This window comes from Leptodactylus fuscus, chromosome 6 (assembly GCF_031893055.1).
Source record: "Leptodactylus fuscus isolate aLepFus1 chromosome 6, aLepFus1.hap2, whole genome shotgun sequence".
In the NCBI taxonomy this organism is placed as follows: domain Eukaryota; kingdom Metazoa; phylum Chordata; class Amphibia; order Anura; family Leptodactylidae; genus Leptodactylus; species Leptodactylus fuscus.
In genome coordinates this window covers 72346712-72490890 of record NC_134270.1, presented here as the reverse complement: position 1 = coordinate 72490890, position 144179 = coordinate 72346712, and the positions used below count along the sequence as shown (strand labels likewise).

Here is a 144179-nt window from a genome sequence, read left to right as displayed (position 1 = left end):
TTGACACTGTTGTACCGTCGGACTGCAGGGCAGCTTGAACTCGTTTGGATGTTAGTAGAGGTTCTTTATACACCATCCGAACAATCTTGTGTTGAAATCTCTCCTCAATTTTTCTTTTCCGTCCACATCTAGGGAGGTTAGCCACAGTGCCATGGGCTTTAAACTTCTTGATGACACTGTGCACGGTAGACACAGGAACATTCAGGTCTTTGGAGATGGACTAGTAGCCTTGAGATTGCTCATGCTTCCTCACAATTTTGCTTCTCAAGTCCTCAGACAGTTCTTTGGTCTTCTTTCTTTTCTCCATGCTCAATGTGGTACACACAAGAACACAGGACAGAGGTTGAGTCAACTTTAATCCATTTCAACTGGCTGCAAGTGTGATTTAGTTATTGCCACCACCTGTTAGATGCCTCAGGTAAGTAACAGGTGCTGTTAATTACACAAATTAGAGAAGCATCACATGATTTTTCAAACAGTGCCAATACTTTTGTCCACCCGCTTTTTTTTTATGTTTGCTGTGGGATTATATCCAATTTGGCTTTTTGACAATTCTTTTTGTGGTTTTCCATTGAAGACAAATTAAATGAAGATAATAATACCAAAGAATTTGTGATTACAATCATTTTCTGGAAGAAAATTAGTATTATCTGACAGAATTGCAGGGGTGCCAATACTTTTAGCCAACAATGTATACCATCAAGTTATATGTTGCACCTGATCAGTCTACACACATGTGTTGTCCTAGATTATTATCAAACCATCGGTTGACCACCATAACATTAGCAACTTTCAAATTCTCAATGAAAATTGTGGTTGGCAGGGGCAACACAGTGGCTCAGCCTTGCAGCGCTGGAGTTCTGGGTTCAAATCCTGCCAGGAACAACATCTGCAAGGAGTTTGTATGTTCTCCCTGTGTTTGCGTGGATTTCCTCCCATTCTACAAAGACATACTGATAGAAAAAAAAAGTACATTGTGATCCTTATATGGAGCTCACAATCTACATTAAAAAAAAAAAAATTGTTACCAAAACTTGTTTTCTGTCAGCAATGAACACAAGGCTAGACACATCTTACCTGAACAATTGTCCACTCATGTATGATCCTAATGCTAGATCCAATGTACTTGAGCAATTACCCACAAGCAAATGATCAGTCATCTCTATGTTGGAACAATATTGCTTGAAAAAGTCCCCAACCCCCATTAATCTCAGTTGCTTATACTTTCAGAAGGAAGTCCATATTAACATTCAGTAATTTCAATAGGTGTCAGTAAAGCAAATTGTGGTCAAATATATCCCCTCCTTCCCGTTAAACATATGAAAAAGGTGCTATTGGTTGAGCTGGACTTTTTTTTTTTTTTTACCAAAATCTTTTGTACCAAAGGAAGATCTTTCTGTGTATTTGGTCTTACAATTGTCTAGTCTAAGACCATGATGCAAATCTGTGTTATCAAAGAGCTGCTACTAGTAGATGTTCTTTTAGTACCTTCTGTTTTATTTGATCCCACAGCATGTAACAATGCTTTCCATCCAAGATCAGATTAGATTGAGAAGTCTACATAAAGTTACAACAAAAGTTTGTCAGCTCATCCATCAATGCAAAGAAATGTTAATGCAGAGGATGGCATGCGATGCAGGTCCCAGCAGTAGTGAACCTAGCCCCTCTGCTGCCTGAGGAGGTCGATCAAAAGACACCCCCCACCCCTCTGGACTGAAGACTGGGGGGGGGGGGGGTGCGGCGCGATTAGGTTTTTCTTTTGTTCGTCCGCATCAGGTAGCAAGGGGAAGATGTGTGTCTATATATATTACACTCACCGGCCACTTTATTAGGTACACCATGCTAGTAACGGGTTGGACCCCCTTTTGCCTTCAGAACTGCCTCAATTCTTCGTGGCATAGATTCAACAAGGTGCTGGAAGCATTCCTCAGAGATTTTGGTCCATATTGACATGATGGCATCACACAGTTGCCGCAGATTTGTCGGCTGCACATCCATGATGCGAATCTCCCGTTCCACCACATCCCAAAGATGCTCTATTGGATTGAGATCTGGTGACTGTGGAGGCCATTGGAGTACAGTGAACTCATTGTCATGTTCAAGAAACCAGTCTGAGATGATTCCAGCTTTATGACATGGCGCATTATCCTGCTGAAAGTAGCCATCAGATGTTGGGTACATTGTGGTCATAAAGGGATGGACATGGTCAGCAACAATACTCAGGTAGGCTTTGGCGTTGCAACAATGCTCAATTGGTACCAAGGGGCCCAAAGAGTGCCAAGAAAATATTCCCCACACCATGACACCACCACCACCAGCCTGAACCGTTGATACAAGGCAGGATGGATCCATGCTTTCATGTTGTTGACGCCAAATTCTGACCCTACCATCCGAATGTCGCATCAGAAATCGAGACTCATCAGACCAGGCAACGTTTTTTCCAATCTTCAATTGTCCAATTTCGATGAGCTTGTGCAAATTGTAGCCTCAGTTTCCTGTTCTTAGCTGAAAGGAGTGGCACCCGGTGTGGTCTTCTGCTGCTGTAGCCCATCTGCCTCAAAGTTCGACGTACTGTGCGTTCAGAGATGCTCTTCTGGCTACCTTGGTTGTAACGGGTGGCTATTTGAGTCACTGTTGCCTTTCTATCAGCTCGAACCAGTCTGGCCATTCTCCTCTGACCTCTATCATCAACAACTAGAAATGAGCGAACAGTGTTCTATCGAACTCATGTTCGATCGGATATTAGGCTGTTCGGCATGTTCGAATCGAATCGAACACCGCGTGGTAAAGTGCGCCATTACTCGATTCCCCTCCCACCTTCCCTGGCGCCTTTTTTGCTTCAATAACAGCGCAGGGTAGGTGGGACAGGAACTACGACACCGGTGACGTTGAAAAAAGTAGGCAAAACCCATTGGCTGCCGAAAACATGTGACCTCTAATTTAAAAGAACAGCGCCGCCCAGGTTTGCGTCATTCTGAGCTTGCAATTCACCGGGGATGGAGGTTTCCGTCCAGTTAGCTAGGGCTTAGATTCTGGGTAGGCAGGAACAGGCTAGGATAGGAAGGGGAAGACAACCAACCGCTCTTATAAGAGCTAAATTCCAGGGAGAATCTTGTCAGTGTAACGTGGCACTGACAGGTTTAATCGCCGCAACCCAGCTTTCCCCGGATCCTGAATGGAATACACTGACAGTGTATTCCCGTATACCCTATATATACACCCCAAATCCCCGTTCCAACGGTGTGCCCCCCCATCTTCACCCCAGAAATACCCTGCAAGTCCCCTAGCAATAGAATTGGGGCTATATACACCCACTATTTGTGCTACTGCCATATAGTGCCATTGTCTGACTGGGAATTCCAAGAATATATTGGGTTTACAAATACCCTCATTTCTTGCTACTGCTATATAGTGCCATTGTCTGACTGGGAATTCCAGGAATATATTGGGTTTACAAATACCCTCATTTCTTGCTACTGCCATATAGTGCCATTGTCTGACTGGGAATTCAAAGAATATATTGGGGTTACAAATACCCTCATTTCTTGCTACTGCTATATAGTGCCTTTGTCTGACTGGGAATTCCAATAATATATTGGGTTTACAAATACCCTCATTTCTTGCTACTGCCATATAGTGCCAGTTTCTGACTGGGAATTCAAAGAATATATTGGGGTTACAAATACCCTCATTTCTTGCTACTGCTATATAGTGCCATTGTCTGACTGGGAATTCCAATAATAGATTGGGTTTACAAATACCCTCATTTCTTGCTACTGCTATATAGTGCCATTGTCTGACTGGGAATTCCAATAATAGATTGGGTTTACAAATACCCTCATTTCTTGCTACTGCCATATAGTGCCATTGTCTGACTTGGAATTCAAAGAATATATTGGGGTTACAAATACCCTCATTTCTTGCTACTGCCATATAGTGCCATTGTCTGACTGGGAATTCCAGGAATATATTGGGTTTACAAATACCCTCATTTCTTGCTACTGCTATATAGTGCCAGTTTCTGACTGGGAATTCAAAATGCGCAAGGCTCCCGGAAAGGGACGTGGGCGAGGTCGGGGGAATGGTTCTGGGGAGCAAGGTAGCAGTGAAGCCACAGGGCGTCCCGTGCTTACTCCTGTGGGGCAGCAAGCATTGAACCACCATGAATTAGTCCAAACTGGGGTTTTTAGAGGCTCCCTCCACCATGAATTTGGCCAAACTGGGGTTTTTAGAGGCTCCCTCCACCATGAATTGGTCCAAACTGGGGTTTTTAGAGGCTCCCTCCACCATGAATTTGCCCAAACTGGGCTGTTTAGAGGCTCCCTCCACCATGAATTGGTCCAAACTGGGGTTTTTAGAGGCTCCTTCCACCATGAATTGGTCCAAACTGGGGTTTTTAGAGGCTCCCTCCACCATGAATTGGTCCAAACTGGGGTTTTTAGAGGCTCCCTCCACCATTAATTTGGCCAAACTGGGGTTTTTAGAGGCTCCCTCCACCATGAATTTGCCCAAACTGGGCTGTTTAGAGGCTCCCTCCACCATGAATTGGTCCAAACTGGGGTTTTTAGAGGCTCCCTCCACCATGAATTGGTCCAAACTGGGGTTTTTAGAGGCTCCCTCCACCATTAATTTGGCCAAACTGGCGTTTTTAGAGGCTCCCTCCACCATGAATTTGGCCAAACTGGGGTTTTTAGAGGCTCCCTCCACCATGAATTAGTCCAAACTGGGGTTTTTAGAGGCTCCCTCCACCATGAATTTGCCCAAACTCTGCTGGTTAGAGGCTCAATCCACCCTGATTTTCAAAACAAATGTTGGTGCCAACCTCAACTTACTACAAGGGCCAAATTCACTGCTGGTGACAAGCTCTCCTCACTCCAAGTGCTAAATACACATGTTTCAAGGTGTTTTCCTACTGTCTGAGAGGTGGTATTGAGTGTGTAAAGTGTGTAGTTGTTAGGCTGTGATGTTGGGGTAATAGAGGGTCTTTGGTGTGTTAGATGCCCCCAGACATGCTTCCCCTGCTGTCCCAGTTGTATTCCAGAGGTGTTGGCATCATTTCCTGGGGTGTCATAGTGGACTTGGTGACCCTCCAGACACGGATTTGGGTTTCCCCCTTAACGAGTATATGTTCCCCATAGACTATAATGGGGTTCGAAACCCGTTCGAACACACGAACAGTGAGCGGCTGTTCGATTCGAATTTCGAACCTCAAACATTTTAGTGTTCGCTCATCTCTATCAACAACGCATTTCTGCCCACAGAACTGCCGCTCACTGGATGTTTTTTCTTTTTCGGACCATTCTCTGTAAACCCTAGAGATGGTTGTGCGTGAAAATCCCAGTAGATCAGCAGTTTCTGAAATACTCAGACCAGCCCTTCTGGCACCAACAACCATGCCACGTTCAAAGGAACTCAAATCACCTTTCTTCCCCATACTGATGCTCGGTTTGAACTGCAGGAGATTGTCTTGACCATGTCTACATGCCTAAATGCACTGAGTTGCCGCCATGTGATTGGCTGATTAGAAATTAAGTGTTAATGAGCAGTTGGACAGGTGTACCTAATAAAGTGGCCGGTGAGTGTATGTCCCACAGCGGCCCCCTGAAACCTCCATTATGCCCCACAGTTGCCCACCCAACTCTATTATGCTCCACAGCTGCTGTGGGGCATAATAGTGGTTGCAGGGGGCCGCTGCTACTCTTTTTTTTTTAAAGGACCACCCCCCTCCACCCCCCGTTTTTATTACACACCGGTAAAACTGGTATGTAAATGAGCCTGTCTGTGCACCCTGGGCTTTCCTCCAAGCCACCGTGCACCCCCTGCGTCATACCTTGAAACCGGCCCCTCTTTAGCTTGCGTGCCAAAAATTCCTCCTCCTCTTCCCCTGTAACCGCTTCCAGCGTCTCTCATATCTCTCCTGTACATTGATATTTCGGGCACGCGCAGTAACACTCCCTTCTGAGCGCTACTGCACATGTCCGAGCACCATTTTCTTTTGGACAGACAAAGAAAGTACGCAAGAAATGGTGATGAGACACGCTGGAGGCAGTTACAGGGAGAGAGAAAGAGGAATTTTCGGAGCACAAGCTAAAGACGGGACGGTTTGAAGATATAACGCAAGGGGGTGCGTATAGGTTTCTGTTTGGGGAGTGTCCAAGCAAACTCCCCGAATGGAAACCTGAACACAGATGTGAACTGGGCCTAAGCATCACATTATAAAATACAATTTTAGTATTTACTAGCTTTTACCTGCGACTTCGTCTGCGGTGATTTGAGAATTGGGCGGACACAGACGTGTGAAACTGTAAAAGTGCTTTAAAAAGTTTGGTGGGCTAGCAAATGTGATGTGATGTGTTATATTGTGTATGTCGTGATACAGACAATGTGATGTGTTGTGTTGTATTGTGTATGTAGTGATACAGACAATGTGATGTGTTGTATTGTGTATGTAGTGATACAGACAATGTGATGTGTTGTATTGTGTATGTAGTGATACAGACAATGTGATGTGTTGTATTGTGTATGTAGTGATACAGACAATGTGATGTGTTGTATTGTGTATGTAGTGATACAGACAATGTGATGTGTTGTATTGTGTATGTAGTGATACAGACAATGTGATCTGTTATATAGTGGAAAGCTATATGTAAATGTGAGTGAGTAGAGTGAGGGCTACTCCTGAGGTGACAGTAACGAGTGTGCAGGCAGGTTGAGGCAGGAAATGCCAGGCAGTATGTGTGAGTCTATAGCTGGGGCTAGCAGTCCTGCTTTTGTGAGTCTCCTGCTAGGAAGCCATGTTGTTTAGTGGCACCAAAAGTAGCCTGTGACTCAATCCTAAGGGAAAACTATGTTTGTGGAAAATTGCACGCAAATCCGTCCAGGCGTTTTAGCGTGATTGAGGAACAAACATCCAAACTCACAAACATCCAAACACACAAACTTTCACACTTATAATATTAGTAGGATAATGGTAGAAATGTATAGAAGCAAATACAGATTAGATAGATAGATAGATAGATAGATAGATAGATAGATAGATAGATAGGGACTGCAAAGGGACTCTACCATGGCCATCTACCTGGAGAGAATACGCCACCCCAAACACAGACAGACCCTGCGCCAGTACAGACTGAGCGCCCACAACCTGGAGATGGAGACGGGGTGACACAGGCAGACGTACAAGCCACGGGAGAACAGACTGTGCCAGCACTGTGACCAGGGGGCCTTAGAAGACGAGGCCCATTTCCTGCTACACTGCACCAAATACTCAGCTGTGAGGGCCGTCTACTACCAAAGACTCTATGCCCACATCCCAGACTTCATATCTGCAGACGAGAAGAGGAAACTCTACATCCTACTGGGAGAAGAAGAGGCCACTGTGGAGATCGCTGCCCAATATGTGTCCAGCTGTCACCAAACAAGAGGAAGATGAGACTCCACGGACTGTTATACCCCAAACCACCCACCCCACTTACCCACCCATATAGCGGTCACCAACTAAGAGGAAGATGAGACTCCACAGACTGTTATACCCCAAATCACCCCCCCATCCCCCCATACAACTGTCACCAACTAAGAAGAAGATGAGACTCCACAGCCTGTTATACCTCAAATCAGCCGCCCCCCCCCCCCCATACTCTCCCCCTCCCCCCATACTTTCCCCTTCGACTTCAACTCTCCCCCCCACACACACACACTTTACTAGCTTTGGCAATGCCAAATATCCATTCGGACGTGCGATAAAGCCAATTTGATTTGATAGATAGTGTAAGAAAGTGACAGGAAAAGTCCTGGAAGGAAACTATATCTCCCCCAGAGTCCTCTCATATGTGTGGTGAGTGAGGGCTTCATATAGCTGTAGCAAGGCATCTAGCAGTTAACCTCTTCTCATCCCACTGCAGGAAGGAGCTTTAGTGCACAGGTGGGAACAGTTAGGCCTAATCACAGGCCTATAAAGCCTCTCAAGACTTCTGTCCTGGGCAGTTCCTGGGGGAGAGTGGTGGAGCCAGGTCCTGGCCATCCAAACGGAAAACTGGTGAGACCAGTGGGTGCTCCACAGCTTGTATTTTTGTTGATTTGTTTTGTCCATGTGGTTGAAGCAAGCCACACGTATAGACAGAGTCAGTGGCGTAACTAGGAATGGCGGGGCCCCGTGGCGAACTTTTGACATGGGGCCCCCCCTCCCCAAACCGATGCCGAAGACCTTGACTGACCCCCTCCTCCGCACTCTATTATGTCCCTTAGTAAGCCCTGCACACAGTATTATCCCCAATAGTGTCCCCTGCACACACAGTATTAACCCCTATAGTGTCCCCTGCACACACAGTATTAACCCCTATAGTGTCCCCTGCACACACAGTATTAACCCCTATAGTGTCCCCTGCACACACAGTATTAACCCCTATAGTGTCCCCTGCACACACAGTATTAACCCCTATAGTGTCCAATGCACACACAGTATTAACCCCTATAGTGTCCAATGCACACACAGTATTAACCCCTATAGTGTCCAATGCACACACAGTATTAACCCCTATAGTGTCCAATGCACACACAGTATTAACCCCTATAGTGTCCAATGCACACACAGTATTAACCCCTATAGTGTCCAATGCACACACAGTATTAACCCCTATAGTGTCCAATGCACACACAGTATTAACCCCTATAGTGTCCAATGCACACACAGTATTAACCCCTATAGTGTCCAATGCACACACAGTATTAACCCCTATAGTGTCCAATGCACACACAGTATTAACCCCCATAGTGTCCAATGCACACACAGTATTATCCCCCATAGTGTCCCCTGCACACACAGTATTATTAACCCCTATAGTGTCCAATGCACACACAGTATTATTAACCTCTATAGTGTCCAATGCACACACAGTATTATTAACCCCTATAGTGTCCCCTGCACACACAGTATTATTAACCCCTATAGTGTCCCCTGCACACACAGTATTATTAACCCCTATAGTGTCCAATGCACACACAGTATTAACCCCTATAGTGTCCAATGCACACACAGTATTATTAACCCCTATAGTGCCCCTGCACACACAGTATTATCCCCCATAGTGTCCCCATATGTCCCACTGTGGACACCTATAAACATTTATTATACTCTGGGGTCTGAAAAGACCCCAGAGTATAATAATCGGAGACCCGGGGGATTAAAACCATTAAAAGAACAGAGACAGTTGCTTACCTGTTCCTGTCGGCTGTCCTGTCCGCTCTTGTCCAGCTTTAATGACGTCAGACGTCACATGACCAGGGAAGCTGGCCTGGGTCATGTGACGTCAGACACAAATGACGGAGGCCTGGCAGGATCGCGGAGAGGTAAGTAACACTGCCAGCCAGGATCGGCAAGTGAATGGGGCCCGTAACGGACTTTAAAAAAAAAACAAAAAAAAAAGCAGCGGTAGCGGCTGTCACCGGGCCCCTTAATGGCCCGGGCCCTGTGGCAGCTGCTACTGCTGCTACCACGGTAGTTACGCCCCTGGACAGAGTGCTTCTGTATAGTTAGTCGCCTAGCCGGGCAGGTATTTGTGTTTCTGTTTTTGCCTGAAGTAAAGGCCTGTTTATTTTGTTTGCCAGCACCTTTAACCCCTTAGCGACCTTTGACGTACTATTACGTCATGGACGTGAGGTACTTTGCGCACCATGAAGTAATAGTACGTCATGGTGATTCCGCCCGCTCACTAGCTGATCAGGGCACATATATGACACTGGTGTACCCCGGATAACGTACGTAATGTCATATGTGGGTATAAACTGATATTAGGGCCCAGCCGGACACAGAAGGGAAGAAGGTTATTTGGTTTTTGGAGCACAGACTTAGACGGTTTGGTTTTTCGATGCCATGACAGTTTTGCAGAGACTCTAAAATTTCCCCTACAAAATGGGGTCACTTCTTGGGGAATTCCAGTTTACTGGCACCTCTGCAAAAACATGGCACCCAGAAAGTCCCTCTAAATCTGTACCCCAAAAGCTAAAAAGCGCAGTGCTCCTTCCCTTCTGAGCCCTGCTATGTGCCCAAGCAGCAGTTTATACCCACATATATAATTTTTTGTCCCTCGGGATGGCCCACTTAATAGTTTTAGAAGTGCAGGTCTCTGACAACACAAAGTGGGTGCAATGTATTGGACACCAAAATGGCATATTTCTTTAAAAATTTCAAATTTTGGGAAGCATTTTTAGTCTCAAAATCATAATACCACTTGATACATTCCTTGACGGGTGTAGTTTCTAAAATGGGGTCACTTTTGAGGGGTTTCCATTGTATTGATTCTTTAGGGGCTCAGCAAATACGACATGGCACCTCAAAACTATTCCAGCAATATATGCCCTCCAAAATCCAAATAGCGCTCTTTCCATTCTGAGCCCCAAGATGTACCCATATAGCAGATTATGATCACATATGGGGTATTGCCGTGTTCAGGGGAAATTGTGTAACTAAATGGACGACTTATTGAAAAAAAAGTAATTTTTCATTTTCACATCTCAATGGTAAAAAAATCTGTGAAACACCTGTAGGGTCCAAGTGCTCACTAAACCCCTTGATAAATTCCTTGAGGGGTCTAGTTTTCAAAATGGGGTCGTTTTTTTTTTTTTTTTTTTGGGGGGGGGGGTGGTTTCCACTGTTCTAGCACTTCAGGGGCTCTCCAAATGCAACATGGTGCCTGAAACAGATTTCAGCTAAATTTGCCCTCCAAAATCCCAATAGCGATCCTTCAGCTCTGGACCTTACAGTGTGCCCATACATCACTTTACATCCACATAAGGGGCATTTCTGTAGTTGGGAGAAAATGCTTGACAATTTTTGGGGTGCATTTTCTCTTTTAACACCTTGTGGAAATGCATAATTTGGGGTTAAAGCTACATTTTATAGCAAAAAATGTCACTTTTCCTTTTGTTGGGCCAATTCTGTTACACTCCTGTAGGGTCAAAGGGCTCACTAAACCCCTTGGTAAATTCCTTGAGGGGTCTAGTTTCCAAAATGGGGTCACATTTTGGGGGTTTCCGCTGTTTTGGCATATTGGGGGCTCTGCAAAAGGGACATGGTGCCTGAAAAGTATTCTAGCAAAATCTGGCCTACAAAATCCAATTAGCGCTCTATCTGTTCTGAGAGCGACCGTGTGCCCGTACATTAGGGTACCAGCACATATGGGGTATTGTCGTGTTCAGGAGAAATTGTGTAACAAAATGTGGGGTGCAGTTTCTCCTTTAACCCTTTGTGAAGATGAAAAATTTGGGGCTACGGTGACATTTTATTATAAAAAAAGTAATTTTTCATTTTCACATCTCAATGGTAAAAAAATCTGTGAAACACACGTAGGGTCCAAGTGCTCACTATACCCCTTGATAAATTCCTTGAGGGGTCTAGTTTCCAAAATGGGGTGACATTTTGGGGTTTTCCACTGTTTTGGCACCTTGGGGGCTTTGCAATCGGGGCATGGCGCCTGAAAAATATTCTAGCAAAATCTGGCCTACAAAATCCAATTAGCGCTCCATCTGTTCTGAGAGCGACCGTGTCCCCGTACATTAGGGTACCAGCACATATGGGGTATTGTCGTGTTCGGGAGAAATTGTGTAACAAAATGTGGGGTGCAGTTTCTCCTTTAACCCTTAGTAAATGTGTAAATTCTAGGGCTAAATGAATATATTAGTGACAGAAATTGAAAAATGTAAATTTGACCTCCATTTTGTTTTAATTGTTGTGAAATGCTGAAAGGGTTAAGAAACTTTCTAACTGCTGTTTTGGATTCTTTCAGGAGTGCAGTTTTTAGAATGGGGTGACTTTTGGGGGGCTTTATTAGAGAGGCCTTTCAAGTTCCCTTCAGAACTGAACTGGTCCCTTGAAAAATGTGTTTTGGAAATTTTCTTGAAAATTTGGAAAATTACTGTTTGACTTGTAAGCCTTATAATATCTGAAAAAAATGAAAGGGTGATTAAAATTTGATTGCTACATAAATCAGAGACATTGTTAATTATATTTATGAAAAAATTCGGGTAGTATGACTTTCTATTTGAAAGGCTTGCAATTTCAAAGTTTGAAAACTGCATTTTTTTCAAAATTTTCACCAAATTTCCTATTTTTTCATAATTAAAGACAAAACATATCGACGACAATTTACTACTGACATGAAGTACAATGTGTTACGAAAAAACAATCTCAGAATCACTTGTGTAAGTTAAAGAGTCTCAAAGTTATCGCCATTTAAAGTGACACATGTCAGATTTGAAAAAAGAGGCCTGGTCCTTAAAGAGGATCTTTCACCACTTTTGGGCACATGCAGTGTTATATACTGCCAGAAAGCCGACAGTGCGCTGAATTCAGCGCACTGTCGGCTTTCCCGATCTGTGCCCGCTGTAAAGAGCTTACGGTGCCGGTACCGTAGTGCTCTATGGTCAGAAGGGCGTTTCTGACCATTAGCCAGAGACGTCCTTCTGCCTCGCGGCGCCTATCGCGCTGTGCTGTGGAGCAGGAAGGAACTCCCCCCTCCCTCTCCTGATAATGCTCGTCTATGGACGAGCTGTGTGAGCAGAGGGAGGGGGCGTTCCTCCCCGCTCCACAGCACAGCGCGACTGGCGCCGCGAGGCAAAAGGACGTCTCTGGCTAATGGTCAGAAACGCCCTTCTGACCATAGAGCACTACGGTGCCGGCACCGTAAGCTCTTTACAGCGGGCACAGATCGGGAAAGCCGACAGTGCGCTGAATTCAGCGCACTGTCGGCTTTCTGGCAGTATATAACACTGCATGTGCCCAAAAGTGGTGAAAGGTCCTCTTTAAGTCACTTTTGGGCTGTGTCTCTAAGGGGGTTAAACTTTTGCTGCCAAATAAACACACAGGGCTAAACCCTGTTGAAACTGATTTTGGTGTCTGTCTCTGACTGTCTGGGTCCGCTGCTGCTACCGCTGAGCCTACCTCCCCCACAATAGATAGATAGATAGATAGATCTTGATATGCTGTATATACTTACACATATACCCATCTACTCACACACATACAGTCATATACAACATACACACAGACACACACCTATCCATACCTCCCAATTTTTGAAAAAGTAGAAAGAGGGACAAAATATGCGGCTCTGCAAATTTGGCGCTGTCCAGTTGTGTTGACTCCGCCCATTCTCATTCATTTTTCATGTGCTCCCACACAGTATAATCTTCCTACAGTCACCCGTAAATTATGTCCCCCCTCCATCTCTCCCTCAGTTTCATGTCCCTCCATCTCTGCCCAGTGTCATGCCATCCTCCCCCCCTTCATCTGCCCACAGTTTTATGTACCCCCGTCTCTGCCTCAGTGTCATGCCGTTCTCCCCCCCCTTCATCTGCCCCAGTGTCATGCCGTTCTTCCCCCCTCCTTCATCTGCCCCCAGTTTCATAGGCCCCCTACATTATGTTCTACCTTAATGTTTAACAGAAACAAACACACTCACCTTCCATCACTCCCCCGCCGCTCTCTCACTCATACAAATAGTTGTAGGCGCGATGTGACGTCATTGCATCGCGGCTACAAATGCTGGAGCGCAGCATTAAAGCAGGAGCTCAGCTGTAACAGCTCCTGCTTTAAATGCCTATGTCAGGCGTCCTCAAACTTTTTAATCAGTGGGCCAGTTCACTGTCCCTCGGACCATTGGAGGGCCGAAATATAGTTTAAAGGGATTCTACCATGAAAATCAAATATTTTCTCGATAACACGTAGGAATAGCCTTAAACGCTATTCTTCTCCTACCTTTAGATGTCTTTCTTAAGGCTATTCCTATGTGTTATTGAGAAAAAATGGAGATGAATGCGACTGTGGGGTGGAGGGGGACACTCAATTTTCAATCTCAGGGGACGTTCACTCTTGTGCTCGGTGTCTGGTATATGCATTCCGTCGGGTTTCCATCTTCAGTCCCTGCGAAACTGGACAGGGGACGGAAACCCGGCAGTCACCTTTAAAACCCTTTCAATTGAATGGGTTTGTAAAGGTGACCACCAGTGTCCGCCTGTGGCCTGTCCACGGGGAAACCGTTTTTTTTTTTAGCCGGACACAAAGTCAGACATGCAGGATTTTGTGTCCGGCTTAAAAAAAAAAAAAAACCTGGTTTCCCCGCAGACAGGCCACAGGCAGATATTGGTGGTCACCTTTACAAACCCATTCAATTGAATGGGTTTTAAAGGTGACTGCCGGATTTCTGTCCCCTGTCCAGTTTCGCTGGGACTGAAGATGGAAACCCGACGGAATGCATACACCAGACACAGAGCACAAGAGTGAACGCCCCCTGAGGTGTTATTTATCCTACAGTAATATATTATACTGCTTACTTCAGGGGGCACAGGTAGGGTCCGTCCAGGAAGGCAGCAGGCACTAAACCTGACCAGTGAGACCACTGCTGAGCGGCACAGCAAACTGTAGTACAGTAGTGGCTTTGCTTACTGTAATTTGGGCTGCGTCAGGTCACGTTGTTAGGGTGACCTGACTGACGAAGTGACAGAGGGGCACAGTTGACTATATTGGGTCAGGCCATAGAGACAGCGTGCTTCACTTTACCTATTGGAGGGCACCGCTCCTGATGTCTGTGCGACCTGCGCTGCTTCCAGTGTCCGCCTGTGTCCTCCTGACACATCGCTTGTATGCGATGTAAGGAGGATACCGGAGGCACCGCTCCCAATGTCTGTGCAACCTGCTCTGCCTCCGATGTCCGCCTGTCACATTGCATGTGTGCGATGTAAGGAGGATACTGGAGGTAGATCAGGCCACGCAGACATAAGGAGCAGTGCCTCCTGTATCCTCCTTACATCGCATACAAGCGATGTGACAGGAGGACCCAGGCGGATACCGGAAGCAGCGCAGGTTGCACAGACATCAGGAGCGGTGCCCTCCAATAGGTAAAGTGAAGTGCGCTCCATGGCCTGGTCCGATCTCCCCAGGAGCTTCATTATAAATGCACGCCTGCCAACGTTGTTGGCGGGCCGGACAGAAGTGCTTGGCGGGCCGCATGTGGCCCGCGGGCTGCAGTTTGAGGACCCCTAGCTTATGCAATTCAGCTCATCGGTGTCCGTAGGATACCGATGAGTTGAAATCGGGACATACCTACCGTCGCCCGGGACCGCGGGACAGGACACCGAAATCGTGAATGTCCTGTGGAAATCTGGATGGTTGGGAGGCAAATGCCTACACTGCCTGCATGTGAGGTACACCATTGGCTACAGTTACAGCAAGATGAGCTAATATGAGATGTACAGATACCCAAAATCCAACCAGAGAATGATCTGTGACTGCAGAGGGGCCTATTTTGTAACCCTATCTAGTTTATATTATAGTTTATTGCGTAGTGGGCACAAGTATAATGCAGTCACACCAGGGTCCTCGTGTTTGATTCGGTCTGTTACTTTTGGTACAAAAGGAAATACTATAAATGACATATAAAACTTAGAGAGACACTCTTAACAGAGTTTGCATTTGGCCCAGGGGCTTTACATAATAACATGTATTTTTTTTTTTTTTATAAATTCTTTATTTATAATCAATAAAAGCACAAAGAAAAAACATCACAAACCAGTAACGGGACTAGGCCCAAAAAGTCCAAGAGTCCAAAAGAGGAACAAACCACAAAAAGACAGCAACAATATAATACAATTCAAAGACACTTAGTAAGGGAGAGGAAAAGGGAAGTGAAGAGCGGGAGGAAAGAAGAAGGAAAGGAAAAAAAAAAGGGGGGGGGGGGGAAGGAGGGGTACAGGGCAAGGAGGGCAGTGGTCCCCAGAACCGGAGACTGAAACAAGACCGGCAGTGTCTTCTCAGTCCATCAGGTTACTGTAGGACTGTGAGCCCTGAAAGAGAATCCATGGCGTCCAAGCATCCATGAGACCCCACGGTCGTCCCGAAGGGACAGCGTAAGAACCTCCATGCTCTGGATATCCTCCACCTTATGGATTCAATGGCGAAGGGAGGGTGGGGGCGATTTCCAAAGCGCCGGGATACAAGCCCTGGCGACGTTGACAAAGTGCCGCAGAGAAAACTTGCGATAGGCGCGGAACAAGAAAGGTGAAGAAGGTCGGCGCAAAAGGGAGGGGCGTCAGGAAAATCTGATCTATAACATGTATTTTTATATGGAGAGATTTTACATGTTTTGCCTGGTTTCTCCAACAAATGCACTAAATAGAACAATTTTTGGAATTTGTGGTGGACCTATCAGTCAGACCCCAGCCGATCAATATCATATGACCCATTGTATTGACTAATAAGTCATAATGCATTGTGGTGGGAAAATCCCTATAAGTGAGCCATGCTGAAGTGTGAACTATTATTCTAAAGAATATAGAAAATCAATTCTGCTGGAGCCCGGAGGTCTGTCTAAGCAGCTTCACATCATCATTTGTCAGCATAGTCCTCCTAGTCATTGTGTCTATAAAAGCATTTCTTACAGGCACACGTGGTTCTTGTTGCCCTTACTGGAAAGAGACAGTCATCATATATTAGTAGGTGTCACCTATCATGCCAAATACTTTAGTTTTATCATGTTTACCCAAGGGAGACCGGCATTCAATGTACTATTGCATGCTAAGAATTAACATGACAAATGTACAGTACTCAAGGGTTGTCCATAATGGAACATGCAAAGGCTCAGTTAGAATAGGCCTTACAACAACTTCACTACTTTATTATGTAAATGAAAAGAGCACTGTAGGTTACTTTACTTTGAATGCATATTTATATACAAAAACAAGCACAGGAATCAAGTTTTCAGTGCGACAGGTGATGGAAAGCAGTATACACACAAATAAATAGATAAGTTAAAAAACAAATCATCACTTCAAAGGATGGCTCTGAGTTTTATGATCCCTTTGATTAATGAGGTGATGTCTAGTTGTTGTAGAAGGACATAAATCCATGCAACAGATTTAACCCCTTCTGGAATGTGTCAAAGGTGGTCATGAGTTTATACTCCCACACTCTCCTGTCACTTTTACAGTATAAATATTCATGCCTTCAGAAATGGTGTCATACCATGCCTGATGAAGAGACCTAGTTATCTCGAAAGCTTGCAATTTGACATCATTTTTGTTAGCCATTAAAAAGATATCAACTACTGAAGACTCTCAATCTTTATATTAGTTATTCTATGGTGACAAACTAGTCTCTTTCTTCTCCTTTCTAGACTTACTTACAGTAGAGAGCAATGATATTACAGGAGGATGAAGGATGGAGAGGCATAGTGGTTGGATAAAGAGGGGGAATAAGAGGTGAAGTGGGCGACACAAGAGGGAATTTCGAGGGGCATTTCCATGTGTAACCTTGTGCAAAGGGTAACCTGGAAAGTGTTCTGAAGGGAGAACTGTCGCGGTTGGAAGTGGCTGTTGTGAACAAACCCAGAACACCACAGTGGCCAAGAGAAGACCAGGGAGGCCACCAAATGTATTATTAAGTAGGTGAAAAAACGTATTAGTTGTTACCAGGTAGGGGAGAGAATTTTAACACAGAAAATTGTGTTTGGAAAACTTTAATTTTTTTTTCAATTCCAGTTGGTAAAAATTATATAAAACCAGGTAACTATATAAGGGGAGGGTTGAGCTAAAATAGGATAATTTCCCGTAGACCCGGGATGACATGTCTGCTACCTATCAGCTGTAGACACAGCACACAATAAGAGAAATAGAATTAAAGAACTGTCCAACATGTATAAAATAAGGAGAAAATAACACAGTCCCCTCTGACTATCCGACCATTCCAGTGCCAATGCTCCCATTTCTGCCATTTCCATGCTAGTCCAGAAGTGGTGGCATTCTGTTTGTCATGTGACTGCTGCAGCCAATCATTGACTCCAATGGTGGCCAACAGTATAATGACTGGCTATAGCTGAGGCCAGCGATTCGCTATGGGGGTAATGTGATGGCAAACAAGAAATCCACGATTGCTTGTTCGGCAGGGACTGGAAACGGTGAGCAGCATTGCAAGCACAGCGAAATATTCCAAAGTGTGGATTTGTGCTTTTCTTTATTTTTGGCAATTCCCTGCATTTAATCACTTTGTTACAGCTCACATACAACCCCTATCAATCGTATTATGCAAAGTTACTTCATTTTTCAATCTAGAAGCACTGGAACAGTAAGTTTGTTATATCTTTTAAATAAGAAAACAAAATAGAAAACAAAGTGGTTGCTCAACAAAGACATTACTCATTTGCAAACGGTGAAATGTTCCTTTCCAGACCTTCCCTGGAAATGAATGTCATATGCAAATAATAAACTGCAGTGTAGTGGTTGTCTATGTCATACTGGAAGATGCTGCGAAACTTGATGAATGATCCCCTGCGAGATGTGTTTCCTGGTAGCGCATTATGTAGTCATTGCTAGTGAAGAATGTATTATAATCAGTATTTATAAAGCATCTGTATGTGGTATGTTGTATAATATAACCAGTGGCGTAACTAGGAATGGCGGGGCCCCGTGGCGAACTTTTGACATGCCCCCCCCCCCCAACCGATGCCGAAGACCTCGACCGACCTCTCCTCCGCATTCCTGCGCGCTCTATTATGTCCCTTAGTTGCCCCTGCACACAGTATTATGTCCCTTAGTGGCCTCTGCACATAGTATTATGTCCCTTAGTGGCCCCTGCACACAGTATTATGTCCCTTAGTGGCCCCTGCACATAGTATTATGTCCCTTAGTGGCTCCTGCACACAGTATTATGTCCCTTAGTGGCCCCTACACTCAGTAGTATGCTCCACTGTGGACACCCATAAACAATTATTATACTCTGGGGTCTTAACACCCCAGAGTATAATAATCGGAGACCCGGGGGAATAAAAACATAAAAAAACTACTGTTGTTTATCTGTCCCCCGGCATCTACGCTGTCGGCCTCCGCTGTCGTCCTTCTTCAATGACGTCGGAGGTCACATGACCCAGAACGCAGGCCGGGTTCATGTGACGTCAGACAACTAGGCCTGAGGCCTGCCCAGATCGTGGAGAGGTAAGTAACAGTGTTTTTTTATGTTTCTTACATCTCCCGGGCCTCCGATCATTATACCATCTTTGCAGACCCCCGAGTATAATGATAGGGTTTGTGGGGCCCGTGGTGTCACTTACCGATCCCAGCCCAGCCAGAATCGGTAAGTAAATAGGGCCGGTAATGGCCTATTAAACGGCCTATAAAAAAAAAAAAAAAAAAAAACGCAGCGGTAGCGGCTGCCACCGGGCCCCCTAATGTCCCGGGCCCTATGGCAGCCGCTACCACTGCTACCACGGTAGTTACGCCACTGAATATAACTATATAACTTATGTTTGGCATACATACCCTCTGATGTATATTATAAGAATATTACGAACAATGGGACACATTTATCATCTTGACGCTAGGTTCACACTAGCGTTCGGCAGTCTGTTCTGTGGTTTCCGAAACCTGTCAGATCGGGTCCGGCCGTGAGCGGTGGTGAGCGTTTTATGCTCTCCGCCGCAAAACCGTTTTTTTTTTAAATCGGACACAGAGCATGTCCGACTCTGTGTCCAGTTTTAAAAAAACAGTTTCACGCTGGAGAGCATAAAACGCTCACCAGCGCTCACGGCGGACATCTTTCAAGAGTCCTGCAGGTTTCCTTCTCCTGCTCTGTTTTGTGCAGGAAACAGAAACCTGCAGAACGGAGACCGGGCGCAGATGTGAACGAGCCCTTATATTGTCAGAATTTGGCCTAAAAGTGTCACATTTTTGACACACGGTCAATTTTGCACCAGAAATTTGACTTTTGTTTTTTTTGTGCATCAAAAGCAACATGGCCTCTGTTGGAATAGAAATTGGCATAAATTATAACTCTATGCCAACTCCTAGCTGGTAGAGAATTGATTTTCTGGTACACAGAGAACAGAAGGTATGGCTATTTTATTAAGAGACATAAATAATTAATAAATTAACCTCTCAATAAATTATCCTCATCTCTACTCTGACCTAGTTCTAATGGAGCAGTAAGCCAATTTTGTTTGGTCTGAGCCATCTGTGGTCGCATGGAGTGGAGGGTACAATGACATTATTGTATTACACGTGCCTATGCCATGCCACTGACAGCAGGGGGTCACAGAGTGAATGGTGGGGAAGGGAGCTACACCAACTACACTCACCGGCCACTTTATTAGGTACACCATGCTAGTAACGGGTTGGACCCCCTTTTGCCTTCAGAACTGCCTCAATTCTTCGTGGCATAGATTCAACAAGGTGCTGGAAGCATTCCTCAGAGATTTTGGTCCATATTGACATGATGGCATCACACAGTTGCCGCAGATTTGTCGGCTGCACATCCATGATGCGAATCTCCCGTTCCACCACATCCCAAAGATGCTCTATTGGATTGAGATCTGGTGACTGTGGAGGCCATTGGAGTACAGTGAACTCATTGTCATGTTCAAGAAACCAGTCTGAGATGATTCCAGCTTTATGACATGACGCACTATCCTGCTGAAAGTAGCCATCAGATGTTGGGTACATTGTGGTCATAAAGGGATGGACATGGTCAGCAACAATACTCAGGTAGGCTTTGGCGTTGCAACGATGCTCAATTGGTATCAAGGGGCCCAAATAGTGCCAAGAAAATATTCCCCACACCATGACACCACCACCACCAGCCTGAACCGTTGATACAAGGCAGGATGGATCCATGCTTTCATGTTGTTGACACCAAATTCTGACCCTACCATCCGAATGTCGCAGCAGAAATCGAGACTCATCAGACCAGGCAACGTTTTTCCAATCTTCAATTGTCCAATTTCGATGAGCTTGTGCAAATTGTAGCCTCAGTTTCCTGTTCTTAGCTGAAAGGAGTGGCACCCGGTGTGGTCTTCTGCTGCTGTAGCCCATCTGCCTCAAAGTTGGACGTACTGTGCGGCGTTCAGAGATGCTCTTCTGGCTACCTTGGTTGTAACGGGTGGCTATTTGAGTCACTGTTGCCTTTCTATCAGCTCGAACCAGTCTGGCCATTCTCCTCTGACCTCTGGCATCAACAACGCATTTCCGCCCACAGAACTGCCGCTCACTGGATGTTTTTTCTTTTTCGGACCATTCTCTGTAAACCCTAGAGATGGTTGTGCGTGAAAATCCCAGTAGATCAGCAGTTTCTGAAATACTCAGACCAGCCCTTCTGGCACCAACAACCATGCCACGTTCAAAGGCACTCAAATCACCTTTCTTCCCCATACTGATGCTCGGTTTGAACTGCAGGAGATTGTCTTAACCATGTCTACATGCCTAAATGCACTGAGTTGCCGCCATGTGATTGGCTGATTAGAAATTAAGTGTTAACGAGCAGTTGGACAGGTGTACCTAATAAAGTGGCCGGTGAGTGTATATCTCCTAACTGAGGATGCACATATAGTTGAAATTAGACATGCCACCCATCACGTTGGATGACAGGACAGCTCCTGAATACCACTGGGAGATGCACCTTACTAACATGCCAAGAAAAGGCCAACATATGCAATATTCCTTATCTCTGTTTGACTTCAGAAGCACATTGCTTTCACACGTAGTCCAAAAATATAATGCTTCCTGCAAGTAACTAGTACAGCGACTCCTGGCCTCACCTACAAGTGGCATGTGAACATATCCTTAGGCCTCATGCACAAAGCCTGATATATATATATATATATATATATATATATATATATATATATATACACACACACACACACACACATGCTGTACAGTCTACTAGGGCGTATACTTTTCCTTCCACTCTGGGTGCTGTTTGTACAACGTTCATATATGCGAAATGCATGATCCCTAAGTCTGTATCAAACCTATAAGCACAGTTCTACCATTCAATATCTTATATAACTGCAATACATATCTCAAATTCACAACCACAATTATTGAACTATTATTCCAGCTTTGTTTATAAGTATGCGGGGAATAAACATACACATACTGCAATGTGTATGGCCTTTGCGCCACACACAGCTGTTTGTACATGAAACTAGATAACAATATAATGGTTACATAATAAGATCCTGAGGTTATGACACCAGAATAAACAGATTATAGTAGGATCTGCATGCTCTGTTCTGGATACAAGACCCATTTTTGAAACCAAACTGTTCTTCTGCCCTCTAGTGGTGTTACTGCAATACTACTTCGGAAAAGGTAAGCAATATCAAAGACTATCACTATAGTATCATGAAACTGCTGATGAGAGGCTATATAAAAATTCATGGGAATTTATATATAGTACCACAGTACCACATACTCTGTGAGCTAAAAAAAACAAAACACATTCATAGAGGCTTATTCTCCTCATAAATGCTGCTTTTTTCCCCCGCAGTGTTAGGGAGCCTTCACACTGAGTTTTCAACACTTTGTGAGAAAATACCTGCTCCAGACATGCTGCCATTTCCATTGTAGTTTTGGAAATCGCAGTATGTCAATTACACCTAAGGAAACGTCCGTAGTCTCCCTATAGATATAACTGAGCAGAAAGTCCACAGAGAAAACCTCTGTGGACTTTCTGTGAAAAACGCTATAGGAAAAGCTGTGATGCTTTGCTGCCACATTTTTTTCCGCAGTACTTTTTTTTTTTTTTTTTTTACTTCGGTCTGCTACATGGGGCCTTAGCCTAAAATATGAAAAAACAACATACCTGTGATTTATTACTAGAGATGATTCGATTACTAGATTCGAATACCTCGCTCCATAGGAATGCATGTTAGCGGCCGGTGCCACCGGCCGGTGCTTAACCCCTTGCGGTACGGCCAGTCCCATGCATTCCTATGGGAGCGGAGGAATTCGAAACTATTCGAATCTAGTATTCGAATCAGCTCTAATTATTACGCTACATTCCCATTCATTTTAGCCCAATGTTAGGTCTTATTCACATGTCAGCGTTTTGCAGATGTGTAAGATCCATGATAATCCCAGACTGCATGCAGACCCATTTCATTTTACTGTGGCTACTTACAGAAACAGTATGCTCAGCCACAGTAAAATGGCGGAACATGTGCAGTTGGCTCTGCTCCAAGCCCGATGGCAGAGCCTACTGCACATGCACCGGATTTACGTCTCGAAGACAGGATTGCTGGAAGACAACAACGCAGAGGACGCAGCGGAGAGGCGCGGCTATAGAAGATGGAGGTGGTGCTGGAGAGTTTTCAAGTAGCACGGGGAACGACCCCTGTGCTGTCTGGTAACTCATTAGCATACCGAGAAAAAACAGGATATCTACGGAACGGCGGCGCGCAGGAGAATTCTAAAGATAGGGGAAGAATAGGCTTACTTAAGGCTATTCCAACGTGGTATTAGTTGAAAAAAGGGATTCTAACGATAGAATCCCTTTAACCCCTTCCCGACATCTACCGTACTAGTACGGCAGATGCCGGGTGTTTAACTATGGCATCCACCGGTGTTTAACTATGGTATCATACAGCAGACACCGTGCGCTAATGCCCACGATCGGTGCCCACACCGATTGTGATCATTAACCCTTCTGGCGCCTCGGTCAAAGCTGCTTGCAAAAGAAATGACGATTTTTTTGCAACTTATTGCAATGCATTAGCATTTTACTGCATTGCATTAGTGATCAGACCCCCTGGGGTTCAAGACCCCTAGGGGGTATAATAAATGCAAAAAAAAAAAAGTTGAAAAAAAATTAAATTTTTAAAAAAAAAGTATTAAATTCAAATCACCCCCTTTCCCTAGAACACATATAAAAGTAGTTAAATACTGTGAAAAACCTACACATTAGGTATCCCTGTGTCTGAAAATGCCCGCTCTACAAATCTATAAAAATATTTTTCCTGTACTGTAAACGCCGTAGTGGGGAAAAAAAGTCAAAAGTGTCAATCCGCCATTTTTTCACTGTTTTGCCTTTGATAAAAATTTGACTAAAAAATGATCAAAGTAATTAACAGTCCTCAAAGTGGTATAACTAAAAAGTACACCCCACTCCGCAAAAAAAAACCAAACCGCTCTATACATCCCCGTCCAGGAATTATAAAAAAGTTACGGGTGTCAGAATATAGCGACTTTTAGAAAAAAAACATTTTTGGCACAGTTTTGGATTTTTGTTAAGGGGTTAAAATGTAAATAAAACCATATATATTTGGTATCCCCAGAATTGTACCGAAACATAGAATACAGGTGACGTCATTTTGGCTGCACAGTGAGCTCCGTAAAAACGAAGCCTGTAAGAAAATAGCACAAATGGACTTTTTCTTCAAATCCAACTCATTCTGAATTTTTTTTTCGAGCTTCCGAGTATGTTGTACAGGATAATTAATGGCGACATCATGAAGAAAAATTTGTCCCGCAAACATTAAGACCTCATATGGCTCTGAGAGAGGAGAAATAAAAAAGTTATGGGGTTTGGAAGGGGGGAGTCAAAAACGAAAATCAAAAAAATGCCATTGGCGGGAAGGGGTTAAAGTCTGAGTTTGTGAAAATCAAGGACGGGTGCCAACTGTGTGCTGTCCATTTTGCACAAACCCCAAAACATTGTAAAGTTTAGGAAATGTATTAAAAAACAGTGTTGAGTTATTCAGATAGTACACCAGACCGCAAATGAGCAGGATGGAATGCTCTCTTTGCTGTTCGAAAAATGCGGAATAAGGCCTTATACAATTATTCCCAAACTAGCCATAATGAGCCAAAATGTAGAAATTGAAATGTGCAAATCTTCAAAACAGCAGGAGTTCCCATTATGCAGTGGTTAGTACCTGTAACGCCTGTGCTCTGATTGCCAGCATACTGCCTTTAGCAGACCTAGCTTATTTGCTATCTCTGTGTTCTGTTGCATCTGCCTGTGGCCATGTGCTTCCTGCTGTCTGTTTGTCCTGTCTTTATCCCTGTCTGATTTTATCCTGTTCACCAGGCTATTCTATTATAGTCTGTGTTCACACTCTGTGGTTTTATGTATTTTATCCTGTTTATTTATTTATTATGCCTACTTATATAGCACCATCATATTCTGCAGCGCTTTACAGATATTGTCAGTTACTGTCCCATATAGGGCTCACAATCTACATTCCCTATCAGTATGTCTTTGGTGTGTGATAGAAAACCGGAGTACTCAGAGGAAACCCACGCAAACACTGGGAGAACATACAAACTCCTTGCAGATGTTGCCCTTGGCAGGATTTGAACCTAGGACTCCAGCGCTGCAAGGCTGCAGTGCTAACCACTGAGCCACCATGCTGCCCGTCCTGTTTCTGTCTGTCTGCATGGTCAGCTGCCCCTCCTTTTTCCAGCAAATACCAGATCCCCATATGGTGGTGGTCCACAATTCATTGCTCATGGATTGTGCTGACTTCTCTGTGCCTATTCTTGCTTCAAGTCCAAATTCGATAGTGTTGGAAGTAGGGGAAAGGTCCAGACATAGAACAATTTACCCAAAGGGAATTGGGGTGCCATTTTTGGTGTCTACACAATGGGGATCTCGCCACAAACTCCATCATACCACTGGTCTGACACTATGATCATTTAGCAAGGAATTATAACTGTTCTTAGGTATTTGGTTTCAAGGATGGAGGGTTGGACTTCTATCCTTAATGACATCACTCTGGGAGGAGACTGGGGTGAGATATTTTGTCACACCTGAGGAGACAGAGGTAGTTCTGATTCTGGAAGCTATGTGAGCAGACTGAGGTTCTCTTACTGACTAAAGCTTGTGCTGTGAGGCCCCAGTGAACCAGCTACAAACTCATGTTGGTATTGTTTCCTTTCTATGTTTTATACCAATTTTATGTATTGTATTTGCTTGTCACCCACTAGTGCTGACCCACTTGGGTTAATAAATATTATGAAGCATGTTTTGTATAATTCTATAAGCCTGTACACAAACACTGGGTGCAAGTAGAAAGTAAGAAAGAAGGGTGATTGTCAGATGTGCCAAAGTGGCTTTGGTAAGGCAATATCCTTCAGAGGGTTACCGCTAACATTGGAGATCTAGGTGCTGTTAACTTCAGCCCCAATATCTTACCACTGTCAGAAGGGCTGGCCTTACAGTCTATTATCATCACTGGGCTGTGAGGAAGGCTCCCCTGATAGTACAAATGTAAAAACATAAGAGACAACACAGAGCTGTGCCTTGTGTGATACTGTAAATCTAGTGAGTGTAAAACAATTCAGTAGGTGTTTTGCTCACTCTTTGGGGTTGAGAGAGTCACAACTCCTGAAGACACAGAAGTATAGAGCTGGGTTGTTCTAGCTGCAGAATTCTAAACATCTAAGTATGTTTTCAGAGAATGAGACACAGGATCAACTTCAGTGATGAAGTAATAAATCCATGCTTACACAGGAGGTTCTTGATATGATGCTCTTTATTGGATACCATACACACATTGCGTTTTGGAGTATAGGATACTGCTTTCTCAAGTGTGTCAGTTGGCTGAGGTCATAATAAAATGCGGTAACACATAATCTTTAAATAGGATGCTTGTGCAGTAAGTTTTTCCCACTGTTACCACGTTGTGAACAGCTGAGGAGGAGTGGCACCGTGTTCCTGCAGCAGTGAGAACAGTGCAGCTGCGGGACTCGCCATGGTGGAGTCTGCGCACTCGGGACAGGGAAAATATTACTAAGTGCACACGTGAGCGAGGACACCCACGCATGCGCAGAACAACAGTACATGCAACGTTGAACAGTTCTCACATATCAGCTTAGATGCGTAGTGATCTTCAGCAGTGGTAAACCATGGTCTCTCTGTTCAAGGATTCTGTCCCTCTCAGCTAGTGACAAGTAGTGATAACTGGCGCCAGACATTGCATAATCATAATGTATTGTATGTAACCCGCAAATGTAAAGCACCGTGGAATTAATGGTCCTATATAAATAAATAAATAATAATAATTACCCCACACCACCTGATCAGATTTTTAACCCCTTAAAGACTAAGTCAATTTTCTTTTTACGTATCAGTTTTTTCTCCCCATAACTTGTTCAGTCCAGAGTCACCGGATAGCTTAGGGGTAGTTCAAATCACTGTTACTAATGTCTGTTGCTGTCTTCCGTCATAGGATGACCACAACATACATTAAAATGTCAGAGAAAAGTTACATTAGTGTCAATGGAAACGTACAATCAGTCTGTGACCGTTTAATGTCTGTTGCTGTCAACCTACGACTGAAGACCGCAACGGTAGTGTGAACTCCTGCGTATTGTTTGTGGGACAAATTGTTCTTTGTAATGGCACCATTCAATATCCTGTACAATGTACAGAGAAGCTGCAAGAATTAAAAATGGGGTGGAATTAGGGGGAGAAAAAAAAGCATGCTAATTTCATATGGATTTAATTATTACTGTATTCACTGTTGGGTAAAAATGACATGTTCAACTGTACTCTGTGGGTCATTATGAACATGACTATACCAAATGTATTATTTTAATGTTTTTTGATACTTTTTTTAAAAAAACTAAACCTTTGCAAAATAGAAAAAAAAAACTGTCGCCATGTTCTGACACCTGTAACTTTTTCATATTTGGGTATGGTGTCTTTGTTTGAGGCAAAAGATGACGTTTTTATCAATACCAGTTGGAGAAAGAGATTTTTTTTTTTTTTTTTTTAAATAGTGTAAATGCGGGATCTTCAGAGAAGGCTGGTTGCTAGGTAAAATCAGGCAGATGGAGGCAAGGATATCAGCTCACAGTTGCAGGAAGGTGCAAAATTAAGTAACTTAAATAGCCCTTACTTCAGGCTACAAAGAAGGTAGTTCCCAAGGCTTTCTCACCAGTACACCAGGTGATTTGGGGCTTTCTCCTCCAGACACAAAGGGCAATGAGTGTAACAGCTTTCTCACACAAGAGACGACCACACACCCACTTCCCTTGGGTAGCCTTAGCTCTTTAATAGCTGATCATTTACCAAACCAGGACAGGAGTTCAGCTTGGGTTTGCAACAACTCCTAAATCCTGGACCCATACTCCAGCCAGCAGCCAGTCACCCTGTAGATACCAGCCACCTCAGTGGAAGGTACCTGCCATCTACAACTTTTCCATCTGCCTGTTTACAATAGCCATTTGGCTATTTTGTGTGTTTTGTTTTTATTTCCTGCTACACCGGTCACCGTATGGGATAAATATTTTAATAGTTTGGACATTTTTGAGCACGGGGATTCCTAAAGTGTGTGTGTGTGTGTGTGTGTGTGTGTGTTTTTATTTTATATGTGATCTATGGAAAGGGGGGTGCTTTGAGCTTTTATGGGGGTTTATTCTACTTTTATGATCAGACTCTTAGGGACCTTAAACGCTAGGGGGTCTGATTGCTCATACTATTCACTGCAATACTATTATATTGCAGTGAAAAGTAAAATCCCTTGACCGCCTATGGCAATGTGTAACCGTACCATACTGATAAGCGTGGCAACCTTCAGTAGGCAATTAGGTTGCCATGACATCTGGCAACCTTCCAGATGTCATGGCTACCGAATGCACCTGTGGCACCAGCGCAATTTAGATGCCATGGTCGTGTTTTACATTGATAAGCCACATACTTTATGTATGTTACTTTTGTAGATTTTGAGAAAAATAAAATTGAAACAAGTGAGCAAATGATGCAATTGGTACACTGGGTTTGGGCCTTCAGCCACTCAAACCCCCCCTGCTCCCAGCTTTCCTGTCTGTGCCATCTTATGTAGAGGGACTTGATCGTAGGTCATGAGATGACAAGTGGTCCTGGAGCTGAAGGTTTACCCAACGTCCACCAACTGCCTCATTTGCATATTGCTTCAATGTTGTTTTTCTCCTTTAAAAAGGCTATTCAGGCACCGTAAATGTTATATTAACCCCCAGTCCCATATTTAAATAAAAGCATTAAAACATATGCTAATCGTACCTGAACGTGCACCATGGGCTACGTCATCTTCGGTCACACCTACCTCTTCTGTCTTCTTGTAGTGACGCCCTCTGGTTCCGTGTCTTCTTCCATCTTCTGTCTTCAAATCCCGTGCCTGCGTAGTAGCGCTTCCCTCCGGAGCACTACTGCGCAGGCTCACTTGCCAGTCCCCGTAGAACTACATGAGCGTACTGCATGCTCGCAAACTGCCATTAAGTAAAATGGCGAGTGAGCCTGCGCAGTAGCGATCCGGAGGGAAGCACTACTACGCGGGCGCGACATTTGAAGACCTCAAGCCGGAAGAAGACCAATAGGAATCTGGCAGAAGAGATGGGACCAGAGGGCGTCGCTCCAAGAAGACAGATGAGGTAGGCCTGCCCGAAGATGACATGGCATCGTGCATCACCGCCCCCAGTGCACGTTCGGTAAGATTTGCATATATGTTTTTATGCTTTTATTTAAAAACGGGACCGGGGGGTTAATATAACATTTATGGTGCCTGAATAGCCTTTTTAAAGGCTATTCACGCATATTTGGGGCTCTATTAGCATAATTTTGCTGATAGAGCCCCTTTAACTGCTTCCGACTGCTGATCCACTCTTATATAAACGTCCTTGTGGCTGAGGCCCCACGTTGTGGAAACACAACTTTTTTTTTTTTTTTTGGAGCCAAAACTGTGTGGATTTATTAGAAGGGAAATATCTAAGAGCTTCCTTTATATTTTCCATTCCTTTTCAAGGCACTTCTGACTCTGGCTCAAAAAACTGCAGCAAAATCTGCAACAAATGGCGCGGAAAGTCAGAAAGGAAAGATGGTCCATACCGCAGGAGGAAGACTGGAAGGCAGAGAGGTAAGCATGTAATGGGGTCAAGGGTTGGGCAGAGTAGGTAGGGAAGGGCTAGTAGTTGTGAGGGAGAGAGGAAGGGAGGGGAGTGAGGTCAGAGCTAGTTGGAAGTTACATAGCAGGAAGCTTAAACATTTAAACAAATGCAGAAAATACCAGGTACTCCCAGAGACACCTAGAAATCAGTCAAAACACAACTAAAGGTATGTGGGTGCATTTATTAACCCAATAATAGCACTAGCACACCTTTTAAAAAATAAAAATGTTTTGCCCAGAAAACCCCTTTCAGCTCTTACAAAATCTTGCAGCTGCAGAAGCCGGGGCCTGCTGTTCAGTGAAAAACACATATCTGAGGAAAAAGGAAAAAATATTGCCCTCAAAATTGCATGAATGAAAAAAAAAACAACTGAAAATATGTCCAGTCCTGAATCGGGGGAAAATGGTCTGATCTTGAAATGGTTATGGTTTCTTGTGGTTAAACAACTTTGCTCTCAACCTGGATTTTATGCCCCTCCTACATGACACATTTGTAGGTGTTGGTCTGGGTTCACACTTGTTCGGGCCTTCCATGGAACCTGAACGACAGAGCCTGGCCGCGAAAACAGCATTTACCCGCAGACGCCTGTGGACTCCATAGCCTATAATGGGATCTGCTTGGTGTCCGTCGGTTTCTGCCATCTTTATATTGACACTGGCAGAGAGAAAAGTCTTCTATGCTGATTTTCAGTGGATTCCAACAGTGACTGACGCAGATGTGAACCTAGCCTTAGCCACACTTTCTACTCTCGATTTCCATCATTTTAGCATTGGTCCTTCTTAATGTTACCATTTTAATGTTTTGGAGTCCAGGCCAATTTTGTAACTTACTCTATAGTAGTAGTAAAAGCTACTGCAATTTATATTCGTTGCTATGTCACTAGAGGCCTCTAGGTGGCACCAAACAGCCAGTACAGCTCTTCACGGTCTCCCTCTATATAGATGAGCAGACAGGATTAATCGCTCACAGAGAGGTTACTTTCTAGCTGTATACACGAAGCGGTGCTCCTCTAGCTCCCCTGCGCCGGCGTGTCGCTGGTTTGTGTGGAATTTGGAAGCTTCCGGGAGGAGGTTTGGAGCACAACATCTAGTGGCTCGTGGCCCCGGGTAGAGGGGTGCACTCCCTCTTCCCCAGGGAAACGTCTTCTGGCCGAAGTGAGGTATTTGTTGGAGGTGTGTACGGGATGAGGAGTGCTATGGAAAGATGGAGGGCCAACCTTGTGGCCAGCAGCTGGAAAACTACAGTACCCAGCATGCCTTATGCATTTTGTATGAATGTGTGTTTTGTATAGACGAACAGGAGCTGCAGCTTACTAGCACTGTATCAGGGGCATGTGCATGTATGGAGTCATGGGGTTCTGTCTGCTGACAGGCTGACAGGTTTCTGCTGCAAGTTATAGGGATCATTATTGGTCTATGCATACATGCCTTATTGTAGAAGTGTAATGTCTAATTCTACATATGCTGGAAGTGACTCTGGCCAGCTTTGTCTACATCCGGGGCTCATAAACCAGTATAGATTTAATATAATAATATAGCGCTAACATATTCTGCAGCGCTGTACAATTTGTAGGATTCGAGTAGAGACAAAAAGGTACATTACAAAGAAATAATCAATTCACACAATGGGACTGAGGGCCCTGCTCACAAGAGCTTACAGTCTGAGGTAGAGGGGGTGACACAAGAGGTAGCAAAGGCAACATCAGAGGTAGCATTGCTTAGGGGGCGTTCACACTACCGTCGGTGTCCGACAGGTAGCATCCGCTCAAAATCTGGCACGGACATTAGGAGCGGACACTAGCTGTGTTCGTGACACCTGTCATTTATTTAAATGGCGATCGGGTGCGTTCTTTTGCACTCCGTGCCCTTCCTTCACTGTCCGCATGTAAAGATGTCCGACTTTTTAAGCGGACAGAGAAACCCTACATATCCGCGGACACTAGGAGTGAACACTACCTGTCGGACACCGACGGTAGTGTGAACGCTCCCTTATACAGTGGTCAGACAATTTTGTAATAGAGGTTCCTGCCATTACACAAACATAAAACTATGAGCCAGCATCAGTCGTGTCCTTTAACATACAGATGGTACCTGGATATATAAGATGCAGCCATTTTTCAGTTTTCATCTTTTGCTGCATGCCTTCGAAAACCCATGAGGGCTTAATTTTTGCAGGATAAATATTACTTTGTGATGGTACCAATTAATATTCCATATGATGTACTGAGAAGCAGGAAAATCCAGAATGATATAGAAAACTGCATTTGCAACATTTTCTTATGGGTTTTGTTTTTACAGTGTTCACTGTGTAGTCAGAATAGCAAGTTACCTGTATTCTTTGGGATATTACAACTAGAGTCTGTGGGAAATTTACTAGCCACAGGCAAGTCTCAATAGCTGTTTGTCTAAGACAGGCCTGGGAGCTATCTTGTAGCAGAATTGATAGGGGGTGGTAAGGGAGAAGTCATCAATATTAGATCTATGAGGGTCTGACACTTGGGATTCCTGCAGCGCTGTTTCTGGCAATGTTTGGATGCTGGGACCTGCGCTGCTTCCAAATAGTAGCAGTAACTTTAGGTACTGTAGTGCTGCCCTGTGGAAGTTTATAGGACAGCACTGCAGTATTTAAAGCTGATGCTGCAGTGTGTTACCCAGCATGTATCAGGAGTAGCCGATCTGTGGGGGTCCCAAGTGTTGAACACTCACAGATCTAATATTAATGACCTATACTAAAGATGGTCCATCAATATTGGAAAGTGGGTAACCCCTTTAACACCTTCCTGATATCCACCATAGTATTACAGAAAATGTTAGGTCTAATATTGATGGCCTATTTTAACCCCTTTATGTGTTTCACCCAATGCATTACTTTATCTATCTTGTCACACAGTCCAGAACCAGCTTCTTGCTGTAGTTCCCCTCTTAATAATAGCGTGAAGTAGGAGACTTACAGCCAGCTGGATAAAATAAGATTTCTTTCAGTTTCTCAGATACAAGATTCATTATATGACAGATTGTAGCCTGTGATTAGTCTCTGACTTGTAACAATTATTAGGCTGTGTTCACTTGGTATAAAGTAGTAACTAAAAATACAGAACTGATCTCAAGAGAAATCAACTTCTGAAATCCGGATATATATATGTTTATTTATATATATATATCGCACCATTAATTCCATGATGCTTTACATTTGGGGGTTTACATACAGTACACAGAATATACAGGTTGATATAATACTAACAGTGACCGACTGGCAAAGTGGGGTAGAGGGCCCTGCCCGTGAGGGCTTACAGACTGAGGGAAGGGGGTAGAGACAGAAGGAGAGGGGGAGACTGGACAGATGGCAGTGAGGTGATAGTGTTATTGGAGGTTGTAGGCCTTCCTGAATAGGTGAGTCTTCAGGGTCTTCTTGAAGCCTGTGATTGTGGGGGTCAGTCTTATGTGTTGTGGTAAGGAGTTCCAGAGTATGGGGGATGCACGGGAGAAATCTTGGAGACGGTTGTGTGAGGAGCGGATGAGAGCAGAGCGGAGTAGGAGGTCGTTGGAGGATCTGAGGTTACGTGTGGGCAGGTAGCGGGAGATGAGGTCAGAGATATATGGAGGGGACAGGTTGTGGATGGCTCTGTATGTTAACGTTAGTAGCTTGAACTCAATTCGCTGGGCTATGGGTAGCCAGTGGAAGGACTGGCAGAGGGGAGCAGCTGATGATCAGGGGGGAGAGGTGAAATAAATATATAATTATTTATTTATTTTTTTTCAAAATGTGTAAACGCCTGCAAATTACCTACCGAATAGCAAACAAGTGTGTGGGGGGAAAAAAATCTGCTTTTAAAATACTTTGAATGAAGCTCAAAATGCATATCAAAGAGAAGATCAAGGTTATCTGATGTGTATTTTACAGTCAGCTCTATTGACCTTGACGGGAAAAGATATACCTAAAAATACACCCACAACTAAACATATTTTTCGTTGAAGTTAATGTTCACCCTAACATTTTTTTTTTTTTTTTTGTAGCAAATTTTGAAGCGGAATCCGCCTCAAAATCTGGCTCCAAAATAATGCTTCCCATTGACTTCAATGGGAGCCGCTCGCTTCTTTTTTTTTCTGCTAGCTAGTAGTGGGGAAAAAAAGAAGCGAGTTGCCGTGGATTCCGCAGCTGACTCAGCCATGGCGTCCGGTGCGAGGCTCCCTCCAGATTAGGCCATTCTTTGGGCTTAATCCAGAGCAGAATGCCATGACTGGATGCCAGTGCTCTGCATAGTCATCCTATCGTGGCTAGTAACGCAGAAGTGTTCACACGCAGAATGCAAATTCTGCTGTGTGAACATTCCCTTTGGGTGTTTGCAGTATACTTAGGCATACAAAATAATAGTAAAGTTGCTGCTCTGGCCTCGTGGCGGAAACACTGCGGGGAAAAAAACGCAGTGTTTTATAGTCCCTGCAAATAAGGTGGGATTCTAGCAAATCCCATCCACACATTGTAAAAAAAAAAAAAAAAAAAAAATGCACACAGTGGACACGCTACGATTTCCAAAACTGTTGCTGTTTTTGAAATCGCAACATGTTAATTAAATCTACAGCAAGGCCAGCGGTTTCCCTACAGGTATAATGGAAGCAGAAAGTCCGCAGAGGAATCCTCTTCAGACCTTCTGTGAAAAGCGCTGCGGGAAAAACTGTGATGCGTTGCTACGGCTTGCTACATGGGACCTTGGGGAATCCAAAATACACTGAGATTTTTCCCATGAGAACATCCTTTAAAAGGTTTTACCCACATACATTGTACAGACTGACTAATAAGTACATAAGTGATCACTGGAAACGCTGTCAATCAAAAGACTTGTGTGGTTCTGAACATGCGTGGCTGCTATTAGATTCACTTCTATGAGACTGATGGATATGGCCAACTTCTGCCTGCTTAGCAAGTCTTATATTTTCCAGAGCTATCTATACGCTCACAGCAGCGGTGGTACAGGTGGTTGACCCACATCTGTTCTACTGCTTTCAGAGAGTATTGGAAAATGATAGAAATGCCAAAAAGTCTCTGATGTTGACTATTATTGTTAGGTGAATACCCCTGCTGCTAGGAATCGATAGGTATATATTGTAGGTGAAATGTAGCGTTTATGGTCCTATTATATAGCTAGAGAAGGCAGCTTCTGCTCCTGTCCACACCAACTGTTTTATTTTAAGGCCTAAGTACAATAAGAGATCCTCCATTTTGTCGCTTTTAACAAAAAATATTTTTCTTCTGCAGGTTTTTGAGAACAGTTCCAGCGATGGATGCATCTACCCAGGGAAATGGAGGCATAGTATCTGACGTTGTCTTTGTTATTGAAGGCACTGCTAATTTGGGACCTTATTTTGAGTCTTTAAGGAAACATTATCTACTTCCCGCAATAGAGTAAGTTATGTTATACAGATTCATTGGGAATTCAATGATCAATGACAAGATTAGGGATAATATAAATTCTTTGTTAAACATAAATGAATAGTAGAGACTATATACAAAAATTGTAATATACATTATTAAAGAAATAATTTTCCTTTATTTTTTTAAGCAGTTACTTTCTCCATATTAGAGTATGAAGTAAGGAGGGCAATAGAGAAGACGCTCAAATCAGGGCTCGTTCACATCTGCGCCCGGGAGTCCGTTCTGCAGGTTTCCGTTTCCTGCAAAAAACAGGGCAGGAGACGGAAACCTGCAGACATCTTTCAAACCCATTCATTTCATGTCCGGCCGTGAGCTTTTAAGCTCTCCGTGGCGAAAACATTTTGCCGCGGAGAGCATAAAGCGCTCACGGCCAAACTTTGCATGACAGGTTTCCGTCTTCTACCGGAAGAAGATGGAAACCTAATATGGAGTGCCGAACGCTGGTGTGAACCCAGCGTCATTGATGCCGTTTCATTCTGCTATTCCTTACTTTAACACTGGTAATATTAGAAATAGACAGATCAGGAGGTCTGGCTGGCATACACCCCTGAACTAAATGGGAATTATGTACCATGACAGAGAGACCTTTTGTAATGTCAAGGCTCAATTATTTATTTATTTGTTATGCTTACTTATATAGAGCCATCATATTCTACAGCGCTTTACAGATATTGTCAGTCACTGTCCCTTATAGGGCTCACAATCTACATTCCCTATCAGTATGTTTTTGGTGTGTGGGAGGAAACCAGAGTACCCGGAGGAAACCCACGCAAACACGGGGAGAACATACAAACTCCTTGCAGATGTTGCCCTTGGTAGGATTTGAACCTAGGACTCCAAGGCTGCAGTGCTAGCCACTGAGCCACCGTGCTCAATTCATAGAAGATCTCCGTTTTGCGACTTCAGCTATTAGAAACTTTCTGGGAGTTGTGGTTTTGTAACAGCTGGAGCGTTGCAGTCTACAGTAGTGTATGTATGTCATAAGTTACATACCTACAAGTGTTTCAGATCTGTGTGATTTCCATGCAGGCATTGTCCAGAATACCCAGCTAATGTTAGTTTATAGGACTGTGCGGACTGCGATGTCAATGCATATCAGCAGAGAAATACCGCAATAAACTTGCATCAAATATGTCCATCGGCTGCTCATAAATTTCTTGGACTATTGGTTGATAGGTCTTTGTGCACAATGTAGTTTTGCAGTTAATAATTCAATTAAAAAAGGAAAGATATTAGTCAGCACAACTAGCCATGTCCCAATAAAAGGATTGGAGGTGTGCAAGCAACTCTCATGTGGTGCTCTGCTTCTCCAACTTCAAACATAATCCATTCGGTGAAAAAAATAACAATAGACAAAGGAAGCGTACTCACGTTTTTGTAGTCTCATCTCCAGTCTTTATTTTCAGCTGTAAGCAGAATAAAAACAGCAGTAAGCTTAAAATAGCCTCATGCGCCTGTGAGATATTTTAGGTGTATTGCTTTTTTTTTTTTTTTTTTTATTCTGCTAAGAACAGAAAATAAAGGGTGCAGATGTGACTCCCAAAAAAGGGAGTGTCGCTTCCTTTATCTGCTGTTATTTTTATATTGCATTTAATAATTTTCATCCCAGCTCTGGATTAGTGAGGCAGGAACCTTAGTGGTCACCAACAAGATTAAGATGGACTTCTCAAAGATTTATCTCTTAGAGTATCACTGTGATTGAATTTGTTTCTTTTGTGTGGTTTCTTACAAATTAAAACATTACTTCATATTATATTTTTCTTCTTCAGATATTTTAATGGTGGACCTCCTGCAGAAACTGACTTTGGAGGAGATGTGAGTTACACCTAAATAAATGGCAGTCCTTATGCTGATATCCACTTAGGCTAATTGGTAATGTCTTGTGTTTCAGTATGGCGGCACACAGTATAGTCTTGTGGTGTTCAACACTGTGGACTGTGCTCCAGAGTCCTATGTCCAGTGTCACGCTCCAACCAGCAGTGCATATGAGTTTGTTCAGTGGCTCGACAGTATCATGTAAGTCTTACAGGATATATTTTTATTTGGAAGTGTAAATTTATAGTGAATTAAAGGGCTCTTCCTGGCTGTGTAACTGAAAGTACTTAACCTGCATATGGCATACTAGACTCTGCCCGCGACTTCGTCTGCGGGTTGTTGGCGTTGATGAGCCACCTATATTCAGCAAATTGCTGCCGTCGATGGTTTGCTTGCTCCGGCGTTTCGGCAGCTCTTAAGCTGAACTTGTTCCTCACACCGTGCCTGTGATTGTTCCGGCAACTCAGCAGCTCGCTGGGAAGCCATATAATGAGCATGTTGCTGGTGTTGGTAATCCACCTGCTCCGGCGTTTTGGCAGCTGTCAATTTGACCTGCCACTAAATTCGTTCCTTACGCTGTGCCCATGATTGTTCCGACATCTCAGCAGCTCGCTGGGACACAATATAATGAGCGTGTTGGCGCCAATGAGCCCGTCAGTTCCGCTTGAGGAGAACTCTGACTTTTGACTACGTTCATAGCTGTCGTTGTTTTTAGAATTTTCCAACAAATTAGATTTTCTTTTTCCCGGCATGTTTAAAAGTAGCACACTGCCAATTTGGATTAAAGGTGTTTTCCCATCCAGTGAATCAGCACTGCCTGTAGCAGATCACATAATATGCAAATGAATGTACACAATCCACTGAGGGTTAGCCTGTGTTTGCACAGAGATAACAGACCTGGGACCTTAGATAAGGCTGTTGCAAGAACAGTGTAATATAGTATGTGAACATAAATTCATAAGTCGTGAACTTTCACATTTATAATAGTAGGATTTTTTAATTCTCTGCAACATGGTGTCTTGATTGGTCCATAAGTGTCCTTACCCTAATCTTTCCTTCTGTGCAGGTTTATGGGAGGCGGAGGTGAGAGCTGTAGTCTCATTGCTGAAGGACTTAGCACTGCACTGCAACTCTTTGATGATTTCAAGAAGATGAGGGAACAGATGTAAGTGAAGTACAAGTGACAAATGTCAGCCAGTGCTAGGAAGCTTTAATACAGCAAATAATACTACTCATAAGCAAGTAACAATTTTTATTTTTTTTTTTGTAATAGCAGGTGGTAATAGATGTTGGGTCGCCAGCTATTTGTAGGGAAGTGGTTGAAGTTAATGAGACATTTCATATAAAGGGAACACGACCGTTATATATGGGGCACTGAGATACCTACTGGTCTTAGTGATGGTGGTGGCTTTGTGTCAAATAGCCTTATCCTAACTCATATCTGACAGCAATAACAAAAAGCCTTATACTCTGCTCTAAAACACCTTGTCTTCAGTGCAGAATCTCAGGTGTATTCCCCGTGACAGAGTTGACATCCTGATCCAGCTTCTGACTACCATTTTGCTTCTAGAAATCACTTTAGTTTTATGGCAGAAATAATTCTCTCAAATGACTATGGAAATATCCACAAGATTTCTTCAGTAGACTGAAAAGATCAGAATGATTATGACTTCATCAGAAGATTGCTTGTGATTAAAAAAACAAAACAAAAAACTTTCCTGCTGCTCTTCCTAGAAATGTATAAATTAATTCACAAAGGGATGTCCTTTCATAGTCTGACACTAAGGTAACTGATTTAACAATGTTTAGGGACACACCCAAACTGGTGACACTAAGTTGTCAATGTATTCATGAATTTCTAGGGATAATACCAAGAATCACACAATGTGGTGTTCAGAGAAAGATGCTGCAGTGTTACATAGACAATACATCTAGTTACTAAGACTTCCCCCTTCATAGCTGATGGGCCGTCTTTATGTAAGTTCTCGTTCTTTGATAATATCCATTGTTCCTTTATGTCTTGTAGAGGGCAGACTCACAAGGTTTGCATCCTAATCTGCAACTCTCCACCATACTTGCTTCCTGCTGTAGAGAGCACTACCTACTCTGGCTACACAACAGAGAACCTGGTCCAGAAGATTGGGGAGGTAGGGATTGTTTTAATTGCTTAGTGTTTTCTTTCTTTGTCTATTACTGTAACTGAAAAAATATAGAGAGGATCTAAAGCAATTAATATTGGAAGTGAGATGTCACTTTGATCACTTCTATCTGATACTTCCAGTGAAGTGTCTCATCTAATTTGATTCTTGCCAGAGAGGGATCCATTTTTCCATTATTTCACCTCGGAAGCTGCCAGCACTTAGGACTCTTTTTGAGAAAGCCATGCCAGTAGGTAGTATGATGGAGCCACAGCCCAAGGACTACAGTCAGGACCCCCGACACATGATACTTATTCGAGGGATGGTCCTTCCAGGTTAGTTGCATGACCCACCTTTGTGGAGTTATGGAAATGCAATTAAAGTAATTTTCTCACCTTTCTTTGATTGTTTTTTTGCTATGAGGAGGGTCCCAAATTTGGACCCACGTTTATCAGACATAACACAAATAAAACCTGAATTATAAATTGAAAACTCATATATCAACCATATATTTTCTGAAATTACACACCTGGCACTTATGCTGTGTGTATGTGTATACTATGTCTGTATGGCGTATGTTTCATAAGATTAGTGCACGGATTATACTTATACCTTGTGTTTCCTTTACAGTTGGAGGAGCGTCCACAACTCCTGGAATTGTTCCTATTAAACAACCTCTTCCCCAGCCACAACTTCCTGTGGTACAGCCCCAACCTCCTCACCAGCTTCCACAAGTCCAGGCTCCATACATGGTGTGCACACATTTTTGGTAACTCTAGTGTAGGACTATACTATGTATAACTGTCTGTGTATGTGAGTGATATGAATGTGCTAGACTCTGCCCACGACTTTGTCTGCGGGTTGTTGGTGTCGATGATCCACCTATATTCAGCAAATTGCTGCCGTTGATTGTTTGCCTGCTCCGGCGTTTTGGCAGCTCTTAAGCTTTCCTGCTGCTGAACTTCTTCCTCACACCGTGCCTATGATTGTTCCAGCAGCTCGCTTGGACGCCATATAATGAGCGTGTTGATTACACCTGGTCCGGCGTTTCGGCAGCTGTGAAGCTGGCCTGCCGCTGAACTCGTTCCTCACACTGTGGCCGTGATTGTTTGGGCAGCTCGCTGGGTCACCATATAATGAGTGTGTTGATGGCGTGGATGATTCTCTTTCCTTCCCCCTGCTTACACAGTAATCAAGTGGTCATTATCTTGTGGCCTGTGGGCATGCGCAGTCTGCTGTGCCTAAAGAAGACGCGTGAAGAGGCTGTTCCTGAAGGAGGCAGTGCTGGAGAGTTTCTCTCGCAGCATTGGGGACGCCCCAGTGCTGTTTGAGCCCGCCCCAGTGCTGCGAGAGAACTCCTTTTGCATACCGACGAAAACCATGATTTATACTGAATGGCAGTGCGGAGAAGACTTCTAAAGGTAGGAGAAGAATAGCCTTTAAGTCTATTCCTATGTGTCAACGAGAATAAATTTGACTTTAATGGTAGAATTCCTTTAAGGTGTCAAATTTTGGTTTAAGACTAAGCCAACTAGTAGGTGGTATAGTCAGATTTATCATTCGGCATTAACCATATTGACATAGTTGGTGGATTTCCAGACTGCCTAAGTTTACACTTTTTAAAAACTGCACAAGATTGCAGTGTACACAGTCTTGGCTAATGTGAGTGTTTGACCGAGAGAGTTGGATAGCATTTCATCTTTGTAACAGTTACTGCAGATTGCATACCGTGTTCATGGTTATGGCAGTCGGGGAACCAGTGTACATTCACTAGTTACCTTATGGCAGTAATACATTCCAGCTGTTTTACTGTATGGCTTCTGAACTAATCTCTCAGGATCTCAATTCCTAACTTTTTTTTTTCTTAAACAGCATCCTCAGACAAACAATCTGACCCCTGCACAACTTGCTGCTCAGTCAGCAGTTAAGGCTGCTGAAATACAGAAGCAGAGCAATATCCAAACTCGGTGTAAGTATTTTTTGCTGTTCATCCTATAGAGTGTAATTCAATGTAGTTCAGAGACAGGCGTAGTCAAATACAAAAAGGCAGGTGAGCGTCACTGCAGTGTAACTTTAAGCATATTGAATGCACATACGAAACCACAAGAGATATATAGCAAACAGATTAAAATCAAAATCCCAATCGCATATAAAACAATGAGAAAATCCCCACAGTACTAAATTCCAAGTCTTATAATCAACTCTAATGTTAAACCTCCACCATGATGCAGTATGAAAGAAATAAATATTAGCAGTGATACCACCAAAGTAGAAAAATTTCTGTAGATAGCAGGTAACCATGTCTATGTAATCCCTACACACATCAGCCGCATTGGGGTGTTCCAGTGAAGTCAATGGAAATCTAGGATATCATTTTCTGTTGTGCGTCATTTTGATGGACGTTGCTTTTTTAATAGTTATATTCATGAGTTTCAGCTACTAAGCTATAAAAGGGATTTGGCAAACTTCACAATTGATGGCCTATTTTTTTGTTACACTCCATTAATATCAGATTGCTGGAGATCCACCTCCTAGAACCCCGGAGCATCAGCTGATTGAAGAGGTTCTGGTGCTTAGATCCTGGGAAAAACCTGCTGGTTTACTTGTTTTAAGTTTTTCTTACTTCCTGAATTTCAGTTTTCTGTCTTTCCTTATTACATTGTTTCTTTCAGTTCCTGGACTTGCAGCCATGCAGTCTACCACAGCTGTTGGCCCACCATTCAACCAACCACCAGCTCCCACAATGTCTCAGGGACAAGCATCCAAGATGGTCACCTCTACTGCTTCTTTAATAACATCATCTCCTCAGCCAAGTTTAGTCTCCACTGTAACCACCGGTCCTGGGCCGACTCAGGGAATGATGACTCAACAGCCGGCTCAGCAGCAGCCTGTCCCACAACCAATGGTATGTGATGATGTTTGTCATTCTGACACTGATCTTTGGTGGCTTTGCTTGATAACACTTCTAATTCCATATAGATTAGTAAGATTGTAAGCAATTTTTTTTGCTCCATCACACTATCAACCTGGAAATCTCATTTTAAAAAAAACCCTAGTGGTTTGTACAAGAAATGCGTCAAAACAAGTGTTGAGGTTTTTGTTTTTTTTTTTTTAACCCCCACCTCTGTTAGATTTCAATGGGCTTCTCAAAGCAGAATCCAGGGTCACTTTGATTTTTTTTTTTTTTTTTTTTGCTACTGATTTCCATTGAACTAATTGGGAGGTGCTTTTTGAGGCGGATTCCACCTCATAATCAGCCTGCACAAATCTCGGTGAACATACCCTAATAGGTCCTGTGGGTATTTAGCTGGCTATAGATTTAGTGATGACCCAAGCCAATTTGTATTTGCCAAATTTTCCCATTTGTTGGGAGTAAAACAATGCAGTCACATAGTTTAACCTTGTCTGATGAAACTGAACATGGCATATGTTTTATTTTGGAGGATTTGTGCATCACCAAAACTCAGGAAGCAGGAAAGATCACACAATGCTTATGCAGCTACTATTTCCATTTTATTCTGTGGGATTTAGTCTAAAACTGCCCATACACATTAGATTTTCATCTGACGAAATGGTCAGTGATCATCCATGAAAGTGCTGCAAGCATTTGTTCGCGATGGTGGAAAACAGATTAGTCTGCTATGCTGGATGGTGGTCGACCAAATGTATCAGTGTTTGGCATGGTTGGTTACTTTTGTCTAAGCATTAGTCAACTTGTGCAGACTCACTAACATTAAAGTTTTTAATGTTGATGAATGGCTCAATCATTTAAATGATCCGCTTATGAACTAGACAGCCGCTTGACAGTCATTGAAAATCAAATATATTTGGCTGGTGAGCTTGGCTATTTATGCATCTCCCATAGGCTACAGTGGAGAGAGAAATGTGTAAGCTTGGCCTATTCTATCCTCTTCATTCCTTCCTTTGCTGCTGGTGATCACTTAGGACAGCGGAATATTAGTTGAGGATTTAGCAGAGGTTCCATGAAGCATCATTTTTTAAAGGGTGTTCCCATCATATAATGTGATGGCATATCATGAGGCTAAGGCATTACCAGTGGGTTTCTGACCTAAGGCACTCTGGAGTGAAGGATGCCATCTCTTATTTGTTGCACACTCTGGTGCAGCGGTGCAGGAAAAAGTTTAGAGGTCCTAATTCTATATTCTCTTTATTCTTAGATGTAGGTGGGGGGGGGGGGAGAAATTTGGTTCTAGGAGTTTACAACATCCTAATTGTGTACTGGAAATTAGTCTATATGTATCTTAGATTCCATTTGAGGTTCTCATAGATGAGCATAGAGGCAGTGATCAGACAGTCACAATGTGGTATCGCTGGGCAACGGATAGGAAGAGATAATCAGCTATGGAAATCGCCATGCAGCCTCACTTCAGGACCCTCCGTCACATGACTACCAGGGACCAGGAACTGCATGATCCACTCTATAGTAAGTGGTAGGAAGCTCCATTCCTCCTGTAACTGGGTCTAATGTATCAGCCCTACTTACAGGAGAATTCTGGGTAAAAAAAGTTAAAATGCAGTGCCCCCTCCCGCAAGGGCTATTACAACAACAAAAAAGACACCACACCCACTTCACAGCCTCTAGCCTTTTCCCCAGAGACAGACAATAATTACCACTGACATAAAAATTACCATGCTAAAAAAATATGAAAACCAGAAACTTTTTTTTCCTTCTCAGATATTGAAATAAAGATGAGAAAATTATCTAAAAACACAAAAATAAAGACCTATTTATTACTAAAAAAAAAGTGCAAAAATGATTAAAATAACCTAAAGGAGGGGAAAAAAATGTTGTTGCCCTGAAAACCATAGCTACGAAAAAGCTGAAAATGTGTTCATTCCTGAAATTGGGAAAATGGCCAAGTCCTGAAATGGTTAACATATGTACATCTATGTGTAGATAAGACACAGAATCCACCAGTCGCAGTACAGAGTTCCACTGCCTATCCATTTCCCTTTCTGCAGAGGTCATAGAGCATGCCTAGTATAACTTTCACATACAGGTCAGTAGGGCCTGCTCCAGAACATTGTGCCCATGGTCCTATACTTGTTATGAGGTCAGATATTTAACATCTTTCTTCTTGGACAGCCCGGAACCGGAGCACCACCCGGTGTACCAGCTCAACAATCGACTGCACCTCAGATTGGGGCATCACAGCTGCCCAATACACAGCAGTCTGTCGCCAACAAAATGCTGGCCTGGAGTGGTGTGCTTGAGTGGCAAGAGGTAAGTCATGTCTTGTTAAATGGTAAGAAAGTGACATTTACTTTCTATTAAAAGGTATAAGTTTAATGTTCGGGTTTTTTTTTCCATCTAGAAGCCTAAACCACCGTCTGTCGACACCAATGCCAAGTTAACACGTTCCCTTCCATGTCAAGTGTATGTCAACCCTGGAGAAAATCTGTAAGTGTCCATAAGGCATTATATCATTAGCAGGCCTCAAATTAAAGTGCCAATCCAGAATCTTATAACTTCTGGCGTGTAACGTGGTGGGTGTCCATGAGCCGTGACACCCCCCCCCCCCCCCCACACACACACACACACCACCACCACCAGTTATTAGAAGAATGTTGTCCTCATTCAATTGCCATTGACCCTTTTCACCCTTCAGTCTGCACTGATGAGGATATGTCATAGACTGGAATAGAAAGCAGTTAAAGTGGAGAATAGATCTAAGTATTACTAACCTACTTTAGAGTATTTGCAGGGGATGGGTCTGTGGTATAAAACTTTAACCAGTAGCTATGAATCAGGTTTTTTCTCAAGTGCGTATTACTCAGTCTGTAGTGTATTTATAAAGAATATCCACTCTTACTTAAAAAAACAAAACAAAAAAAACTTGTCACCATGACAGCTTCTTTTGGAATCTTGAAGACATTCAGAGCAGGGTACACCAGCATGCTAAATCTACACTGCTTCATTCAGACAGGGTAATGAATCCCCTATTTTTATGTTTAATAGTGATAACAAGGGACACGTTGCCTCTCATGGAAGGCCACAACAAAGCAAGAGATTCCCAGGAATGTCTCCATCACATTATAACACTTCCTTGGCCTGTCTGATGGCCAGATTTATCGCTAGCTGAGCATTGATGGGGTCAGTTGGGATGCCAACTTTGGCAACCTACAAGTGTGCAGAATGTACAGGCCCAGTTGCAACATATGTTGTGGGCAAATGTGCTGTGGGATATAATATAGTATACTGCCATGTCCAACTGTATTCCATCTTGTATCCAGGCTAGATACAGCCCAACAGGGTACTAGAGACTCCTTTCAATTGTATAGTTTCCCAAATAAACTTCCATTTTACTCATTTCTAAAATATGCGTCGCTTTTCACGTAAAGTCAGGCAATCTATTTCAGAGAAATTGTTAGTTTGATTAAACCACTTGTAAATGACATGAAAAGTTCAGTGCATGCTTGTTAATCTTGCACGGCTGTGTCTACTAGTCATTGTGAAAGCGTGTTTGTGGTTTAGTTTTGGCTTTTTTGGTGTGTATTTAATCTGTCTATGCTAATGAAGGGGGGAATGCATTTCACAATGGCTTCCATTAATGTGTTTTAATAACTTTTTTTTTTTTTTTTTCTTGCAGGAAAACTGATCAGTGGCCTCAGAAGTTAATAATGCAGCTGATCCCTCAACAGTTATTGGTATATAACCATATCTATCTATCTATAATTATGTGTGTACTATTAGCTGTAAAATACAGAGATCATGTAAAAAAGCGCCAAGTGTAGAAAGGAACACTTCCCACAGCATTCTCCAATCTCCTGTGTCAAAAAGCTTTACGTAGCAGGGAAACTAGGGTTAATATCCTGCTGATCTGATCCATTGTCATTTGGCTAAGGTGAGGCATAGTTAAAAGGCAGAGGGAAGATCCTTGGTGATGTGTCCAGGCCTCAGTGTCTGGCCATAGTAGAAGCCTTCATATGGTCCTCCTATTGTTACAGTGACTGTAATACAGGTAGCTATGTACAGTAAGGTCTTATAAATAGGAAACCATATTTCTAAGATGCTTTTATCTTGTTGCAGACCACCTTAGGACCCTTATTCAGGAATTCTCGCATGGTACAATTCCACTTCACCAACAAGGATCTGGAGTCTCTTAAGGGTCTCTACCGTATCATGGGTAATGGTTTTGTAAGTATACATCACAGTATAAGCCTTTCATATGTCTTAGGTTCTCTTGTCACTGCTGTAAACCATTTCATATTCTGTCACATGAAAAATGCTGTTGAATAACATGTTACCATAGGACCCTCTCTTTGATATCTCCTTCACAATTTTGCATCCATTGAGCATGGCAAAGATACATATTACAAAATTAGACATTACAAGATGTGTTAATTGTCAGTTCACACTATCGCAAGGGTCTTGCTTACAATCTATGAGTTAGCAGAGGGCAGACAAGACAAAGTTTCCTTATTATACAGAAGGGAGGAATTCATCAAGCCTCCTAGCATAAAAAACATTGTACATTTTCCCACAAAATTGTAGTAAATTTTTTAAATTTTTTTTTTTTTTAATTTTTTAACTTCCTAGGCTGGTTGTGTACATTTTCCTCATACCACTCCATGTGAAGTCAGAGTTCTCATGTTATTATACTCCTCCAAGAAGAAAATCTTCATGGGTTTGATTCCATACGATCAAAGTGGCTTTGTTAATGGTATTCGGCAAGTGATCACCAATCACAAACAAGTGCAGATGCAGAATCGTAATGTAAGTAGTAACTTTCATTGTGTTGAAACTCCTTTTCTTCATTGATTTCACTGTCTCCTGCTATTGCTGTATCTAGTAGAGGTTGTAATTGTGCTATTTATTGTAGAGAATAATTTGTTGTCTAATAGGTTATTTAACGTCAAAGGTACAAATTTATTAACGGGATTATGCAGCTTCCAAAAATTATCTGCAACTACATACACAGCAGTGCTAAATACTGTTTTCTCGTGCGTCTTTTGCTTGGCTTTATTGTACTACATTTCCCATAATTCAGCACTCTGTGTACCCCTCCCTTCTTCACTCTCCCTTCAATGAAATCACAGGTAATAAATCCCTCACACATCCAAGATCACAGACTGCTGTGACGGTTCATTTGCTGGCTGTACTGCTCGTAGGGAGGGGTGGGATAGTGAGCTTCAAAATATCACATCTGAGATCAATTGCCTGACAATAAATCAGATACAGTACTGATTTTAAACCAGAAGTATTTTGTATTGATGCATCCTGTTATTTGGGCCATATTTATTAAAAACTGGTTAACCACTTTAAGACTGATATTTGTTTAATATATATTGGACATTTTTTTTGCATAACATCTATAATATGAACACATGGGGAGGATTTACTAATCTTGTCCAAGATTTACACAGTATAAACTTTTCACTAGACATACTAAAAATGCACCAAATTTATGGCTGATGCTGGATAATAAATTTGGTGCATCTTTAGCCATTTTTTTTCTAACTTTACATCTGTTGGTTGACTTTGTGGCAAAATTTGATGCAAATAATTTGTTTCCCACTTGTTAAGGTATGGCCTTTCCTGCTACTTTTCATTCCCTTCTCACACTTACTTAGTAAATCTCCCCGGTAGTGTTCTGACCATCTTCAGTCTTCTGCTACTAACTTGCTCAGCAAATAATGTATAGATCTATAATAATTCTGTATTAGAACAGAACTGCTGAATTGCTGCACAATCAATGGCACAAAATTTGTATCTTCACATCTAGAAAATATAGCTAGGATTTTTTTTTTTTTAATAAATTTTTTTAAATTTTATTTTTGCTTTTTTTTTTTCCTCATAGATGGGGGCAGCTCAGTCTATGGGCACTGGGTCTGTCCAACCCAATCCTCAGGCCTTTTTATCTAAGCAACCTGGTCCTCTGCCAGTGACACAGACCGTACCACAGCAGGTAAATCACTAAATGGTGCCCCTTTATTGTGTGGGCTAACTTGTTACTTAGAATTATACATTTTTCTAATAAAGTATTGCTACTTTGCTAAATTTGTATTTTATCTCCATATCTTGCAGATGCCTGGGCAGCAGGTAGCACAAGGCATGCCATCTGTGAACCAGGTAACTATGATGGATGAACAGCAGAGATCCCAGAATCTGGTGAGCTTCAGCAGGAAGGCCCACACAAAGCCCTAGTTTTATTTCTTTATTCAGTGGGTTAAGCAACAGTCTAACGGCTTGCATTCAGCGAACATACAGACAATAGTGGTAAATAAAGGGGTTTCCAGGATTTCAAAAGACTGGGTAACCTATTGAGAATAGGAGACAAACATTATAGAATACTTGTTTGTCTACTGCCATATTTTTATTTTCTACATGGTTACCATCACATGAAGGTGATTTATGAAAACTCCATAAGCTTGTGCCATCCCTTCAATTTTCCAATTTTAGACATTTTTTTTTAATGACGCTGGGTTCACACCTGCGTTTGGGGTCTCCGTTCTATGGTTTCCGTCTTCTGCATGCCAGAAGACGGAAACCATAGACCGGGTCCGGCCGTGAGCGGCGGTGAGCGTTTTAGGCTCTCCGCCGCGAAACCGGATTTTTTTATCCGGACACAGAGTACTGCATGTCCGACTCTGTGTCCGGATTATAAAACCCGGTTTCGCGGCGGAGAGCGCAAAACGCTCACCGCCGCTCACAGCCGGACATCTCTCTCACCCATTCAAATGAATGGGTGAGAGAGACTCCTGCAGGTTTCCGTATCCTGCCTGTGTTTTAGGCAGGAAACGGAAACCTAAGTACGGAGTGCCGGGCCGCAGATGTGAACGATTTGGCAAAAAAAAGCCTGATAGGTGCAGGTCCTGGACACCTCCTACACCTTACTCGCCTAACAAGGCAGTTGCTAGATGTCACAGCTAAGCTATTCACATCAATAGACCGTTATGGCTTATCCAAAGGGTACATCACAGATGTCTAATATAGAAATCCCCCTTCAAGTTCCCACAAATATCTTTATACAAGTATTAGAATACCTCCACTTGTGAAAACAAAAACTTAGATGGCTTTCATAGACCTGAGACTTCTTGACTGACCATGGCACCTCATTCTTTTCTTTTAGTTACAAATCAGAATGCAGCAACAGGCACCTCAGGGTCCCAACCAAGCACCTCAGCAAGCAACACAAGCTACAGTGCAAGCGCCCGGTCAGCCTCAGAACCCACAGGCAGGAACCATGCTAAGACCCCAAAACCCTGGTGCCAACCCCCAACTCCGAAACTTGCTTCTCAGCCAGCAGCCTGTGAGTATCCATTGCCATTCCCCCCCCCCCCCTCCTCTCGTCTTTTCCCCAGATTTATTGATTGGACCCGGGTCCATGAGCTTGGGTCTCTGCCGATCACCAAACTGAAGTAGTCAGATTGTCCTACAAGGCATTCTAATCCCTTTGTCTCTGGACATTAACTGTTTTGGTGCCACTGTCGAGCATATGGCATTCATAAAGTGGAGAGCAGAGAACCTCCCTAGTATATATTACATGAACTACTATTCATTTAATTGATTGGACTGTAATGCTACTTTTCCTTGTGGCTAATTGTAGGCTCAGAAGCCTCATTTCTGGCCATAATGACTACTCATACTCACAGATGTAGCCATCATATGCTAGCTTTAATATTCTAGGTACCGTGTTTTATTTCTAGTTGATTTTGTAGTACTACAAAGATTTCTCATTGCTCACACTAATCTCACTCCCCGATGGGGCGCCGTCTAAATCGCAGTGTAGCATGCAGGCCCAGTGGCTAACAGTTTTGCCTTACAATGAGTTGGTCTGTTTCGATGAAGGATGGTTATTCCTTCCTTGTTTGTGTAGACTTGCTCCCAGTACAGCATTTCCCTTCTACACTGACGTTATTGTGGTGATCTTGCAGTAATATGTGCATTTGTTCCTTTACTGTAGTCCCAGTAGTATTTGTCTTTATGCTTGGGCTGTGATCTATTACGATGATGTTAGAGTAATTTCATAGTCATTATTTCTTGGATGTCTTCTGTTATGATGTCACAATACAGTTTGGCAGAGAAAAGATAATGGACGTCCCTCCCAAATGACTTTCAGAGCTTACTTTATTCAGTGATAACAAAGAATCCATGTGATTAAACATAGCCGCGTATTTATAGTGCATTAATAAATTCTTCAGAGGACTTGGAATATGGAGCAGAAGACATGGATGTATAAGCCTTTGGTAGTGTGGCCAGGCATTTGGTCATTCTGACCGTCCAGACTAGTATTTATCACATGTATTCACTTGTCAGTCTGAAGCTAATCCTTTATTAAAACTGGAGTGTCAGTGGAAATGATTTCTATTCCGATAACTAAATCTCTGCATGCTGATGGAGACCAGATGTGGGTGATGTCACCAGAGGGCGTTGGACACCTTTTGTGCCAGATGGCAGCTCCGCTCACCATAACCTGAGCTGGTCTGATGTTCTTGGGAGAAGGGAGCCTTCTCCAAGCTTGTCATCTGAAATCTATGCACAGTTTATGACCTAAAGGGGTTCTTGAGGACCTAGTGATGTTTATTTAACAGAGCACTGGATGTACCCAATGTTTTAATATACATTGCGTCTCCTTCAATCCCTGAGCTATGATCTCAGACTAAAGCTACAAGTGGGGTTTTTGTTTTTCATACTTCGCCTTCGTAACTTTTTTTAAATTTTTTTTTTTTTTTTTTTTTTTAAATCAAATTACAGCCACAGGCCACAGTTCCTCAAGCCCAGCAGCCCTTGCATCACATGCAGCAGGCAGCACAAGGGCTGCTTCCTCACCAAGCACTGGGACAACAGATGCAGCACCAGGCCCCTGGACAGCCACAGTTACAGATCTCAGGGCAGTCTCTTATGCATCAGGCCCCAGCACAACAATGGGGCAATCAAATGGCACAGCGGGCACCTATGCCAGGTAAGTCAGACAAAGCCAGCAAAGTTTCTATACAAGTTAATTTCTCTGTTGTTTGTCTTGTATCATAGCTTGGTCTAATTCATGCAAATCATTTGTTTTATGGAATGTTATATTATAGAGCATATACCATTCCTACAAATATGTTTATGCTTCTGAATTGCAATTGCAGGAGTCATGATGAATGCTGGGCCGCGAGGTCCTGTCCCTCAACCAGGATTACAACAAGTGCAGGCCCAAAGTGTCATGGAAGAGGATATCTTAATGGACCTCATCTGACAGTAACGTTAGCATTTCATCTCTAGTGAACTGTAAATCACCCCCGCAGTCATCCTCAATTCATACAGCTACAGAAACCTTGGCATTCATGTACCACACGTTTCACTTACACAACCTGGCTGATTCCTCTAGCAACCCTCAGATATACTCCGTAACACTTAAAATTGTGCTATACAAATTCTATGTGCACTCCCATCTCCCTCCACTGTGGGGCAGCACGAAGCCAATTGTATTCTGTTTTGTTCTACTACAACTCCAGTGATTTGCCATGGATGTACAAGCAAGCGTGCTGTCTTCAGACTTGAAGGTTTTCACTTATTTAACCTGTTTTATAACTTGGTGACTAAGTGTCTGCGAAATAGTACATTTTTAATTTCATCTTGTTGTTAATATAAATAATGGTTTCAATAGTATTAAAGCAATTATTTTAGACTATACGGCTTAAGTGGTCATTGATTTGGTTGCTTTGGGGTTTTTTTTGTTTTTTTTATATGGCTATATAAAGTCCCAGAAAGGATTGTGTAGTTAGAGATGAAGACAAATAGTTTCAATTAGACATGGTTTATTTTTATATTGCTTTAGCATTTCTTAAAAAACAAACAAAAAAAGAAAAAAAACCTTTTTCAGGAGTGATGGAATCTTATAAGGCACATGACCTGTGTTTCAAAGGGCACACAAATGCACAAACAACATTATACTGCTGCATCCATAGGACAGTGAATCACACTGGGTATTAAGGTGGTCCGAGCCAGGCAAGACATTTCCTGAGATCTGTGTGCAGTTTTACAGGTCAGAGATATAACATTGTGTTTTTTTATTTTTATGCTATGATATAAAAAGGTACGTGCATGAGACACTTGCACTAACAATACCCAGTCAGTGGTAATCCCTTGGTAAGGAGAAATTTAAACTAAAAGTATTTGAAGAAAATTCTGTAATAATTCAAACTTGTTGCCTTTATTCTGTAACAACCCAAAAACTTTCATGCCCCCTCTGTATCTGCCCTGTCACTTGCTAACTGCAGCCCAGCATAAGGATTGGAAAAGATGAGGAATAGGATTCCTGTAGCGCTGATTGTCATATACCAAATACTGAATTTCTGGTGCTCTTCAGCAGCCGACTTCTATCCGGTAATAACTTCAACATAGTTGGCAGGGTAGAGTCCAACTTGGCCATGATCAGTTACACCTTTACACCAGCCTTGTTCATCTTCATCTTCAATCTTTGTGAGTTCGTCACCTGGGCACAACAGTTTAGTTAGAAGTGTAACACTTTCTGTACTGTTGTCATTGCACAATCCTTATCTACGTAATGAATTTGTTCAATCACATACCATTAATGTGTTCCATCTAAGGCTGAGTGCACACTGGGTATTTTGGTCAGGATTTTGAGGCCGTATTCGTCTCAATCCTGACCAAAAAGATGGCTCCCATTGAAATCAATGGGAGCCCTTCAGGTCTTTCTTCCCGGGAGCCGTTTGATCCGGCTCCTGGAAAAAAGAACGGACATGCTAATTCTTCAGGCCAATTCACGAGGTGGATCTGCCTGAAGACACTCCCTCCTCCTAATTAGGCCCATTCATTGAGCCTAATCCGGAGCAGAGTGCGCGACTGGATGCTGGTATAGTGCACTGGCATTCAGTTGCGGCCACCCATTTTTTGGTCCGGAATCTGAGGCAGCCTCAGGTTCTGGACCAAAAAACCCTGTCAACCTGGCCTTAGACTACAATGTGTTAGAAAATTTATTACCATACTAATAAGTGGCTTAAGCTCAACTTTTTGCCAACAGGATACTGGTCCTTCAGGTACTGCTACAGAAACCCCCGCCTTGGCCAATACTCAATGATCAGAGTCATTGATATAGAGGTAAAGCCATCCCTCAGAAGTCTGGGCATTTCACATGAAGGCTCTGCCTCCAGATGTATTAAATTGTGGATTTACCCCAGGTTTGCTTACACTCCCCTTCTGAACTGTGTAATGCAATGTCGTCTGTTTTTAAGAATCTAGTCTACTGAAAGCCACCCTTTTAACTAAGCACATAGGGAGTGTGTTTTCATGTTCAAAGTGCTTGTAAATGGCCTGCTCTCATTATCCTTGGTTAGGGGCATACAACACCACAGTTTCCTCTTATTTGCAGTTTTGGTGGAGCACCTGGCGCTGGCTATAAGGACGCTGTGTACAAAGGCAATGCTGTAGGGTCTAGAGAAGACTGCATTGGCTTAAATGCCAATGACTTAGGGTGAATTCACACAGAGTTTTTGGTCAGGAATCTGCCTCAAAAATCAGACTCCAAAAAAAGCCTCCCAATAAAACTCTATTCCTGACCAAAAAACTCAGTGTGAACTCAGCCTTAATCTCATTGGTGGGAAGGAACAGTACCACAGGAGGGAGACCATGTCCATAGGAGGCAGACCTTTCCTGCAAGCAGGTCTATTATTTATTTATTTTTATTTCCTTTCAGGTTACAGGTAGAGTCCTAAGAGTTTTTGGGGAGGCCCTCTTTTTCCTGACATGGGTGCCAGTCTGCCCTCTTGAAGAGATTTTACATAACGGAAGTGTTTTACATGTCTGTACTATGATTCCAGCTCTTTCTTTGCACTGGCCCCTGCTCCATGCCTAGCTTTGCCACAGGCTCTTCAACATCAGACCTCTCTCCCCATATTCAGCCTGCTTCCTCCTCCAGGCACGTTTAGCTTATGGCCCTTGATCATGGGCTTAGCAAATAGAATGACCATCTCATTGTGCCAGAACCGTTGAGCAGTCCCCTGGGGTAAGCATCTCTCTTTTAATCCAGGGATTCTTGTCCCTTCACTACCCTTGTTTAGGTGCTAGTGGGGTTAGTCTAGAACAGACTCTGGCCTAGTACCATGGCCTACATAACTAGAGATGAGCGAACACTGTTCAATTCAGCTGTTCCGAACAGCACGCTCCCATAGAAATGAATGGAAGCACCTGGCACGGTGACCAGCCGCCGGCAAAGTGTACGTCCATTCATTGTGCTTCCGTGTGCTTCCATTCATTTCTATGGGAGCGTGCTGTTCGGAACGGCTGATCCGAACAGTACTCGCCCATCTCTATACATAACCCCTTTATCAGGGAAATAAAATAGCTTCGTGTCTTGCAGCAATGGACCTGACATCCTCTTTTACTGGAAGCTGGGGGGCTGCTTCAACTGGCATCCCCTCCTTTCAGAATAGCTTCTTGTCTTCTGTAATCTCTTTTGGCTTCTGCTGCAGGGTAGGAGCTCTGATTACCTCTCCTTCTTTACCCTCCCCTTTTCCTCTAGGTCAAGGTGTAGTCCCCTGGAGGGGGCTGGATATGGTTCGCTATTAGAGTTGCATTTGCTCTCTTGTTCACCCCACAGTGCTGATCTTTTGCTATAGCTCTCCTATTGTGGCATTCTTTGGTGCTTGCAACCTGGTTTAGTCTAGAAGACCTTGTTGACTGCTTAATCCCTTTTGCAATCGCTCTCTCCACTGGGCGACTAGGTTGTCTAGTTATTGGATAGTTCTCTCACTCTCTCATATTCTCTCACTCATTTTCTTTCTCATTAGGATCCTGCCATCTATCTTTTTTGCATTCCTGACTGTCGTCTTTGGCGTCTCTTCTTGGGCTCCGAGATATTGGCGCTTACTCTGTGCTTCTTGTACTGCTGTTGGTAAATAACTACGTAACTTCCTATCTGTGGAGAGGATATAGCCTGCTTGGACAAAGTCAATACTTCTATATTTTTAGTGTCAGCCTCCTAGTGGTCAGGCCTTTACCCATGGTACTGTCCATGGTCCCCAATAAATACAACTAGAAAGGGACATTACTGTAGGTACAAAAATCCAATAATTTCTAACCCCTATGTATCCTTGCCTCCTGCTATATCCCTGGTAGACAACTTTGGGCAATTTTTTGTATTACTTATAAACTGGTAGCATGATAACCTCTATTGCAGGGGTCAACAACTTCTTTTTTTTTTTTTTTTTTTTTTTTTTATTTGGGGTGTTTCAGAGCATATTGAGGGGAGACTTCTTTGAGGTGCATAAGAGTATTAATACTACCACGATATAGAGACCATTTAATTTCATTCTATAGTATAAGGTCCTCACCTGCTTTAAAACTGAGCTCATCAGACTCCTGTCCAGAATAATCATAGACTGCTCGAACCCGCACTCCTGGGACGTTGACTGGTGGTTTATTCATACTGTGAACCAGATAAAAGGACTTTTAATAAACTATTAATACACTATTTTTTTGGGATCCACCCAGTGGATATGGAAGATCCTGCGATTAGGTGGAGAATTCCTATGGTTGAGTTAGATAATTGCAGTTTCTAACCCATTATCTGAAAATTCTTCAGAATACTTGCTCTGCTAAATATGGAACCCTTGGCAATTCTGGTAATAATACACAAATGGATGCTCCATGCCATGTTTTTTTTTTTCTTAAATCTTTCTAAAGTTAAAGGGGTATTCATATCTTGGACGTTATGGAATTACCTCAGAATATGGCATAGATGTACATCCCATGTCTCAAGAAGGGGGTCCTAACCCCTGTCATGCAGCTGTTGACAAGAGAGGTGGCAGCGCATTTGTGGCTCTCTCCATTCACTTCTATGTAACTTTACAAAATAGCCGAGCCCCCTTTAAATATTTTGCATACAGTACAGTGGCACTTACTGACCCGTTTATTTTTTAGATGCATCTATATATAAATCTCACCTGCTTTCAGTGGGTGTCACACTATACAACTTCACTTTTTCCTCTTTCACTTTCTTCTTCCTTACTATCTGTTGTTCAACATCTGGATTCCACTCCTACCGATGAGTATTAAAACTGAAATCAGCATGTTTGGCAAAAGAATACACCATACAATCTCTTGGTCACAAGTTTAGTCTATTGTATTTGCCTTGTTGTTTGTATGTAAACCCTTCTCCAAATGTAAAACACCATGAAATCAATAGTTATAATAATACAGTTCTGAAGTACATTTCCATTTGCTTGTGATGGACAGTACTACCTGCTTCTTCCCTCATAGCTGTTGAATTAAAGGATATTTTCCATGAGGAACCAGGAGCAGAGAGTTGTTTTAAAAGCAGGTCTCCTGAATGCCGTGCGCTTTTGAAACACCTGGTGGTTGGGGGTCTTGGGTGTCAGAACCTTAGATCATCAGTCTGTGATTTGTGAAGCAGCAGCAAAACTACCATACTACAGTATCAAAAGGGCAATGAATATACATTGTAAATGCACATGATTTTTTTTTTTTTTTTTTTTTTTTTTTTTTTTTAATTGCATGGGGGATGCTGTGAAAAGCACAAGTGTTCATGCTGAAGTTTTTTTTTTTTTTGTTTTGTTTTTTTTCTGTTGTGCTGAATTTCACTATGTGGGGTCTTAGTGGTGAACTTAGTCTCTCTACTGCATGAAGCGAACTATAAAAATGCACCCCACCCAGCCCCCCAAAAAAGTTACACACCACCTCACCAAAGTATATAACCCACTTAGTATATGGCCTCTGCTTAGTGGCCCCCCAAAGGTATATGACCCCGCTTTAAAAAAACAAAAAAAAAAAACGCCTCGTCAGTATATTACTGAGAGCATAATTTTATTTTTTTTAATCGGCCGTTACTTATTGTGTTATTGCAATAAGTAGCAGCCAATGCTTTTTACTTGCCCATCCATGATCCTGTGCTCCGTTGTCGCCTCCAGGGTGCGCTGTAGCTGACGTTGAAGAACGCCTGGACGTTGGATGTAGCATCCTGGCGTCCTTTAGTGTCATGATTTAAGTGCAGCGCTGCCTAGAAGGAGCTGGCCTGCACAGGAGCATGGATGAGGAAAAAGTATCAGCTGCTATTTATTGCAATAATACAGTAAGCGGCCAATGATAAAAAGAAATGCTGTCCCCAGTTTACTCCATGAGGTACAGTCTGAGGTCGCCTAATGGAAGGTGTGCCCCTGGTCTTAGCCTACAACTGCTTCTGTTATTTTTTGCTTTTGAATGACAATCTGCAACATGTTAGAGTAAAATATGCTGAGCAGATTCATGTATGGATGTATAGGGTACCATTTATTAAGGATGCTATTACACACAACATTTTATTCATGTTAACATTTTGCATTTTTGATCAGTATTGGTTAATTTCATTGGTGTAGAAAAGCAGCAAGTGTAATGGTCTAAGATATCATTTAATGACATCAATCCTGATTATGTTGGGTTTATGAGTCCATTGAGTGGTGACAACCTCCTTGTGTGACTGTGGAGATAAAGGAGGACTACCTCAGGGGTCTGAACCTCTGCCAGGTAAATGGGTCACATTTACCTGGCAGTGTTTGACAGGCTCCATTGTTTAAGATGGCTCCCAGTTCCTCATACAGTGGTTGGGCCCCTATCGCTGCCTTCAAACAAAGGTGATTATTTGTACAGTATTTACTTCACTGGTAAGTGGCCGTGCCTGGTGCACTCATAGCGGGAGTGGGCAAGTATTTCACTCATGCTGCCCCACAGACAGAAATTGGTAGTGTAGGAAGCCTATGGCTGATCAAAAATGCTAACATGAGTAAAATGCATGTGTGTAATAGCACCCTTAATAAATCGTATCTTATACATCCATATATGAATCTGCTTAGCATATTTTACTCTCTAACATGTTGCTTGCACATTGTCATTCAAAAGCAAAAAATAACAGCAGTTGTAGGCCTATGGCTTCCTACTCTGCCAGTTTTAGAATAGGGTCAGGGCTCCTTTTCTTCCCAGTTCTGTGATCCAACTGCATTTTTAACAACCAGGTAAGCAGAACCAAGGAGAACTGGCTGCATCTAACCCCTGCCTGCCATATGCAGATCCATCGGGTTCGCATGCTTGAGACCCCTGGACTACACACTGGGCTGATAAGTCCGCACTTTGAGAGGCACCTGCCCTATCATGAATGGAGTTTCCATGGAAATTTGACACTGACCCTAAGCTGTACAATAAAATTAAGAGAATACATTTCTGTGGATCAGTGTCAGTATGAATCTGTTAGAATGGGAAAAAATATGAGGACTGTATTTTTCACACTAACTCACCTCCAATTGGGGCCAGTTCATTAACATGCCGGGGCCTTGTTTATTCCTCCACCACTTCAAATCATCCTTGTCACTGACAGCCAATATGGCCTGGTTCAAGTCACCATATACCGCCATTATACTACATATATAGCAAAAGCAAAATCAGTATTAATGCAATCTCCATATGTGCTTCAAATTTCTGGCGCATTTCTATGTGTAGTACACCCTAGATCTTTCTGGTCACTTACCTTTCATTATTGGTGATGTCAAGGTGTTTGTGAATAGAGAGAAGGGCCTGTTTCAGGAAGAGTATTTTCTTCTGCTCCTGTTGCTGGCTTTGGTCAAACACAGTTTCCATTTCTTCCATGTACTTGGCATTATACTTATTGAGTTCTTGTAAGCATTTCTCATATCTGTGCTTTACCTGCAGATGATACAGGAATAATTGTGTAATATGTCATTGTGATCCAGATGCAACCGTGGTTAATGTAACCTAAGAAGCTTTTCAGTCACCAGTTGTAAAATCTGTTTTATTTCTTAGTTTTAGTAATTCTCTTATGTTTGGGGTGTAGCTGTATGTGACTTGGTAGCCGATGGAAGGGGCATTTGTATACAACACTCTTTACAGAAAACTGATTATTTTCCCCCTTGAAAAAAAAAATATATATATAAAAACTAGCCTCCACACTGGAGAATATATCTAAATGATGAGTTCAATCGCTCCTGCTTGATTTCTTAAAGGTGTTTTCTTGTGCTCTCCATTTTTTATATTAATGACTTATTCTTGGGATAGGTCACAAGTATTAAATAATTGGGGGTCTGACACATGGACCCAGCACCAGTCAGCTGTTCCAGGCAGCCTCTGTGCACCAGGACTGTACAGTGTACATAGCTGGAAACAGAAGACTCTGTATACTGTGTAATGGCCATGCACTAAAGCTCTGCTTCCACTCACTTGAATGGTACAATACATTGTACAGTCCCGGCATATGGGCATTGTCCTGATCTACAATATATGGTCAACTTAAAGGGAAGCTGGCACCTAAAATTTTTTGTCCAATCTGTATGTAGTATTTTATGTACAATCAATTTGTATTAGAGATTTTCATAAAATAATAGAAGGCCTGTGGTGGGCACAGACTGAATAGGGTGAGAATGTTCAAGGGTAGGATGTAAACCATCTGTGGTGGACAAGACCGGTGAACAGAGAAGAGGAAAAGAACAAAGTACTAACATACAAAGTCAAATGAAGACTCAGGAGGCACGACAGAAGAAAGGAAGGGACAGGGAACATAGCATCAGTGGGGACTATGGAGCCAGGAGCAGAAAACTACATCAGGACTCAGGAGAAGACCTTAAAGGGGTACTCCCACATCGCATACTCACCAGTCTTCGCTACTGTAAAATCTTCTGTCTTCCTGCTTTGTTGCGTCATTGGTGGGCGGGGTTACATATGCAATGCCAGCGGCGAGATGCTGCTGGCCCTGCGTGCACGCTCATAGACCAGCAGTCTACCCTTCACAATGCGAATACAGACCCGACATCCGCCTCTCTCTATTACAGTGGATGCCGGGCCTGTATTCGCATTGTGAAGGCTAGACTGGTCTCACCATCTATGAGCATGCACGCAGGGCCAGCGGCATCTCGCCACTGGCTTTGCATATGTGAATACAGACCCGGCATCCGCTGTAATAGAGAGGCGGATGCCGGGGGCGGTTAGACGCCGGCACAGGTGCCTGCGACATTGCTATGCTCCTGCCCTGCATGAAGCCAGCAGTGGCAGGAGCGATGCTGTTATTCTGCTCCGCCGTCCCCCCCCCCTCCCCCCCGAATAGCAGCATCGCTCCTGCAGCTGCTGGCTTCATGCAGGCCAGGAGCATAGCGATGTTGCAGGCATCTGTGCCGGTGTCTAACCGTCCCCGGCATCTGCCTCTCTATTACAGCGGATGCCGGGTCTGTATTGGCGGCCCCTTTCACCCAGGCTTGCTCCCGTGCACTTAGCCCCTCCTCCCTCCCCCCTCAGAGCAGCAGATACATCACTTGACTTATGACCAGATAAGTCAAGGGATGTGTAAAAAAAAAAATGAAGTGATATAGTGGACAAACAAAGCAGTTTTGCTGAAGCAGTGTATTTAGGAAAAGTCTTACAGTCACATTAACAAGCAGTATAGATAGGATCCTTGTGATGGGACAACCCCTTTAATAATCACCTGATGCATATTGAAACCAGCGGTTTGCATTAAAAACCCATTGAAATGAATGGGTTTTTAAACTGATCATATGCAAGCCATCCCCAAGCTGTTTTTTTTCTGCAATTTTGGTGGAATCACAGCATGTGGACAGCAGCGCATGTGTGAACGCCCCCTAAGACTTTCCTAAGTGTGCATGCTATTAATAATACTGCAGACACAGTCTACAGTAAATGTATATCATTACACAACAGGTCAGTGGCCAAGGTGTCCTTACAACTAATGCTTCCATTGTATCTCACCTTTTCTTTATCCTGTTTACATTTTTCACGTTCCTCAGTGAGCTTCTTTTGCTTTTCCAAAGAAAATTCTGGATTAATCTTTCCATTGTTCTCTCGGACACTTGCGAAGTGTTCCTTCTTGCAGGTTTTGTGATAAGCTAATTTTGCTTTCTCAAGCTGTGAAAAGAATTACATACTTTGGTCTCTGGAAGAATATCAATAGTCTGCTCATTGTAGCAGAGAACATGTGCATATATTAGTACATAAATGATGAAAAAAATGACCAATTCCAACTAATGGAAGATGTGCTAAAAATAGCTCTCAGAAAATCATTATTATCTCCAAAAATTTCCATAAAAGTTCTTGGTGAGACAACATGCCAGTAGGGTTGAGTGATCAGGATTAGAGATGAGCGAGTACTGTTCGGATCAGCCGATCCGAACAGCACGCACGCATTGAAATGAATGGACGTAGCTCGCACACAGGGGGTTACGCGGCCGGCCGGCGTCAAAGCGGAAGTACCAGGTGCTTCCATTCATTTCAATGCATGCGTGTTGTTCGGATCGGCTGATCCAAACAGTACTCGCTCATCTCTAATCAGGATCAGAAAAGATCAGATTCCGATTGGCAACCAAGTAAATTTCATGATCGCGATCGGGTTCTGATCCTGCCTAAAAAAAGATCGGGAATGGAATTCCAATCCCGATCGCTCAACTTACCTGCACAGAAGCGCTGTCACTCCCCGTTGTTCTCGCTCCTCTTCTTTCTTCTTCACATGCCTGCAGAGCGCCGTGCATCCCCCCGCGTCCCAGGCTAGTGTTACAGATGCTGGGAGTAGGTGGGGCTTGTGGCTTAGGAGAGTGTGGGCGGGTACTGGGAGGGTAGAAGTGAGTGATGAACTCACGTCTCCCTGCCCTGTAGCCACGCACACGCTCCTAAGCCACAACAAGCCCCGCCTACTCCCAGCATCAGTAACACTAGCCTGGGAGGTGGGGGCGCGCACGGCGCTCTGCAGGCATGTGAAGTAGAGAGAAGAGGAGCGAGAACAACGGGGAGTGGCAGCGATTCTATGCAGGTAAGTGGGGGGGACTAAGTAGCCGGGGGATTTTTTAATCACTAGAAAGTGTGGAGTTCAAAAATTGAAGCGTTCAATTTTTGGACTCCATGCTGTGCAGTGAATAGGATTGTTTTTAAAATCCGATCTTCGATCATTAAAAAAAATCCCATTGACTGGCATTGGGATCAAAAATGGGATCAGGATTGGATTCAGATAGAAAATGATCGGAAATCAGATTTTAAAAATGATCCTGAAATCTCAAGATCGGCTCAACCCTACATGCCAGCTATACTATACAGTGCATGCCTTAGACTTTGTAGTTACTATTAGGGAGCGTTCACACTACCATTGGTGTCCGATGCTAATGTCTGCGCAACATCTTGCGCGGACATTAGCATTGGACACTAGCTGTGTCCGTTACATTTTGCATTGATTTAAATGGATATCGGGTGCGTTCTTTTACTGCGCGGATATTAGCATCGGACACTAGCTGTCGGACGCAGACGGTAGTGTGAACGCTCCCTTACAGAGAGTCTGTTCTCCATTCACTGATAGGCAGCACATAGTGAAGTTCATAGGTTGTTGGCCCTATTATAAGAGAAAATCTAAGCCCTTTGAAGGTGAGAGAAGAATTAAGGTGATTCCACTTCCAGTCCACATATAGACATCTAACAACAGTTCATAGTGATTTACCTTTTTTAATTTTTTAGCCCATGGTTTTTGGGCCTTGTGGAAGCCATTTTCTATCTCACAGGATTCCTTGAATCCACCAAAGATCTTGCGATGGTAGGTTTCTTTTTGCCAGTTGCGGATTTTGTCAGTGTCATCTGTCATTAGGGTCTTCTGGATCTGCACATGCAGATCACTGAGCCGTTCTGTAGCTGTCATGAAGGACTGCCAGGCACGTAAGAGGGAGCCATACATGGGACCTATGGTTAAATTAGATGACAACATTTTGGTTAACACTTCTCAGGCAAAAATCTAGGAGTCTTATGGTTTTCCCTTTCTTTGAGTTTTTTGAGAGAATGTTTGCTTGTCCATTGCCTAAGATAACCCACAATATATATATATATATATATATATATATATATATATATTAGAGGGAGGACCCGGCTTCGCACGGGTGTATTACATTTTATGTTTGTGTAGTGGCCCCATAAGAAATGTCCAATTTTGCACTGGTGTATTTTGTATGTGGTTTCTGTGTATGTCCATAAGCGTCATGTGGTTATGTGTATCTCATTTTGGATATCAGTGAAAAACCTGTGATCAGTTGTTATGGATACCTGGAGTAAAGCTGTATCTAATCCTTCCCCGTGTAGTACTGTGTTTAGACACAAGTATCTAATCCTTGTTGGTGTGGTACTGTGTGCAGATGCACATATCTAATCCTCCAGCGTGTGGTACTGTGTGCAGATGTGTGTATCTAATTCTCCCCCGTGTGGCATTGTGTGAAGAGGCACGTATCTAATCCTCCGGTAAGTGAAACTGTGTGCAGACGTGCATATCTAATCTTACGGCATGTGGTACTATGTGCAGACGCGCGTATCTAATCCTCTGGCGTGTGGTACTGTGTGCAGACAGGTGTATCTAATCCTCTGGCGTGAGGTACTGTGTGCAGATGCACCTATCTAATCCTCCCCTGTGTGGTACTGTGTGCTGAGACGCGTACCACATAATTATCTGGCATGTGGTACTGTGTGCAGAGGCATGTATCTAATCCTCCAAAGTGTGGTACTGTGTTCAGACGCACATATCTAATCCTCCCCTGTGTGGTATTGTGTGAAGAGGCGCGTATCTAATCCTACAGCATGTGGAACTGTGTGTAGACGCACGTATCTAATCCTACAGCATGTGGTACTGTATGCAGCCGCGTGTATCTAATCCTATGGCGTGTACAACTGTGTGAAGATGTGCGTATCTAATCATCTGACATGTGGAACTGTAAGCAGACGCGCCTATCTAATCCTACGGCATGTGGTACTGTGTGCAGACGTGCTTATCTAATCCTCTGGTGTGTGGAACTGTGTGCAGATGCGCGTATCTAATCCTCCCCTGTGTGGTATTGTGTGATGAGGTGTGTATCTAATCCTACGGCGAGTGGAACTGTGTGCAGATGTGCGTATCTAATCCTCTTGCGTGTGGTACTGTGTATTGAGATGCGTATCTAATTCTCTGGCTTGTGGTACTGTGTGCAGAGGCTTGTATCTAATCCTCCAAAGTGTGGTACTGTATGCAGACACACATATCTAATCGTTCCCTGTGTGGTATTGTGTGAAGAGTCGCATATCTAATCCTACAGCGTGTGGAACTGTGTGTAGACGCGTGTATCTAATCCTTTGGCGTGTGGTACTGTGTGCAGATGCGCGTATCTAATTCTCCCGTGTGGTACTGTGTGCTGATGTGCGTATCTAATTCTCTGGCTTGTGGTATTGTGTGCAGAGGCATGTATCTAATCCTCCAAAGTGTGGTACTGTATGCAGACACACGTATCTAATCCTCCCCTGTGTGGTACTGTGTGAAGAGGTGCGTATCTAATCCTACGGCATGTGGAACTGTGTGTAGATGCGCATATCTAATCCTACAGCATGTGGTACTGTGTGCAGATGCGTGTGTATCTATCCTACGGCATGTGGAACTGTGTGTAGATGCACATATCTAATCCTACAGCATGTGGTACTGTGTGCAGATGCGTGTATCTAATCCTCCCCCGTGTGGTACTGTGTGCTGAGACGTGTATGTAATTCTCTGGCTTATGGTACTGTGTGCAGAGGCATGTATCTAATCCTCCAAAGTGTGGTACTGTGTGCAGACACACGTATCTAATCCTCCCGTGTGGTATTGTGTGAAGAGGTGCGTATCTAATCCTACGGCATGTGGAACTGTGTGTAGACGCGCGTATCTAATCCTACGGCATGTGGTACTGTGTGCAGATGTGCATATCTTATGCTCTGGTGTGTGGAACTGTGTGCAGATGTGTGTATCCAATCCTTAGGTATGTGGTACTGTGTGCTGATCTGTGTATCTAATCCTCTGATGCGTGTATCTCAGTTTGGATATCAGTGTTGTATTGTGCATGTGGAGTGACCGTGTGTATTACAGTTGGAATATGAGTGAAAGACTTGCAGGTTTGTATTGGCTGGGGGGGGGGCACTGTGTTTGAAATGCTGTATCTCAGCAACGGTACGTCCGAGCGAGTTGGAGTCTCGTCTTAAACCTTCCCGGATACCTGAAGTATCTCTGTACCAAATTTGGTAAAGATCGGTCCAGTCGTTTGGTTCGCATTAGAGTACAGACAGACAGACAGACAGACGGACAGACAGACAGACAGACAAGAATTCATTTTTATAAGATAGGGAGATAAATAATCTGTAATATTACTCTTCAATGGCCACTAGAGGGAGCCCTATAACATGAAACACTCTTGTTCCATCTCTTTTTACAGTTGTGCTGTGAAGGCTGAATGTTATCGGCATGGCCATAGAAACACTGTGCAGGTGGCAATAACTCACTTTTTAGTTTTGTGTCTCTAGGAGATTGTATTAGGATGTGGCTTTCTTTGGCCCCATGCATTTGACAAAACGATATTCTTAAACTCTTCACATTCCAGTTATAATACTCACTGGTGTCCACTATTGGTTTCCATTTGCGTACCCATTCTTCCATCTGTAGTGAATATTGCTTCTCTATCTTGGCTCTATCTTGGAAACAGGCTATAATATCATCACACAGCCGAAACCCATCCTCCATTCGCTTTACAGTGCTGCTGTAATTGTTTGGCTTTTAGACAAAGAAGAAGTCCAAGTGTTACTTTGATATTACATATACGTATAATGTTTTACTATGTTCTAGACAAACTGTGAAGATGCTAATAGATTTTGGATAGCATAAATGCTGAGAGACACTGATTTTCATATACAGTTACTACATCTGGGTATCGCAACGTGACAACACAGCTGTAACAATTATGTTCAATAAAACATGTTAAAATATAAATTTACAGCATAGTAAATGGTAACGTTATCATTAATATTGGGTACAGATGATACAGTGACTGGTATAGTTTGAGCACAGATATTACAGATGATCCTTCAAATAGGATTATTATCAGAAGAAAAATGAAGGTAGAAACCAGAGACAAGTGTGGTTGGGGGGCTATTAATAGGTGGAAATGCATCACAACCATTCAGCACGCTTACATTATTGATGGAAATCTGAAAGAGCTGAGCTATGGCGAATGGAGCTTGCCAAAGTTCTAGAAATTTCTTGTGAGTTACACACTCTGCTGCTGCACAGGAGACGTGTCTGGCTGTGATTTCTCCTTTTGGGTTCTTCTTATATTGTCTGAACACTGTCCTATTCCCTCACCTTGGTAATTGATTTTCCACCACACCCATCTCCTTTACCTTCCTTCTGCTTACCTGTGTGATTGACAATCCTTCTTCCTATCAAGTCCAGGGTGGGTTCTTCCTCCCTATTTATTCTTGGCTGACATGCACATTGGTGCTTGTTATTGCTTTGTGCGTGCTGGTGTTACTCTTGCTTATCTGTTACCTGAACTCTTATTATTGATCTTTGTCTTTACCTTTGACTAGTTTCTTGGATTACGATTTTGTATTACATTGCCCCACTGTTCCCGGATCCTTGGCTAGCTAACCTCCCTTGGTTGTTGTTTGTCTTGTCTGCGTTCTGTGTTGCCACATACATAGGAAGGGCTCGTCGACCGGTTGTCGCCTATTGCTTAGGATAGGGCTGGCAAGCAGGAAGGGACAGCGGGGGAGGGGTGTTTCAGATTAGGGCTCACTGTCTATTATGCCCCTCCCCCCAGGGTTAACCAGCAGCTACTGGGGAATTTCTGCTCTAGCAATTCCCATACACATACTTTATGCCATCTGACCTGACCTAACATTGAGGTACAACACTTTGATAGCCTTGAAGAGGCTACAATTTCTGTCTTTACACTTTCGTTCATAGTACAAAATGAAGAACTGTGTCTCCCGTTCATCTTCATGCATAAGAATGCACCACCTCAAGCAGCAAAGAGGGTGTGAGGCAGTTCACATCAAAACAGCATCTCTGGAAGGCTATTATGGCATCCTGCAAATAAATTCAAGCAGAAGCTATCCAGAAACTAAAAAGTTCAATGGATGAATGAATTGTGAAGATTAAAAAAAAAGAGGTCCTATGTTAACATGTAATGTTTGATTGAAATAGCTTTTGATTTCAGTAAGTGTGAGCTCTTAGGCTAGGTTCACATCTGCGCTCTGGTCACTATCGTTCAGGTTGGTTGGGGGACCTGAAAAATGGAGAGCCCAACTGCTAAAAATATGGTCACCCATGGACCTCATAGACTATAATGGGATCCACCACATGTCCGTTGGATTTCCGTCTTTTTTTTATCCTGAAATCAGCGGAGAGAAAAGTCTTCTGTTCAGGACTTTGCTCTCTGGTGATTTTTAACAGTTTTTGCAGGAGAGTCTCCAATGGAGACCCAGTCGTAGATGTGAACCTAGCCTCAATGCTGCAAATTCAACAAATGACCATTTCAGTTCTTTACTAGAGATGAGCGAACACTAAAATGTTCGAGGTTCGAAATTCGATTCGAACAGCCGCTCACTGTTCGAGTGTTCGAATGGGTTTCGAACCCCATTATAGTCTATGGGGAACATAAACTCGTTAAGGGGGAAACCCAAATTCGTGTCTGGAGGGTCACCAAGTCCACTATGACACCCCAGGAAATGATACCAACACCCTGGAATGACACTGGGACAGCAGGGGAAGCATGTCTGGGGGCATAAAAGTCACTTTATTTCATGGAAATCCCTGTCAGTTTGCGATTTTCGCAAGCTAACTTTTCCCCATAGAAATGCATTGGCCAGTGCTGATTGGCCAGAGTACGGAACTCGACCAATCAGCGCTGGCTCTGCTGGAGGAGGCGGAGTCTAAGGTCGGACCTGAATGGAGACTGGTGTGGAGCGATCTTAGACTCCGCCTCCTCCAGCAGAGCCAGCGCTGATTGGCCGAATTCCGTACTCTGGCCAATCAGCACTGGCTAATGCAGAGCCGAGGGTGCGCTTGAACCCTTGTGCAGCCTCGGCTCTGCTACATCAGAGCCGAGGGTGCGCTTGAACCCTTGTGCACACTCTGCTTCATCAAGCTAATAGAATGCATTGGCCAGCACTGATTGGCCAGAGTACGGAATTCGGCCAATCAGCGCTGGCCAATGCATCCCTATGGGAAAAAGTTTATCTCACAAAAATCACAATTACACACCCGATAGAGCCCCAAAAAGTTATTTTTAATAACATTCCCCCCTAAATAAAGGTTATCCCTAGCTATCCCTGCCTGTACAGCTATCCCTGTCTCATAGTCACAAAGTTCACATTCTCATATGACCCGGATTTGAAATCCACTATTCGTCTAAAATGGAGGTCACCTGATTTCGGCAGCCAATGACTTTTTCCAATTTTTTTTCAATGCCCCCGGTGTCGTAGTTCCTGTCCCACCTCCCCTGCGCTGTTATTGGTGCAAAAAAGGCGCCAGGGAAGGTGGGAGGGGAATCGAATTTTGGCGCACTTTACCACGCGGTGTTCGATTCGATTCGAACATGGCGAACACCCTGATATCCGATCGAACATGTGTTCGATAGAACACTGTTCGCTCATCTCTATTCTTTACAACCTATAAAATATTTAGAAACTCTGTTGTGCAGAATAATTTTGAACAGAGAATTTAGAGTTTTAATTAGTGAAATAAAATATTATCATTGTAGTAAAACAATGAATAATGTCCACAAAAATATAAACTGTGCAAAAATATACTTTATTTATTAGCTACTTGAGCCGAAAAAGAATTTGTTTAAAATCAATTAAAAACATAGAAAACAATACATAAGTGGGAGTCACAGTGAGAAGAGCACAAAAAGTACAAAGAGTAATCATGATACACACATATACCATAGAGGGGTCAGAGGAGCTGAAGAGTGTGCTGTTATAATTCACCAGATATATAAGTATGCACAATAGTTTAAAGATTGTGGATCCAAAAATCTAAGCTGCAATAATGCAAGTGCAAAAGTATAAATACATAGGTCAGAATACATTATCCACAAAGTGGAGCATTTTACCTAAGATGTATCTAGCTTCATGAATGAATCAATAGATAGAGTGCAAGACTAGCATGTGCAAATAGCAAATAAAACACTAGCCACAATTGTATGTTCCTGCATACATAAAGGTCTACTCAAACTCCCCAGATACAAGTATATAGAGTATTGTGCTCACCACTGTGACTCCTACTCAGAGCCCCAACATACGTTTCACACCCTTCGTCAGGGTGGACATTATTCATTGTTTTACTAGCCTTGATACTAGATAGGTATACCAATGTGTTTTGAAGTATCTGTTGGCCATTAACTCTAGTGTTGAGTATTTGTAGGTTTATTAAAATATTATCATTGGTTTGTGCAATAAAATGTGATTTATAGTCTAACGGTAGAATATTTGAACATTGTACGTCATTTACATCAATCATTTAGAAAAATCTGAGGAAAATCTAATTTGCATTATAATTTGGAATGCGGTGTTCACAGTATCACAACCTCTGCTAATCTAAAGAAAGAAAAGCATGAATTGAAGAATGCAAAGAGTTGGAGTTGGTGAATATGATGAAAGATCTTCTTTAAAATGATTAATTGAAAAGCAGGGGTCTGCGCTCACTGGTAGATCTTGAATAACAGCCAAAAAAATAGATGAAATGGTAAAAAATGGATTTATTGAAAATAAAAAGCACGACGCGTTTCGGACCACCACGGGTCCTCTCTCAAGTGCAGATTTTGCTGAGTCAGCAAAATCTGCACTTGAGAAAGGACCCGTGGTGATCCGAAACGCGTCGTGCTTTTCAGCAAAATCTGCACTTGAGAAAGGACCCGTGGTGGTCCGAAACGCGTCGTGCTTTTTATTTTCAATAAATCCATTTTTTACCATTTCATCTATTTTTTTGGCTGTTATTCAAGATCTACCAGTGAGCGCAGACCCCTGCTTTTCAATTTTTCAATTTTTCTCTCCGGTCTCCCGGTGTCTCTGTTGGTTCTGCTGCCACTCCCACCTGGATTTTCACTCTATATGTGATAACAAAGACACACACTCTTCAAGTGAGAGGCATACTGGTAATATCTACTTCTATCTGTAATTTTTACGAAATTAATAATAATACTACATTCAGAGCGCTCGGTGTCTCTCCCCTTTTTGTCTTTTACTTTAAAATGATTACCTTTTTTATCATTTACATCATATGCTTTCATAGTGGGCCTGAGAATAACAAATTGCTGACTGATTCCTTATTTGTTAAACCCTGATGAAGAATCTTCTGTATTTCTTGCTAAATATTTTACAAAACACAAAGGGATTCCAGGTGATAAACCATTTTACTTACCATCCAGAAGCTATCAATGGTGGGTACATCAACTGCAACTTCACTGTATATCACAGACATGATGGCGTTTTAGCTTGAATTTTACTGGAGAGGCTTTAATATTAGTACATCACTTCAAAGGAGTTACAACCTGTAAAATAAACAAATATATTGTGTGTGTATATATATATATATATATATATATATATATATATATATATATATATACAGTCCTATGAAAAAGTTTGGGCACCCCTATTAATCTTAATCATTTTTTGTTCTAAATATTTTGGTGTTTGCAACAGCCATTTCAGTTTGATATATCTAATAACTGATGGACACAGTAATATTTCAGGATTGAAATGACGTTTATTGTACTAACAGAAAATGTGCAATATGCATTAAACCAAAATTTGACCGGTGCAAAAGTATGGGCACCCTTATCATTTTATTGATTTGAATTCCCCTAACTACTTTTTACTGACTTACTGAAGCACAAAATTGGTTTTGTAACCTCAGTGAGCTTTGAACTTCATAGCCAGATGTATCCAATCATAAGAAAAGGTATTTAAGGTGGCCAATTGCAAGTTGATCTCCTATTTGAATCTCCTCTGAAGAGTGGCATCATGGGCTACTCAAAACAACTCTCAAATGATCTGAAAACAAAGATTGTTCAACATAGTTGTTCAGGGGAAGGATACAAAACGTTGTCTCAGAGATTTAACCTGTCAGTTTCCACTGTGAGGAACATAGTAAGGAAATGGAAGACCACAGGGACAGTTCTTGTTAAGCCCAGAAGTGGCAGGCCAAGAAAAATATCAGAAAGGCAGAGAAGAAGAATGGTGAGAACAGTCAAGGACAATCCACAGACCACCTCCAAAGAGCTGCAGCATCATCTTGCTGCAGATGGTGTCACTGTGATACGGTCAACTATACAGCGCACTTTGCACAAATAGAAGCTGTATGGGAGAGTGATGAGAAAGAAGCCGTTTCTGCACGTACGCCACAAATAGAGTTGCCTGAGGTATGAAAAAGCACATTTGGACAAGGCAGCTTCATTTTGGAAACAAAAATTGAGTTGTTTGGTTATAAAAAAAAAGGCGTTATGCATGGCGTCCAAAAAGAAACAGCATTCCAAGAAAAACACATGCTACCCACTGTAAAATTTGGTGGAGGTTCCATCATGCTTTGGGGCTGTGTGGCCAATGCCGGCATCGGGAATCTTGTTAAAGTTGAGGGTCGCATGGATTCCACTCAGTATCAGCAGATTCTTGAGAATAATGTTCAAGAATCAGTGACGAAGTTGAAGTTACGCCGGGGATGGATATTTCAGCAAGACAATGATCCAAAACACCGCTCCAAATCCTCAGGCATTCATGCAGAGGAACAATTACAATGTTCTGGAATGGCCATCCCAGTCCCCAGACCTGAATATCATTGAACATCTGTGGGATGATTTGAAGCGGGCTGTCCATGCTCGGCGACCATCTAACTTAACTGAACTTGAATTGTTTGTCCAAAATACCTTTATCCAGGATCCAGGAACTGATTAAAAGCTACAGGAAGCGACTAGAGGCTGTTATCTTTGCAAAAGGAGGATCTACTAAATATTAATGTCACTTTTCTGTTGAGGTGCCCATACTTTTGCACCGGTCAAATTTTGGTTTAATGCATATTGCGCATTTTCTGTTAGTACAATAAACCTCATTTCAATCCTGAAATATTACTGTGTCCATCAGTTATTAGATATATCAAACTGAAATGGCTGTTGCAAATACCAAAATATTTAGAACTAAAAATGATTAAGATTAATAGGGGTGCCTAAACTTTTTCATAGGACTGTATATATATATAGCAAATGGGGCTTCCTATTCTTGGTACAGAACTCAGAATCAATCCATTGCATAGATGTAAAGGGTACCTGAGTTTTCATCAAAAGTGAAATATCTGCAGGGTTTTTCTGAGCAGACTGTTCTCTACCTGTATAAGCCTTCATACATGTCCTATCAATCCCATCACAGTGTCTTGCTATTAGTCCCATTATGGCTTCAGCACATTTTACATTTTTCTCTCAGGGTGTGGAAGTGCACAATAAGGAGCAGTCTGCCCCACTCCCCTATCCATTACTGCTACTACTGGTTTGGTTATATGTAATTCTTTCCTTACATGTAATTCTGCCAGAAGTAACTGCAAAATATAATATATATATATATATATATATATATATATATATATATATATATCTGTGAATCTCAGTGACCATAATATATGAGATCCATCGATACTGCACTGCAAATACAGGGCATAATGCAGCTAAAAAGATCTCTGATACTGAAAGAGAGAAATTTATGAGCACAGCCAGGTAAACTGATTTCTGTCTGTGACTATCATCTCACCAGTAACAGCCTAATACATAAGTAAACTTTTCTTACGTTTTAAGTTGTGATATTCTGCAGACAGAGCTGTTTTCAGAGTGTGGTGGCCATTAGAAAAAAACAAGCCCTTCCCCTCTCCATTCACTATCTGAAGAGAGAACTGTGCCTCCTCCTTCCACTCACTGTGAAGCTGTCTTAATTTTTTAATGGTATCCATGGATGGGACGTCCCTAGTAACAGGTTGTGAACTGTAAATTAGCTAGAAGAGAGATACCTAGTGACAGTAACTTTAGAGACTATTTAAAATGAAGAGTATAGTTAAATTGTCATGTACAGGAAATCTATCATTCCCAGTAGTTTTTAGAACCTTACATTTTGTTCGTGATATGGAGACTCCCCTCCTCCCTACCCAGCTACCAATTTAAAGTTTTTGCCTATTACTGTGCATGGAAACAATGGCAGCTTCAGCCAGTGTTCACTTGGATCTGCACCATGTGGCAACGTTCTAACAGTATATGGCTAGCTACTAAGTTCCAAGTTATAGTTACAGGAAGTCAGAATTTGAAGGTCTGGATCTCCATAATAAAAAATAAAGGGGCACACAATTTTGGATCTATTTATATTAAAATAAATGACATTTAGGTCTGGACGTTAATTATAGGTTTTTGAGGTGTGAAGTTTAATTTTTGAGGCCAAAAAACATTCTTTTTTATTGCTCTATTTAACCTTTTATCATGGCCTAAATACACCTTAAAGACCAAGCCACATTTTTGAAAACTGATGTGTCAGTTTATACGGAAATAACTTTGAGACGCTTTAGCTTATCCAATTTATTCTGAGATTTTTTGTGAGTAACATGAAGTACACTTTGGTCAATTTTTTTTTTACAATTTGTGTAAATTTGGAAAAATCATCTTTTAATTGTCCTTGTCTGAATTTATTTTAATGTTAGAAGGCTGACAAGTAAAATGGCAATTAAACAAATGTACAAGAAAATATCCCAAACTCATTTTTTTAGGGACCACTTTAGTTCTAAAGGCCTGTATATTAGAATCCTCCATAAATAACCACATGTTCAAAATTTCACCCCCTCAAAACAATGTTTGGGAAGTTTGTTAACCCTTTAACCGTTTCATTGTAATTAGGTGAAATTTAGACAGTGCCCCCGATCCAGTCACAAAATTCTGCTCTGGATTAGGCCCAAATGAATAGGCCTAGTCAGGAGGGAGTGTCGCACTGCGGACGCCCACGACTGATTCAGCCGCAGAATCTGCGGCAAGATAGGGCCGCTCGCTTCTTTTTTCCACGAGTGAGAAACAAATGCTCGCGGAAAAAAGAAGTGAACTTCCTACAGGATTCTACATTGAAGTCCCATTGATGTTTTTTGGACCCAGATTCTGATGTGGATTCCACGTCTAAATCCGGACCAAGAAAGTCTGTGTGAACTCAAAACTGTGCTCCAAAAACCAAATAATGCTCATTCCCTTCTGTGTCTGTCTGTGCCCATACAGCAGTTTATACTAACATATGACAGTACGTGGGGTATCCAAGTTTCAACAATGTCATACATGTGGGAGTAAACCGCGGTTTGGGTACACAGCAGAATGCAGAAGGAAAGGAGCGTTTTTTGAACCTTTAGAAGTCATGTCAGGTTTGCAGAAGCTCTAAGGTGGAAACGGAATCCTCTAGGAAGTGACCTCACTTTGAAAACTGCCCCCCCCTAAAAGAATTTATCGAGGGGTGTAGTGAGCATACATTTTTCAGATTTATATTTACAGCAGATGGTGAAAGGCTAATATGTAAGCTGTGCAGAGCACATTGGGTACACCAAATTCTCCACTATTTTCCCACTAGCTCCTAGGGTTGGAGGTCACTCTGGGGAGTCACTTCTGTAGTCTTTTCTCTAATAATATCTAAATCTGTGGTGTACTCTGATACACATGCACAGTTTACACATTTCCCCTCCTTCTGCAGCGAGTTTTGCCATAAAGATGTGGTGATTTCTGGGGGTTTTGCTGCATCGTACAAGATGTATATTGTGAGTGAGTGAAGGGTGTAGTCTGGGAAGACAAGTATATTCCAGCCAGGCAACTAAGGGGTGTGTGGTGAGACCCACACCAGGGAGGTCAGCTGACTAATCAGGCCCTAATAACAGTCTCTGTGTGAAGACTAGCAGGGTGGCACCACACTGACAGAGTTGAACTGTCCAGACTGGACCTCCAAAACAGTGGCCGTCTGTGAGAGACTTCTACCGCAACTCTGCGCAGAGGTGTTGGCTCCTTTCTTAGTTGCTGAGCTGCAGCAAACCTATTTCGACCTGAGTGAACAGGATGCAAGCGACTACCAGCAGGTGAAGGCGGAGATCCTGGCCCGACTGGGTGTGGACCAGAATGTCCAAGCTCAAAGAGTCCATGATTGGGAATACCAGGAGGCGTTACCACCAAGGTCTCAAATGCACCACAACTGTACAACTTGTCTGTAAGCGATACTGCGCTACACAGTCCCTTGGGAAGGGGCGCCCCAAATCCCACTATAGATAGATAGATAGATAGATAGATAGATAGATAGATAGATTAGATAGGTATTACTCCAAGCATTTATTTCCGGTTCTTTTTCAGAATGTTCTAATTTCACCTCTTTTCCCTCTTCTACGTCTCACATATAGTACCCATGACTGCCACATGTAAATTAATCTAAATGAATAATTGATTGACTATATCCTTAGTCAGACATCCTGCCCATATAAAAGGACCCTATCCTATATATTGCTCAATTATCACAGGTGGACAGACAACTAAAGGCACATTTGGAATAACAGTTATGACCTCCTTGTTCTCCAATAGCCTAGCATGGAGCACCCACTTTAGCTTTTTTGTCAGTTTACAAGCAATACTTAGCCATGAAGGTTATTAGCAGTAGAAAGCTACTTTTAAGATGATAGGGCCCCCTGACCTACCGGGGCCCCCACATGTTGCACCAATGGTACATCCGCCTCTGTAAATTACTCCATAGATCATTGATCGGCAACATGAGGCTCCTCATCTGTGGTTGAACTACCAATGCCATAGATAAAAGAAGGATTTAAAGCCACACAATTCTTACATTGTAAATTTCCAGGCCTTTGATGATGCTCACACCATCTAACACACAATACACACTTTGTTTCTTATCACAATATCTATAGCCTTTCTTGTTGTTCCATGTAGTTAAATAATTTACTTTCCCAGAGGACAAGTCTACTAACCTTATCACAACCATCTGAACAGAAACCTAGTTATACACTATACACTATCCTATTCCCAGCAAGTAGTTATAGACTATCATGTGTATCTGTAAGTGCCTGTATTACATAGATACAATGTAGCACATAAGTTTGTTCATTGAAAGAGATACAAAACAGGCCGATATCCAGCAAAGACTGCACAGAAGGAGGTGGGTAGACATTTTAAATAACTATCTGAGTGATCTTAGTGTTGCAAATCTTGAACAGAATGCCAGAAGTACAGTAAAAACTGACACACATGAGCGCAAAGAAGAACAAAGACAATATTCCAGTATAGGAGCAATTACATACCCATCAAGGAGACAGGATAGGCAATTGCTATAGGGCCTATGGAGGGAGGAGCCTGACGGTCCTTTGATCTCTTTTGATGTCTGGCAGTCCCCCTTGCTCTGTTTATTGAGGTTTATGATGCCGTTTATCAGAAGCACCCCCTATCCTTTAGGAGATTATTAACCCTTTAATGAAAAAGTAGCAGTAGGCAAGTACATTGTCCAATAAGGGAAGCTGTGAAGAGAAAAGTAGCTGAAATGGTTACTGCCAGTCAACTGGACTAATGGACTCTGTAGGCAGTGGTAAGTGCGCCATGTTTTTATTTTTATTCTTCAAATGCACTACTTAAAAATGTCTATTTATTATACTTATATAATCCCAACATATACCGCAGCGCTTTGGAGGCATTGTCAATCACTGTCCTATATTGAATGCACAATGTAAACTCCCTATTAAAAGGTCTTTACAGTGTGGGATGAGACCCCCGCAAACAAGGGGAGAACATACAAACGCCATATAGATGTTGTCAGTCACTTTCCAATTCAGGACCCCATTATTTTGTACTTTTGGGCCCTATGATTTCTATGTACGCCTTTGTATAGGAGTGTAGATGTAGAAAACATTCAAGTATAAGTGTGGTCCCTTAATGTATAAGTAGTATAATGGCTGCCATCAATCATCTGCTCCCCTTCTGATACCCATGACTGTTAATAGAAGAGGTTGCACCATCAATGTCCAGTTGGTAAAGAGCCAGCTGCTTTGACCCATGCAGATCACTAGAACAAGTGGCAGTGTAACTGTCTGCTGTTGGTTCTGCTTGACCAGACCTAGAGGTTTTAGGTCAGGACAATTGGACAATGATAACATAACCTATTATTATTCTGTCAGTGTCTGTCCTGAGACAACCCCATTAATATAGCAAATATCTAAGCAGCTTCTTCTCAAGTGGTTTTCCATGTTTGTAATATATCCCAAATTGTGGAAAGTCGATCTTGAAAGTATCCTTTTCTTTTTATTAAACCACCCAAAATTCCTTTGTCACAGTAGAAACTGTTGGATAAATTTCCAACATTTAACACAGACAGATATTTTTCTCTGGAATTTCACCATCCGGATTATACGGCATTAAATTTTGGGCTGTGTTTGGTAAGATATTTTTAAATACCGCACACCACATTATGAAAACAGCAGACGTCCTTCATGCAACTAGTCCTGTATGGATGTTGTGTGTCTTAGGCTGCAGGCACAAGAACTTAAGCCAGACTCGTTCCTAGAGATGAACTGACTACTCATTCTCCAAGAAATCTCAGATAAGTTAATATATAGGTATTAAATTATCTGGTTGCACTCTGATATGGTATATTATATGGTATGTGCTACTTGTTACTTATGCACTATTTATTGCAAAAGTACTTTGGTTGTGTTATATTGAATTTTGTTGAAAAGTATTGGCTATGGTTGATCCCCCATCCTTTTTACAGAAGTCCAGGGCCAATAGTGATTGTGCCAGAAAGGTGCAGCTTAAGCCTCATGTTCCAAGAGGAGGCGGCTAAAATTGGAGATCTGCGGTCACTGGTCCACAAATTGGAATTCCAACAGGGTGGATAATATGTATTACCTTTATTAGAAAAAAAATGTACTGCACAACGTGTTTCGAGCATGGCATCTGTCCTTACCTGACAAGAAATTGTGTTACCTGAAGAAGAGCTTGTGGAGCTCAAAACGCGTTGTGAGGTACATTTTTGTGCAATAAAGGTCATACATTTTATCCACCCTGTTGGCATTCCAATTTGTGGACCAGAGAGCGCAGACCTCCAATTCTAGCCATTGGTTTTCTTCCTTCAGAAAACACAAAGACAGAGAAGCAATTTTTTTCTATGTTAGGCTAAGGCTCTTCATTGTAGAAAAGCTGCTTTTTTTGTTGCATATTTTTCTTCATTTTTTTTCTCTAAAATCCCCAAAATGGTATAACTAAAAAGTACATCTGGTCCTGCAAAAAAATGATGCTTTATGCATCCGTATACACAAAAATATAAAAAAAGCTATGGGTGTCAGAATATGGCGACTCCAAGAATTATTTTTTGCAAATTTTTGTTTTTTTATGGGATTAAAACTTAAGAAAAACTATTTTATATACTCAAGTATAAGCTGATCCGAATATAAGCCGAGGCCCCTAATTTTACCACAAAAAACTGAGAAAACTTATTGACTCGAGTATAAGCTTTTCCCACAAACATTAAGCCCTCCTGTGGTTCCTGAGTAGAAAAATAAGTCATGGAGTTTGGAAGGTAGTGAGTCAAAAGTGAAAAATCAATAAATGCCTGTAGCAGGATGGGGTTAACCATACACTGCGATGACACTCGCTTTTACGCATTTTAACATTTAAAATGCTCCAAAAGATACCCTTATTTGGGGAGAAAGGGTGTTTACCTGTGGCTTTTAGACACACTGATGGTTATATTGCAAAAAGTTATGGTTTTCTAGAAAAAAAATGCCCCTTTTGACAAAAAACTCACATACTTTACAATGCACACTAATAAATAAACAATAAAAAGTTTAAAAAAAACCCCACCATTGTATTTTTTTAAAATATATAATGTATACAGTAAGAAACATGTTAGGTATCTCCACCAGTGGCGTAACTACCGCCATAGCAGCGGAGGCAGCTGCCACAGGGCCCGGGACATTAGGGGCCTGATGACAGCCGCTACCGTGGCTATCATTATACTCGGGGGTCTTATAATTATATAGTCTTATCATAATAATGATTGGCGGACCGGGAGAGGTAAGAAACATAAAAAACATGTTACTTACCTCTCCACGATCCTGCCTGACGTCCTTTCTGACGTCACGTAAACCTGGCCTGCGTCCCAGGTCATGTGACGTCAGACGTCATTAAACAAGGACGGCAAAGGAAAGGCAGCGGAGAAGACCACGTAGGAGCCAGGGACAGGTAAGTAACAGTAGTTTTTTATGTTTTTCTCCCCTCTGGGTCTCCGATTATTATACTCTGGGGTCTGAAAAGACCCCAGAGTATAATAATTGTTTATGGGTGTCCACTTTGGGGCATAATACTGTGTGCAGGGGCCCCTATGGTGGATAATACTGTGTGCAGGGGCCCCTATGGTGGATAATACTGTGTGCAGGGGCCCCTATGGTGGATAATACTGTGTGCAGGTGTCCCTATGGGGGATAATACTGTGTGCAGGGGCCACTATGGGGCATAATACTGTGTGCAGGGGTCACTATTGGGGATAATACTGTGTTAAGGGGCCACTATGGGGCATAATAGAACGCGCAGAAATGTGTAGGAGGGGGTCGGTCGAGGTCTTCGGTGTCGGGGGGGGGGGCCCATGTCAAAGGTTCGCCACGGGGCCCCGCCATTCCCAGTTACGCCATTGATCTCCACGTGTGTATAGGTCCCCACTGTCCAAAAATAGAGCTGTTTATCTTGTACGGTGAGTGCTGTAAAAAAAAAAAATATTCCGCAATGGGTAAATTAATGCATTTTGGCCACTTTGCTTTCTCCAAAAAATAGCAAAAAAAGTGATCAAAAAGTCAAACATACCAATAAAAGTACAACTTGTCCAGCAAATAAAGAGCCCTGACATGTCTCTGTCAGTATAGTACAAAAGTTGACCCCAAAAAAATTGTTCATTTTCAAAAAGTGACGTTTTATTTGTTAAAGCAGTAAAACATAGTAAAAAATATTATAAATATGTTATTGCCGTAATCGTGGTGAGCTGCCGGATATAGCTGCCATGTCATTTTTAATGCAGAGTGAACGCCGTAGGAACAAAGTGCAAAAAATTATGATAGAATTATGTGTTATTTCACATGGACCGCCAAAAAATGTATCATATGATCCGGAAACCTATTAATACTCCATGTATAACCCCTTTAAGCCTCCCTATGCATTATTGGAACACCCCTTTAAGTACTTTAACCTTTTAATGGAAAGATTCTGACCTTCAAGTCAAATTGAAGTTTTCTATGTTTTATACCTGGTCATGTTTTCACTCTTTCAGTGTCCACACAGTGCAATAATATATTAAGAAAATAATCAGCAAAGAATATACACCATGATGATAAAGGTCTTAATTCACTTTATACAATGTAAATATGATAAAAAGACAGATCAGCATCCTACCAAACCACCGAAATCTAACCAGGAAATCGGCCAGTTCTGTAAGCACCAATATTCACATACAGTTTGTAGGATTCTATTATTTGTCTATGTGTATTTAGCTGCCCTTCAGGGTCTATGAAAAGCAGGATTATAGACTGTATGGGCACTGTCATGGCCACGATCAGTGTTTCCATGCATAGAAGGATGAATATTAAGACTTCACACAAGAAATCAACCAAAAAGTGACCTCTCATTCCAAGTGTATGAAATGTGCAGATGACTGATCAGCATGAGAGAGTCTCCGTTGGAACAGAGGGGAGATTGTCCACATGTACCAGTTATTCTTCTAGTCAAGCACATGATCCCAGTGTCACATCCCAGGGCTGTCTTCAATTTCCCCACTGAACAGACCAGCCAGATACATATTAGATTATGTAGATTAAAGCTAAAACAAACACATATGGAGCCTGAGTATGTATGTGCTGCTTAATATAGCCACATCTGCAGTCCGGATCCCAACGCATCTGGAAATTTATCAATGAAAACAAAGTAATCCTAGCTGTGTATAATAACTCAGAGAATAAAAAGTGGCGTCCATCTATCTATCTAGAAAAAAAGAAAATAGGCAGCAAAAACACAAAAATCCTAGATAGATAGGTCTCCTATCTATCTATCTATCTATCTATCTATCTATCTATCTATCTATCTATCGTTCTGGTATGAAGCTCTTGGAGACAAATTACTATTACTTATTGATAAAGTTGAGTGTATGGACAAGTGACAGTCGCTTTCTCAGTTGCTGCTGTATCTTAGTATCTATGCTCTGTGCACTTTTTGGGAAGTTGCATATCCAGGCTATGCTTTTCATTGGTAACAAGAGGCTCATGAATCCTGAAGCTGGGATAATTTCCAGCATCAAGTGGCAGATTCCTGGAACAGAAAATCTCCTGGCTGTACGTAGCATTCCCCACCTCCCGATACAGCACATCCAGTCGTGTCACTTCAACAATTTGTTTTATGTTGGCAGGTAGAGCGTTGGCCGCTTACTTATTTTCCATGCAGAAATAATAGTCATAAAGCTTGGGGTCTGCAACTAATTGCCTTGGCAGATGCTGTAACTATGACCTGTTCTGCTGAATTCCACATACTTTGCTATAAAGGGCCAACATCAGATGCAAAGTCTATGAAAGCTGTTCATGTACACTACATGGTGAAAAGTATGTGGACACTCCTCAGTGGGTTCGGCTATTTCGTCCACACCCATCACTATAACTCAGGCCAAAGACTGACCATAAAGTCATGTAATACTCTCGGATATACATTTACATGGGTCAAAACTAACGTCACCGCAGAAAAAAACAGTCACAGTTTGTAGCCACTGTTAACATTACTATTAATATTTACATATTTTTTTCACATAATATTTAATAGAGATGAGCGAACAGTAAAATGTTCGATATTAATACTGAATTAATACTTAAAAAGTCTTTATTTCATTTCAGAATCCTTTTAACCCCTTCCTGCCGATGGCACTTTTTAACTTCCTGACCAAGCTCGATTTTTCAAAACTGACATTCTATTTTCCCACTAGCTCCTATGACACGGACGGCGAAGAGGGGCATTCTGGGGGATCACGCTGGTGTATTCTCTCTTATAACCTCTAAATATGGGGTATCCCCTGAAAACGCTCGCACAGATTACACATTTCCTTCTAGTCGCAGCCACTTATGTCCTAATGATTTGGCGACTTTTGGGGTTTTTGTCTTCACATTGTACAAGATAGATTTTTATTTTTATTTTCTGGCAATGTGGCCATATGAGGGCTTGGTGTTTGCGGTATTAGATGTACTTTTCAATGCCACCATTTTGGGGCCTGTAACTTACTGACTACATTTTATTAACTCTTTCTGGATAGGATGTAAAAGGAAACATCAATTCTGGCACTGCTTTTTAGCATTTTTTTCCCTGTGCAGCGTACAGCATAAGTAACATGTTACCTTTATTCTGCGGGTCGGTACGGTTACGGCGATACCTCATTTGTATTATTTTTTAATGCGTTGCTCTTTGTGCAGAATAAAATTCAATTCAGGGGAAAAAAAATCAATTATTTTTGCATCACCATCTTCTGAAAGACATAACATTTGTATACTTCGGTAGACAGAGATGGTTGAGGGCTTATTTTTTGTGGGATGACCTCTGCTTTTTATTGGTACCATTTTGGTTTTCATCTGACCGTTTGATTACTTTTTATTGAACATTTTATAAGGGAAAGGTGGTGAGTAATCATTATTTTGTGCTGTTTTCTACGGGTTTTTTTTATGATGTTCGGGTTAAATAATGTTTTAATTTTATTGTTCTGGTTATGCGGTGATACCAAATATGATATATTTTTTTTTTCTATTTTTCTTTATTTTACATAATGAAACATTTTATATGGGAAAATGGGATTTTGGGGGCTTTATTTATTTCTAATTTATTTTAAACTTATTTAAACTTTTTTGTAACTTTTTTTTCTGTCCCCATGGGGGATTGAAGCAGTGATCTGCTGATCTCTGCTTCACTAGATGTACGCTGCAATACACGTGTTACACGTGTATTGCAGTGTAGAGGAAGCTGTCAGCTGTAGACAGCTTCCTTTTTTGGCAGGATCAACCAGGTACGTGGAGGGGACGGCATGGGGCAGACCTGGGGTCGCTGATCAGACCCCGGGCTGCCCATTACCAACACTGGCACCCCCCGAAACCTCTGAGATGCCGGCAGTCATGTTTGACCGCCGGCATCTCAGGGGTTAACTCTCGCGATCGGACCCTGTTCCGACCGCGGGTGTTACAGGGCATTGTCAGCCGTATGTTACGGCTGATACTCGCAGGGCATGGTGCACACACAGGTTCTGCGTGCGCACCATGCACCGTAGTACTACGGCGGTTTGCAGGAAGTCTTTGACGGCAGCGCTGTACTATTACGGCGGATATCAGGAAGGGGTTAATACCTTTTTTTAAGGAGACAGATGAGATGTACAGGAACTAGAGATGAGCGAACAGTAAAATGTTCAAGGTTCGATATTCGTTTCGAGTAGGCCTTCAATATTCGACTACTCGAAACGAATATCGAACCCTGTTATAGTCTATGGGGGAAAATGCTCGTTTCAGGGGTAGGCAACGTTCGATCAAATTATACTTACCAAGTCCACGAGTGAGGGTCGGGCTGGATCCTCCGAGAAGTCTTCTCCGTGCAGCATCCCTGCGGCATCTTCCGGCTCTGAATTCACTCTGCCAGGCAAGGGGCCTGGGCAGAGCCGACTGCGCATGCCCGCACTACAAGCGGACATGCGAAGTCGGCTCTGCCCAGGCCCGATTCCTGGCAGAGTGAATTCAGAGCCGGAAGACGCCGCGGGGATGCTGCACGGAGAAGACTTCTAAAGGTAGGAGAAGAACCAGCGTTGATTGGCCGACTGTATAGCATTCGGCCAATCAATGCTGGTTCTGCATCGAACTTTTCCATTCGAATAGCGAGTGGTACTCGATCGAGTACGAGTATTTCGAATACTGTAGTATTCGATCGAATACCTACTCGCTCAAATACTACTCGCTCATCTCTAACAGGAACGTTTTGATCTATAACTAAGTTAATCTTTACTCTGAGGGAATTCATGGAATGCTGCCCAGTGTGGACAATGTCACTTCAATGACACTGGGTATACAGCATTGTGTTTTTACAGGGCCTGCTCTGAAACATCTGCACACTCAGGCACTGATGCACAAAGAACATGGAAGATGGTCAGGGGCACGGCCATCAGTAGGATGACACATTTCTCTCACATCTCCTCTCTGATAAAACACTTATCATTCCATTAGAACAAGACTTGCTTTTTTGAGGCACATTGCCCATTGAGCTTAAAGGGAACCTGTCAGATTGAACAGTGTCCTATCTTTAGGCAATACGTTCTAGAGCAGGAAGAACTGATGGAGATTCCACAAGGCATTCCGGCTCTAGCCACAGTCAGTGCTGCAGCCACCAATGTTTTCACTTAAGTAAGTCAATACATAGTTATATAGGGGAGGATTCAGTGGAACTTGTATTATATTCAATTACATACATATACACTTTCTACCAATAAGTATTTGGACACCCATGCAAATGCAAATAAAGATATGAGCGGTTGTTATGTACGTCACGCCTTCCACCGTTAAGTATCGTGTAGGAAACAGCATTGGCATTAGTTGCATGCAAGATGACACGAAGTGCAGAGTTGTCCGATTTCGAGAAAGGGGTTATTGTCAGGTACCACAGAAATGGTCAATCCTTAAGGGGCATAGCAAGGGAACTGAATTACCCAAAATCGACAGTGGCCTATGGGATTACAAAATGGTAGGTGAATGGAGATTGTCGGAATGTGTCCCGAGTCGGTAGACCCCCGAAACTGCATCCGTCTGAAATCAGTGAAAGAACTTACCTGTCTTCTCCAAGCCGAATGGAGTAAAATACCACTAGCCGTCATACAAGGACTTGTGGAAAGCATGGCCCGGAGGGTTGAGGCTGTAATTACCACTCGTGGAGGCTTTACCAACTATTGAATATGAATGAATGTTGTTTTCTATTCTACCACAGCTGTCCAAATACTTATTAGTAGACAGTGTATGCTTATTGTAGGATTAGGGTAAGCTGGAAGGGGACATTTAACTGTTATCGGGCAACTAGAAGAATCATACTATGTTAGGGTAACTTTAGGGGCGGTATACTATGCAAGGGCACAAAGAGAAATGAAGTGGGTGTAGCTGAATTCACCACAGCGCGCATAGAGCGCCAAACATTCGGTCCCTCTTTCTATTCTTTGAAATTTGGGAGGTATGTTATAAGGTATATGCCTGAGATTTCATTTTCAGTCCTACATACCCAGAACCTGTGTTATGACACAACTCAGTAATGAAATGCAGCTAATTAACACTGCAGGTAAAATGCATCAAAAATGCATTGCGTTTTTACCGTAGGGTTTTTCATTGGGTTTTTCTGCATTTCTGTAACAAAAATTAACATACTGTGTTTTTCAGAAGGCAGTTATCTGTAGATTTTTTTCCCACAGTGTGTGGATAAGATTAAGAAAATTCCCATTCACATTGGTGGTACAATACGCAGCCTTTTTATCTACTGTGTTTCCACAATGTGGGGCCCTAGCCTAAAGCTTGATTGATGGGTTAAATAACTCAGGCTTGGTGGGACCACATTGGGAGCTATTTCTGAATCCCATTGTTAAGTAAACCTGGCTTTTTGTTAGGAAGCTGGCGTCTGCCGCTGTAATAATGATTGCACATGAATGTAAACAAGTGACTTCAGGCGCTGCTATTAGTATACCGAGTCTTTATTATGTCTAATAAGAACACATATCATAACACGCACACAACATCTTATGTGAACTGACCTAAACTCACCTACAACTTGCTTAAAGAAAAAAAATTACATACAAGACAAACTACACGTGATAATAATCCAATTTTGTGTTGTTGTGCCAGCGTCCCTGGCACTCCGTTATCCAATGCCACTGTCCGATCCAGCAAGCACCAGCAGAAATCCTGCATGGCATATATCACTCACATACGTCACCAGTTGTTTTCCTGTTTAGTGATGTTTTTCAAGACAAAACCATCTGTGGCTCATGTGAGAACCTATAAAGGACAGATGATATATCTCTCCTTTTTTCTAAATCCATCCCTAGTTCTTGCTTAAAAATCTACATGAACAAAATGTGAAAGTCATGTAGGTTGTGCAACCTGACCCTAATGGTGATCCCACAAAGCGGTCCTGCTCTAGCCACAGTCAGTGCTGCAGCCATCAATGTTTTCACTTAAGTAAGTTGGGAGTTGACACTACTGTTTTTACAGTATGTTGCTCTCTAGGAGAGAGAGGATATTATAAATGTGAAAGTTTGTGTGTTTGGATGTTTGTTCCTCAATCACACAAAAACGGCTGAACAGATTTGAATGAAATTTGGCACATAGATAAATTGTAACCTCGATTAAAACATAGGCTACTTTTTATCCCGATAAGTGACATGGCTTCACAACTGTTATGAATTAATGTTCACATACTATATTACACTGCTCTTGCAACAGCTTATCTCAGGTCCCAGGTCTGTTATCTCTCTGTGTAAATACTCATCTAACCCTCAGTCCATTGTGTACACGCATTTGAGCATCATCTGATCTTTTCCAGGCAGTGCTGATATACTAATGGTAAAACACTTTTAATCCAAATTGGCAGTTTTGCAATTTTAAACATGCCTGGAAAAAGAAAATCTAATTTGTCATAAACAACGAAAGCTATGAAGGTAGCCAGAAGTAACAGAATTCTGCTAAAGTGGAGCTGAGGGGAATCATCGTAACATCACACTCATTATATGGCTTCCCAGCGAGCTGCTGAGATGTCGGAACAATCACAGTCACAGCACGAGGAACAAGTTCAGCGGCATGCCAGCTTGATAGCTGCAGAAACGCCGGGCAGGCAGATCATCGACGCCAACAACACGCTCATTATATGGCGTCCCAGTGAGCTGCTGAGATGCCGGAATAATTACAGGCACAGTGCGAAAACAACAAGTTCAGCGACAGGCCACCTTGACAGCTGTCGAAACGCCAGAGCAGGTGGATCATCAACACCAACAACACGTTCATTATATGGCGTCCCAGCGAGTTGCTGAGATGCCAGAACAATCACAGGCATGGTGTGAGGAACAAGTTCTGCAGAAGGACAGCTTGAGAGCTGCCGAAATGCCGAAGCAGGCAAACTATTGACTGCAGCAATTTGCTGAATTTAGGTGGATCATTGACGTCAACAATACGCAGATGAAGTCGCGGACAGAGGCTAGTTGAATATCATGTAAAAAAACATGATGGATGCTTTATTCAGTCATGTTTTTTTTTTTTTTTGCAATGTAAGAAAAAGTCCTGCATGCACAACTGTCAGAAAAGTAAAAAAAAAACATGACGGAAGAAAGAAATGTCTATTATTTTTTTTACATGGGGTGAATGCAGACGCAAAGCAAACGGAGTGGGCTCCATCTGCCATTAAAGTCTATTGCTGTCATCCTATGATGGATAAAAGAAATGGACATTAATAGTGGTAGTGCAGTCTATCTTAAGCAAATTGTAAGAGGGTTGAAAAATGGGTCTGTCACTCTTTTACGTGAAGTCTCAAAGTCTGGACCAGTTCCAATTCCACAAACAATGTAGGTGAAATGAAAGAAATCCGCGCTTACCGACTGGAATCTTGCCAATAAACCTTTATTAAAACCTTCCACTCACACAACGCGTTTCGAAACCTATAGCCGGTTTCTTCATCAGGTGTACATAAGGGTAGTATAAAAAACATCATACCTCCTCCATATATATATACAAATGACTAGGACGGGGAAGCAGAGGAAGACCCACCCCCTCATCACGTCACTACGTCCTATTACAAGGGTCCATACAGATCTCGTTTCCCAACCAGTTATATTTTAAAACATGATCCAAATGTTGAACATTTATAATATACAACAGCATAAAAAAGAGAGAGAGTTGTCATTACCTATTGCCGGCACATGTCCGCGGCGTCTACCGTTCCCTTGCTGCACATCGGTATTGGGAAGGTCGCCCGGAAGTTCTCATACATATGCCGGTGGAGCGCATATGCGCTCCAACCACCGGAAGTGGTGTGTACAGGGCGCATATGCTCTCCTCACCCCTGCGTTCCATATGCCGGAAGTGGCATGATCCACCAGAGAACCTTCCCACCTAGGTATATCGCTGGGTGACAACTAGCATCATTGGTTATGTCAGACAATATCTCCATACTCCAATCTATTATACTCAAAATTATTTATAAATACATGCTGATTGCCCTATGACACTATTTAGATAGTTTCTTGATATTCCTACCACTACATAAAAACAAATAAAATTTTTTTATAAAAAATATATATAATATATGATAAAAAATAAAAAATAAAATAAACTCCCACACATAAAAAATACACCTAAATATATAGTAACTATACCCTGTATCTATAAGTATAGATAAAAAAAATTTTTAAAAAAATATATATAATATATGATAAAAAATAAAAAAATAAAATAAACTCCCACACATAAAAAATACACCTAAATATATAGTAACTATACCCTGTATCTATAAGTATAGATACAGGGTATAGTTACTATATATTTAGGTGTATTTTTTATGTGTGGGAGTTTATTTTATTTTTTATTTTTTATCATATATTATATATATTTTTTATAAAAAAATTTATTTGTTTTTATGTAGTGGTAGGAATATCAAGAAACTATCTAAATAGTGTCATAGGGCAATCAGCATGTATTTATAAATAATTTTGAGTATAATAGATTGGAGTATGGAGATATTGTCTGACATAACCAATGATGCTAGTTGTCTAAACAAGACAAAAACATGTATGTTTTATTTTTAGTAGCTGGTATGAGCGAGGCATCAAGTCACCCAGCGATATACCTAGGTGGGAAGGTTCTCTGGTGGATCATGCCACTTCCGGCATATGGAACGCAGGGGTGAGGAGAGCATATGCGCCCTGTACATACCACTTCCGGTGGTTGGAGCGCATATGCGCTCCACCGGCATATGTATGAGAACTTCCGGGCGACCTTCCCAATAGCGATGTGCAGCAAGGGAACGGTAGACGCCGTGGACATGTGCCGGCAATAGGTAATGACAACTCTCTCTCTTTTTTATGCTGTTGTATATTATAAATGTTCAACATTTGGATCATGTTTTAAAATATAACTGGTTGGGAAACGAGATCTGTATGGACCCTTGTAATAGGACGTAGTGACGTGATGAGGGGGTGGGTCTTCCTCTGCTTCCCCGTCCTAGTCATTTGTATATATATATGGAGGAGGTATGATGTTTTTTATACTACCCTTATGTACACCTGATGAAGAAACCGGCTATAGGTTTCGAAACGCGTTGTGTGAGTGGAAGGTTTTAATAAAGGTTTATTGGCAAGATTCCAGTCGGTAAGCGCGGATTTCTTTCATTTCACCTACATTGTTTGTGGAATTGGAACTGGTCCAGACTTTGAGATTTTATGCACGCCTAGTGCGGTTGTAATCTGCTGCTTCTGGCTTTGTCACGGATTTGTGTGTGGAGCTGTTTGAGTGCTGTGATCACATCACAGCACCAACAGGTGATTACAGTCTTATTATAAATTATATTACACTGTATCACCAAAGGTAATGCACCAGGTGCCGCGCGCTGCTTCTTTGTGTTTTCTTCTCTTTTACGTGAAGGTCACTGAGGGTATGTTGCATATATTTTGACCTAATCATAAGGTCATAATAGTGTCCAATAACAGTGCTTTGCTGGTGGTATACAGCACACCATGGCATACAAAACATGACATACCATGTACCTTGGCAATAATCAGTTGGTACATGTACTACAAACTGGGGTAATGGTAATCCATAGCCGGCAATAACGGATGAAGCAAATGCTAAACAGTAGCGTGAGTGTACAGTTAGGGCTGGTCACATAGGATTTCATAATCTGTTTACTGGAATTGTTGAGCAGATCTGCTAAACAGATATAAATGGATACTAAATTCAGGTCATCCATTTACACAGGATTCAAAGTGCAAAACACAAATCTTCCACTGTCTGCTTTATGTGACACTAAAGTATAGTCTCCCACATATAACACTGAACTCTATGTACGAGGATGGCCTTCCATCAAACGGATCATCAAGACAAGATGTAAGCATGCCCTACTTTTACATGGATGAGAGCTTTTTTTGGCAGTATTTGTGTCATTAATACATTTTGTAATATACTTTATCATTAAAATTCTGAACTTTTCTGCTAAATCCTAAATTTCTTTATTCTTTCTCCAGTCTCTCTATTGACCTTTCACTAGGTAGGAAGGGTAAACTCTTGTAAATGCAAGGAAACTCATGCAGCAAAGTAACTTCATAGCGTTATGAAACTGAGGCTAAATTCACACTATAGAGACTCTGATGCAGATGTGAACCTAGCCTTAGAAAAAGCACTTTTTGTGTCATGTGACTCCAAGATCGCAGTTCTATCTGCTGAAAACAGAGTCTGGATTGGAAGCAGCTTCTCTGTAATACAAGAGCGTGTATATATACCTATACACCCAGTAAAAGGAGTGTAAAGCTCTCAATACCGAATCAAAGGCAAAAAGAGAAGAGCAGGATTTCACAGAAATTAGCCACAATTTGTTAATAAAGTATATTACGAAACTTATTCATGACACAAATCCAAAGTTGTTAGAAAGCTTAGTTATACTGTGATTGTTTCATCCCTTATTGTTGCTAAAGGGTTTTCTGGGCTAAAAATATTGATGACCTATCCTATGGATTATGTGGACACACAACACTCCCATTGATCTTCTGTTTTCAGCAGCTGGAGCAGGAAGCAGACAGCTCCGTTCTCTGTATAGTGGATGATAAGATATTGCTGTGCACATTTTCCTCTTTGGAGCAATGAGCAGTTGCCTTACTTCTTTGGAGCAATGACATCACTCGAAAGAGAAATGGAGGCAACAATTCACAAGAAGAAAGCATTGATTGAGACAACCCTAACCTATCCATCTGTGAGACTGAATGAATATGCTTGGTTAAAGGGGTTTTCCCATCTCAGTGTTTCAGAACGCTGCCTGCACTGTCTGCTTCTTACTTCCTGTATTTCTCTCCCTCCCCCTCCTTCCTGCTGAATGGGTTGAAGAAGTCTCACAACACTTATGCAGGTCAGATAATATGCAACTGCATGTACACAACGGACTCAGTGTTATCTGTGTGTTTACATAGAGAAATAACAGATTTGGCTTTATCAGCAAACTGCCATTAGCTGAACGATTGTCCTGCTGGCACTGAGTAAGTGACATCACTTGTCCTATCTCCCAGGTCAGTGGTTATAGCAACGCTGTGTAAACAATGGGAGGAAAAAGGTCACATAGCAGGAGAACAAAGCAGAGTTTCTAAAGCAATATATTTAGGGAAAGTCTTCAATTTACATAAGCTACCAGTATAAATAGGATCCTTGAGATGAGACATCCCCTTTAAGGAGACTCAGTATCATGTTATCATTAGTATGTTATTGCCTTGTACATATTATACTGTGTAATGTCTGCCAAGTTGTACTGTGCTGCATACTGAGAACAAAGCTGAATAGTAAATAATGCAACTTTTAAAGAACAGAAAAAGGGACAAAATGTGCACCGTAGCAAATTTAGCTCCACCCCCTTCAGCTGCCCCCATTTTAATGTCCCCCCTTTATCTTCCCCAGTTTATTGTCCTCATTTATCTGAACCCCTTCATCTGTCACCAGTTTAATGTGCCCCTTCACCTGCCCCTAGTTTCATGTTCCCTCTCAATTTGCACCCAAAGTTTAACATGAAAAACACTGATACTCGCCTCTCCTCGATCTCCTGCTGTTCTGTCTGCAGTCTCAGTCACAGAGTGTTCTGGGAGTTGCAGCAATGTGAGTGACATCATCACATAGCGCCTACAGCTCCCGGGGCTGGAGTACATGGGGAGCACAATAGTGAAGTGGAAGCTGTATGCGAATGGCTCTTGCTTCATTCACCATTGTATTCAACTCATCTGCGTCCTCCAGAATGCAGCTGGTGAATAGACTGTTGTACTACCATAGACAACTGATAACTGTCCTGAGTTTTTAAAAATTTCAATGTGAACTGTGTAGTGCTTCATTTTGTGGTGGCATTACAGGGAAATTGAACAATTGCTGTCAGGTCCCTGACAGATTACAGCTGAACCAGTGACGGTAGCAAGACATCCTGTGGTCACCTTATTGTTGGAGAACTCTTCTAACAAAAAGGAGATTCTGTCACTCTTGGGAATCTTGATTTAAATGAAGGCCTTGGTAACTAAAATAATACTTGTTATGGGATGAAATACTCTTTGGACCATAAACCACATTATTTCATATGACTATTTAATGTGGAATTGTGACTAAGTAAACATATGTGGGATACAGCAGAGTATGGTAATGCCAGACCATCAGTGTAGGGAATAATCTAGGTAGTATCTGCATCATGACTTATTGGTGTCACAAGTTCCAGCTCACAAAATATTTCAACATCCCAAAACAAGATTTTTGCCAAAATAAAGTACCTCTGACTAATAGATTCTAACCTTAAAATGTGAAGATCAGCATCATGGAAATGCTGATGGCTGATGACTTACTACTACAGAAAATGGCGGACATTTATACAGATACTTGCTATGTCCACTTTATGCGGATATAGTCAATGTATGGTATTACAATTATTCATGACAATGTGTGTATGGCAATGTATGTATCACTGAGTTATTACTGTATTTCAGATTGTATGTATCACAATGTATGTATCACTATGTGTAGCATTATGTATGAGTCACAATGTATATAAGATAAGAGATAAGATAAGATAACCCTTTATTAGTTCCACTCTGGGGAGATTTCAGTGTGTTACAGCAGCATGATAATACAGATACAGGATAATAACAGTAGTATATTACAGAAGGAGACACGTATAAGCTCAGAATAGCAGATAGGAGAAAAATACTAGGAATCATAGCAGGAAAAGAAAGAAGACTTCAGGATCATTTAGTTCTCTGTGCGGACTGCTCTTCACTTGGTCAGATGTAGATTATGTAACCTGACCAAGGTTGAGAGGAAAGGCCTCTGATAGCGCTCCTTCTCACACTGGGGGTGAAGCAGTCGGTCACTGACAGTACTGCCCAGTGCTATCACGGTCTCATACATGGGGTGGGATTTATTCTCCAGCATGGAGCTCACCACGGACAGTGTCCATCTGTCACCCACCACCAGTACTGGGTACAGGGGGTCCCCAGGACTGAGCTGGCTCTTCTAATCAGCCTAACAAGTCTATTTCTGTCCTTGACTTGAATGATTCTTCCCCAGTAGGCCACACTGAAAAAAATGGCTGAAGAAATCACAGCGTTGAAAAAAGTCCTAAGAAGTGGCCCCTGGATTCCTCAGCCTCCTGAGCAGGTAGAGCCTGCTGTGACCCTTTCTATGCAGTGCATCCAGATGATCAGCCCACAATGTACATATGATACCATACATATCATACTGTATTTATGTATCATGTATCACAGTATATGCATTACTGTAGATGTACCAGAATATATGTATCCTATGTGTATCACTATGTATCAAAGTGTATGCAGTACTAAGGCGATGTACACACGCCCGGCCTTGATTGAACGGCACGTACAGAACATGGATGACATTGTGTGCCTCCTGTGGCCCCATTCATTGAGGTCAGTGAGCATGGGCCACAAAAGAAACAAGAATAGTAAAATACATGGTCGTGTGTACAGGGCCACAGAGATGAATAGGTCAGTGTTCTAGCTGTAAAAAACACCGCCAGCACACAGACTGTGCACACGTGTGCATGAAGCCTTAGTAAGTATCACAATGTATTTATCACAGAGTATGTATCTTAATATTTGTATCACAATGTATGTAAATATTACTAAGCATGCTTTACAATGTATGTATCATTTTGTTACATTGCTTGCTTAGTGCTAATGTTTATCCCTATTTATCATGTATTGCTCCTATAATAACATTGTATGAGTTACTGCACCTACAGAATAACATAAAGCAAATATTTAAGGAGCCATAGATAGAGGAGTCTACAACAGCACATTTACTGGAAAGTGTTACATTTTTCTCTTCTTGTTTATTGTGAGTTAAAACATAGGTCATTTAAAGGGGTCCCCTAACCCTTTAATAGAGATTACATGCACCAAAGTATTCAAGGGATTGTTTCATGAGTAAAAGCCATTTTAGGCCAGGACTCCACGTTGTGTAAAAACCGCTGCATTTTGCAATACCTGCAAAGTGAATGGGATTCTGGCTAGCCCCATCTACTGTACACATTGCTGAAAAACATCCACAGCGGAAATGCTGCGATTGATAAAATGCATGTGGTTTTGTAAATTGCAGCATGTCAATTACACCTACGGAAATACCAGTTGTTTCCCTATAGGTATAATAGAAGCAGAAAAACTGCAGAGGAAAACTCTGCAGACTTTCTGTGAAAAGAACTATGGTAAAAAACACAACGCGTTTTCATGGCAGTTTTTCCTACAGCACTTTTTGGATGCCTTTCACTATGTGGATCCTTAGCCTTAAATTCAGAATTTAGCTGATCAACAGCCCAGCTCTAGAAACGGTAACCCACTGCAAAGAGGTGGCAGAAATACATATCGGCCATTAAAATACATAGCAGACCCTTTAACATATGGACAGGCCAGGGGTGACTGTATCAGATCTCTCTGACTAATTGTGGGGTTTCCCAGTAGTGGATCCCCCTTTATGATATCTAAGCTTATGTGATAAAAGGGTATATGGAAATGAGTTGTCTTCATAAGAAAACCCCTTTAAAATACACCTACGCTACTGCTATTGTGGACCTCATCTTGTTGTCATAATAACACAATGACAGTTCATCCATAGACATGTGATTGTTCATAATAGAAAGGCTGTGGGCTGTGGCCAACAATTGGCTGGGAACACTATGTGCCATTAGACACAACATCATCATCACACATCCATGAAAACAAAGTACAGCGGTGAACCCTGGCCCGAGCTGTTTGGAAACTGTAGGAGATGTACAGCCTTCGAACGACATTAAGATTTCAAAGCCATTGAAGTTTTTTATGGGGCATCAGTGGCACACCCAGTTTTCACCTGTTCTTGCCGGTCTCTGGTGCTATACTGTGTGCGGGGCCTGAAGCAGAAGCCTGTTAACTTGAATGGGAGCAGAGCTACAGTACTCCGGCCTGCATGGCCACTGCATATGTACAAATGTAAATGAACTAGAATTGTATGGCAATTTGCACTAGAAGACAACTGGCGTACATGCCTGACACTACATTTATTGAGCATTTTACACATTTTCTGTGTCTTGTTCAACATGGGACATGGCTTAGCTGGAAATGGATGGCGCTTTATAGAAAGTGGAAAGGTTAAGGATGTGCCACCATGCACCAAAAAATATGCAAACACTAAATCATAGGTTGTGTTAACTTAGGCTAGACATTCTCAAAATGCACCAGATTTATCATCAAGATCTAAGTCTATATCCAAGTCTAAGTTTATATTAGTTAGTGTAAGTAAACCTATCCCAATACATGGACCCTCTATCTTCTGGCTACATACACTGTATAGTTCTAGCACAGGAGACTCCTGAGAACAGCTAATCTTGGGGGGGCTGTTTAGGTCATCATATCCTTTAGGTCATCAATATCAATAAAGCCCCAAAGCCAGAAAAAAAACAAATAGAACTTGTGGGGTATTCTCTACCATGTAAGGGAAGCATATTACAACTACAAGTCTATAGTAGCAGCTAAAACAGCAGACAAACAGGAATATTACCTTTAGTGAGACTTATGGTATATCCTTTAATAAGCCATATATAAATGAGATTTTCAGCAATGGATTATAACAAGGTTATACATGCATAGTAATTTATTGCCGCAGTATACATGCTCCTTTTAACAACAAGAGTGTTTCTTTCATATAATTTCCTGAAGTAGAGCTGTGGTTATCCCTGACCCCCCTCAATGGTATTGTAGAATCCAACCAGGAGCATGGCCTCACCAAGGCCTAGGACCCTAGGGGCCCAGAAGGAGTCTCTTCCCAATATGTATAGGTCAATACTTTAAACACTATATATTATAGTTAGGGGGCCTGGTGCAGATTTAGCATCCAGGCCAAGAAGCTTCATGTTACACCTCTGAATCCAGCAGATTGCAAACTGTTTTTATCAGGAACTTACATACTATACAAGCTGTAGAGCCCCTGTCCATTGAGGTACAGTCCCAAATACTAATCCTAAAGACATAGTACTATGTGATTCCCAATTAGGCAATTTCCTGGTATAGTCCTTTAAAGAAGACCTTTCACCTCCAACAAGTCCAGCTCTATACATCATTTACTAGGCTCTGCTCTGATTTCGGCAGAGTTGGAATTTTTTCTCTAGCCCCCACCGTTCCCTGAGCAATCAGTTTTACAATCAGTGGTATTAGTTTTGGTGCTTCATACACTATTTAGGGCTCGTTTACATCTGCGCCCGGGGTTCCGTTCATGCAGGTTTCAGTTTCCTGCATAAGACTGAACAGGAGACGGAAACCTGCAGGACTCTTTCAAACCCATTCATTTGACGGAAGACGGAAAGACGGAACGGAAGAAGACGGAAAGCTCAGAACGGACTCCGGGCGCTAGTGTGAACCTAGCGTCAGACTCTGTACTGTCAGGAGGGCAGTGTCAGGCAGGAGCAGACAGGGGGTGTGATTCTGAGCTCTGAATCTCACCCCCTGCCTAACACTACCTTTCAATTTTACAGAACTTGAATATAAGTCAGGCACCAAACCTAGCTGTAGTTGTTGCTCAAGAACGGTGGGGGCTAGAGAAAATATTCCAACTGTTCTGGAATCAGTGGAGCGACACCTATTAACAGATGCTAAGAACGTCAATGAATGGAGGTGTGAAAGGTCCTCTTTAAGGGAACTCACAGTTAGAGTTTCTCTTTGAAGAAAGCACCACTAATGTATTATAGCTGTCAAATAGGACATTCTGCAGACATCCTTAAGACAATGATAATTGCAGATTGGTTTAAAAATCCTTTCTGAGATCCACAGAGTTTCATCCGTCACCAACATAAACTATTCCATCCCCTAAACAATACGTTTACCCGCTTTGTAAATGTTTGCATTTCTTATAGCACTTTTTGTAAACTGTTTCCTTAATTCATCATAGATTGAGGCTGTCTGTACATGCACCAGTGCCCTAAAGCCTGGGTACAGAGCTAAATGCAGCTCCCATGTTCCCTAGAGACCTGCATGGTACTTCCTGGTACAGTAACAATATTGGGCCAGTATGTTTCACTTCAAGGTTGGGTGGATTTGCCATTCATGGGTTTTGAAAAACTGGGTGGCAGAAATGATCGTAAGAAGAGCTGTAAGAAGAGCCATATGGGTTGTCCACATGATATCTCATAAATAGGTGTAACTAAGAAATGGCTTATTCAGCTTTTAACAATTTATATGTAAAAGTGACAGTTTTTTCTGGTACCAACACCAATGAAAAGTCTGGGGCAGGGGTAATTTACTTTTACAGACAATGGGGCAGGGCATGGACCAGATGTTGGTAGGGATAGGTGGTAGGCACTACTCCTTAGAACATATCATTGGATCTGCAAGATAAGTAGCTTGGTGTATTAAGAATTTACTGGTTGTGTAATATCATGTGTTATGATGTACCTGCACTATATTGGATGATGTGCTTCATATATGCTCGTTCTGTTTTAATTGGCGCAGATTATTGGGAGGTCACTGTTCTAGAACATTCGAGAACTGGGTTGTGTGAGCATTCCTTATAGGTGGAATTAAGATGTGCCTATGAGTTGCACCAGAGGAGAAGTTGTGTGTTGTTCTTCTGCAGTGCAGCCAGCATAGGGTGGGTGATGGCTCTGTATTTAAGGGCCACTCCTGTGCTCTGCAGAGTGGAGGAGAAGGCTTGAGGCAAGACAAAGAGAAGGAGTAGGTCAGCTTGTTCTTGAAGGGCTGCTTGGAGAAGGCAACAACTAGAAAGGCCAGGCAAGCCAGCAGAGCTATTTGATTTTCTTGCAGCTAGGAGGGGGCAGCTACACTTAAGAAATTAGCAGATTCAGCGTACTGGTATACCTTCGTGAGCATGTGGTGAGCAAGAGCCCAGGACCTGCGGTGGTGGGTGCTGCACCCCCTGAACAGCGAAAGCGTAACACAAATGGAGGTGTGAATGCATGACAATTTCCATCATCCCATAGAAGTGAATGGAGCAGCATTTATGCATATGTACTGCTCCATTCCACTTGAGTACTTGGCGACCATGATTCTCGTGACCACTATAGCCCCAAAAATCAGATGTGGATAAATGTCATCAGTAGCAAAATCCCTTCAATTTATTGCAGCCTCCTTCTTTTCCTTTTGTCATCTGTTTGGATTGTTTCAATAAGAAGCCACTTGGGAATTGCTTAGTTTGCAGTTCCCTCATATATTAGTATATCATGAAGAGAACAGGATAAATAGAGTTAAAGGGAGCAGGGCATTCTGGCAGATGATAATGGAAACTTCGGAAAGTATAGATAGATTTGGTTTTAGCTGTTCTGTTTGAGAGATTAATTCTCTTTCTGACACTTCTCCAGTTTGTGTGATATCCCCTGGGTGGGAGCTTTCAGTAACTATGGAAGGGGGCCAAATACTACCGCAATCCTTAACTGTTCTGTTATAATGCCTCCACCGTCCTGCCTACACTACGACCACAGAAATCTGTGCTGCACATTTATATCCAAGAGGAAAGGGGAATTCTAAGCAAAAAGGCCTAAAAATCCTGCAGTATATTCTATGTGCAATATTCTTTCTTCTAAACAAATAGAGCAACAAGAAATCTATGTTTCAAGAAAAGCTGGGTGACAACCAAAATGGCTGACATTTCAATTCTTTCAGGGTTATCATCATGTTTATGCAGGCTCCTGAATAAGGAGAATATGACCAAAGTATCACATATACCATTGTTCGCCAATCTGTGGTTTTTCCAGCTGTTAAACAGCTACAATTTACAGGATCCCAATAATAATGTTTATGTAGAGTACTTTAATGCCAATAGCTATATATGCTGGAGCCTATTTTAGTATTCAATAGGCCAACTTGATGGACGTGAGTCTTTTCTCAATTGTACTATAATAATAATACTCCTACTAGGTCGATGGAGAACCAAGGTTGATCACAGTAAACCATTTTTTATGGTGCTTTGGCCCAGGACAATGGGGGGCCTACTGTTTCGTATCCACATAAGACACCAGTATAATAAATATTACATGGTAGGCAGAGCACCAAGCTAAGGGCCACGAGATTTAAGATATGTCTCTATTCCCTGTGTACACTACTAGACCTCCAAGACAACAAAAATTCCATAACTAACATTTTACACAAATGTAATGAGGACATGCATGTGCCCATGGCCAACACATTACATTGTTATTTTGAAAATGCTTTTTGACCTTCATGGAAAAGGAATTATAATATGTTGTGGTTATTCCCATATATTGGTTGTCTGAAATCACAGAGAATGATGAAAAGTCTGCTGACAGTATTAGACGGAGCAGAGGATAGACAGTAACTCATAGCTACAAGATCAGACTACACAAGCTGTTTGTGGTCTGTAACCATGGAGACATAAGTTTTTGGAGGAGCTTTCGCAAAAATGGTATTTTCAATAAAGACTGTTTGCAAAGGTTTTTTGTTTTGTTTTTTCAATTTTAGATGCAGTAAAAATGAATTCCAAAAGTATACATGCCCTTTAAATTGGACTTCACTTTAAGCAATTGGTATTTGAAGACATTCACCCTTGCACCCCCCCCCAACCCCATTTACTCTCATAACTCTACCCTTCTTCTCTTTCACCTTAAGTCTGTCTCTCTCAGTTCTATTCATGTACTCGTGGTTGTGATGTAAACTGAGAGACGCAGTGAATGCTGCATAGTAGCATGCTATGTATAACTTGCTGCACATGAGGATAAAGCAGGACCCACCCTGGTGAGTACGAGCATCCAATTCCAAGTGGCCTAGTAATATTTATAAATACACAGAGCAGAACACACGCCACCGAGTGAATACCATGTACTGCCTACACACGTTATCCAAGTGACAGGTGGAACTGCTTTACTATACAAAGTGCATGGAGCATGGGGAGAGCAGTCTAGAATTTTAAAGGAGTTGTCTAAGATTAGAAAAACAAATGCAAATATAATAATGCAACAGAAAGTCAAAAAATGCATTAGTTCTAAAACTGTACCACACAAGTCCATGGGTTGTGTCAAGTATTAAAGTTCTGCTTCACAGAACTTGTGGCAAAAGATGTACATTTTTTTATTATTGGATGACCCTTTAGAAAACTTTGTTTACATTTTTCAATTTTTTTTTCAGCTAAAGTCAAGAATGCATGCAGCTAGGAGGAGATATATTTTTTAAAAAAAGTTGTTTACAGATGAATAGACAGTCATCTTTACCTAAAACATAACTGCGCCCTGGTCTCCTTTTTGTAGGTTTCCGTTTCCTGCCCAAAACTGGACAAGAGACGGAAACCTGCAGTCATTTTTCAAACCCATTCATTTGAATAGGTTTGGAAAGTGTCCTATCGTGAGCGCCTGTGAGCATTTTGTGCTCTCCGTGGCGAAACCGTTTTTTTTTTTTTTTTAACCAGACACAAAGTCGGACATGCAGGACTTTCAATAAGATATGTTTAAATCAACAGTACAGTGTATGCATGAAAAAACTAATTTTTTCTTTGTTGCTTCTATTCTGCTATTTTAGCAGTTTTACCTTCTGCATGCAGCTGCAGCTATAATTTTCAGTTGTCTCAAAACTAATGGTTGGAGACTAGCCGCTATGGTGTCTCTGCATACAGAAAGAAAATAAGAATCTGCTGATATATCTCCTTGTCGTTCAGAACTGCCTACTTGACATTAGATAGCAACAGAAGTCACACAACTTCAGGTGTTATCCACCCCCACCATAAGCGTGATGTCATTACTGATGAAAGCAGCGGTGTAACTAGGAATGGCGGGGTCCCAGGGCAAACTTTTGACATGATTCCCCCACCCCACCCCCGAAGATGCCGAAGATCCCAACCAACCGACTGTGTGAACCCTACCTAACAATTCTAGCCTCTACCCTGCCTCCATCAGGCATTCTTCTATGAGTGATCAGAGGGTTTTATGGACACTGACCGGTTGGGAGCATGGTAAATGCATAGGGAGAGTGAAGTGTTTTATCATTAGCATCATGTGAAAACTGCATGCTCTGTAAAGCATGTGTGGGGTTTTTAAGCAAAACTTCACTGTGTCTTACTGAGAAGTGTTTTATCATGGATTTTGGTGGACAGTAAACTTTCCTTTAGAGACCAATGCTAGGCAGCTTCTGCCAAGGCAGATAAAATAATGGGATGCCTCAAAAGAGACATAAATACTCATGACAAAAACATACTTATACCTCTATACAAATCAATGGTGTGACACACACTATTGTGCGCAATTTTGGGCCCTGAAGTACAAGAAGGACCACCAAAATAATTAAGGGAATGGGTGGATTAGAGTACAAAAATGGATTAACAAATTTGGGGTTATTCAGTTTAGAAAAAAGATGTCTACAGGGAGATCTAATAACAATGTACAAATATATAAAGGAACAGCATAAAAATCTTTAGACTGAGCCCACAGCAAACTTTTACTCCACTTTTCTGGTCCTCATGTTATCATCCCCCATTTACTGGTCCCCCACATAGTATAATGCTGCCTTTTCTATAGCCCCTACATGTTATAATATCCCCTTTTCTAGCCCCTGCATGTTATAAAACACATCCTTACCCCCCCCCCCACACACACACACACACTGTACATTGCCTTCTTATTTACCCCTGTACAGTTTTCTGCCTCTTTATCTAACTTTCACACTGAAATGCCACCTCTATTGGCCCAACACACTATACAGCCTCTTTATTGGCACTCATTCAGTAAGTTTCCCCTTTACAGGCCTCCATATAGTAAGTGCATATAGTAAGAATAATGTACTAGAGTGCACAGTATAATAGTGCCTCTCTACATAGTATAATGTCCCATAGTGCTCCCTACAGTTTTTGTTATAAATTTTCCATAAACTTTGGGTTCGGTCGAAGCTGAAATTTTTGGGGTTTGCCACCCACTAACTATTATTATACTCTGGGAGGCCCAAAGCAGGAGAGTAAAAATAACACCAACATCATTACGTGCCATTCAGGAAGACTGAAGACCCGTGCCAGGAGAGGCCAATGCTCATTATCTGAAGAGACCCCAAAGTATAATAACAGCAGTTCAGTTTAGGACATGTTTGGTGTGAACAAAACTGCTGGGTGAGCTCTGCAAGACAAATCTAGCAAGAATTGCCCTACAAATACTCTCAGTACCAAGGTCCTGCCTTTGGCCACCTCCATTTCTCTCTTCATCCTTGAGGTCCCACACTGAATAGCATCAGCAATGTGATGTGGGCCGCACAGGGTACCTGGAGGCCTGAAGGGGAAGTGGAGACAGTCTTGGGCATGATTGGGTATTGGTAAGTAAATAGCGGCTGTTACCTGCTGGTAGTTCCGCCATTGCGGATATATATACTGATAGGGAATTTAGAAATTAGTTTCCAACTTGGGACAGTGAGTGATGACAATATCTACAAAGTGCTTTGGAATATATTCCTGCTGTAAAAATAAAAAATAAAGATACTGCACTTCCTTCAACGAATTCATATTTTGATTAACCCCTTAATGACACATCCTATTTTGGCCTCCAGGACGAGGCATACTTTTCGCTTTTATATTTTTCCATTGACATATCTATATGATGGTTTATTTATGTTGCATACCATGGAATATAAGGCCCCGTTCCCACAGAGTAACGCAGCGCTCATTCTGACACGTAAACACGTTTCATAGTGAGCGCTTCAAAACAGAATCCCATTGACTTCAATGGGTTCCATTTAACGTGCATAACTCATTGAAATCAATGGGTTAAAAAGCCTCCCATTGATTTCAATGTGTAGCGCGTGTTAGACAGAAACCATTAAGTCAACAGGATTCTGTTTTGAAGCGCTCACTCTGACACGTGTTTACGTGTCAGAATGAGCGACGCATTACTCTGTGGGAACGGGGCCTAAATGACATGCTAACTGCTAAATTCTGTGGGTCAGTACAATTACAGTGATCCCTAAAGTATGAAGTGGTTTTTATGTTTTACTACTTTTGCACAATAAGAACACTTTTTTTATGGTGTTCACTGTGCAGGTAAAATAACATACTAACTTTTTGTGCGGGTTGTTTATTATATTATTGTTAACATAATAAAGTAGGGTGTTATCTCTTGATCATTTGTATAATACCAATGCCTCTGCAAGAGCACAGCACCCCATAATCACACTGTGGGAGACCTAGGGAAGCACTTTACATGCCATGGTTGCTATTGACTGTAAATGGTTACAATGTCAGGGATCAGCGTTAGCCATTAGCATTTGTGGCTTCCACCAGGCTGTATATATCAGCCAGACTCCTACTGGTGACCCTACAGGTACACTGGCAGTGCCCACATGATTGCCATGATGAGTATATTCAGCATGAAGTATTATCTGCCCCATACTCATGTATATATTTGTCATAGAGCAAGAAGGGGTTAAGTTTATTTTAAGTGAAAAACAAATACAATGTTGTTACAGTAAGAAATCATCTATTGTAATGTCTGATAGAATTATTGAACAGGGATAAATTATTGGTAAAATAACAAATTTAGAATGAAAACTGCAAGTCCGCTAGAGAAAGGCAAAGAGTACAGTAAATCCGTATTACATCACATGTGGATTGTCATGTTAATGTCACATGTTATTCCCTGGCCTCAGATGACCTGCCTATAAAAAGTGCTCCATCATTGCTCCACTGAACAGGCACCCTCAGGCACCATATGTATGGATCAATCAAATTTCATCTTTAATATTTCCTGGGCAGGTCAGACAATGAAAGCAGTAATGTAATAGATTGTTATAGATTGCTGTAATCAGAATGATAGAGAAACGTATTATAGAAATCTAAAGCTTAACTCACTCAAAAACAAACAAAACAGTGTAACCACAGTTACTCTCAATATTTATTTTTCCTAATCTTATAGGCTCAGACATATGGTAAGATGTTTGGTGGTATTCTCAAAATGTATTGCTGCTTAATTTGTGCCTGTAACCCCCTCTTTCCAAGTCATGGATTACCCCTTTAAAAAGGACCTTAGATGTGCTGTATTATATACCTCTGGAAAGCCGATGCAATGAATTCAGCATACAGTCGGCTTTCCCAATATGAGCCCCGGTGCTGCTAGTTTTGGCACCACTGTCAGAAAGGCGAGCCCTTCCACTGTCAGAAAGGCGAGCCTTACAACCTAGTGTCATCTCTGGCCTGTGGGGAATGCCACCCTTGACAGTATTCTTCCATAGACTTGTACTGTTGGGGGGAGTTCCTCACAGCTCAGCAATGACGCTAGGCTGTGAGGCCCACCCTTCTGTTAGTGAAGAGATATCGGTACCACAACTAACGACACTGATATCTCCAGCACTGGGGCTTATACCGAGAAATCCAATAGTTCGCTGAAGTCAGAGTACTGTTGGCTCTCTAGCGGTATATAGCACTACACATCTATGAGGGTGTGAAAGGTCTTCTTTAAGCAGCTTTACTACGCAAGAGCTCAGCAAACAATTCTACACAAGTCAGCCCATGGTATAGTGGTATAGGGAAAATAGGATGTTGAGGTATGTAATGTAGAAATCCAATCAAAGTGATGCTCTGAGGTACCGTTAAAATATAATTATTTTCTTTTCCCTTATTTCAGAAGTCCCTCTATACGGTACATTAAATTGGCAGCAAACCTCAATGAAAATCAGCAGATTGTTACAAACTTGATTACTTCAGGCTCTGGTTTACAGACATATACCTTACATGGATGCCTGTGGTGCATTTCACTGTATATACAGTGGTATACTGTATGTCAAACTTTGTCTCCTGTTGTGAAAAATTGTATCCTTCTGCAGAGAGAAGACAGTAAAAAAAACTGCAAAAAAACCCCCACTAACGTTTACCATCCCAACATATGTGAAAAGGATACACTCTGTGACCTAAGGGCGCACTTATTAAATTCATGATAGCTGGACCTATAGTATATACAAGACGTGGACAAAGACTTAACAGTTGTGGCTACCCATGACTTACCTATGTAATGGGGTGCAAACACACACCTTGAACTTATGGCTAACAGCTTGGTAAGGGTTAAGTCCTTGTCACAACTACAACACTGTTAGTTTAGTGGAGCAGCCTGGCGCACAGAAGGTTTATTGTTACATTGTTGTATCATGTGTTCTGAATGACTAGTATTGGATTGTACAACCCCAATTTCAAAAAACTTGGGATGCTGTGTAAAATGTAAAGAAAACAAATGATTGGTCTGGAAATCTTATATAACCATATTTTATTCATCATAAGACACATATCAGAAGGTGAAAGTGAAACATTTTTCCATTTCATTAGAAAAAAAATCAACTCATTTAGAAAATGAGCAACAAAATATATATAAAAAAAAAGTTGGGACAGGGTTAACAAAAGCCTGAAAAAGTAAGTGGTAGTAATGAAAACAGATGTAGAGGGAATTTTCAAGTAACTCACATGTATAAAAAGAGCATGTTAGAGGGGCAGAGTTTTCTCAGAAGCAAAGATGGTCAGAGGTTCACCAATCTGTGAAACTTATGGCAGAAACACTTCTCAAAAAAAAAAAAGTTGGGACATGGCCATGTCTACCAAAGTGTAGCATCCTCTCTTCTTTTTTTACAGTAAACATCTAGGAAGTAAGGAGTCCAATTACTGGAGTTTTGGGAGCAGAATATTGTTTGTCTTATGTAGCATTCTAGCTGCTCAACAGTCCTGGGCCATATTTGTCTGATTTTTCATTTCATAATATGTCAAATATTTTCTACTTGACTACAGCAGGTCAGTTTAGCCCCCAGACTCTTTCTGCAAAGCCATGCTGTTGTGAAGGATGTAGTATGTGGTTTAGAATTGTGTTGCTGAAATATAAAAGAGATGTTCCATGACAGATATGTTGTTCTAATTCCTTTATCTATTGCTCAACACTGATAGTGCCTTTCAAGATGTGTAAGCTGCCTATGCCATTCCATCAAAGAAGGAGGCTTTTGAACTGTGTGCTGATAATAAGCTGAATGGTCCATCTTCTCTTTAGTCCACCAGATACCTGGTTTCCATAAAGAATTTCATATTTTGATTCATCTGACCACAGAGCAGTTTTCAATATTGCATCAGTCCATGTTAAGGGAGCTATGGCCCATAGAAAACCGCTGCATTTCTGAATTGTGTTGCTATATGCTTTCTTTGTTTCATGATACAGCTTTAACTTGCATTTGTGGATTGCACAGTGAATTGTGATGATTTCTGGAAGTATTCCAGAGTCCATGCAGAAATTTGCATTACTGATTTATGCCTGTTTTTAATGCAGTGCTACCTGAGGTCCTGTAGCTCATGAGCATTCAATATGGACTGTTGGCCTTATCCTTTGTACAAGTGGATTACTCCAAATTTTCTGAATCTTCTGATGATATTCTATACTGTAGAGGGTGGTATATTGAAAGTGTTTGCAATTTTACATAGAGGAACTTTGTCCTGAAATTGTTCGACGATTTTTCAATGCAGTTTTTCACAGATTGCTGAACCTCTGACCAGTTTTCCTTCCTAGAGACTCTAAGAGAGACTGTCTATAACATGCTCTTTTTATACACGTGACGTGACTTGAGTGAAAATTCTACATGAGTTAATTTTTTCAAATGAAAAATGAAACTTATCTCCTGATACATGTTCTGTCATAAATAAATATAATATATAATTTGGAATTGGGGATGTAAATTGTGTCACATGCCTAAATTGTGCCATGTCTTTCTAGATTGTGCAGGTCATCATGCATTCAGTGTTCTACTGCTTTCTGTAAGCTGTATTGCTCACAGACCTCTTAGAAGTGGAACAAAGTTGCATCTATGGGTTACATTCCCAGGGATGGTTTTTTTGCTCCTCTGGAGTGAGTACTATTGATATCAGACATTATCCAGGTTACCCAAGGTGGGAATAGCTCCATATTTAAGGAACCATTCCCGTGCTCTGAAGGAGCAGGCCATCTTGGAGGACAGCGTAAGAGAAGGACTTCTTGTAGGAATGGAGGATGGTTTGGGGCATGGTGAGCTTGGAAGCGTGTTGGAGAGCTTGTGGAACAAAACAACGTTATAGCCAGAAAAATACCATAGAAGCACTTGTGAGTAGGTGAATGGGTTCTCCAGTGGCAGGCTGTGCGTCCCTTGTAACAGTGGAAATGTACTGTTCATTGCCGTGGCCTGTAATCTTGTGTATTAGGTTTCAGATTCTACTCTACTGTTTCATCTGTCAGTTTGACATTGGTATTCCACTGAAGTATTCTGCCGTGTTTACTGTGCCTTCAACATTTAACCTAAGGGAAACTTCAGTGAGGAGCGAATGTCTGTGTGTCCTTCATTGCTGGGGGTGACTTAAGGTGATTCGCAACGATCAGTGTCTGAATGGCAGTTTGGAAGAAGACAGGTTGGAATCAGCAATGCATGGGCTGCACAGGATTGTGGTGCCAGCTGCAGAGGAGCAGCCATATTGCCATGACCTAGTGCCAGTGTATAATCACCGATGCCTGTTAGACCTACTTACTGAATTGGTCATCTGGGTGATGTAGTATGAACATGGTCCAGCCTATATTTCTGTTCTGGACCAACCAGCTTGATGTGGCAGGGATTCCACTACTTCTTCACATTGTGCCACCTTCTTTAGCAATGGCCAAGAAATGCTAAAATTGTGCACCCCTCAGACTGATGCTTGGATGCCTGCATTTCATATATCTGTACGTACTATAAAGCATATTTGTCTTTTCCTTTTCAGTAGCTCCATGTAGCTTTTTCATATTTTCCTTTTCTTGACATTAACTACTTGTTCCTCGCTTATTGCTTATTTTTTTCCATTAACCCCCCTCCCCTGCAATTCATCCATCATCCCAATGGGTTTGCCTTTGCACAGCTGTGCAGAAATACCAAAAAATCCACTAGCACTCTGCATTTATGACTATAATAGGTCTTTGGCTCTATCTTTTCCTGCGTTGCTAGGGGCATGGATTCAGAGGGAATAGACAGAGAGGTAAATGGAGAATAGAACCTTTGCCACATCTCTTGAAATTCACTGCAGCCAAAGAGGTGTGATCAGAAAGGCCTTTCCCAATAAAATCTGCTTTTTCCTCTGCTCACAGCCAGGAGTTTAACCCAAAGGTCTCTGGATATTAATATGCTTCAGAAGGGGGGCTTGAAATGAGTTAAAGGAGCTCGAAACAGGATGTCACAAGTTATCTGGTGCTGACTGTTCAGAAATCTCATTAACTTTCTTGCTACAATAATGAACAGAAGGAGAATGGCGTCTGTGCAGCGAGCACTGTATCTCTGTGGCACTTCAGAACTATTCAGATAGAGTCAAAGAACTCTCCGCATGACATCAGTCAAATTGGATTCCTTAGGCTGGGTTGCCTGGAGTGGTATCCAAGCAGTAGCCTATTCTCTCTACTGGAATACATTCATTTTGTATTAGTTTTCTCATTACTGACCTCATATATGGCTGTCTAGAACAAATTTCACCAACCACCATTGCCAAACCACTGCTAAAGTGGTCTCTTCTCCTCTGTCTGTTAAGCTCCCTAGTGGTGACTAAGTGTAAAGACAATGAGTGGAATTTGATGGACTGAGGTTTCCCATACCAATATTAATTAGTTATTAAAAATAATAATTCTGGCACATCTTGGGGGGTTTCATGCAAGAGAATTGAAATGTACATCAGACAGGGACAGGCATAAATTTCAGCTATGACTCCGATGCCTCATAAAAAGAATGTGTCAACCTCAGACCCTTCCATAAGTGCCCCAGTCACAGATGCCCCCTTAACACGATTGAAACCTTTCTTTTATATGGTTTTGTTAACCCCTTCCAGTCTGTGAAATTTTTTGATTTTCATTTTTTGACTTCTCGCCTTCCAAACCCCATAACTTTTTTATTTTTCCGTTCACAGAGCCATATGAAGACTTAATGCTTGCAAGACAAATTGTTCTTCATAATGGGACCATTTATTATTTTGTACAATGTACTGGGAAGCTGGAAAAAAATTCAGAATAGGGAGAAAAAGTACATTTGTGCAACCTTCCTACCGGCTTCATTTTTAAACCATTCACTGTGCAGTCAAAATGACATTTCACCCATATTCTATGTTTCGGTAAAATTACAGGGATACCAAATTTATAGGTGAAACAATGGCGGTTTGGCAACTTAGATTTTTTTTCCCGCTTTTTTTAAAAACACTTTATTTACTAGATCCCTTAGTTATCTTGAATCCCAGGGGGTTTGTTCGCTAATGCAATGCATTAGGCTAAGGCCCCACGGGATGATCGCAGGAAACCGTCGCAGGAACGCATCGTGGTTCTTCCCGCAGCACTTTGATCAGTCCTCCGTGGACTTTCTGTTACAATTATATGTACGGGAAAGCCGACGGTGTTTCCGTATATATACTTGACATGCTGCCATTTCCATAACAGCGCCAGTTTTGGAAATTGCAGCGTGTCCGCACTGAGGTTTTAAACGCAAAGTGGGCATGGGATTCGCATAAATCCCATCTACTTTGCAGATACTGTAAAATGCCACAGGCAAATCACGGCATTTCCGGCCCGTGGGGCTCCGGCCTTAGAAAGGCTACTGGCTGTCACGGCAATAGAGCATCTGGCCCCAGATGCTAGTAACTCTCACTTATTGGTGGCGTCAATGCGGTGCCAGCAAAATCGCACCTCCATAGGCCAGGTCCTTAACACAGTATGTAAAATACAACTATGGCAGCCACTCAGCTCTTATTGCGAAGAATGTCAGGAATGGTTTAAATGTGCCTTTAAAAGGTTTATTTCATCACCATTTTTAAAGGTATTGAGTTATTGTCCATAAATGAAAAGAGGAAAAAGGAAAAATGAGGTAAGGAAGTTAAATCTGTCATCCGCCCCCGGCTGTGCTGCCTTTGAGCTAAGTGGTGCGCAGAGAGCAATATTTAAAAAGTAGCAATTTTTGCATAATAACTTTGATTGGTACAAAGAACACTAACTTTTCTTGACTTATATGCCAGTTTTCAGCCCCCTTCTCTTTTTATGCCACACCTGCCAAAACTAAAATGATATGGGTAGATCACTATGCAGAGGACTTAGTCTCAAGTTTAAAGGGGTTTTCCCACCAAAGTAAGTTATACCCTACCCATAAGATTATGTGTAGATTAGAGGGGGTCCAACTGCTCATATCCTAACTGATCAGGGGAATGAGATTATCATGCCGTTGCTCCCATTGAAATGAATTGAGCGGTGTGCAATATGCTTGACCAGATCTCCATTCAGAATATGGTATGAAAATCCCTGTTTTCCCTGATCAGTGGGGTAATTCTCTAGCCTATGGATAGGGGATATCCTGCTTTCTTGGGAAAATTACCCTTAAGACAAATTAATTGAACTGAAAGATAGAAAATGGTGCATTTTTCTAGAAATCTACTCCCCACGGCTAATTTTCAGGCACTCCCTAAGGCACCAATTTTATTAAGAGGCCCATGCCTGTTAATAAATTTGTAGCAAAAATCTCTAACATAAATAGGCATTATGTATTAGAAAGTTTCAGAACTTTACCTTTATCTAGTGGTTAAGCTTTTCTACATAAAACCAGAAGATGCCTTTAGAGACAGGGCCCCACGTGGCGAAACGCCATGGTTCGCCTGTGGTGGAAATGCAGCGGAAAACACTGCAGCGTTGTACAGTCACAGCAAAGTGGATATGGGATTCTAGCGGATCCCATCCCCACTTTGCAGAAAAATGCGCAGTGCGGACATACGGCGAGTTCCAAAACTGTTCTGGTTTTGAAAATCGCAAAATATCAATTATATCTACGGAAATTATTATTATTATTTATTTATATAGCACCATTAATTCCATGGTGCTTTACATTTGGGGGTTACATACAATACACAGAATGTACAGGTAGATATAATGCTAACAATGACCGACTAGCACAGTGGGGTAGAGGGCCCTGCCCGCGAGGGCTTACAATCTATGAGGGAAGGGGGGTAGAGACAGAAGGAGAGGGGGAGACTGTACAGATGGTGGTGCGGTGATAGTGTTATTGAAGGTTGTAGGCCTTCCTGAATAGGTGAGTCTTCAGGGCCTTCTTGAAGCCTGTGATTGTGGGGGTCAGTCTTATGTGTCTTGGTAAGGAGTTCCAGAGTATGGGGGATGCACGGGAGAAATCTTGGAGGAAGTTGTGTGAGGAGCGGATGAGAGCAGAGTAGGAGGTCATTGGAGGATCTGAGGTTACGTGTGGGCAGGTAGCGGGAGATTAGTTCAGAGATATATGGAGGGGACAGGTTGTGGATGGCTTTGTATGTTAGTGTTAGTAGCTTGAACTCAATTCGCTGGGCAATAGGTAGCCAGTGGAGGGACTGGCAGAGGGGAGCAGCTGATGAAGATCGGGGCGTGAGGTGTATTAAGCGAGCAGCGCAGTTTAAGGTGGACTGGAGGGGGGCGAGGGTGTTAGCTGGGAGTCCATGGAGAAGGGTGTTGCAGTAGCCTAGGCGGGAGATTATGAGGGCCTGGACAAGCATCTTGGTAGTTTCCTGGGTGAGGAAGGGGTGAATTCGGTGGATGTTCTTGAGCTGGAGGTGGCAGGAGGTGTTGAGGGCTTGAATATGTGACTTGAAGGATAGGTCAGAGTCTAGGGTTACCCCAAGGCATCGGGCCTGTGGGACAGGGGTAATTGTGGTTCCATTAACTTTGATAGATGGGTCAGGTGGAGGGGCCATACAGGATGGGCTGAAGATGATAAACTCTGTTTTCTCCATATTGAGTTTGAGAAAGCGGGAAGAGAGGAAGGAGGCTACGGCCACTAAACAATCTGGAACTCTGGCCAGCAGGGAGGTAATGTCTGGTCCAGAGATGTAGATTTGGGTGTCATCGGCATAGCAGTGGTACTGAAAGCCATGAGATTCTATGAGTTGGCCCAGGCCAAGGGTGTAGATGGAGAACAGGATGGGTCCTAGGACAGAGCCCTGGGGGACACCTACAATGCTGGCGGTTTCCCTATATATATAAATTGAAACAGAAAGTCTGAAGAGGAAATCTCTTCGAACTTTCTGTTTTTTTGCGTTATGGGAAGAACTACGATGCGTTGCCACCACGGCTTTTCCTGCAGTCCTTTTCTGCTGCGGGACACCACATGGGGCCTTAGCCTTGGGGTGGTGCCCACAAAATTTGGTTCCACCCAGTTGCTTTGGCACAGATTGACTATTTGATATTTGGCCATCCCATAATTCCCACAAAGGAAGATCTCTGCTTCCAGGTGATTCTGGTGGTAACAATTGGTGAATTTTAGTACCATTTTGCCTTCAGTTTTCTTGAAGGCTGTTTGAAAAATGGAGCAACATGTCTGTTTATGAAATTTTTCTCATGATTTACAGACACATTTTTTTATTCGGACTCAGGAGAATACACTCCTTTGTCTGACTACTGTACATAGACTAAAATGCTAACTGTGAGACTGGACAACTGCTGCACATGGAATTCCCACTTAATATGTGCCAAGAGCCCAGGGCCATGAAAAGCCGAGTTTACAGTGGGTGAAAACAACTTAACCCTTCAGTCTTCTCTAAAAACTGGACAAACACTGGCAATAATACCCTGGAACAAATAAGGAGAAAACCTATAAAAGTTTAGAAATTTCTTGCAGTTCACACATCCTTGTGAGGACTTCATATTACAAAGTGTAGCACTATAATAGACAAAGGAGGAGAAAAAATATTTGTGCTGTCTTTGACAAAAAAAACAAAAATTTTTACTTACAAAGTTTTAAGTTGAGTTAGTTGCTGTGGGCAATAACACAAGAACCTAAAGAGCATTTTGAAGATCACAATACAGATGTCCTATCGTTAAGAAAAGGCCAACAATATCAGATTTCACTCTACGAACCCCCGCTGATCAGCTATTTTAAAGGGCTGCAGCTTCAACTGGATCCATGTGCCAGGGGGCCCACAGATCACTCTCACCAGACTTATGGTGAGTTCATACTACCATTATTTAATGTCTGTTGCTCTCATCTGTTCCAACAGGTGTCTGCCTGCGTTCACCCAGATGTAAAAAAAAGCTTCTGTCATGTTTTTTTACTTTGCTTCCATTACAAAAGTAAACAAATATGACGAAATAAAGAATCTGTTATGTTGTTTACATCATAGTCATTGGCATTAACTACTATTAATGTCCGTTTTTGTCATCCTATGACAGATGACAGCATCAGAAGGTAAGAATGGTAGTGGGAACATAGTCTATGCTTCATAATTTATTAACCCTAACCGCTGGTGCACTGGAGTGAGACAGGAGAAGAAGATTTAAGAGAAAATTAACCTTTTAATTCCAAAAGTAGCAGTTGGTTAGCATATAGTCAAGGAAGGATTCTGTGGATAAGGGCTGTAGCACAGAGGGATCTCAATTAGTGAGTGAGGCCTTGATGGGATTGATGAGGAGTTTGTGTACACAGAGAACAAGTCTTCATGATAATCTCAGTCCAGATAGACTAGGACAGGGAAATGGAAATTCTGCTAGAATGTGCGGGTGGGTTGTGGCTGACGGCGGGAAGGAGAAATTGCTATTGGGGCTTAGTAGAGATTTTGCACCAGAACCCCTGAGCATTTAGTTACTACCCCAGCTTCAACATCAATGCATTCTGACATTTCTGCTACTATTAAAGAGTCCCTAAGCAGCATATTCTTGGTTTGGGGTGTACTTCAGACCCTATAGACTCACTTGAAAGCAATTGTCTGGGGAGTTTAGATTGATTTACCCGATCCGGCAGACTCTGGATTAACTACCTGTGATATGGGGGCTGACTGCCAGCCCCCATAGTATGGGTAAATTCCCATGAGATCAGGGGAGGAGTGACCTGGAGGTCAGAACACTACTTCCGAAAACATGACCCAGGGGTTGAAACCAGGCCAGAACCCCCTGGCCCATCATAGCACACATAGAAAGTAATGGTGATATTTGTGGACTAGGTCAGACTCCAGTAACACTGTCATTAGGGTTCATTTAATATACACAATCTTGGATAAAAAGTTCACTCTCCACCCCTGACATTGTTTTACAGCATGCGCCATAGATTCATGAACAGGCTGCCACAAACAGCAGCCAGTCTTCTGCAGAGCAGCGAAGAATAAGCTGTACAGAATGATACCGTACCTCTGTGTTATGTACATCATACTATAAAGCAGACATACTGAAAATGTTAAGGATTTGAAATTCAGGGAATATTACAAATTTGCTGATCTTTTCATTTTACAATTATTAACCTTTCGTAGCCTAAAACATAACCCCCCCTTCGCCCTGAATTGTCCCTTTAAGTAATTCCTTAGGTAATATGAGTAGGCAGCACTTAGTAAAATGTTGCCTAACACAGACGGAAAAACTGAAGTACTGTCAGTAAATGTACTGTCCTGTGGACCTAAGACCCTTATGAATGAAGGTTGTGACTATAGAACACACTATATATACAACTTATCAGTTATTAAACCGCAATGGCCGCTCTTTTTTCCATGGATTTTGGTTGACAGCATAACTGCTAATATTGGGGTTGTCCATAGTTGGACTGTTATGAATGTATTATATACCCAGATACCCCCCTACCTTGTGCGTATACATATCTGTGCTTTACTAGATTGTATGCTCCACTGTACACAGCTGTTCATGAGGCAGACTACATTCAATGTCTAGCACCTTGAAATATACTGCCACTATAAATAAGTAAACTTTTTAGAGCGTCCTGTGTGCTATTTCTGTGTGACTGTCACTACCCCCATCCTGTAGGGCTGCTAGAATTCTTCCAGGGCTGTTCTCCACTTCTGTCTTTGTTTTCTTCCCACATAATTTCCATAGCTATCTTCAAGATGCCCAGGACATTATGAGAATACTCCAAGTGGTCTCTCCCCAAAATGACAATAAACTCTAATTACGAGTCACTAGCAAATAATGGAAAGCATAGAATAAAACCAAGCAGACTTGACTTACCAGAGGAGTGTCTGCCTGCAGTCCCTCACCCTGACTTTGCCTTGCAGATGATGACTTAGAGATCGCTGCCAGCTCGCTGGGGCTAGAGATGGCCAGGAAAGGAGGAGGCTTGGATGTAGGAGGGGTAACATTAGACAGTGTCAGATGGGGAGAGCAGAATTGCAGAAGAAGCTGGAGCTGCTGGAAATGTGCAGTAAACCCGTTCTGATTCTTCTTGCTGACTGCGATGAGATGGGGAGTGGGTACAAGGTTTAATGTTACATAGCGTTTTGTTAATGAATAATGTTATAGCGGACTAGTCCAGGTAATACTGTAATAATAATGTCACAGCTGTATACTTGTACAAGAGATGGGCCCCCCTCATCTTGATGCGCACTTATAGGCTATGGCTGAGAAGGGCTATTCTCTCTATCAGGGCTTGGCAAATAACACTTTAAGGCCAGGGCCCCATGGGAAAAAAACGCAGCGATTTGCCTGCAGCGGATACAGCGTGGGAAACCGTGGTGTTTTACAGTAAGGGCAAAGTGGATGGGATTCCAAAAACCGCGGTGCAGACATGCCACGATTTCCAAAACCAGCACGATTTTGTAAATCGTAGCATGTCAATTATACCTACGGAAACGCCGGCGGTTTCTCCATAGGTATAATTGTAACAGAAAGTCCGCAGAGGAAAACTCAGCAAACTTTCTGTCTATAGCGCTGTGGAAAGAACCACGATGCGTTGCTGCCTCAGTTTTTTCCCGCAGCACTTTTTTGCTGCCAGACATCCCATGCGGCCTTAGCCTAAGGGTAAGACCGCACATAGCGGGATGCAGCAAAATAGCGCTGCAGAAAAAACCGTGGTGGCAGTGCTTTGCAAAGAAAGACTTTCTGCTTCCAATGGCTTTGGAAATCGCAGTGTCTCCAATGTGCTTATTTTCCTGCAAGGTGTAGATGGGATTTGCTAGAATCTCATCTACCTTGCAGTGACTGTAAAACGCTGCAATCTGGCCTAATACAGTCTTCTAAATAAGTAAGTTATACAGAAGTGCCACACAAAGTAAGTTTCATCATACAGTGCTCAAATAATACTGACATCCAATGACATAGCAGCTCCATACATAAAACCCCCAAAACTAATAACAGTGCTATATAATGTCTAAATAATGCTTCTGTACAATTAATATTAAGGTGGTTTTCCATGATGTTCTTTGATGGCTAACCATTAGGATAGGCCAACCGTATCTGACTATGTTGGTTCGACACTTGGCCTCCACACCAATCAGCTGCTGCTATATAGTGTACAGAGCTAGAGGCAGATCGCGTCGTACCTCATATAGAGGCTAGGCAGTGTTACAGCAGCTCTGTTCCCATTAAAGTGAAAGGTAGTTGAGATGTAGTAGAATTGCTCTGTCACTACACAACTTACAGAGCCATCTGCTTCTGACTCAGTACACTGTATAGATGACAGCAGTCCCAAAAAGCTGATTGGTTTGGGCAGAGCATCACCCAAACCCCCCCCCTTCCCCATCAGATATTGATGGCATATGCTATTGATACACCATAAAAAATATTTTGCATAAAAGCCCTTTAAGATTTCTTGCCAGATTTGGCCATATACAATGAGGTCAATTTCAGATTATGTTTACCTGCTTTTTAGTTCAGTGTTGGTTCCTTTATAGTATCTTGTCTACCTGTATAGCATACAGCTTTGATCTACCTCCAGTATGCAACAGCAGTCTGAGGTGGTCTGCAATCTCAGAGACTCTGGTTCTTGGTGTGTGTTATGCTTTACATTTCAGCTCACCTTGTTAATTTTGCTGACTATGTAAAGATACACCAAGTCAGTGAACAGATAGATCATCTCTTACAGAACAGTTATAAAATAAAAGCAGCTTAACCTCTAATAGCAAAATAAGCTAATAAACTTACAGTCTGGTTTATTCTAGACCAGGGGTGCCCAATACGTCGATCGCGATCTACCGGTCTATCGCAATGGACGTATGGGTCGATCGCGGGACGCAGCCAGGTATCCCCGGTGTCTGCTTCTTCACAGCGAAGGCTGAGAGTTATCTCTAGATACTGGCAGGCTGGGGCTGCGGCAGCCCCGCCTGCCAGTGTCCGTAGATGACTCTCAGCCTGCGCTGTGAACAAGCACTTGCAGGCCGCTCTTAGGGATGGAGGGGGCCGGGGTGCTGCCTCTTCACAGCGCAGGCTGAGAGTCATCTACTGACACTGGCAGGTGGGGCTGCCGCAGCCCCAGCCCCAGCCTGCCAGTGTCCAGAGATAACTCTCAGCCTGCGCTGTGAAGAAGAAGACAGCGGGGATGCCTGGGCGGCCACCTCTCACGATACGCCCCGCCCACATGTCCAGCCACGCCCTCAGACATGCCCGTCCCGCCCACAGGTCTGCCCTGGCCCCACGCACAGGCCAGCCCCGGCCCCTCCCACAAGAAGTGGGTAGTAGATCTTAGAGCTTGGTCATTTAAAGAAGTAGCTCACATGCTGACAAAGTGTGAGCACCCCTGTTCTAGACCAATGTTTCTCAGCCTTTGCAAGGTCCCTTAAAGAGGTTCTCAACCACGTGCAGTTTTATATACTGCTAGAAAGCTGACAGTGTCAGCATTCCCAATATGTGCCCCGGGGCTGGAGATATTGGTGCCTTTACCGATCTCTGCCCACTGTCAGAAGGGTGTTCCTAACAGTCTAGCTGGGCTGTGAAGAATGCTCCCCCCATCCCCTGACAGTACTCGTCCATAGCCCTATACTGTCAGAGAGGGCAATGATGCTGAGCTGTGAAGAACACCCCCAGTACTCGGCTATGGACGAGTACAGTCAGGAGGAGGAAGGGGGGGTGTCGTTCCTCACAGCTTAGTGTTATGGGTGGGCAGTAAAAAAACGCCCCCTCTGACATTACAGGGCTATAGACAACTACTGTCAGGGGGGCATTCCTCACAGCCCGGCTAGACTTTCAGGAACGCCCTTCTGACAGTGGGCAGACATTGGTGCTGTTATAGCGGCACCAATATCTCCAGCCCTGGGCACATAACAGAAAAGTCGACAGTGCGCTGAATTCAGCACTCTGTCAGTTTTGTAGTGGTTTATAAAGTGGGGAGCTGAATGGTGAGTAATGCAGGCAGCTCACTATTCACCCCGCAGGGCGATTATAAGTGGAGTGAGTGCCCCCATCACTTCTGATGAAAACATATACATTTTGTAATGCTGCCCCCAATCTTTTTCTTATTATAAAAGATGTAACTGAGGAAAGCATGAAACACTTTGTAGAAAAAAAACAAAGGGATTATTAGGAGTTTATAGGATGAGGACTTCATGCTCACCTATAGTTCTGTTACATAGTAACAGCTTTCATGACATCCTTCTAATATAGAGATAGAACATCCCCACCCATACACACACGTTCCCCCACCCATACACACACATATATTTCATCTTTTATTGCATCACTAGGGCGATAACAAATGTAGCAAGAATAAGAATAAAATTGGGCTAATACTAAATAATGGGAATATTGTAAAAATCAAGACTATAGAATGGTTAGTGCTGAGCACTGTATTCAGATTCTGTCTATGTATCTCCATTAGATGTTCTCTATTGCAGGCACTCCCTTTGACGTGTACAGCTCCGTCTCTCTGTGCAGTTGGCAGCTTTGGTTTTAAGTGTTACATGTATCCAAAAAGAGAATTCTAGCTTGTAACTTTTTTTTATTTTAAAGAGAACCTATTCTGTACTATGTTTAGCATATTCTGGCTATATCCTGGAGCTGTATTTTTCTGCCTCCATGTACAGAGAAACAGGGATGTAGCTGCCAAAAAACAATTACCTTATATAAGATCTGGTATAACCCATAGTGGTCCCACAAAGTAGTTTGGGGCTGATTTTGAGGAAAATTCCACCTCAAGTCTGCTTCCAATTCATTCCAATGGGAGACAAATTCAAATTTTTTTCACCTAGCAGAAAAGTATCCTGCTTTTATTTCAGGCAGATTGTGTCTGAAACTCTGATTGATGTTGGAGTGTTTCTTTAAAGGGGCTCTATCAGCAAAATCATGCTGATAGAGCCCCACATATGCGTGAATAGTCTTTAAAAAGGCTGTTCAGGCACCATAAATGTTATATTAAACTACCCCCCGTTTTAAAATAATAACCTAAAAAAGAATGTGATCTACTTACCGAACGTGCACACTGAGCGGGCATTCAGGGTGTGTCTTCATCTTCATCCACGCCTCTTCTTCCTCCGATGTCCTCGGGTCCCGTCCTCCTCCGGCGCTCGCGAACGGACATTGATTAAAAAAAATGACCTGGGCGCATGCGCAGTAGCACGTGGCTTCTACCACGGCTACTGCGCATGCGCCCAGGTCATTTTTTTTTATCAAAGTCCGTTCACGAGCGCCGGAGGAGGACGGGACCCGAAGACATCGGAGGAAGAAGAGGCGTGGATGAAGAAGACGGCGCACCCTGAATGCCCGCCCAGCGTGCACGTTCGGTAAGTAGATCACATTCTTTTTTAGGTTATTATTTTAAAACGGGGGGTAGTTTAATATAACATTTATGGTGCCTGAATAGCCTTTTTAAAGACTATTCACGCATATGTGGGGCTCTATCAGCATGATTTTGCTGATAGAGCCCCTTTAAGCAGTTTTGCTAGTGGATTTTTATAATCAGCATCAGCTTTTAAAATCTGCTTCAAATTCCTGAAGCAAGTATTATCTGCCTGACTTCTGCATGTGAGGCTGGGTTCACACCGTTTTTTTTTGGACTGGATTTTGACGCGGAATCCGCTTCAGAATGCGGCTCAAATAACCGCCTCCCATTGACTTAAATGCGCGGCGCCTCCCCGGGAGACGTATTAAGACTTCTATTGGTTGTGCTTAGGTGATTAAGGGTTAATCTTTTCCTTGCTCTCAGTTCTCCATGCCATTAGCCATTACAGATGTTGTGGGTGGTTTTCTCTGCTGCTATTTAAACCCCACCCAGGCATGGATCCTTGCCAGCCATTTACTTTGTGTTGTCCTGGTCTCCTGCTCTGTCAGTTTTCCTGTCTGAGAGTCTTTCAGTCTGTGTTTTGGTTATTGTATACTTGGATTGTATTTTGAATATTCCTTGTCTTCTGATTCGGTACTTTACTCTTATCTCCTGGCTTGACCTCTGGCTCGTCTGACCTTTCTCTACTGTGTTTTTGCTGGGACTTGTGGTCCTCCCTGGTTCCATGCTGTTTTGTCTTTTGTTTTGCATTGCATGTTACACTGTGCTTTCTGCTTAGGTGTGGCCCTTGTGACTCCAGTCCCTAGCACTTTCAGGGCCTCCTCTTCCCTGACCCTAGTCGCCTGGACAGTAGCGTAGAAGTCGTGGCAGGCGCACTTCAATTAGCAAGTGCATTGGTCTGCCTCATCTCAGATCTACAGCATAGTTATAGCCGCAGGGCCTACGACCCCTTTTGTCATTAGTTGCACAGTGTTGCTTTCCCAGCTGTGTCACTTTGCACTGCCTGACCCTGACTCCGGTCCTTACCGGGAGGCTCGTTCTGACCTGCCCTTTTTTGCTGCAGATTACGCAGTGGAATCCGCTGCAGTGTCTGCAGCGCAAACACTCCCACTTGATTAGGCCCATGCATTTGGGCCTAATCCAGAGTGGAATGCCGTGACTGGATGCTGATGCACTGCACAGCCATTTTTTGGACCGGTTTCCGAGTCCTCATACCCTTAGGTGGAGACCACATGTTGTGGAAACACAGCTTTTTTTGTGGCAGATTATGCTATAGGTTTTTTTTTTGTTTATTTTTTTGAAGCCAAAGCTCTTATACGTCTACCTTCTGCTCAGTGCACTCCTGTCTTTGGCTCAAAAAATCTGCAACAAAAAAAAAGCTGTGTTTGGGTCCATTGACACGGAGAAAAATGGTGAGGAATTTGGTGTGGAATTTCAGTGCTGAAGCAAAAAAGCCTCCCATTGACTTCAATGAGTTCCTTTGGGACCTTTTGAAGTCAATGGGAGGCTTTTTTTTCAGCGCTGAATCTGATACGGATTCCACATCAAATTCAGCACCATACAACTAAATTCAGGCAGCTGTAGCTGCTCAGTGTAGATGTAGTGTGCAACCCAGTAGAGGAGATCAGGAAGTGAGAGTAAGATGACACTGGCTGTGCCATTTGCTAAGCTGGGGACGCTCCACTCTCACTCCAATCCCTCTCCAGAGCTGCATGCATCCAAGGTGAGTCCTGCAGCACTACCGGATGATGTAGATATTGTCTTGTTTCTCCCAGGGCACTTCTAGTTGCTGAGCTGATGTTCCGAAGTGCCCTTGGTGTTGATGCAGGTAATGACTTAGGAGTCCAGTGTTGCAGGGTAAACCAAAGAACTCCTTTATTACACAGCTTCACAGAGTCACCAGCAGCTTGCAGATGGGTACAGATACAGTTTGCACTACCCAAAGCGTTGAACTTAGGAGGTTTTACTAAGGCTGACACAGACTCTGCAAAATATACTTTGCCTACTCTTCCACTCGTACCACTCCCTATATCAGCAGATAGGGGATGAACGGGGCAAAGGGTCCTGATAGAGCTCTGAGTACCTGAAGAACTAGGCTCTGCTGAAGTACTCCTGTCAGGTACCTCTGTTGCTTTTACTGGCACAGAAGCAGATCTCTCTGGAATACTTTTTCCCTATCTCAAGGACTGTCTCTGGAACGTACCTGGAACAAGAAGACTCCCTCCTAGAGACTGGACTGGTGTCTTCTGGATTCCAAGCTGAGTTCTTCCCCTGTTCCGCAACCCAGGCAGTGGTGAACCTAGCCTCTCTGCTGCCTGAGGCGGACGATCAAAAGACGCCCCACCCCCACATATTGAATCCGGGGGGGGGGTGTTGTTCATCTTCTGATCGTCTGGGATGGGGGGGATGACTGTTGGGGGTGCTAGCGGTAACATTACAATAAATCAAATGCAGTAATATTTTGTGCAGTAATACTAACAGGAGACATCTTCCCACATTTCCCATCTCTTCCCTTTGGACCGCTATGACCACTTCTTCCAGCTGTGACTTTACTCTGTAAAATTTGAAACACAGACATTTTTAGCTCCTCACTTCTCCACGCATCCCACAGCGGCCCCTACAGCCTATATTATGCCCCAAAGTGGCACAATAGACTGTGGGGTATAATAAAGGTTGCAGGGGGCCGCTGTGGGGCATAATAGAGGTTACACGGGCCACAGTGGACCCTTCAAGCTCTATTATGCCCCACAGTTGTACACCCATGAACTATTATTATACTCAGTGGTCAGACCCCCAAGTATAATAATCGGAGCCCCAAAGGAGGTGAGGGAACATAAACACTGTTACTCACCTCTCCGGGATCCGATGTTAATCCTAGCATGCTTCGGGCCTATCTGGTAATGTGTCAGACGTCACGTGGTCTGGGATATTACCAAATAGACCCAAAGCCTGTGTTAGCAGTACAATACAGGCCCAAAGCCTGTGGTAGCAGTAGCAGCCTGTTGCCCTACAGGCCCAAAGCCTGTGCTAGCAGTAAAAGGCTATTACTACTAACACAGGCTTTGGGCCTGTTTGGTGACCACTCTCACCTCCCCTGGGGCTCCAATTATTATACTCGGTGGTCCCCCCCCCCCCCCCCGAGTATAATAATAGGAGGTAGTGGGATCGCGGCCTGGCCCGGACCTACTCACTACCGCCCTCCGCGGCCTATAGTACAAGGGGAAGTGGGGGCGGCAGTGAGCAGGTCCGGGGAGGTTGGTGAATAGGCCGCTACCTGCTGGAGATACTCCAGCAGGTAGCAGCCTATTATAAAACAACAAAAAAAGTTATTATACTTACCGACATGAGTGCTGCTCCCACTACCGCCGCATCCTCTTTTTCCTGCAGTAAGAAGTCTGCGTCTCAGCGTAGACAGCGTGATGAAGCCGCCTACGCTGATACGTAGTCGTCTGAACCTGGTTCAGAAAAAAAAAAGTAAAAGAAAAAAAAACGCCTGGGCTGCCGCCGCCTCATTAGAGGTGCGGCGCTGATGGCAGGGCACATGTATGTAAATGATGCAACAGCTACTCTGCGCTAGACTTGGACTGGACTAACTCTGTGACCCCGCCAATGATTGCCTATGATTGGCTATGAGGTAGTACAAAATTATTCAAACTGTTAGAAAGTGCAAATAGTCAGAAAATGGCAGATTTTACACATTTCACATAAAACATGTAAGACAGGACAAACAAGACAACCCCGGGGTACAAGTGACAAACATAAAACATATAGCAACTCACTCTGGGATGCTGCACAGACTTGTTGCATCAAGCTGCAGACAAGGGGAGGTGAGCTACAGAGATCTCTGGGTAACTGATCTAAGTATTTAAAAAAAATCATACACTGGCTGAGTAGGTCTCTGGGGACCATTATATTGAGAGGAGAGGCCACTAGGAACCATTGTACCGTACGGAGGGGCCACTGGAGCCACCTTTCTACAGTTTGCCTGTGACAGCAGAGAGGCTAGGTTCACCCCTGGTTACAAGTCACAACGGGAAGAAGTGGTCATGGCTTGTGAGCTGGCACAGACACATGGAACTGTGTCTCGTCAGTACTGTGGATGGGACATGCTGGTTGCGGGTCCACAATATCTGCTATCCACCCTGGTATAAGTTCTTGGTGCTCGGGCCTCGTCAGCACTACACCCTGCACCCCGCTAGATGTTGTGGCACTGCTGGCTCCCCTCTCCAGTATATAATTGGAGTCAAGCTACTGCGGCCTGGATCCACAGCTGGATTTCCTTGTCCACATACTCGCCTCCTTGTGCTACTGATGAGGTGCACTGCTGGCAGCCCCTCTCCAGTAGCTGGACTGTAGACTGGATCTCTGGAGCTGAATTTCTACTTCCTCGCCCCCTTGTGCTATTGACGAGGGTCACTGCTGGCAGCCCCTCTCCAGTACCTGGACTGTGGACTGGATCCCCAGCTGCATTTCCACATCCACGTCCTTGCCCCCTTGTGCTACTGATGAGGGGCACTGCTGGCAGCCCCTCTCCAGTACCTGGACTGTGGACTGGATCTCCAGCTGGATTTCCACATCCACGTCCTCACCCCCTTGTGCTACTGACAAGGGGCACTGCTGGCAGCCCCTCTCCAGTACCTGGACTGTAGACTGGATCTCCAGCTGGATTTCCACGTCCACGTGCCCGCCCTCGTCCCTTGATGCTATTCTGACACATCATTGGCAGGTTCAGTGTATGTGTACACTGTTCCTGCAGTATAGCTCTGAAAAGAGCTGTTGTTTTTCACTTTTCCTGCCTAGCAAAAACTAAACTTTCTCTTTCACCCTGCTCATGATGTCTTTCTCTAGATCTCCAAACCGCATCTGAGACCAATATGGCTGACACTATTCTTATAAATCAGAGGTCACCTGATTTTGCCAGCCAATGACTTTTTCCTTTTTTTTTTTTTTTTTTTTTATGCCTACGTTTTCCTGCTTCCTGTGCCACCTTCCCTGCACAGTTATTGGGGCAAAAAAAGCACCAAGGAAGGTGGGAGGGCATACAAATTTTTACTGCATTTACCGCAGGGTATTCGATTGGAATCGAATATCTCGAATACCTTAAAATTCGATCGAATATCTACTCGATCGAATGGTATTTGCTCATTTCTAATAGCATGCACTTATTTATTCCTCTTGTTGCTCTTGTTACTTATCCAACCTTTGGCATAGCTTTGCCATTTCCAGTATTACTTTATACATGTGCTGTATGAACTACTGTATACAGAGTAGGACAGAGGCTAGGTACAAGAGGCATATATAAGAGTAATGATGCTGACATATGACCATTTATGAGTGGATATTTTAACTTATAGAAGTCATTATCTTCTAATGTACTCTGATATAACTGCAGCCATAATAGAAATGATCAAACACTATACACAGAAAGACTCAACTCTCCCACTGTAATATACTATACATGATCCATTCTGTTCTAGAAATCAATGGTCAACCACTTAGCTATACATATAAAAAGTAGTGCTGCTTATGTAATGTCTGAGCAGCAATTCTCAGAGGTCCAAGTATTAACTCGATTCTGCTCGTATGCAATTTTCCTATGGTATAAAAGAAAACACAGACGATTTCGGACGTGCAGCTGCTGCTATATTACAAGTCCCAGGGCATGGTTATAAAGGTAGTATTACTTACTGTTGATAAATCTGTAGTTCTGTAGAAAGTTCATCCTGATTGTAAAGCTGGTGCTCTGCGCTTACCGGCGTACTATTGTTTGAGTAGATAGACATTAGTTTATCTCTGCTTCACACTGTTCCTGTCTCTATTTTGCTGTGCACTTCTGCAGCTGATGTCTATAGGGCAGACGCACCATTGCAATTTGTAGGATTAAAGAATACACTTGTGAGCACTGCCTATGTAAACCTGATGAATCCTCTGCAATGTGCCTGAGAAACATGGGTTCTTGGTTAGGGTGTTCGGAATTCCATATTCTATTTAGTGATCATGGCCTAATTTCTGCCTCTGCTTTTGACACTGTCCGTGATCTACAGTTGCTCTGTTCATGATAGGAAAAACTTGGCACTCACCCAAATATGTAAAATGCAATCTTTAGTCTTTAACAGTCCAGGTTAAAACTGAGCTTGAAAAAGTGCGATAGAGTACGAAACAGCTGTCGCTCAACTTCGAGTGTGCCTCCTCCCGTATTTGTTGGTTTTTAACCTGGACTGTTAAACAATAAAGATTGCATTTTACGTATTTGGGTGAGTGCCAAGTTTTTTCCTACTTTACTTCCGATGTCTTGCTACTTTTTTACTTAAAGCACCACCCATTTTTTGTCTATCCCCACGTAGGTCTCTTGACCTGATACACGAGTAGGCCCCATATTCCCCATATTCCATAAACACAGCTTTTATTTGTTGCAGATTTTGCTGCAGTTTTTTAAGACAAAGCCAAGAATGACTACAAATGGAATGGGGATATATAGGAAGTACTTATACTTCTGCCTTCTGCCCAACCCATTCCTGGCTTTGGTTCATAAAACCGCAACAAAATCTGCAACGTGGGGCCTTAGGCTTACTCCGAGAGGTGCCGACCTGGTGGTTCTCAGCAACAAAGACCAGATGTATAGGGGTTAAAGGGTGAAAACCAGGGGACCACTTAGACAACACCCCTAGGAGTAACCAACAGTCAAACTGGTTAGGTGGTACAGAAGGTCCACAATCTGCTGTCTGTTACACTAATCCTCCTGGTCCATGAATCAAATGACAACGACTAATTTTTCCACAGACAAAGTCACAGCATTGACGTTGTCTCAATACCTGGTTCATAAGGAGACAACACTGTTTGATTCAGGTGAACATAACCTATCTGCAGGGTTGGGTTGTAGGGACAGCCTACCTTTTACCTCTTCCCAACATCCACCATAATTGTACCAGCCAAAATAGTAACATACCAAACGTCTCATAGACTGCAATACATTTTGTAAGGGACTTGCAAACAAAAAATTGCAGGTTCAAGCCCCTTTATAACAATAAAAAAAAGTTGTTTAAAAAAAAAAAAAAAAAAAGCTAAAAGTTTAAATCATCCTCTTTTCCCTAGAATACATATAAAACTAAAAAATTACTCTGAAAGGCTAAGTTCACATGGAGTTTTTTGATCTGGATTTTGACGCGGATTCCGCCTCAAAATCCGCCTCCAAAAAACGCCTCACAATACAGTCCTATGTAATCCCCTCGTAATTTTTGTTGTGGCTTTTGGACGCGGATTTTGACGCAGAATTGTTAAAAACCACTTCAAAAACTGCTAGAGGTTTTTCTGTCTCCCATTGACTTCCACTGGGTTTTTTTCGCCTGAAGAAAGGTCAAGTCACGTCTTTTTCCACTAGTGGTCAAAAAAAGGCATCAAAAAACGTCTCCCGACTTTCCCTGAGCGGATTTTTCCTGACCAAAATATTCTCCAAAAATCTCAGTGTACCAAAACATAGAATACAGGTTACATGTCAGGGTGGCTGCAGAGTGAAGGCCATAAAAATGAAGCCTGTAAGAAAGTCACAGAAATGCACTTTTTCTCCAATTCTACCCCATACTGAATTTTTTTTCCAGCTTTCCAGTGCATGGTACAGAATAATAATTGACACCATTATGAAGAACAATTTGTCCCGCAAACATTAAGCCCTCATATGGCTCAAAAAATGTCACCAGCGGGAAGGGGTTAATAACTGGTAAAGAAACTCTGAAGGAATTATTTTTTTCTTTGTTATTTCTCCTAGAAATAGTGTGTGGTACTGTGTGAAGACACGCGTATCTAATCCTCTGGCATGTATCCTCTGGCGCGTATCTAATGCTGCGGCATATGTAACTGTGTATAGACGCACGTATCTAATCCTCCGGCGTGTGGAACTGTGTGCAGATGTGCGTATCTAATCCTCTGGCATGTGGTACTGTGTGCTGACTTGTGTATCTAATCCTCCAGCGTGTGGTACTGTGTGCAGACGTGTGTATCTAATCCTCCGGCGTGTGGTACTGTGTGCTGACATGCGTATCTAATCCTCTGGTGTCTGTTACTGTGTGCAAACGCATGTATCTATCCCTCCTCGTGTGGTATTGTGTGCAGTAGTGTGTATCTAACATCACGCCGTGTAGTATTGTGTGCAGTGGCGTGTATCTAATCCTCCATTGGTGGTATTGTTTAAAGATGTGCGTATATCTAATACTTTGGCATGTGGAACTGTGTGCAGATGCGCGTATCTAATGCTGCGGCATGTGTAACTGTGTATAGACACACGTATCTAATCCTCCGGCATGTGGAACTGTGCGAAGATTCACGTATCTAATCCTATGGCGTGTGGTACTGTGTGAAGACGCGCATATATAATCCTCTGGCATCTGGAATTGTGTGTAGATGCACATATCTAATCCTGTGGCGTGTGTAACTGTGTGCATTGGCGTGTATCCAATCCTCCGGTGAGTGGTATTGTGTGCAGTGGTGCATATCTAATCCTGCGATTTGTGGAACTGTGGGCAGACTTGCGTATCTAATCCTCTGGCATGTGGTATTGTGTTAAGACGTGCGTATCTAATCCTCCGGCATTTGGTACTGTGTGCAGACTTGCGTATCTAATCCTCTGGTGTGTGGTACTCTGTGAAGATGCATGTATCTAATCCTCTGGCGTGTGATACTGTGTGCTGACCTATGTATCCAATCCTCCGGCTTGTGGTATTGTGTGCAGTGGCGCGTATCTAATCCTGCGGTGTGTGGAACTGTGGGCAGACTTGCGTATCTAATCCTCTGGCGTGTGGTATTATGTTAATACATGCGTATCTAATCCTCCAGCGTGTGGTACTGTGTGAAGACACACGTATCTAATCCTCTGCCATGTGGAACTGTGTGCAGACGTGCGTATCTAATCCTCTGGCATGTGGTACTCTGTGCTGAGATGCGTATCTAATCCTCTGGCATCTGGTACTGTGTGCAGAAGCCTGTATCTAACCCTCCCCATGTGGTATTGTGTGCAGTAGTTGTATCTAACCCTCCGCCGTGTGGTATTGTATTCAGTGGCACATATCTAATCCTCCATTATGTGGTATTGTTTAAAGACGTTCGTATCTACTCCTCCGGCATGTGGAACTGTGTGCAGACGCGCGTATCTAATCCTTCAGCATGTGGAACTATGTATAGACACACGTATCTAATCCTCCAGCATGTGGAACTGTGTGAAGAAGCACGTATCTAATCCTATGGTGTGGCGTGTGGTACTGTGTGAAGACTCACATATCTAATCCTCTGGCATGTGGAATTGTGTGTAGATGCGCATATCTAATCCTGCGGTGTGTGGAACTGTGGGCAGACTTGTGTATCTAATCCTCTGGCGTGTGGTATTGTGTTAAGACGTGTGTATCTAATCCTCTTGCGTTTGGTATTGTGTTAAGACGTGTGTATCTAATCCTCCAGCGTGTGGTACTGTGTGAAGACATGTGTATCTAATCCTCTGGCGTGTGATATTGTGTGCTGACCTTGTATCTAATCCTCTGGTGTGTGGTAATTTGTGCAGACACACGCATCTAATCCTTTGGCATGTAGAACTGTGTACAGACGCGTAAATCTAATACTTTGGCATGTGGAACTGTATGCTGACCTGTGTATCTAATCCTCCAGCGTGTGGTACTTTGTGCAGACGCGCGTATCTAATCCTCTGGCATTTGGAACTGTGTGCAGACGCACGTATCTAATCTTTAGCCATGTGGAACTATGTGCAGACATGCATATCTAATCTTCTGGCATGTGATACTGTGCACTGACCTGTGTATCTAATCCTTCAGCATGCGGTACTTTGAGTAGACGTGCATATCTAATCATCTGGTGTGTGGAACTGTGTGCAGACACGTGTATCTAATCCTACGGCTTGGGGAACTGTGTGCAGACACGCATATTTCATCCTCTGACATGTGATACTGTGTGTTGACCTGTGTATCTAATCCTCTGATGTGTGTATCTCAGTTTGTATATCAGTGTTGGATCGTACATGTGGAGTGACCGTGTGTATTCCAGTTGGAATATGAGTGAAAGACTTGCAAGTTTGTTTTGGCTAATGGGGGGTTAGGGTGTTGGGAAAGCTGTATCTCCGGAACGGTACGTCCGAGTGAGTTGGATTCTCATCTTAAACCTTTCCGGACACCTGACGTATCTTTGTGCCAAATTTGGTGAAGATCGGTCCAGTTGTTTGGTTGCGCATAATGAACAGACAGACAGACAAACATTCATTTTTATAATATAGAGAGATTAGTAACTCTGCTGCAATGTTCCAGAAACATTTCATGAGGAGTCCATATTATGATGGTTAACCTCTTTAACCCTATAGCCAACGGCATAGCTATGGGTGTGCAGTGGTAACAGTCGCTACCAGGCCCTGGGCACCAAAGGTCTCCCTAAAATATACCACTGCTGTAAATGGCACAAGGGGTGCAAGGGGCCCTGTTCCAGATTTTGGAATGGGGTCCAGGAGTTTCAAGTTACAGCGCTGCCTATAGCTATAGCTGGCTGTTCAGGACTCAAGTCCTAGTTTTACCAGTTTTGCTGGAACTTGTAGTAGCCTGAGCATGTTTATCATTTACTGATGAATGCTGGGGTTTGTAGACTAGCAAACAGTAGGTTGTATGCCCTTTTAGAGAGGAAAATGACATTAATATGTGTGTAGGTGGCATAATCCTTTGTTGGCACTGACCTGCTCATTCCCATGACCATTTGTTGCTGAAAAGGGTGTGAAGAGGGGACTCAGCATTATTCCATTCCTCAGTCTATAAACTATTCACAGCAACAGATCCTGGCACATCAAGACAGTAGTGTTGTGGTATGAACACGTGGAGCCGCATTAGTAACAGACTAGTTTCCAAAAAGAAACAGTAGAGAGAACTGTACTGGAATCTTCTGACTGTATCATTCATTGCCACAGCTGTTGTGGTGTAACATAGAGCACAGCTGGATCAGCTGCACAATCCAATATCTGCTGCCAGTTTATGTGGCATTAAAAGGGGGGCCTGGTTTAGGAAATACACTTTCAATACCACCTTAAGGAATTATAAGGATGTGACCCTCATCAGTTATCCAGAGTAAAGAGTGGCTACAAAGAGCATCTTTCTCTTTGGTGGACTCAACATGTCTATACATTGCACTGATAGCCCATTCATTTTAGAGGGAAGTGTGTAGTGCTTCATTTTTCTTACATTGGCACTGTAGGGAAACTGGATATGGGCCACCTTAACACATTGGTGGATCCAGTGCAGAGGTTCTATAAGTGCCCCTTCCCCCGCCCAGCACCACCACTTAGACATCTCCCAACTTTCAAAGGAGACACCGCTGTCTTCCTTGGTGCATTTGCTCCATTGCATTCATGCCTTTTGTCCAGACTGTGCAACTTCGAAAACCTTCACCTTAAAATATTTTACATATTGCTACATTTAACAAAACAGCTATCACTGAAGCAGTTTTCACGAAATTGAGAGCTGTGTTTTTTTTCAACACATTCATAGGCTTGCAAACGGAACACGTGGACTCTTGCCTATACCGGGTGTAGTACCATATACAGAACCACCATTATACTTAAAGCTATCTGCATTCTGAGGATACCGTTGAAATTGGGACCTTCCACGCAGAACAGCAGCAACACACACAAAATGCAGGCCTGTGCTGTTGAATCTGGGACAACTTACAGGAAGACCCTGCTGCCATAGAGTCTGGTGCTACTTCAACCATTTGTTCTAAACTGTTGTTCTAAACTGTTTTAAACTGCCCACGCTGCTGGGTTCCCCCAAAAATTACAACTAATCGCTGGCGTGTTTTGGCAGGACACTTTATGATCAACTTAATGTCAGTGAACCTCTTACCGAATTTTGCTACACAAGGCGGCACCATGAACACAGGGTATCAGTGGGTTCTCACATATAACAATATGCTGCATCTCCAGGAGACATGGATAACTCCTATTGCAACATCTATGGGGTTTTACAACATTGCACCCCCTGACTCTCCTACTCTGCTTTCAGAGGGTGCAATCTATTGCCATGGCTGCCTGGCTCTGAACAAGGATCCAGAGGCCGCCATCTGTCTTGGACTGTTATTAAATTTAAGAGGCTGTCTTTCAGCATATGCATGTGCATTTTCCATGTTTACCCTTTGTAAATGTGTACATTTTAGGGTAAATAATATCAATGCTTGTGCTCAGCTCTTCTTGCTCTACGACACACAAACTGTAAGTTAGACTGCATTTCACAACTATGGGAGATGCAGCAGTGAGTACTCTCTGGTATTATACAGCAGAGTACCAGTGGCAATGCCCACAATCAGTGCCTGGATGACCTGCCGTAAGCACTTTGGGCAAAGCTGATCAAGGCCGCATGTTCCCATTGATCGCAGCCCCGGGAGTGAGATTCGGTACTGGCAATCTGTTACTATAACAGCTGAAGGCTACCAGGCTTTTCTCCTATTACAGGCTGCTCTATGCTGCCATTTTGCAATGCATTGCATAAGTGATAAGACCCCCGATCAATTTTTACAGTGTAAAAAGAAAAAAAGTAAATAAAAAAAAACTAAAAATTCAGATCACGCCCCTTTTCCTAGAACACATATAAATATACGTAAATAATAGAGATGAGCGAACAGTAAAATGTTCGAGATTCGATATTCGTTTCGAGTTGCCCCTCAATATTTGACTACTCGAATCGAATATCGAACCCTATTATAGTCTATGGGGGGAAAATGCTCGTTTCAGGGGTAGGCAACGTTCGATCAAATTACACTTACCAAGTCCACGAGTGAGGGTCGGGCTGGATCCTCCGAGAAGTCTTCTCCATGCAGCATCCCTGCGGCATCTTCCGGCTCTGAATTCACTCTGCCAAGCATCGGGCCTGGGCAGAGCCGACTGCGCATGCGCGAACTACAAGCGGGCATGCGCAGTCGGCTCTGCCCAGGCCCGATGCCTGGCAGAGTGAATTCAGAGCCGGAAGACGCCGCGGGGAAGCTGCACGGAGACTTCTAAAGGTAGGAGAAGAACCAGAGTTGATTGGCCGACTGTATAGCATTCGGCCAATCAATACTGGTTCTGCACCGAACTTTTCCATTCGAATAGCGAGTAGTATTCGATCGAATACCTACTCGATCAAGTACTACTCGCTCATCTCTAGTAAATAAAGTAAAAAACATATACATTAGGTATCACTGTGAAAACACCCAGTCTATGGTTAACACTGAAAAATATATTTTCTATACAGTGAACACTGTAGTGGAGAAACAAAAAATCAAAAGAGCCAAACTGACATTTTATTTTCTGTTTCATCTTCCATAAAAACTTGAAGAAAAAGTGATCAATGCAAAAGACATTCCCCAAATTAGTAGAAATAAAGAGTATATCTGGTCCCAAAAATAAAAAAAGACACATAATGCATCCCCTTACCTGGAAATATAAAAAAAAGTTACAGGTGCCATAAAATTTCTTTTTGCAAACTTTTAGATTTTTAAGGAGTTAAAACGGAAAAAAACAATATAAATTTGGTATCCTCAGAATTGTACCAACCGATAGAATACAGGTGACATGTTATTTTGGCTGCACAGTGAACCCCATAAAAACAAAGTCATACAAATGCAGATTTTCTACAATTACATCCCATTCTGAATTTTCCTGCTTCCCAGTACATTGCGCAGAGGTACCATTACAAAGTACAATTTGTTTTGTAAACATTAAGCTTGCAGAAAGCTCTTCAAATGAAAAAATAAAAAAGTTACAGCCTTTGGAAGGCGGGCAGTGAAATTGAAAGTTGAAAAATGACAGTGGAATGGGATTAAAGGGGTTGTCCCATGAAGTGACGTCTGCAGGAGTGAACGTGGGTGGGACTGCTGGTGGTCAGCTCTCCCATTGAAGTGATATCACTTTGGCTATCTCTGGCGCTGCCATTGAAGTGAATGGGGGTGAAGGAGATATCAAAGTGATGTAAATCAGTTAAAAAACAGGCAGTGCTTCAGGCAGCGCCTCGTGTAATAAACTGGGGAGCGGCATTTTTTTAAAAAAAATAATTGGCAGCTACTTATTGTTATTGCAATAAGCAGCTGCCAATAATTTTGACTCACCTGTCCATGCTCCTCTGTGGGAGTGGGAGTAAATGGGTGATATACTGTAGATGGACTTTCAAAAAGGTGTCCTATACTGCGGGGGTTATAAAAGGGTATCAGTAACGGTTTTGGGGGCCATATATATATATAGGGGGATCATATGCTGTGTGGGTGGGAGTAAAAAAAAAAAGTCATAAAAAGTGGTCAGATATTGTGGGGGCTATAAGAAGGGGTCATATACGGTGGGGCCATGAAACACGGAGCCATACACTGGGGGGCAAAAAAAGGGTCATATACCATGTGGGGGGCTAAAAGAATGAGGTGATATACCGTATGGAGACTAAAAAAAAGGGTCATATACCGTGTGATTTCTCAGGAAAAGTGGGTCATATACCATGTAATGGGGCAGAAAAAGAGGGTCATATACTGTGTGATAGGCCAGAACAAGAGAGTCATATACCGTGTGGTGAACCAGAAAAGGGGATTATATATCGTGTTGGAGCCATAAAAAGGGGGTCATATATTGTGTGGGGAGCAAGAAAAAGGGGGTCGTATACCATGAACAGGGCCAGAAAAAGGGTGCTATGTATTGTGTTGACCAAAAAAAGGGGGGTTGGTCATGTATCATGTGATGGGCCATAAAAAATTGGGTTGTATAAAAAAGGTGGAGTTATACTCTATGGGGGCCAAATAAGGGGATTATTTTTGATCTGTCAATGGAGGGGTGTATCCTAATTAGGGGGGCCCTATCATGCACCCGAAGTTAGCTGTGTGGTTATCATAGGGAGGGGGGCACTTTTTGTAGTTCGCCGTAGGTAGCAGAGAGGCTAGGTTCACACCTGCCTCCAAATTACAGTGGGAGACATTGTTAGGCCATTTTAGTGTAGTAAATCTCCTGCAAAAAAAACTGATTTCTCAAATATCAATTGAAGAACGTAAACTTTTTGCTATTCAACATTATCACGTGAAATCTAGAGGAAAGCTTTTTTGGAAAAGTGGACACAATGTTCAGCAACTGTATAAGTGTTCAACTGTCTTCTAATTTTGTCATGTAATGTATTATATGGAGGGCATATGGGTACATGCTGTGGGATCTCCAATACCTTGCATACCACCACATTAAGGCACCCACCATGTACCCTCAGTGATCAGCCTACCCTGCTGAAAATAATATACAGATGGAAATACATGATTATGGCTCTTTTTTTAAGTATTTTGAAGTTAATGGTTTGGGTGTTTCCATAACTCCCATAGACTCGAGTGGAGAGGGTGATGCTCATACTGTATGTGGCCGCTTCTTTCAATACTTCACTTCAGCATTCTTTTCATACTATACAATATGATCATCAAAGTAGATTCAAAATCTGATGTTGTCACCTACGTCTTGTATCTGTACCCATGTCTAGTTCCTATTTCTGCAAAATGCTGCAATGTTAATTGTAAAATGGACCTTTCAGGTCCTTAGACTGTGAGGATGACGTAACAAAAGGTCCTGGAGAGCAGGCTCGGACTGGCCCACCGGTGTACCGGGGAATCCCCCTGTGGGCCCCCGGGCCCTGACTTAAAGTTTTGATTTTTACCAATGCAGATGCATTGGTCGGGGCCCGATCGGGATGGCCAGGGGCCCCAACCGGGCACCTGGCCAATGCATCTGCCTCCACACACAGGGGCCCCCATTAGCTGATGCTGAAGAAGTACACATCGGAGGACAATGTGTCTTTCTTCAGCATCAGCTAACGGTCGCTCCCTTCACTTACCTGCAGCTGCTTTGCTGCTCTCCTGTAAGGTATCCCCTGCTGCCCGCACGCACTTCCTCCCCCTCCCCCTCACACTGAGTCCTCTTACATCGTAGCGTGTGGGGAGGACAGGAGCCGTCTGCTGAGTTCACTACTGCTGGAATAGGTGAGTAAACTCTTTTTGTAAAATCTGTATGTTTAATATGTATATATGTACATTTGTGTAAAGTATGTGTCTTGTATACTGTGTGAGTACTGTATGTTTGTATACAGGTATGTGTGAGTATATACTGTATGCTATAATAATGTGTATGTATATATGTGTGTGTGTGTATATATAGTATTCATACAAGTATATATATGACTTATATGGTATATGAATGCATACCTCCCAACTTTTGAAGAACCGAAAGAGGGACAAAATGTGCGGTGCGCGTAGCGCGCCGCGGCAAATTTAGCCCCGCCCACTTTTGTGTTGACTCCACCCACTCGTTAATTTTTCATGTGCCCGCACACAGTATAATCCTCCTACAGTCACCCGTAAATTATATGTCCCCCCTCTATCTCTCCCCCAGTTTCATATACACCCTTCATCTGCCCCCAGATTCATGTCCTCTCCATCTCTGCCCCCAGATTCATGTTCCTCCATCTCTGCCCCCAGATTCATGTCCCCACATCTCTGCACCCAGATTCATGTTCCTCCATCTCTGCCCCCAGATTCATGTCCCTCCATCTCTGCCCCCAGATTCATGTCCCTCCATCTCTGTCCCCAGATTCATGTCCCCCATCTCTGCCCCCAGATTCATGTCCCCCCATCTCTGCCCCTAGATTCATGTCCCCACATCTCTGCCCCCAGTGTCATGCCCCCCCATCTCTGCCCACAGATTCCTGTCCCTCCATCTCTGCCCCCAGATTCATGTCCCCCATCTCTACCCCCAGATTCATGTCCTCTCCATCTCTGCCCCCAGATTCATGTCCCTCCATCTCTGCCCCCAGATTCATGTCCTCTCCATCTCTTCCCCCAGATTCATGTCCTCTCCATCTCTGCCCCCAGATTCATGTCCCCACATCTCTGCCCCCAGTGTCATGCCGTCCTCTCCATCTCTGCCCCCACTGTCATACCGTCCTCTCCTTCATCTGCCCCCAGATTCACGTTCCACCTCCACATTAACCCCTTCCCGACATGCGCCGTAATAGTACGGCGCGTGTCGGGTCTGTAACTATGGCAACCGCCCGGGAGCCGGGCGGCCGTCATAGCCGCCGGGTGTCTACTGCTTTAAGCAGTAGACAACCGGCTCTAATGCCTCCGATCGGTCCCCGGACCGATCGGAGGCATTAACCCCTCCGGCGCTGCTGTCAAAGGCGCCGGAGGCGCCATCTTCCCGGCGGCGCATGGGCGCCGCCATTTTGGCAGGGATCGTCGGCTCCTGGAGCATGCTCCAGGGCCGACCCCCCGTTGCCATGACAGCCGGGAGCCTTGTTAAGGGCTCCCAGCCAGTCTGCAAATTCTCTCTTTTGCAGGCTGGTGTATACAGCCTGCAAAAGAGATGATGATTTTTTGCAATGCATTAGCATTGTAATGCATTGCATTAGTGATCAGACCCCCTGGGGTTCAACACCCCTAGGGGGTCTAATAAATGCAAAAAAAAATAAAAAAAAAAGTAAAAAAAAATATAAAAAAATATAAAAAGTATTAAAAGTTCAAATCACCCCCCTTTCCCTAGAACAAATATAAAAGTAGTTAAAAACTGTGAAACATATACATGTTAGGTATCCCCGCGTCCGAAATCGCCCGCTCTACAAATCTATAAAAATATTTTTCCTGTTCGGTAAACGCCGTAGCAGGAAAAATAGTCAAAAGTGCCAAACCGCCGTTTTTTCACTGTTTTAATTCTGATAAAAATTTGAATAAAAAGTGATCAAAGCAATAACATTTCCCGAAAATGGTAGAACTAAAAAGTACATCTGGCCCCGCAAAAAAAGACGCCCTATGCATCCCCGTACACCTATGTATAAAAAAGTTACGGCCGTCGGAATATGGCGACTTTTAGAAAAAAAAATTTTTAACACCGTTTTGGAATTTTTTTTAGGGGTCAAAATGTAAATAAAACCATATAAATTTGGTATCCCCGGAATCGTACCGAAACACAGAATATAGGGGACATGTCATTTTGGCTGCACAGTGAACGCCGTAAAACCAAAGCCCGTAAGAAAGTCGCAGAAATGCATTTTTTCTTCAAATCCACCCTATTCTGAATTTTTTTCCTGCTTCCCAGTACATTATATAGAATAATTAATGGTGGCATCATGAAGAAAAAATTGTCCCGCAAAAATTAAGACCTCATATGACTCTGGGAGCGGAGAAATAAAAAAGTTATGGGGTTTAGAAGGAGGGGAGTCAAAAACGAAAAACGAAAATCAAAAAATGCCATCGGCGGGAAGGGGTTAAACTTACCTTCTCCTCCGCTCCCTCGCCGCTCTCTGCCCGCCTCTCTCGCTGACACATGCGGCTGAAGGAAGGAGCTGACACAGGTCAGCTCCTCGCTTCGCCGCTGCCCGCGTCTCTCCCTGACACATGCGGCTGAAGCTGCTCGCGTGCTCGCTTCGCCGCTGTGTGTCTCTCTCGCTGACACATGCGGCTGAAGCGAGGAGCTGACCTGTGTCAGCTCCTCGCTTCGCCGCTGCCGCCAGCTCCTGGCTTGTCACATCGCGTCTACAAGCCAGGAGCCGGCGGCAGCAGCGAAGCGAGATGCTGACACAGGTCAGCTCCTCGCTTCAGCCGCATGTGTCAGGGAGAGACGCGGGCAGCGGCGAAGCGAGAAGCTGACCTGTGTCAGCTCCTTCAGCCGCATATGTGTTCAACTCAGATCTGCGTCCTCTGGACGCAGATCTGAGTTGAAATCGGGACATATCTCCCTCCAACCGGGACCGCGGGACATGTCACCCAAATCGTGACTGTCCCGCGGAAATCGGGACGTTTGGGAGGTATGTGAATGTATATAAATATATATGTGCTATAGCATTGTATATGTATATTGTATTGTATATGTGTGAGTATATATGGTATATGTATAAGGCCTGGTTCACATCTGCGTTCGGTGATCTGTTTGGGGAGTCTGCATGGGAACCCCCTCCCCCTTCCCCCCGAACGGATTACCAAACGCATTAGCAAGCGGTGTGCAGTGAAAGTACGCGGACCCTATAGACTATAATGGGGTCCATGTGCTTTCCACGCGGTGTCCGCATGAGTCATGTGGACAGGAAAGTAGATTGTAAAGTACTTTTCTGTCCGCATGTTGTATGCGGACACCGCACGGAAAGCACATGGACCCCATTATAGTCTATGTGTGCTTTCACTGCACACCGCTTGCTAATGCGTTCGGTAGTCTGTTTGGGAGGGTCCCCATGCGGACTCCCCGAATGCATTACTGAACGCAGATGTGAACCAGGCCTGAGTGTGTAGGTATATAGTGAGTGCAATCCCATCCACACATTGCAGAAAAACACACACGGCGGACACACTGCAATTTCCAAAACTGTTGCGGTTTTGGAAATTGCAGCATGTCACTTATATCTACAGAAACACCTGCAGTTTCCCTATAGGTATAAGGCTAAGTTCACACGGGGTTTTTTGGTCCAGAACCTGAAGCGGAGGCCGCCTCAGGTTTCGGACCAAAAATCGGGTAGCCACGACTGAATGCCGGTGCACTGCACCGGCATCCAGTCACGCACTCTGCTCCAGATTAGGCCCAATAAATGGGCCTAGATGGGAGGAGGGAGTGTCTTCAGGCTGAATTGCGAGGCGAAACGACCTGAAGAATGAGCACCTCGCTTCTTTTTCTGGGAGCCGGAACAAACCGGCTCCCGGAAAAAAAAGGACTGACCGGCTCCCATTGATTTCAATGGGAGCCATCTTTTTGGTCAGGATTTTGAGGCAGATACGGCCTCAAAATCCTGACCAAAAATCCCTGCATGAACTTACCCTAAAGGAAACAAAGTCCTCAGTGGAAACCTCTGCGGAGTTTCTGCAATAAGCGCTGCAGGAAAAACTGCTGTGTTGCCGCCGGGGTTTTTCCCGCAGCGCTTTTTGCTTTGTCTTGCTACATGGGGCTTTAGGCTGACACACTAGGTTCACACTAGCGTTCGGCAGTCCATTCTCAGCTTTCCGTCTTCTGCATGTAGAAGACAGAAAGCTGTCAGACCGGGTGCGGCGGTGAGCGTTTTATGCTCTCCGCCGCAAAACCGTTTTTTTTTTAAATCGGACACAGAGTACTGCGTGTTCGACTCTGTGTCTGATTTAAAAAAATCGGTTTAATGGCGGAGAGCATAAAACGCTCACCGCCGCTCACAGCCGGACATCTTTCTCACCCATTCAAATGAAAGAGTCCTGCAGGTTTCCATCTCCTGCCTCTGTTTTGTGCAGGAAATGGAAACCTGCAGAACAGAGACCGGGCGCAGATGTAAACGAGCCCTAAGGCTGAGTTCACACGGAGTTGTTTGGTCAGGAATCCACCTCAAAATCATCCTCCAAAAAAGCCTCCCAATAGAACTCTAACCCAATAGAACCAAATTCCTGACCAGAAAACTCTGTGTGAACTCATCCTTATAGTATAATGCTCAGTCTATTGAGATAATAAGGATGAGGCCCAACAGTGAGACGCAGCTAAAAAAAAATAGCTGTGGGAAAAAATAGCGGCGAATCTCAATGTATTTTTTCCACAGTGTTTTTTTCCCTGCACTTTTTCCCAATTGCGCAGCTGAAAGTAAGCGGCCATGTTTTTAGAAGCGCTCACATTTTAGAGTTTGTGGCTGTTCCACATCTTTTTTCCTGCAGTGTGCGGATGAGGTAAATTTGATTATATTTCATTCACTTTGCTGGTTTTTTCTGTAGTAGCCAAAGACGTTGTGTTTCTGCAGTGTGAGATTTGAGGTATTTATGGCTTATCCAGAGTATAGGCCATAAAAAAAGTTTAACCCTGGAAACCCCTTTAATATGCCCCACACAGTTTAACATCCCCTTCCGCACAATGTTAGCCCCATCACTGCTCCCACACAGTATAATGGCCCCATCACTGTATCCCATACATTATGGGGGACCAGTGAAGTGGCCATAAAATATTTGGCCCAGACAACCCCTTAAAACAGGTTGTCTATAAACTGGAGTGATCACTGGGCCGCCAGGGAGGTGTAAAAATATATATATATTTTTTTTAAAAAGAGCCTTCTCACCTGTCCCCAGCCCCCCGTTGTTCCCGCCTGTGTTTGGTCTCATGGCCTCATTTCTGGAGTTCCTGTACCTAATTGGTATCAGCGATCACATGAGGTGCAGGACTCCCAGCAAGTAGTGCCAGTACGAGACTGAATGGACACTGGCGGCAGACAACGGAGCGCCAAGGACAGATGAGTATTCTTTTTTTATTTATTTGTTTTTTATTTTACACCTCCCTCCCACCACATGAGTTGCTCCAATTCCTGGACAACCACTTTAAAGGATTTATCCATCTTTCTAATATTGATGGTCTGTCCTTAGGATAGGCCATCAATATTACATCTGCGATGATACAACAGCCAGGACCTCTGCAGATCAGCTTTTCCAGGACACTTCAGCTACGGGTAATTGTAACATTTCTAGGAGCCATGCTGTTCACTTGCCATACAGGCTGTAGCAGTAGGTATATGTAGTGCACATGGTATAGTGCGTGAGTAGCATGGCTCCCAACATGTTATTACCTTTAACCGCCCTGTCTCGGTACCGCTGATCTGCAGGGTCCTGGCGGTGGGCCCCTAAAAACAATTCCACTGGTGGGCCCTAGACATCCCAGTCCGACCCTGCTGGAGAGTCCTTGTAAAGCTGAACTACTTGGGCAGGTATCGGGGCCATGGTGACCTGAATTTGAGATAAGGGGTGTAGTATGGGCAGTATGTGATGAAGCAGATTATGTGAGACTCAGTGAGGCATTATTATAGAAGAGGTACGGTAAAAGAACAGGACTTTGACAGACCTGTGGTCATATGGAAATCCTCAATACTAACAGCTAATAACCAAATACACTTTGAGCACACAGTAATTACTATTGAGAGAATATATTTTTCATACAAAATATGGATTAAAGAAATCAACCGATTATATCTTTGAATGTAGTTATGATAGGTCATCTGATAGACTCTAGACCCCAACCAAAAAAGAGAGCCAAAGCCAAAAGTGGTCAGATCCGAAACAATAGCAGGGAGGTGCACAAGCAATGAATAAATTGCCATACACAAATGTAAGGCTATGTTTTAAAGTGTGTTGGAGACAATTTCAGGATCCTCCATTGCAGAGTCCAGTGTTTTCTAGGAGAAATAAATCTTGTGTATTTGTCCTCAACAGTAATTTGACATATATATCTAACCATCTCTTGTGATCACAACACATGGGGACTTGCTCCTTAATGACTATATTACATATTGGGAGTAGAGGAGAGGTTAGAAACATTGAAGCAAAGGCTGTTATCAAGGTAAAACCTTACAGGAGCCCACGCTGGCATAGTGTGACTCTGGATCTGTTGGCATGGTCCTAGCTTTATGAAGCCTTGTTCCTACACTCTCTGCATTCCAGACGACAGCTGGTTGAGCTAAGAATAAATTGCGCTCCACCCGGCACAAGGTTCGCCTGCCTCATAGATCTTCTTTGATGGGGATTTTGAATCTCTATTGCAGTTTATTTATGTATGAAGCTGGTGCGAGGATCATTTCTTAAAGAGATTTTATACCAAGCAAGCTTGGGAGCTACAATCTGTAGATAAACTGCCTCGTGTACTATATAAGGCTTTTTGAGGGTAGTGCTGAGATCCGGGGGTAGAACTTTTCTGAAGAAATTAGAATAGATATCTAGAATGCATAAATAGTTTAGAAATATAGATAAAATATTTCACAGTACTTTTTCAAAAAGTTAGTTTATGACAGTACCTGAGGCCTGAAGATATTTGGCCAAACCTGCAAAATTGGGTAGAATTGGCTGACTATCTCATGAGTATAAGACTGAGGCCCCACATTGCGGAAACGCAGCTTTTTTTGTTGCAGATTTTGCTGCAGTTTTTTGAGTCAAAGCCAGGAGTGGATTGAACAGAAGAGATATGTATAAGAGCTTCCTATATATTATCTATTCTTTTTGTAGCCTTTCCCAGGTTTAGCTCAAAAAAACGCAGCAAAATCTGCAACAAAAGAAGCTGCGTTTCTGCTACGTGGGTCATTCACACGAAGGAAAATGGTGAGAAATTTGGTGCGGAATTTCAGCAGAAAAAAGGAACCCATTGAAGTCAAAGGGAGGCTGAAATTCCACACCAAATTCCTCACCATTTTCCTTCGTGTGAATGGACCCTTAGCATATGTCGACTTCTTCCTAAATTAACTGCATCTACAATTGCAGAGGGGTCTTGCAATGGCTTATGCTTTGTTCAAATCTGCGTTTGGTAATCCATTTAGGAAGTCTGCATGGGGACCCCTGAACGGACTACCGAATGCATTGGCAAGCGGTGTGCAGTGAAAGCACACGGATCCCCGTAGACTATCATGGGGTCCCTGTGCTTTCCGCGCGGTGTCTGCACAAATCATGCAGACATGAAAGTAGATCACAAAGTACTTTTCTGTCTGCATGTTCTGTGCAGACACCGCACGGAAAGCACACGGACCCCATTAGAGTCTATGGTGTCCATGTGCTCTCATAAGCTCTCTGCTTGCCAATGCGTTCGGTGTTCCGTTCGGGCGAATGAATTACCAAATGCAGATGTGAACCAGGCATCACTGCTTTCATTGAAAACACATGCACACTTGGCAAAGATGAGTATGCATTCTTGTGGGAAGTCAGGAAGAGTAACTGTTAACTGAATGTGTATTGAGTTGACGGCTATTGATAGTGAAGTGGCAGCTTTAGTCATTTACAGTAAAGCAAGTAAATACAAATGTAAAGAAGAACTTTGATTACTTTTTTTCCTTTTTCTCTGAATCCTTCTCTTCTCCCAGGTTATGTGACTCTCACCCATAAATTGAACTAGAATAATGCAAAGATCCCTGGCTTCTTGTACTATACCAACCAGGCTTTCTACAGGGGAAGACAGAAACTTCTGTCACTAACTACTGATGAGCAGACAGTTCCCATCACAACTATAATGAAGAAGGTCACAGCTCAGCCTACCGTACTATATACTAATACTGTATATACTTATACTTGTACTGCCCTCTACCTATATACTTATAATCTTCTAGATTGGTTAGGAAAATATATAGGGAGCAAAGGGAAAGAGAACTATTTAAGCAAAGATGGCGTCTGATCAGGAGCGGAGAAGAAACTGGATTATAGGGAAATGATGTCAATATACTGTATATGAAAGAAGCCTAGAGAGTGACAGACAGGTCAGGGTGCAGGGACGAAAAAAAGAATTCTTGCAATTTATTTATCTAAACAAAGTGTTCATGGCTACAATGGTTGGTAAGTGGCCAAAGCCTACTAATGCCCGGTTTCCTATCTCAAAATACATCACTCCCTTTAACTATTATGCATAGAGTCATCTCTACAGGTTTGTTAAATCCAGTTATACCATCTTTTAACCCAGTATATATAGGTTAAAACAGATCCCATTGATTTCAATAGGTGCCGGCTTACGTGCGCTACACATTGAAATCAATGGGAGGCTTTATAACCCATTGATTTCAATGAGTAGCGTGCGTAAGCCAGCACCCATTGAAATCAATGGGATCTGTTTTGAAGCGCCG

At 42.7% G+C, this 144179-nt stretch overlaps 2 protein-coding genes across 4 annotated transcripts; one reads left to right on the top strand and one right to left on the bottom strand.

The window, feature by feature from the left end:
* Positions 1-30715: 30715 nt before the first annotated feature.
* Positions 30716-51674, top strand: MED25 (mediator complex subunit 25). 3 transcript variants are annotated; one of them, XM_075280235.1, is made up of 20 exons: positions 30716-30857; positions 34939-35085; positions 36885-36930; positions 37007-37131; positions 37997-38095; positions 38957-39077; positions 39244-39403; positions 39699-39820; positions 40941-41037; positions 41741-41973; positions 44176-44313; positions 44405-44490; positions 45680-45737; positions 46120-46227; positions 46630-46806; positions 47891-47998; positions 48118-48162; positions 49163-49342; positions 50788-50995; positions 51165-51674. In XM_075280235.1, exons 2-20 carry the CDS (start codon positions 34961-34963, stop codon positions 51269-51271), a joined length of 2343 nt encoding a protein of 780 aa, XP_075136336.1. In that variant the 5' UTR covers positions 30716-30857; positions 34939-34960; the 3' UTR covers positions 51272-51674. The 3 variants fall into 3 exon arrangements, with proteins under 3 accessions (XP_075136336.1, XP_075136335.1, XP_075136334.1); XM_075280234.1 differs by having other exon boundaries at positions 30716-30844; positions 48118-48201; positions 51165-51673; XM_075280233.1 differs by having other exon boundaries at positions 48118-48201; positions 51165-51673.
* A 142-nt stretch (positions 51675-51816) lies between these two features.
* LOC142210809 (protein kinase C and casein kinase substrate in neurons protein 1-like) lies at positions 51817-115209 on the bottom strand. The gene is made up of 10 exons (XM_075280247.1): positions 115122-115209; positions 70262-70391; positions 65452-65608; positions 62522-62757; positions 60793-60948; positions 58550-58725; positions 58320-58440; positions 55980-56074; positions 55368-55462; positions 51817-52510 (listed from the first exon to the last, which is right to left on the bottom strand). The coding sequence occupies exons 2-10, from the start codon at positions 70319-70321 to the stop codon at positions 52395-52397; spliced, it is 1212 nt and encodes a 403-aa protein (XP_075136348.1). The 5' UTR covers positions 70322-70391; positions 115122-115209; the 3' UTR covers positions 51817-52394.
* Between the last annotated feature and the right edge of the window lie 28970 nt (positions 115210-144179).

What these genes read in the sequence shown, in the direction of transcription:
- MED25 (XM_075280234.1), top strand. Translation starts at nt 34,961, where the DNA reads ATGGATGCATCTACCCAGGGAAATGGAGGCATAGTATCTGACGTTGTC. An exon ending in TGGTCCAGAAGATTGGGGAG is followed by an intron (nt 39,078 to 39,243) that starts GTAGGGATTGTT and finishes GATTCTTGCCAG; the next exon opens with AGAGGGATCCATTTTTCCAT. An exon ending in GTATCATGGGTAATGGTTTT is followed by an intron (nt 46,228 to 46,629) that starts GTAAGTATACAT and finishes TTAACTTCCTAG; the next exon opens with GCTGGTTGTGTACATTTTCC.
- LOC142210809 (XM_075280247.1), bottom strand. Translation starts at nt 70,321, where the DNA reads ATGTCTGTGATATACAGTGAAGTTGCAGTTGATGTACCCACCATTGAT. An exon ending in CCATTGATAGCTTCTGGATG is followed by an intron (nt 65,609 to 70,261) that starts GTAAGTAAAATG and finishes TTTGTCTAAAAG; the next exon opens with CCAAACAATTACAGCAGCAC. An exon ending in GTGACACCCACTGAAAGCAG is followed by an intron (nt 55,463 to 55,979) that starts GTGAGATTTATA and finishes TCTGGTTCACAG; the next exon opens with TATGAATAAACCACCAGTCA.